This window comes from Eschrichtius robustus, chromosome 13 (genome assembly GCF_028021215.1).
Source record: "Eschrichtius robustus isolate mEscRob2 chromosome 13, mEscRob2.pri, whole genome shotgun sequence".
Lineage (NCBI taxonomy): Eukaryota > Metazoa > Chordata > Mammalia > Artiodactyla > Eschrichtiidae > Eschrichtius > Eschrichtius robustus.
Window position 1 is genome coordinate 87,103,967 of NC_090836.1, and position 138,516 is coordinate 87,242,482.

At 39.0% G+C, this 138,516-nt stretch overlaps 1 pseudogene; it reads right to left on the reverse strand.

The window, feature by feature from the left end:
- Nucleotides 1–1,476: 1,476 nt before the first annotated feature.
- Nucleotides 1,477–81,191, reverse strand: LOC137775852 (reticulon-3-like; annotated as a pseudogene).
- Nucleotides 81,192–138,516: the final 57,325 nt, after the last annotated feature.

Consider the following 138,516-nt stretch of genomic DNA (forward strand, 5'->3'; position numbering starts at 1 on the left):
TCTTTGGCTCAGCTCTACCTGCAAACTTTCTGGCCTGCTTGGGTATAGTGAAGTGGTTTGAGTTTCTGAGAACAAATAATTAGGCTCTAGATGAAGGCCAGGGTTATACAAAACCCATTCGTTTCTGCCTCTGTGGGTTCTGTGACCCCGTGAAAAGGAGAAAGTTAGATTAGGACAGTGCTCAGCTACATGGGCTTCATGAGATTATTTTCCTTATAGTGTTATCAGAACATGTGTTTAATTATTGTTTTTCTAGGCTTGATAAGCTTAGGGATTCATATCTTTAAATTACATCTCCCTTAATCAACCACATACGACATCTTGGATTCAGAGTTAGTGTTGGTGTGGACCAGAATGTTGACCTTGTCTTTTTTATTTAGTCTCATCCCTTGGGCTTCAAAGGTAAATGAAGTTTCAAACTAGGCATAAGAACATCATCAACTCAAAGAAGCTGAGAATATATTTACTTATTTTATTAGATCTACTCCACCTTTTTTCTACATCTTTTTATGGGTTTTTTTTTTTTTTCTCACTTTGTAGCTATTTTTTCTTTATCAGGGACAGAGCATCTAGAAATTCTTCTCTAAGCCCTTTTCCAAATCATGAATCACCTGACTATAATTACTTACTAACATATACCCTCTCAAATAACTTTCAGTGAACTGCGTGCATGTCCATTTACCCAGAGGCAACTATTAATATTATTTTTATAGAAATTACAGACATTTAATTTCCTAAGAAAAGCACAGCCTTGTCTGTTAAGCTTGAGGTAGGTAGGGAAGAAGGTAGGAAGCACCTTTCTCGTACTCAAGCTCAGAACTCATGTCCAGAGGAAACGAAACAGAAACCACCTTCCCAAATGGTGGACCTTTTCATTTCCTAATTGGGAGCGGGAAGGGAGTGGTGGTCAGCTCAGTGGGCCAACTTTCTTTTTCCGATCTCATTTATCAGATGGTATTTTGGGATTCAGGGATTATCAGTATCACCTATGAGTTATTAATAGAATTGGAAGTTATTTGTATCAGTGAGGTGGGAGAAGACAGATGATAATAGGTATAGTTGCTCATATTATATGAGACAGGGAGATGAGGTCAGAGGAGGGTAAGAATAGTCCAAGGAATAAATAAAAGTTAACTAGATAGTCATTATTCCACTCCCAAATAAATTTTTTTGTAATCATAATTCCTTAAATTGAAAATAAGGATAAAACTCTTGTGAGAAATTGGTTTAAAACCCAATACTTGGGTATTAGATAGACGAGCTGGAGAGGTGTGTTTTGTCTTTCATTTTTGTGTTTATCTTCACCCTTTGCCTTTTCAAGCCACAGGCAAAAGCTCCACCATCCTTGGAGATTCTGGTTACTTACTAATTTGAATCATATTCTTTTAATTTCAAAGATATCAATTCCTTTTCAATCTAACACATTCTGGAGGTTGGTATGGAAAGTAAAGAGAAAGAAGGTGAGAAAACATCAGATTAAAAGGGTTTGGAAGTGAACACTGGACATATTCCCTCATGGTACAAGTGCAGTGTTATAACTGTTCAATGGTGATTTAGTAACTGCTGAATTTTTAATTTCCATGGGCTTCTTCCTTTTTTTTTTCTTTGAAATGCCAGAGAATGTTGCTTGGGTCCTTCAACAACTGACTTGGTCTGATTCTCATGACACAACATAGTAATCAGTCTGGGGTCTGTACTTTTCATTGGAACACTGAAAACTTACAGTTCAGCAAAGATTAGAAGGGTGATTCCATTGGAACTGCACTAACGTTGGTCATTAGCCACATGAAGACAGCCAGATCTTTCACCAGAAAGAAACACATGATGGGTTTTGGGCCCCTGTTGATGGGGTCACTCTCTTAATTATGGAAAACTTCTGAAAATAGCTTGACTGCATGGCCTTTTGACTTCTGTACAGCTTGGATGACAGACTTGTAGACCCTGAAGCTGATGGTGACAAAGAGGAGAGCCAGGATGATGTAAGAAGCCACAGTGATGATGCTGAAATCTCCAGGGTAAGTAGCACTATCAGTGTGGGGCAAGAACCAAGCTCAGCTTTCTTCACCTTGTGCCAGAAAATCAGACGGTATATTGCAAAGGAGGCTACAGAGCAGGTTCCCAGGTGACTCCCTCCTGTGTCCCCTCCCCCTATCACTAGGTGTGGAAGGTTGGGCCCCGGAGGACAAAGGGATTTAGATGGAATTGACCGGCTTCCAATGGCTCTACCATGGGCTTTTCCAAGGAGGGCAGGGGAGAAAGAGGGGAAATAAAATAATCACACTGTCAGCTCTCCCAAGTCCCTTCACTCCTTCTGGTTCGTGCTTATACTCTGACTACTAGTAATGTTTTGATATATAGCCTTCCAGACTTTCTCTATTATCTTATATGCTAACTGGAACTTTTCTTATTTAATATTTCACTTAAAAATCCCTTATCCCTTTGCATTTTTCCCCACTGAAAGGCTTCCCTAATTGTTTTCTTTTGTCTCTCTGCCCCTGCCCTAATCCCATTCCCCTGAGGTAGATTCTAGTAATGTTTTGATATATAGCCTTCCAGACTTCCTCAATTATTTTATATGCTAACTGGAACCATGACTGTTTTCACTGGATGGGACCTTGGAGATCATCTTTCCATCTCTCCTTACCCCCTCCCACTAAACCTCCCCCCCCAACCACTGCAGGCTTCCAGAAGATACATAAGCTAAATGCCCGACCTGCAACACCACCTCAGCCAGCGATTGGCAGAACTTGGACTAGAACCCAGGTCTTTTCAGTCTTAGTTAAATGATCTTTCTGCTGCTTTCCACAACTTTAGTTTTTAGCCTGTTTCATGACCTAAAGAAGCAGTTTCTGTAAGATGGATTTAAGTGGTTTATGACCAGATTTAGTTTACAAGGTGACCATTCATTTCCTGATGGAAAACAAGCAAACAGACAAACCAACAAATAACCTTCTAACCAAATAGAAATGGCTATGGTTCGTCTCCTCTGTTCCTCCTTTGGTCTCAGTGACTGGCCTACAGGCTCAGTGCTCTGCTTTCCTGGAGCAGCTTTCTTGTACTAAGATCGTCCTTAGATCCATCTATCATACAGTCAGCTTTTGCTTCTTATTCTGTTTTCTTATTGGTCACTTGCTTTGGGCATAGGTACAGCTCTCCCTGCTTTCTCTTCAAGTGCTTCCAGAAAAACTGAACTTAAACCAGCCAGGCCATTCGAGTTGCTGATTTTCTGGGTATGTTCAAGGTGTTCCCCATAAAAACCAGGACTCTCCCCTGGTGTGGGACATCATGTTTCTTTTTCCGTACCTTCTGTACCTGAAATTTATAGCTTGACCAGTAAATTCTGACCCCCCTTAAACTGCTAGTCTTGACTTTTTCTTTACATTTTTAAACAGACCCCTCTCCAAGCTTTCTAAGTTCAACTCGAGCACACACATACATCTCCTTTTATAGACAGAAAATGCACACTTCCACAAAATAACACTAATAAAAACCTTGGGGTCTCACTCTACCTCCACCCTTCTTTCACCCCAATCACTCTCAGAACTTCTCAGTCACCTGGCCCACCTAGAAGTGCTAGGATCAATCTTCACACCAGGCCTAGATCTTTGGACTTTGTTCAAAGTCCATCATGACTTCTGAGTTATAGTAAACATGCTTACTTAAACTGTAGTTCGATCTCTGACAGACAGAATTCATAGTGATCTTTGGATATGGGGATTCTTTTTTTTTTTTTGAACAAACTTGAGTTTTCAAGGAAGAACATGTCAGAGAGTGAATAACAGAGAGACCCACTTTGCAAATATAATGTGCAGTTAATAGAATACAAGTGAGCTCTTCTGAGTTTGATGGTGGTGGTTGTTGCTTGGGGATCTCTTTCTTTCACCAAAGCCTCTGCCTGTTGTTGTTTCCCCTCACATGTGCTTGTGCGTGTGCCGTGGGGGACGTTAAACAAGCACCGTCTTGTTTCATGTGATTTTGCAGAATAATGCTCTCGTGTTTACCTTTCATATCCACTTTAAGGATGGAATCTGTTTTACAACTGGGACTGCTGCTATGACAAATTCTGTAGCATTGCCTTCAGTTCAGGCACATGCCTCTGAAACCTTAATCACTAACAGATGCTGCTCTGAATCAAGAATTCCCCTCTCTGGCTACTCAGCCTGAGCAATGAGCTGCCTAACTTGGATCCTACAGGCTTCTTGAGAAACTCCACAGGCTGCCTTACTAGCACACTGGTAACATGCAGAAGATTGATATTTTCCAGGCCCAAGCAGGACTTTGAAATAATACCTAGCAGTTGTCGAGAGCTATTTATTTTCCCCTCCTCCTACAAGTGTTTTCACATACATGATCTCATTTTATCCTTCAAATAGTCCTTGGAGTTAAGTAGGGAAAGCAGTATTTTCCCCTAGGAACCTGAGGTCCAGAGATGTTAAGTAACTTGATCAAGGTCACACATTAGCCTTGACTCCTAGTCTGGTGTTCCTTCCACTAAAATGACACTAGTATTTACGTTGTCCTGTGTCAAAATAATTCTAAAGTCTTTTCAGGTGCTGCATGAAACCAAACTGTCATTCTTACAGCTTGGATTTAATTAAATTTGTAACAGCTTTAGTGTTTTTGGGTTTTTTTCCCCCTAGTCCTTAAATTATAAGGCAGTGATTTTGTGTGCCTAAAAATTATTTGGGGAGATTGTTCAGTAGATCTTGGTTCAGTAGATCAAAGGTGCAGCCCCCCAAAGACAAAAAGACAAAGCAGTATTTGTCTGGAAAATATGCCTTGGAGGGAGCAAGTGAAACCTCCGGGGTCTGAGTTTTCTGGAGAGGGAGAAGAGTAAGAATAAAGGGAAATTTATGGAAAGACGTGAAGTTAGGTGCTGCTTATGTTAAGGGCCAGCAGGGGAATCCCTAGTGGTGGGATTGCTAGAAAGGACTCTGGCGAAGAGGAATGGTTGATAAGATGTTTGCTCTGTGGTGCAGGCTATGATCCTTCCTTGTGGTCCCTATGTATTCAGCAAAACTTGTGTTTTATGTGAATGGAGGCTTTTCTATGAGAATTAATGAAGAGGATGAGTTTTACTTCTGAATTGACATAATGGGGAACTGAGCAGAAGAGGTCTTAAGAAGTTTGGATTTCTGCAGACTAGAATTTGAGGCTTAAATTCATTGCACCTTGCTACCTGTGGGATGGATATGACCAGGTGATATCTGGGTGAATACATGATAGTTAGCATGAAGACATTACAGAAAATATTATTATTTTTGGAATACTCTCATGGCTTTAGAAGAACTAGGATGTGATTAGAGATGTCATAAGAAAGGTGCACATCAAGAAAGTGAATGTGAACAAGGATGTTTGCAAACAGAGTAGGTGAAAGATTAAGAACCTTGAGATGCAGTTCCAGCTTCGGCCCATGTTGCAGAATGATTTTCACTAAGTTCTAGTGCCTTTGTTCCCTGTCCTATGCAATATGTAATGGTAGTTCACATGGACTTTTAATGCTTTTAATCTAACAGCCAGGGCCAAAAAGGGGAATTTTCTATATCTGGAAATCTTTAAGATCTTGAGAAAGACTTCTTAGTCTGAAGGAGCAGAGGATGGGGAGGTGCAAGGCACAGAACCAAAACATTAATTTTCTTTTTTAAAAATAAATAATTAATTAATTATTAAAAAAATTTTTTTTGTCTGCGTAGGGTCTTTGTTGCTGAGCGCAGGCTTTCTCTAGTTTCAGAGAGCAGGGGCTACCCTTCGTTGCAGTGGCTTCTCTTGTTGGAGCACAGGCTCTAGGTGTGTGGGCTGCAGTAGTTGCAGCATGCAGGCTCAGTAGTTGTGGCTCACGGACTCCAGAGCGCAGGCTCAGTAGTTCTGGAGGATGGGCTTAGTTGCTCCACGGCATGTGGGATCTTCCCGGACCAGGGATCGAACCCATGTCCCCTGCATTGGCAGGCGGACACCCTGCGCCACCAGGGAAGTCCCAGAGCATTAATTTTCAATTCAGAAAAGAACAGACATTTTTACATGAATGTAAGGAGTAAAAATGTCCTCTTTGCAGAGAAATGTGAACCCAGATATGCTGCCTTAGAAATAAGGCCATGTCCTTAATTATGGTATGGATACTGGAGAGTCCCAATCTTCTTCACAATTTAGGGGCTGAGATGACAACAGGATTCGATAAGAACACTTATGTTGAATAATTTCAATCCTCTCGGTAACAAAGTGAATTAGTATCATCTGCTGAAAAATAAGGGTTTGGACTATAGAAGTCTGTGGGCTTCACAAGATGTACAGACTAGTTCTGGGAGAAGTAAACTAGGGAGGCAATGATAAATTAATGGCAAGGCTGCCTATGAGTGGCTAAGGTCAAAGAACCTCTAGTCTTATGCAAACTTTTCAAATAAAAGCTCACTCCACATTTTACTGTCACAAAATCCAAATCTTTTCGAGAATACTGCTCAAATGGGCTTCCCATTTTCCCCCTCCTTCCCCATCATGGGACCAGAAGGAGCAAGCAAAGAAAAGGCCATTATTCTTCTGGCTGCGTTTTCATCACTTATTCTTTCAATCAGCAAATATTTGTTGAGCAGCTACTAGTCTAGGTGTTCTGGGTCAGGTGGTAGGAATGCAACTGCAGACAAAACAGACCTCTCCTCATGAACTTATTTTGTAATCATTTTAACTCCTTGGATTAAAATACTGCCTTTGAAGTTTATGCTGCGTATAAAAATACCACCCCTTCTCTTTCTTGTTGCTATTATTTACCAAATAACCCATTTGTTGAAGGTTTTGATGCTTGTTCTTTGAGTCTGGGTTATGGGTGTGAGGAGAGCTGAGGATTCGTAGAGCTGTCTCTCCACTTTTCAGATGAAAGAGATCATGCTCTGAATCTCTTTTTTTGTAAGCCATTTGCTATCACTGAAAAGATTGACTGGTTATCACAGTCTTGCTCTGGGACACCTTAACCTATTCAGCAAAGATAACAATTGAATATGATGGCCATACCCTTGGTTTGATCCTTGCCTTGAGGCTGAGTTTTAACCAGCATTTATTGCTCAATCATGTATTTTACCATTTGGGATCAAGAAGCAGTTGCTTTCTCTAATCCTGTAAGTCCTCAAATTCCTGGACATATTCCCTTTTATTCCTGCTTGCACTGTGGTCAATTCTTTTCTGAGCTCATCTCTTTCTTGTAATACCTTGCTGTATTAATTTGCTAGGGCTGATGTAACAAAATACCACAAACTGCGTGACTTAACAGGAATTTACCAACTCACAGTACTGGAGGCTTTTCCTGCTCATTATTTTGGTAAAAATATATTGCATTTTATGAAGCAAATATTAAATGTTCCTATATAAACTTTGGCTAGAAGATATTGTATTACGGCTCATTACGTTGAGCCCTAATCCAATATGACTGGCGTTCTTATATACGACGAGGAGCTTAGGACATAGCCATGCACAGAGGGAAGACCATGTGAAAGCACAGGCAGAAAATAGCCATTTACCAGACAAAAAGAGAGGCCTCAGAAGAAACCAACTCTGCCAATACCTTCCTTGATCTTGGACTTCCAAACTCCAGAATCGTGAGAAAATAAATTTCTGTTGTTTAAGCCACACAGTCTGAGATCCTTTGTTATGGGAGCCCTACCAAACTGATATAGGACCCTGGTTGCAACTTTCTGCTTGGCTTCTTATGTTCTCAGCTCCATATTATTTACAAATGAGCAAATTCCTGGAGGTTAATTGCATCGCTGAATGTTGGGTTCATCTTAATAATTATTTCCATTCCCTCTGAAGATCTTGGATTCTCAAGTCTTAGTTGTCTTGTTGAATTCCAGGTTTTTTCCTTTAGTCCTGTGAGACCACAGAAAGTTCTGTTCAGCTTCTAGCCTCATAGCCGCCCCTGCCCATTTCTGCTCAATTCTCAGATGCTAGACTCTACACTGCTTGTGAATCAGCAAATGCATTCAGGGGAAGAGGGGAGCAGAATTTGGGGCTTATCTCAACATACTTCTTGGTTCTTGGAGAGCTTTACCTCTCAAGTCCTGGCTGCCTTGATCGTTTCTTATGCTTTCAAACAGATGTAGTTTTTACTTTATCCAACTTTTCTAGGTTTTTGTTTGTTTGTTTGCTTTTGTAGGGAGGTTTGGTTTGATATAAACATGTCTATCAAAGCCATAACTGGAATAATTTTTATATTAATTTTTAACTTAGGCATTTTATTAAATTCTCTTATTGTCTGTAATAGATTTAAAAAAAAATTTTTTATTTTATTGAAGTACAGTTGATTTACAATGTTGTGTTAGTTTCTGGTGTACAGCAAAGTGATTCAGGTATACATATATACATTCTTTTTCATATTCTTTTCCATTGTGATTTATCATAGGATATTGAATATAGTTCCCTGTGCTATACAGTAGGACCTTATTGTTTATCCATTTTATATATAATAGTTTGCATCTTGTAATAGCTTTTTGATTGGACCTTGTTTGCATCCCTTCCAAATTTATTTGTTGAAACCTAATCTCTAATGTGATGATATTTGAAGGTAGGGATTTGGGGTGTTGATTATGTCATGAGGGTGGAGCTCTCATGAATGGGATTACTGTAGTAAAGAAGACCCCAGGGAGCTCCCTCACCTATTCTGCCATAGGGAGACACAGTGAAAGGATGGCCATCTATAAACCAGGAAGCAGGCCCTTACTGGACACCAAATCTGTCAGCACCTTTATCTTGGAACTGCCAGCCTTCAGAACTGTGAGAAATAAATTTATGTTGTTTATAAGCCACCCAGTGTATGATATTCTGCTAGAGCAACCCTAACTAAGACAGTAAGTATCGTATCTTAGTCTTCCAGCATTGAATATTGTTGTGAAGTATGAAGCCACTCTAATTTTTCTCTTTGTATTAGGTATGAGAAAGAATGTGATACTGTAACAAAGTATAAGATACAATGATTGAAATAAGATTGAACTTTATATCTCTCTCATCTATCAGTCTGGCTGGTCTAAGGTATCAGAGCAACTGCTGCATAGTTATCCAGGGAGCAATTTATTCTGTCTTGTTGCTCCACTGTCCCCTGGCGCATTATTCTCACCCCCAAGATTAAAGGTGGGATGCTGGCACATCTACATTCCAGCTTGCAAAAGAGGCAAAGGGGCAAAATTCAGAGAAAGCAGCTTTTCTTTAAATTTTGGAGGATTTTGCACACTTCACTTTAGTGTGTATCCAATTGTCCAGAACATACTCATATGGCCACCCTAACTAACTGCAAAGAAAGTTAGGAGATGCAGTGTCTAGCTGGGTGGTTATACAGCCAGAAATAAGAGGAAATTTAGGGGTAACAAATAGGAATGTGTCTCAAATTGTAGGTTACTTAATCATTTTGCCTGCATGCCCAAAGTTTTTTGTTTTGTTTTTTTCATCTTTGAGGTCCAGTGCTATCACTAGGATATGTTTTAGTGTAGATCGTATTGCATGAAGGGTTTTTTTTGGAGGGGGGTGTTACAGATTGCTAGTTCAAGTTACAGATTTAAGTCTTTTAGGTTTTTCAAAATTACGTCTTTAAATTATTTTTTTCTTCTTTTCATTTTGTGTTGATTTTGTTTTTGTCTCTAATTCACATCTATGACTTTGTTTGCTTTTCTCTATCCTGTTCTTCTATCCTTTAGTGTGATTTTGATGATGGCTCTTTGTGCTGCTTAATGTATCCTGATTTCTTGATGGATTTTTTTTTTCTATTTATTTTTTAAGTCTGCCAGCTTGTGTTTCATCTCCTCCAGTTCTCTGCTTTAAGCTCTTTGATTCATTAGGTGCCGTATATTTATGACCATATATTTGGTCATCATTTTTATCTGAACAGTAGCCATATTTTTCTGGTGTGTGTTCATCACCTGCCATGTATTTTTCCCACATTTTTCTTCCTTTTCCTGAAATAACTTTGCATACATACTTGGCTGGTTCTTTTTTGCTTATTACTTTTGTGAATGAGGTGAATTCTTCCAGTTATTTTTGAGAGGTTTCTTCAGGGAAGAGACTAGAGCAGTGTTCCAGGCAAGCAGTAACTTTCTTTGGTTCACAGCAAAGCTCTTTATGGCTCAGCAGTGCGTGTATGTGTGTGTATACTGTTTTAACCTTCATTTCTCCCCAGTGCAAGGAAATCAGCAGTTTCTGGACTGCTCACAATTCAAGATCTATTTCCTTCAACCTTCCTCAAGGACATATTGCTTCTCTCAAAAATGTGTGTTTCCTTGTTCATTTCTACCTCCTCTGCCCATTCTATGGGGTTTGGAGAAGCTTCCTCTAAAGACCAGGCCTCCTGTTCCGATTGTTCCAGACAAGACTTGTGGTGTTGCCCCTTATGTTGTGCCCTGTGCCATGTTAACTGTGCTCTGCCTGATTTGTTTGAGATCCTCTCCCACAGCTGTCTCTTTAGGCATTTCCCTGCATCCCTGTTTGACTTTCCCTACATTTGGTAGCTCCTTCTCAAATATTATAGTTCAAAGTTACTGGTGTCTCCTAGCTTTACCAAAGATCACCTCTCTCTCTTTTTCATTGCTGCTTTGATTTCTAAAAAAATGTGGGTAGAGCCATTTTTTCTCTGGCATTTTATAATCAGGTACCGTGAATATCCATTTAGAGGGCTCCATTATTGTTTTGTTAGGATTAACTCCCTTAAATGGTATATTTACAAAATTTCAAGAATTCCAATCTGTTTTTCAAAAAAGTTATACAAATCTATACTACTCTTCCACTAGTACAGTCTGTTTTCCTATACCCTTACTAATACATATATAGAGATTTGCCTATTTGATATTCTAACATGGTATGCCCCTTAAGTTGCACTTTTCATTATTACATGGCAAATAATTATAGCTTCTTTTGAGAATTTTCTATTATTGCCTGTTAGTGATTTTTGCTTTCTTTTGGTGCCATTGTCAACTTCCTATGGATTAATATGAGCTTTTTCTTAAAGGTGTATTTTTCTCAGTTAGTCATTTGCATGTTTCAGTTTTATTTTCAATGTACTATTTTGCCAAATAAAAATGTATTTATAAGAATAAATATAAAGCAAGTTTAATATTTTCCTGTATACCTTGGGTATCATTTTCTTTACCACACCAAGATTATATATTCACATATATATTTCTTTAGTGGTATAGATCTTGTTTTTCTATTTAAATCTCAAATAAGTCTGGAATTTGTTTTGAATTGAGTATGAATATTAATGTAGCTTATTTTCCCCACAACTGATAGTCAAGTACTCCATCACCATTTATAGACTAATTTATTTTTCTCACTGATTTAAGATGCCACTATTAACAAATTAATCTTATGCTTATGAAGAAATGGTTCTAAACTCTAAATTTTCTTCCACTGCTTGCTTGTTTTTATGGAAGTACTACAATATTTTAATTATTATTTTATATATTAATATATTTTACTTTCTAGTAGGACAAAGTCCTATCATTACTATAATTTCTGAAATCTCCCACTTAGTTTCAACTACTATTCTTCCAGATGAACTTCAGAATCATTTGTTGCATTTCCAAAAATAAATCCTCAAACCCACTGGGATTGCACTGAGTTTATTTATTTATTTGGGAAGAATTGACATCTTGATAATATTAAGTCTTCTGAGCCAGTAACATGATATAGTTCTCCATTTAGACAAGCTTTCTTTTATGTTCTTCAATAACAATATTGTGGTTTTATTCACAGAGATTCTGCACATTTCTCTTGAGTTTAACTCTTAGGTGATATGTGTTTTGCTATTAGGAACTCAATTTATTTTCTAATTTATTGTTGCTGGAATGTAGGAAAATATTGAGCATTATTTATTTTGTAATTACTGCTCTACTAATCTTTCTTATAAATCCTAGTTGCTTTTCAGATTATTTTGTTGAGTTTTGTACGTACCCAATGATGTCATCTGTAAGTAATGTTACTTTTTCTTCCTCTTTCCAGTATTCGTACTTTTAAATTTGCTTTCTTTCCCAATTGCATTGGCAAAGTTTTCCAAAATTGGCAGGCATATTTTACTTGTTCTTGATTATAATAAGAATGCTTCTATTTTACTGTTAAAGTGACTTTTTTTTTTTTTGGTAGAGAACGAGTAATTGGGTCTATTACAAATATTTTGATTTTCCCATCTAACAATCACTGTCTTTTAATTGGTATGTAAATCATTTACCATTAATGTAACTATTGGTTGTATTTAAGTCTCCTTTATATTATTTGTTTTTTTGCTTGTCCCCTCTAGTTTTGTTCCTTTTTCCTTTTCCTGCCTTCTTTTTTTTTTTTTGGTAATCCATTTTAATTTGTTGACTTGCTATATCTCTTTGTATTTTTTTAGTGCTTGTTTTAGAGATTATGATATACATAACTAAGTTAATACCTTTTTAATTCAAGCAAAATGCAGAAGCAAAATTTGGAGCCACAGAGTGTTTTGGGCAAAAGAGTTAAATTAATCTAACTGTATTTTAACAAGATAACTTTGTTGCTCTCTTGAGAATAGACTCTAGGAGTATAAAGGCTAAAGTAGGGAGACTTGCCAATATAGGGGAAATATAAGGAAATAAGTTTAAGGAGTTTCCTCTTAGTATGATTTTGCTGAGTGTTTTTTATCAAGAAAGTGTTAATTTTGTCAAATGCTTTTTCTGCTTCTATGAGGAAATTATTGAGGAAATCATTTTATTCTGTTAATGTGGTGAATTGTATTGGTTTATTTTTCAATGCAACTAACCTTGCATTCCTGGGATAAAACCCTCTTAGTCATGAGGTATTATCCTCGTTATGACTTTCATAACGGCAGTGAAAGCACAGAGTCCTAACCATTGGACCACCAGGGAATTCCCTCTTTATTAATTTTTGATTTAGTATGACTTAATCCTTCTAAACTCATTGATACTTGTTTATGCCCAATATATGATCTATACTGATGAATGTACCATGAGTACTTAAAATATTCTGTAGTTGTTTGGGTATGGTGTTCTATAAATGTCAGATCATGCTGGCTGGTAAAGATGTTTCAGTTATCTATGGCTATGCAACATATGTCCCCCATATTTAGTGGCTTAAAACAACAACATTTACTTGGCTCAAATTCTGCTGTTTCAGCAAGGCTTAGTGGGAACAGTTTACCATGTCCCACCCAGCATCAGCTCGGACATCTCAAAGGCAGGTTCCACTCAGTATCAGCTAGTTGGGGCTGGGTTGGAAGCTGGAAGCTGGAATCATCTTAAGCTACTTAAGCAACTCTCTCTATTTTAATGTGGTCTCATTATGTGGCCTCTGCAGCATGGTGGGTCAGGGAAGCTGTTGGTTTAAAGCACTCAAGTTGCATGTTATGAGAGAGGGAGAAAACCAGGTAGAAGGTATATTGCCTTTTTTGACTTAAGCTTTGGAAGTCATACAGCTTACTTCTGCCATGTTCTATTTGTAGTGGCAGTCACAGAATGCTGTCTATCCAGTCAAGAAGAGAGGCAATAGACTCCAACGCTTGATGGGGGTGTGACGAGGTTCTGGAAGAGCATGTGAGGCTGTAAATACTGCTGAGGACATTTTTGGGAAATAAAACTTGTCACAGTATTGTTCAAATCTTTTTCTTATAATAGCAGCTTCTTTCTTTCTTTTTTTTTTTTTCTCTATTGATAACTGAGAAGAGGGCTAATATCTTAAACTATGAGTGTAGACTTACACATTCCTTCATTTTGTTCTGCTAGTTTTTGCTTCATTTCTTTGGAAACTTTGCTGTTGGTTGCATACACATTTTAAATTATGTCTCCCTGATGAATTGTTCTACATATCTTATAAACCCCACAGGAAACTATTATCTTTGCTTTAAATAGTCAAATATTTAGAGAAATTGAGAAATTAGAAAGTCATTTATATTTGCCCATATATTTTTTGGCACTCTTCATTCCTCGCAGATCTAAATTTCTGTCTGATATTTTCCTCAAGCCTGATGTGCAGGTCTACTATTTATGAATTTTCTCAGATTTTATTTGACTATGTCTTTATTTTGCCTCCGATTTCAAAGCATATTTTTTCTGGATGTAGAATTCTAGGTCAATGATGTTTTCCTTTCAGTGCTTTAAAGGTGTCATTTCATTGTCATCTGGTTGCACTATTTCTTTTTTTAACTAATTAATTTATTTTTTGGCTGCGTTGTGTCTTCGTTGCTGCACGTGGGCTTTCTCTAGTTGCGGAGAGCGGGGGCTACTCTTCGTTGTGGTGTGTGGGCTTCTCATTGTGGTGGCTTCTCTTTGTTGCGGAGCACAGGCTCTAGGCACGTGGGCTTCAGTAGTTGTGGCACATGGTCTCAGTAGTTGTGGCTTGCGGGCTCTAGAGCGCGGGCTCACTAGTTGTGGTGCACAGGCTTAGCTGCTACATGGCATGTGGGATCTTCCCGGACTAGGGCTTGAACCCGTGTCCCTTGCATTGGTAGGTGGATTCTTAACCACTGAGCCACCAGGGAAGTCCCTGGTTGCACTATTTCTAATGAGAAGTGAGCAATCATTCTTTTTCATCCGTACGTAATGTACCTTTTTTCTCTGGTCCCTTTACATATTTTCACTTACTTTTTAGTTTTCAGCAATTTGACTGTGATGTGCCTAGGTGTGGTTTTTCTTAGGCTTATCTGGCTAGAGTTAGTTGAGCTTCTTGAAGAATTTGTGGCTATTGTTTCTTTAATTTTTTTTTCTCCAATATCTTTTCCCTTTCCTTCTAGAATTCCAATTACATATTTGTTAGATAACTTGATATCGTTCCACAGGCCACTGAGGCTGTATTCATTTTTTTAGTCTTATTTTCTTTTTTGTGAGCTTTGGTTTAGATATAGTTTCTTTTGTCTAATCTCCAAAACTAATCTGTCCCCTGCAATGAATAGTCTGTGGTTAAGCCTATGCAGTGAATTTTTCATTTCAGATACATTTTTTTGAGTTCTAGAATGTCCATTCCTTTTTTCTCCCTAATTTTTATTTCTCTTTTTAGATTCTGCATCTATTCACTCAGCACTTGAACATATTTATAATACAGTATTCCCTTGGTATCCACAGGCGATTGGTTCCACTGTAGATACCAAAATCCACAGATGCTCAAGTCCTATAGTAAGCCCTCTGTATCTGCAAGTTTTGTATCCACGGATTCAACCAACTGCAGACTGTAAACATAGTACATGATGCACAGTTGGTTGAATCCGTGGATGCAGAACAGACGGGTGTGAAGGCCGACTGTATATTTATTGAAAAAGTTTGTGTATAGGTGGACTCATGCAGTTCAAAGCCCTGTTGTTCAAGGGTCAACTGTTGCTATCGTAAAGTCCTTGTCATTTAATTCCAACATTAGTGCAGTCTCTGGGTTTCTACTGACTTTTTCTTTCTGGTTTTGGGTTTTAATAAGTTTTTCCTGCTTCTTCATCAGTTTGGTAATTTTTTGTTGTATGCTAGACATGTATGCTGCAAAGTTGTTGAAAATCTGGCGAGAGTATGTTTGAGATTATGTCTTCCATTAAACAGTGTTGAGGTTTGTTTTGGCTGACAGGAAATGTACTCAATCAGCTTGATCCTACTTGATTTTAAGCTTTCTTTGTGAGAGTCTAGAATAGTCCTTAATCTAGTGATAGAATAAGTCTTCACTTAACATCTGTCCATTCTAGGGTTGCAACTAAATGCCTGGGGTATTCAGGCAAGTCTCTTCATTTGGCTTGTGAAAATAGGAACATCTCTCAGTATTGTAAGAGCTTTGGAATCTGCATTAATCTCATGGCCCTGAAGTAGCTGTTTCCTATAAGACCCTTTGGAGTCTTGCTCTGTGCATGCACAACTTAGTATTCATCCAGAGACTAAAAGGGATCTCTGTGCAGATATAAGGGGCTAGTCTATATAGCTCTCTCTTCTTTGGTACCTTTGGTCACAAATTTCACTTTGCTGTCTACGTGTCAAGATTTCTCCTCTTTATTTGTGATCCACTCTCTGTGCTGCTATTTGTATTGATAAAGTGTTCCTAGGCAGAAAGCCAGAGAGATATAATGTTCACCTCATGCATTTTTGCTCTCTCAAGAACAACACTTGTATTGTTTTGTCTAATGCCTAAAGCAGTTTCTTCACTTATTTTTGTTCAATTTTTTATTGAAGTGTAATTGACATATTAATTGCAGGTGTACAACATAATGATTCAATATTTGTATATGTTGCATAATTATTTGTGTTCAATTTTTGAATTGTTTATTGTGGGAGGATAAATATTGATATGATACTAATTACTTCATCATAATGAGAACTATATGTCTAAACATGTCAAATTTGAGATGTCTATAAGGTAACCAGATAGCAAAGTGTGGTAGGCTGTTGAATACATGAAATTGGAGTTCAAGGATGAGGTCCACGCTGGAGACATAAATTTGGTATTCATTAGCATAAATAATATATATAAAGTTTTGAAGTGGATGAGATCTCCTAACGAGTTGGTATAGAACGAGAGGAAATATGAGGACTGAGCCTTTGGGCAATTTTAAAATATCAGGGAGATGAGGAAGAATCAACAAATTCAGAAACATCAAGTGGGTAGGAGCAAAACTAGTGTCATGTGATGACCTAGAAGCCAAGTGAAGATGTTTCAAGGAAGAGGTAATGATTGACTGTGTCAACTTGTGCTGATTAGTTAAGTAAGATAAGAATGTAAACTGATCATTGGATTTATCAAACACTGGTGTCATAATGACCTTGACACCAGCAGTTCCAGTGGAGTGGTGGGGATGAAAACCTAACTGGAGTGAATTCAAATCAGAATGCGGGGAGGGGGGATTGGAGGTAGAGAGTATGGAGACCTTATAAAATTATGAATATAAAGATTATGTGGGAGGAGAGAAGATGGCGGAAGAGTAAGACGCGGAGATCACCTTCCTTCCCACAGATACAGTAGAAATACATCTACACGTGGAACTGCTCCTACAGAACACCCACTGAACGCTGGCAGAAAACGTCCGACCTCCAAAAAGGCAAGAAACTCCCCCCGTACTTGGGTAGGGCAAAAGAGAAAAAAGAAATAACAGAGACAAAAGAATAGGGACGGCACCTGCGCCAGTGGGAGGGAGCTGTGAAGGAGGAAAGATTTCCACGCACTAGGAAGCCCCTTCGCGGGCAGAGACTGCGGGTGGCAGAAGGGGGAAGCTTCGGAGCCACGGAGGAGAGCGCAGCCACAGGGGTGCGGAGGGCAAAGCGGAGAGGCTCCCGCACGGAGGAGCGGTGCCGACCAGCACTCACCAGCCCGAGAGGCTTGTCTGCTCCCCCGCCGGGGCGGGCGGGGGCTGGGAGCTGAGGCTCGGGCTTCAGTCGGATCGCAGGGAGAGGACTGGGATTGGCGGCGTGAACACAGCCTGAAGGGGTTAGCGCACCACAGCTAGCCGGGAGGGAGTCCGAGAAAAAGTCTGCAGCTGCCGAAGAGGCAAGAGACTTTTTCTTCCCTCTTTGTTTCCTGGTGCGCGAGGAGAGGGGATTCAGAGTGCCGCCTAAACGAACTTCAGAGACGGGCGCGAGCCGCAGCTAACAGCGCGGATCCCACAGAAACAGGGGCGCAGAGGAAAAAGTGGAGAGACTCCCGCACAGAGGCTCGGCGCCGAGCAGCGCTCACCAGCCCGAGAGGCTTGTCTGCTCACCCGCCGGGGCGGGCGGGGCTGGGAGCTGAGGCTCGGGCTTCGGTCGGATCGCAGGGAGAGGACTGGGGTTGGCGGCGTGAACACAGCCTGAAGGGTTTAGCGCACCACAGCTGGCTGGGAGGGAGACCGGGAAAAAGTCTGCAGCTGCCGAAGAGGCAAGAGGCTTTTTCTTGCCTCTTTGTTTCGCTGCGCGCAAGGAGAGGGGATTCAGAGCGCCGCCTAAACGAACTCCAGAGAAAGGCGTGAGCCGCGGCGATCAGCGCGGACCCCAGAGACAGGCGTGAGACGCTGGGGCTGCTGCTGCCGCCTCCAAAAAGCCTGTGTGTGAGCACAGGTCACTCTCCACACCGCCCCTCCCGGGAGCCGGTGCAGCCCGCCACTGCCAGGGTCCCGTGATCCCCGGACAAATTCCCCGGGAGAACGCACTGCGCGCCTCAGGCTGGTGCAACGTCACGCCGGCCTCTGCCGCCGCAGGCTCGCCCCGCCTCCTCCGTACCCCTCCCTCCCCGCGGCCTGAGTGAGCCAGCGCCCCCGAAGCAGCTGCTCCTTTAACCCCGTTCTGTCTGGGCGGGGAATAGACGCCCTCAGGTGACCTACACGCAGAGGCGGGTCCAAATCCAAAGCTGAACCCCAGGAGCTGTGTGAACAGGGAAGAGAAGGGGAAATCTCTCCCAGCAGCCTCAGAAGTAGCGGATTAAAACTCCACAAACAACTTGATGTGCCTGCATCTGCTGAATACCTGAATAGACAACGAATCATCCCAAATTCAGGAGGTGGACTTTGGGAGCAGGATATATTAATTTTTCCCCTGTTCCTTTTTTTTTGTGAGTGTATATGTATATGCTTCTGGGTGAGATTTTGTCTGTATAGCTTTGCTTTACAATAGCTTTATTTTGCTTCACTATATTATAGCCTCTTTCTTTCTTTCTTTCTTTCTTTCTTTCTTTCTTTCTTTCTTTCTTTCTTTCTTTCTTTCTTTCTTTCTTTCTTTCTTTCTTTCTTTCTTTCTTTCTTTCTTTCTGTCTTTCTTTCTTTCTGTCTTTCTTTCTTTCTTTTTCTCCCTTTTACTCTGAGCCGTGTGGACGAAAGGCTCTTGGTGCTCCAGCCAGGCATCAGGGCCGTGCCTCTGAGGTGGGAGAGCCAACTTCAGGACACTGGTCCACAAGAGACCTCCCAGCTCCACGTAATACCAAACGGTAAAAATCTCTCAGAGATCTCCATCTCAACGTCAAGACCCAGCATCACTCAATGACCAGCAAGCTACAGTGCTGAACACCCTATGCCAAACAACTAGCAAGACAGGAACACAGCCCCATCCATTAGCAGAGAGGCTGCCTAAAATCATAATAAGGCCACAGACACCCCCAAAATACACCACCAGACGTGGATGTGCCCACCAGAAAGACAAGATCCAGCCTCATCCACCAGAGCTCAGGCACTAGTTCCCTACACCAGGAAGCCTACACAACCCACTGAACCAACCTTAGCCACTGGGGACAGATACCAAAAACAACGGGAACTACAAACCTGCAGCCTGTGAAAAGGAGACCCCAAACACAGTAAGATAAGCAAAATGAGACGACAGAAAAACACACAGCAGATGAAGGAGCAGGGTCAAAGCACACCAGACCTAACAAATGAAGAGGAAACAGGTAGTCTACCTGAAAAAGAATTCAGAATAATGATAGTAAGGATGATCCAAAATCTTGGCAATAGAATAGACAAAATGCAAGAAACATTTAACAAGGACGTAGAAGAACTAAAGAGGAACCAAGCAATGATGAAAAACACAATAAATGAAATTAAAAATACTCTAGATGGGATCAATAGCAGAATAACTGAGGCAGAAGAAAGGATAAGTGACCTGGAAGATAAAATGGTGGAAATAACTACTACAGAGCAGGATAAAGAAAAAAGAATGAAAAGAACTGAGGACAGTCTCAGAGACCTCTGGGACAACATTAAACGCACCAACATTCGAATTATAGGGGTCCCAGAAGAAGAAGAGAAAAAGAAAGGGACTGAGAAAATATTTGAAGAGATTATAGTTGAAAACTTCCCTAATATGGGAAAGGAAATAGTTAATCAAGTCCTGGAAGCACAGAGAGTCCCATACAGGATAAACCCAAGGAGAAACACGCCAAGACACATATTAATCAAACTGTCAAAAATTAAATATAAGGAAAACATATTAAAGGCAGCAAGGGAAAAAAACCAAATAACACACAAGGGAATCCCCATAAGGTTAACATCTGATCTTTCAGCAGAAACTCTGCAAGCCAGAAGGGAGTGGCAGGATATACTTAAAGTGATGAAGGAGACAAACCTACAACCAAGGTTACTCTACCCAGCAAGGATCTCATTCAGATTTGATGGAGAAATTAAAACCTTTACAGACAAGCAAAAGCTGAGAGAGTTCAGCACCACCAAACCAGCTTTACAACAAATGCTAAAGGAACTTCTCTAGGCAAGAAACACAAGAGAAGGAAAACACCTACAATAACAAACCCAAAACATTTAAGAAAATGGGAATAGGAACATACATATCGATAATTACCTTGAATGTAAATGGATTAAATGCTCCCACCAAAAGACACAGGCTGGCTGAATGGATACAAAAACAAGACCCATATATATGCTGTCTACAAGAGACCCACTTCAGACCTAGAGACACATACAGACTGAAAGTGAGGGGATGGAAAAAGATATTCCATGCAAATGGAAATCAAAAGAAAGCTGGAGTAGCAATTCTCATATCAGACAAAATAGACTTTAAAATAAAGACTATTACAAGAGACAAAGAAGGACACTATATAATGATCAAGGGATCGATCCAAGAGGAAGCTATAACAATTGTAAATATTTATGCACCCAACATAGGAGCACCTCAATACATAAGGCAAATACTAACAGCCATAAAAGGGGAAATCGACAGCAACACAATCATAGTAGGGGACTTTAACACCCCACTTTCACCAATGGACAGATCATCCAAAATGAAAATAAATAAGGAAACACAAGCTTTAAATGATACATTAAACAAGATGGACTTAATTGATATTTATAGGACATTCTACCCAAAAACAACAGAATACACATTTTTCTCAAGTGCTCATGGAACATTCTCCAGGATAGATCATATCTTGGGTCATAAATCAAGCCTTGGTAAATTTAAGAAAATTGAAATCGTATCAAGTATCTTTTCCGACCACAACGCTATGAGACTAGATATCAATTACAGGAAAAGATCTGTAAAAAATACAAACACATGGAGGCTACACAATACACTACTTAATAACGAAGTGATTACTGAAGTAATCAAAGGGGAAATCAAAAAATACCTAGAAACAAATGACAATGGAGATACGACGACCCAAAACCTATGGGACGCAGCAAAAGCAGTGCTAAGAGGGAAGTTTATAGCAATACAAGCCTACCTCAAGAAACAGGAAACATCTCGAATAAACAACCTAACCTTGCACCTGAAGCAATTAGAGAAAGAAGAACAAAAAAACCCCAAAGCCAGCAGAAGGAAAGAAATTATAAAGATCAGGTCAGAAATAAATGAAAAAGAAATGAAGGAAACAATAGCAAAAATCAATGAAACTAAAAGCTGGTTCTTTGAGAAGATAAACAAAATTGATAAACCATTAGCCAGACTCATCAAGAGAAAAAGGGAGAAGACTCAAATCAATAGAATTAGAAATGAAAAAGGAGAAGTAACCACTGACACTGCAGAAATACAAAAGATCATGAGAGATTACTACAAGCAACTCTATGCCAATAAAATGGACAACCTGGAAGAAATGGACAGATTCTTAGAAATGCACAAACTGCCGAGACTGAACCAGGAAGAAATAGAAAATATGAACAGACCAATCACAAGCACTGAAATTGAAACTGTGATTAAAAACCTTCCAACAAACAAAAGCCCAGGACCAGATGGCTTCACAGGTGAATTCTATCAAACATTTAGAGACGAGCTAACACCTATCCTTCTCAAACTCTTCCAAAATATTGCAGAGGGAGGAACACTCCCAAACTCATTCTACGAGGCCACCATCACCCTGATACCAAAACCAGACAAAGATGTCACAAAGAAAGAAAACTACAGGCCAATATCACTGATGAACATAGATGCAAAAATCCTCAACAAAATACTAGCAAACAGAATCCAACAGCACATTAAAAGGATCATACACCATGATCAAGTGGGGTTTATCCCAGGAATGCAAGGATTCTTCAATATACGCAAATCAATCAATGTGATACACCATATTAACAAATTGAAGGAGAAAAACCATATGATCATCTCAATAGATGCAGAGAAAGCTTTCGACAAAATTCAACACCCATTTATGATAAAAGCCCTGCAGAAAGTAGGCATAGAGGGAACTTTCCTCAACATAATAAAGGCCATATATGACAAACCCACAGCCAACATTGTCCTCAATGGTGAAAAACTGAAACCATTTCCACTAAGATCAGGAACAAGACAAGGTTGCCCACTCTCACCACTATTATTCAACATAGTTTTGGAAGTGCTAGCCACAGCAATCAGAGAAGACAAAGAAATAAAAGGAATCCAAGTCGGAAAAGAAGAAGTAAAGCTGTCACTATTTGCAGATGACATGATACTATACATAGAGAATCCTAAAGATGCTACCAGAAAACTCCTAGAGCTAATCAATGAATTTGGTAAAGTAGCAGGATACAAAATAAATGCACAGAAATCTCTTGCATTTCTATACACTAATGACGAAAAATCTGAAAGTGAAATTAAGAAAACACTCCCATTTACCATTGCAACAAAAAGAATAAAATATCTAGGAATAAACCTACCTAAGGAGACAAAAGACCTGTATGCAGAAAATTATAAGACACTGATTAAAGAAATTAAAGATGATACAAATAGATGGAGAGATATACCATGTTCCTGGATTGGAAGAATCAACATTGTGAAAATGACTCTACTACCCAAAGCAATCTACAGATTCAATGCAATCCCTATCAAACTACCACTGGCATTTTTCACAGAACTAGAACAAAAAATTTCACAATTTGTATGGAAACACAAAAGACCCCGAATAGCCAAAGCAATCTTGAGAACAAAAAATGGAGCTGGGGGAATCAGGCTCCCTGACTTCAGACTATATTACAAAGCTTCAGTAATCAAGACAGTTTGGTACTGGCACAAAAACAGAAATATAGATCAATGGAACAGGATAGAAAGCCCAGAGATAAACCCACACACATATGGTCACCTTATCTTTGATAAAGGTGGCAAGAATATACAGTGGAGAAAAGACAGCCTCTTCAATAAGTGGTGCTGGGAAAATTGGACAGGTACATGTAAAAGTATGAAATTAGAACACTCCCTGACACCATGCACAAAAATAAACTCAAAATGGATTAAAGACCTAAGTGTAAGGGCAGACACTATCAAACTCTTAGAGGAAAACATAGGCAGAACACTCTATGACATACATCACAGCAAGATTCTTTTTGACCCAGCTCCCAGAGAAATGGAAATAAGAACACAAATAAACAAATGGGACCTAATGAAACTTAAAAGCTTTTGCACAGCAAAGGAAACCATAAACAAGACCAAAAGACAACCATCAGAATGGGAGAAAATATTTGCAAATGAAGCAACTGACAAAGGATTAATCTCCAAGATTTACAAGCAGCTCATGCAGCTCAATAACAAAAAAACCAACAACCCAATCCAAAAATGGGCAGAAGACCTAAATAGACATTTCTCCAAAGAAGATATACAGATGGCCTACAGACACATGAAAGAATGCTCAACATCATTAATCATTAGAGAAATGCAAATCAAAACTACAATGAGATATCATCTCACACCGGTCAGAATGGCCATCATCAAAAAATCTAGAAACAATAAATGCTGGAGAGGGTGTGGAGGAAAGGGAACACTCTTGCACTGTTGGTGGGAATGTAAATTGATACAGCCACTATGGAGAACAGTATGGAGGTTCCTTAAAAAACTACAAATAGAACTACCATACGACCCAGCAATCCCACTACTGGGCATATACCCTGAGAAAACCATAGTTCAAAAAGAGTCATGTACCAAAATGTTCATTGCAGCTCTATTTACAATAGCCAGGACATGGAAGCAACCTAAATGTCCATCGACAGATGAATGGATAAAGAAGATGTGGCACATATATACAATGGAATATTACTCAGCCATAAAAAGAAATGAAATGGAGGTATTTGTAATGAGGTGGATGGAGTTAGAGTCTGTCATACAGAGTGAAGTAAGTCAGAAAGAGAAAAACAAATACAGTATGCTAACACATATATACGGAATCTAAGGAAAAAAAAAAAAAAAAAAAAAGGCCATGAAGAACCTAGTGGCAAGACGGGAATAAAGACACAGACCTACTAGAGAATGGACTTGAGGATATGGGGAGGGGGTGGGGTGAGATGTGACAGGGTAAGAGAGTGTCATGGACATGTATACACTACCAAATGTAAAATAGATAACTAGTGGGAAGCAGCCGCATAGCACAGGGAGATCAGCTCGGTGCTTTGTGACCACCTAGAGGGGTGGGATGGGGAGGGTGGGAGGGAGGGAGATGCAAGAGGGAAGAGAAATGGGAACATATTGTATATGTATAACTGATTCACTTTGTTATAAAGCAGAAGCTAACACACCATTGTAAGGCAATTATACTTCAATAAAGATGTTAAAAAAAAAAAAAAAAAGATTATGTGGAGGGAGATGCAAGAGGGAAGAGATATGGGAACATATGTATATGTATAACTGATTCACTTTGTTATAAAGCAGAAACTAACACACCATCGTAAAGCAATTATATTCCAATAAAGATGTTAAAAAAAAAGAAGATTATGTGGAAAGGAATGTAAATATAGATAATAAGAAATATAATACAGTAATTATTTGTCTTTGAATGCTTGATAGAACTTTTCTTGGAAACCATTGGACCTGAACTGATGGAGGGATAATTCCAGGCATGTTCCAGTAAATGTTCAATAACTGGCTCTCTGAAAAGAAAAAGCCCTGATTTGTAGCCTTTGCCAATTTCTGTGATGAAAATACTCCCATCATGGGATATTTCAAGCTACTAATGTAATGTCACTGAACACAGAGTTGGGAAGACATCCATCCATCCACTCTCAAGAGGTCAGCATATCACTGAGTATCTGGTCATCTTTTCCAGTTTATTGTATTATTATTGCTTTATTGAGATTTTTATTTTACGTATTCTTGGATTAGTTTTAACAATTTATATTTTCCTGAAAAATTATCCACTTCATTTATCTTAGGTTGTTTCAAAGGAGAAAACATGACAAGTGCTGTGAACTATTTAGGAATCACAAATGTACAAAGTTTTGTTTACTCCCTTCATTTGGGTGAAAATAAAGTAATTATAACACAGTATAATATAAAAGAAATCCTTGCTGAAAGCAGAAATATGGTGGTCCACTTTCATCACTGTTCTGTCAAAAACAAACTATATGTTATACAAGAAGTCTGAATATAGAATTGTCTTCTAATGTATTGATTATGAGATATACACACAAGATGGAATAGGACCGTCTACATTTAAAAGTCTGCTTGAGCAGAAGGAAGACTAAATTGAAAACATTGCAAAAAACCTTGTGGCATCCTTCCTAGGAGATTTCTTCAAGTATATCCTACTGAATTTTTCATTTGTCCTATCATATTTTTAATTTCTAAGAATTTTTTTCTATCATCTTGTTTTTGTTTATGGTTATAACATCTTACCTTATGGAAGATATTAATTTATTTTTGAAGTTTTCTTCTATTTCCACTATTGAACCTGTTCCTCCAAATTTCTCCATCTGCCTTTTGGTTTGCTTTTGTTTTTCCCTTAACTGTTATAGTCTTTCCTCAAATGTCTGTTGAACTTGGTAGTCCCATCATATTTAAGAGCTAAGAGGCTCTGTATCTGTGTGTTTGTGTGTAGGTTTTAAATGGTGTGCTTCATGGTTGGGTGATAGAAAAGGGCTATTTCTTTGGGAGAATCAAAAATCATGTATAGATATATGATTTTTTTCCCCCAGTGGGTCAATTTCTCCAGAGCAAAATTCTTTAATTCACTACCAGACAGTTGTAAAATCTTGGCTACCAGTATTCTGGGAACCAAGTTATGAATGGGAGCTCCCACATATCACTGTTCAGTATGTTCTTTCCATTATTTTCCCTTTTTTATTTTCTTTTAGTAACACAGCTTACCTCAATTCTCAATGAGCCTGGTGTTCCTAAGTCCAGGGTCTATTTCAGTATGTAAGAGAAGAAAGCCTTCAAACTTCTGCCAAGGTTGGGGAAAAATAGTCATTCAACTGGTGGAGTGAGCTGGTGGCCCAGGAATCCTACTGCTTCTTGTTCCGACTTTTCAATCAGTTCACCCACATTTAGCTCCACCAATACATTCACTTTCTGGGATACCTGAGGAATCCAGTTACTAAGACTCTCTTGGATTCTGCAGCCCAAATTATTTTAGTTCTGGGCTTCCTTCATGGGCAGTTTGGTTTCAGTTTTCTCTGGTCTGCTAGTCAGTTCTACTTGTCCATCTGCTTTCTTGTTTCCAAGTTCATGTTGCTTTCATCTCCTTTGCTATTCTCTATATCTGTGAGTTTTTTAATCTTAAACTCCTTTAATCCCATTTTAGTGAGGTTTCAGGAGGAGTGAGTCAAGATTAACACCAAGTTCTGTCTTCTCTGTTCAACGTTATTTTGCCTAGCTTGAGTTTTATTCTTATGTAGAACTACCTTTCTCTCTCTCTGATTTCAGAGCCCTTTCAACCTTAGACATGTCTTTTTAGCACAGAAAATATTTCTCCTATTATATCACTGATTACAGTGTATGTTCTGTGTTTTCAAGCCATTTTCTTTGAGATCTATCTCTGAGATTACCTTCCCTGTGAACCAAATCTGACTGACCTTCCCCAACAGAGCCAATCTGTACATTCTCTATATTTCCATAGCACTTTAAATAATCCTGTGTTATAACACCCATCACAGTGTTTTGCCAGATAATTTTTGTTTTATATTTCTCCCCTGACTGTAAATCCCTTGAGGCACATTTTATGCAGTCAATATATGTAGTGGAATGAACAAGTGAAACAGAGTGTGGTTTAGAGAGATTACTGAGTAGATGAAGAAGCACAAAGAAGAAATGAAGAAAAAAATTTGTAAAAATGGGAAAATTTGTCACAGTAAATTGAAGACTTTTTAAGTCACAATCTAAGGTTTATTGAGAGGTAGGGCAGGAAGTGGCATGAAAAGAGTTCAGGAGCATTTATCAGAGGTGAATGAGGGAAAGGCTTTTACTGAGTAAAAGGAACATGTGCATTGCATTGTGGGGGAAAAACCAGTAAATGACCTTAGATGGGAAAACAGTCCTGTAAACAGCATACCAATGAATTCTTCTTTGATTCATTCCATTCTAAACTGAGCCTCAAAAATTCTTCCTGCTGTTTACTATCTCTTTTAGGAGCTATGATTTAACATGAGACCTGGTGGTATGGGCAGCATTGAATGAAGCTGTCTGTTACTGAGCACGACTGAGGATGGATGGACAGGGATTTCCTGTATTTCTATATTGATAAAGTAATTTGGTGTCTGCAATTCTATATAATATGTTGGGTGATGGTTAGAGAAGGGGGTTTAAATGAGATATTCTCTAGGATTCCAACCTTGGTTCATAGTGCTTGCAGTGATAACAAAGAAAAAGCTTATTAGCAATTACCTACCAGATTTAAAAGTTTAGTGCTTGTACTTGAAGTATAGGAGAGGATGATTCTATATAAAATTTCAATGGAAAAAACATGTTTGGCCTATATCATATGAATTGACTGTATTGGTTGACCCAAATTTCCTTGAGAAAAGCAGATTTGGCCTTGATCTGTTAGTCAACATCTCTTGACCTTTTTAGTACCAATGGGCCTCTTTGCCATCTGGTGGAATTTAAATGAATAAAATAAGATACACTGAATTACAAAGAGAACATTATATTTATATACAGTTATCAAAGTATTAAATTCATGGCATCAACGTATATGTACTTTATTAACACATGAAATTATAAAACAATGCATTTAAAATATAGCTAAGTTAAAGTTAATTTTTATTTATTAAAGACAGTATTAGTATAAAGGCTTTTGTTGCTTAGCTTAAATGAGAACACTAAACTCTGGTGTACTACCTGATTCATCTCTTTCAGTGATTGGCCAATAATTATAGGTAGGGAATACTGAAAAGCAACATGGATCTGGGTCTCCTATGTGAAAACATGTGGCTTTCACGGGAAAATATTTGGAAAATATGGTGGCTGAATTACTGTGAACTGCAGAGTTGCTCAATAGTTAGTTATCCATGTTTCATGCTGAGCATCTGTGAGCAGGAAGACAGTCATCCCATGAAATTCTAGTAACAAGTTAGCTACTACCATAGTTTTGAAGTAGTGATAAATGTAAATGATATTTTTAGGTATCTGTAGTAAATATAATGTGATATAAAATATTTGTGATTTTTATTGGTAACAAAGTTTCAGATGCAGCTAATGTTGCTGTGATGTGTTGCCTGTATTTATACTTGAGGGAAATGTCAAGATAGAGTCTAGTGAAAAAGAAAAGATAATTTTTTTCTCCCACCCATGATTACAAACTTCTCAAATTCTACCCTTGGACCCCAGGTTGCGCATGTTTGTCTTAGATTCTTTATTCTAGTCTCACTCATGACCCTCTACCATATTAGTCATGAATTTTTAGACAATAACATTGGAACTGATCTCAGTTCCTTCTCTGCTATACTGCTTTAGTTTAATCGGTATTGAAGAAGGTGTTTTTGGCAAAGATGTTTGATTCTAGATGGTGAAATCTGAGAGGAGTGAACTAGGCCAGAAACCATGGAGTCTGTTTGTTTTCAGATCTAAAAAGTGACTTGCTGTAAGAATAAATTTGCCCTGCTTTTCTTCAGGACTTGAGAAAGGTTGAGCCCATTTTTGTTTCTATGTTGAGCCTTTTTCTTTGTCAACCACAAGGAAAGATCTGAATCAGAGACACGTGGTATGATGTCTGGCCCCCAGAGGTATAGTTAGCCCAACAGAGTTAGCCTGCAAAGCATACTCTGAATTTATGGTTTTAATCAAAGCAACTAGTCTGGATTTGTTTAGTTTCTTTGTTCGTGTTAATGGAGATAGTGTGTAGGGAAAAAAGAAACTTTATTTCTGCTGTAGGCTTAGATCCAGCCAGAAAGCCATAGTGAACCCTAATCCTGTAATCTATGTTGAGTTTTCTAAACATATACATTTCAGATATGTATAATTGAGATATATATAGTAACAATCATTTTAATGGAAAGTAGCTTTACAACGTTTGGTCTAGTGTTTCTTCCAAATATTATGACTTTGAGGCCATCCTTATAATTTAAAATTGAACACATTGTTCAAAAGTTGAACACATTGTACCTAATTCTCTATGTGCAATGTTTTTTGAGGTTTGGAAAAATAGTGAAGACTTTCATTTTGTGTGAGATTCTCAAATGAGAACAAGGAATAGGGACTTAGTTTGCATTTGAAAGCCCTATGATTCCACATTTGTTACGTAGTAACTCCCCATGATCAGTACAAAATGGGTACTAGAAAAACCCTACTTTTAAGAGGAGTCCATTTTAAATAGTGACAAAATTTTTAAGATAAATAGTGAAAAAAGATTTAATTAAGGCGTAAGCTTGAAAAAGAAATAAAATCATTAAAACTAATTTATTTTATTTCACATTACAAAATTTAGCTTATTACTATGCATTGATTTAAAACAAGGAATGGATCAAGTACTGGTATTTTGGCATACATTTTCTGACAAATATTATGTTGGTAGGATATGACATATTTCTCTTCACGTTTTTTTTTTTTTTTCTTAGTGCGATCATATAGAGTCATTTTTTGGCAAACATTTTCAAAGGCTTTACCACTTTTCCCGACAGGCTTGTTTCATATTTTATATTCAAATTATTCTCTTTGAGGTGACTATCTTTCCTTTTTCATTTTGCCAGGCCTAAATTTCCCTTTTCAATCTGTTTGCTTTGTGTTGTCAAATGTTGAGAAGGCTGAATTGCCCTGTTGGCAGATATTAGCATAACATGTGGGAAGGAATGTTGAGTGGTAACTAATGTCATAGGTGTCTAGTTCGTTAGTGAAAAATTTCAGGTTATAACTATTGCTCCCCTATAAAACCTCCTAACTGAAGGGTGGGGAGAAACAATCTCCCAACTCCCCTTTAAAATATTAATGAAGACAGTAGAAGAAATATGAGGTTATAGTAGCACTAAACCCCAGACATATTGGCCAAAGATCTGGCCTATACCAGGAGGAATTTCTAGTAATCAAATTGTGGAAAGAGCCCTGAGGAAGAATGTGGGATTGAGCTGGTAAATGGTAGCATATTTCTACCCATTCCCACTGTGTCGTTTACCTTGGAGACAGGGAACTTCCACTGACTGGGGGTAAAAGTAAGTAAGAGAGTGTCTTTTACATTCTGCCTTCTATATCTGTTTTCTAAAACCACCCAGGGGATTAGTCTTTATCTCCAACTGACTTCCCTGTTGTCCATCAAATAGTACTTCTAAGTTCATTTGAAGATGAAAATTTGCTCTAATAGACTATAGCAGGCTCAGTGGACAACCAGTGGTATTTTCTGAGTAGCCATGTGCAGACTGTAATAATAATGACAATATATAACGCCACTGCTGTTATTACTAATAGCAGTAGTGGCTAACATTTACTGAGCCTGTAGTATGTAGCAGGCACTCACTTAGGAACCTGTCAGATCCTTGCAACAATCCTATGAGGTATGTACTATTATTATTTCCATTTTACTAATGAGGAAACTGATACATAGAGAGGTTGAATAACTTACCCATGGTCACATAGCTGAAAAGTGGAAGATCAGAATTTGAATATAGGTATCAGACTACAGGGTCCACAGTGTAAACACTATGTTTTGCTGCCTCCCTGTAGAAAGAAGGAGCAGAAACTGGAATGGTCATGAGAACAGAATACTTTAAGTATGAGGTGCTACACATTCAGATTTCATGGATTAATAAGAATGCTAAAGGCAGTGGGGTTTTGAAAGGCTATTGTCACTTTAAAAATGCATGCATAGTATGAAGCCTTAGAGCCAGACTGCTTTGGTTCAAGTCCCCATCCTAACCACTTTGTCTCCCATTGTTTTGGGGGTGGCTTAATAGTCAATATTGAACTTCTAACCTTTGTTCTTTTTCTCTTCTTAGAATCTCTATTACCAAAAGGAAAGTCAGCCCTGAGACCCTTTCCACAGGTAAGTGATGTAACATGGTAGAAAAAACTATGTGTTCTAAAAGACTAAGCCTTAGGTGAAGTTAGAAGATCCAGGGTATAGACAAAATATTTCTGAGAAACATTGAGAAAGAACATGGCTTCTTCTTGTTGTACCAGACAAGAGAAAGATTCCCCAGAGCTGAGAGGAGAGAGGTTATATGCAGGAGAGCTGATGAAAGCAGAGCATCTAGAGGGTCTTGGATAGAAGGCCCCTGCTCCCTATTCTCCAGGCTAACCGCTGGGGAGGTGTCAGACTTTAGAGATGCTTGGGGACAGGATGGCTAAGGTGACTTGGGCATTCTGCCCTTGGTGTGCAAGAAGATAGAGCCATGCCCGTCTCACAGAGAGTCATATTTCTTGGCATGGCATGGAAGCAGGAGAAAAAAGAGGACTGTTGCATTCTCAGCCTGGCATGGAAAAAGCAGAGGGAACTGCAGATCCTGAAGTGGCCATTTAGATAGGAATGAGGACAACTTCTTACTAAGCTGTATGGAGATGATTGAACATCAGTTGGGGTAGTGGATGTCTCAGTGGATATCTGTGTAGTGAGGTGATTCCATCACTAGATCTTCTCTGTTCCCTCCCCCACCAATATCTTGGTACTTTGTAAACTCCCCAGAGCTTAGACACAAATAAACAGAAATGTAGCTGCAATTCCAGATTTATAAAATTATACTGCTATCCTGTTGAATTTATGTATTCTTATTTATCCAAATGTACCCTATCTAGATGTCCCTAAAGTTTCTGGGTTTTGGCTATTCTTTAGTTAATCCTTCTAGAAAATTATATTGTACCCAAATTGTCCAATTTATCAAGCATTTACATGTACTTACATATTCTTTCCCCACCCCTCCGATTTTAATTAATTAATTTTTAAAACAGGTAATATGTGTACTTGATAAAAAATTCAAAAGTCATCAGCTAGTATACAATGAAAAATGTCTCCCTCCTCCCCTTGCCCCTCAGTCCTACCACTGCTATCAGTTTTTTGTTTCCTGTGACACCATGTGTACATATTCTCATATGTATATATAATCTAAAAACAGACCCACAATCATATTTTACACACAGCTCTGTACCTTGCCTTATCCATATAACAAGATGTCTTGGATATTATTCCATAGCTGTGTTTGACATTCCATTCTAGAGATGCTCCATGATTTGTTTACGTAAATCTCTACTGATGGGAATTTAGCTTGTTTCCAGATTTTTGTTATTATGAGTAGTGCTACAATGAATTGTTTGTACATACTTCTTTGCACATTATTTGAATATACCTGAATACTAATTCTAGAAGACAATATAGGAATGACAATTATGTGCACTTAAAATTTTGACATTCCTCAGTGGCTCTCATACGGATTATACCAAGTGAAATTCCCACCTCAATGTATGAGTGCCTGATTTCTCTTATTATCAAACATAAATTTTTTTCTCATCTGATAAATGAAAATTAGTATCTCACTGTAGTTTTTCTTTTTATTAAAAAATTAATTTGTATTTTCTTCTGTATTCCTTTTTCTGTTATCTATTTATGACCTTTGCTCACTCTTCTTACTGATTTTTTGGTATTCTTTACACATTATATGAAATTAACCCTTTGTAATTTGTATTGTGAATGTTTCCTTTCAGTTTATTGTTTGTACTTTGTGTTGTTTATTTTTTTAGACAATTTAGACGTTTTATTCATATATAGTTGAATTCATCAATCTTTTTTTTTATGGTTTTAGTCAGACCTTTCCTACTCAAGAGATTTTCTTTTTAAACCTCATGCTTTCCCTAGTATTTTTTTGTTTTTATTTTTATGTTTAAATCTTACTGTTGTAAAGAGAAAAGCAGGCTGTTAATTGCCATCCTGATATTCCATTTATAACTTTTACGTTAAATTATGTTCCTGATGAATCATGTGCAATGGAATAAGATTCTGCTTTGTACCTTCAAAGTAATGTTTGAATCAGCTGTTTTATTTAATCGCAAAAATAAATTCTGCAAGAAAGAAAGTCTTAAATATATTTTTTCATTCTTCAAAAGAAGCCATCCAGTCTGGTTGAGTTAATTGTAACAAGATTGGAGTTGGGAGAAGGTCAGAGGGAGTGCTTAACTATTGTAAACTTAGTGAGCAAATGCAAACTATGACAAACATGGTTTACAGTTTTATGTGAACAAAGACAATTCTCTAGGGCCAACATTGTAAAAAATGTAGTTTCCTATAACAAGAATTTATATTCTCAACATTTTACAAATCAACAGTCCTTGAAATTATTAAAAACAAACCTTTGAATATTATAGGAAAGCTGTCTTACTCTGTAAACTTAGGCAGAAATTCCACTTTAAGATAACATGATACAGAATAAGTATAGCTTTAATTTCAGTTTTATGGTAACTGGTATATAAATATTCTCTAAACTCCTTCATTACCTAGCTAAAACAAAGGGTAATGGCTAGCTCAATGCTTTGCATTCTTAAAAGCACTTATGTTAACAACTCCAAGTTTCTCATTAAATAACATTGAAACACATTGCTATCACTACAACTACTATTGTAATCAAGGCTGAATCAAAGACCTTGGGCACAGATTAATGTACTTTAACTGATAACAAATAATGAACTTAAGCTATATGACACTGCAAAAGATGGCACTTTGAATTTAAATTTAACAATTGTTGAAAACTCTTGCAAGAATACTTCCTGTTGTAATGCCTACTAATTTTTAATCATTCTTAAGCTTTTAAAAAATTTAATTTTTAATACACAACAAAATATGAATACATGCACTTTTGGAAACAGTAAATCCCTTTGCCTCTACTCCTTCACCTGTTTTTCTCTCCTCAAAACCCCAGCCTCAGACTGTTATGAGTTTGGTGCTTATGCTTCTAGAGACTTATTTACTTCTTCACTCAACAGTATGCTTTTCAGATCTATTGAGATTGAAACCTTTAGATCTTGTTAGTTTCTTTCAACTGTTTCATAGTGTTCCATCAAATACATGCATACACAATCATATTCCTCTATCAATAGACATGTTCTTTTCTTTCAGTTTTTCATTGTTACGAATGAAATTGCAATTAATATGCTTGTAAATGTCTCCTTATGCCTCAACGATGATTTTTTTCTTAGGAGAGAGTCCTCAAATTGGAATTTTGGGGTTATAGGGTATGAGCATTTTGACTTTTAATAGATACTGTCAAATTCCTCTGAAGTGGCTTGTACTAATTTATGTTTCCATCAGCAGTGTATGAGAATAACTGATATCCCCACAATCTTTTCAACACTTGTTTTTTTCAAACTTTACAATTATTGCTAATTTGGTGAGTGTGAATTAGTATCTTATTATTTTAATTTGCATCGTGATGATTACTACTGAGTTGATTATCTTTTTATATGTATATTGGCCATTCAGGCTTCTTTATATGTGAGTTGCCTGTTCATATCCTTTGCCCATTTTTCTCTTGGACTCCTTTTCAATCTCAATTTTTAATGTCTTATAGGATTGTTAGAATTATTTGTTTTTCCAGATATTAATCCCTTTCATATTATTTGTGTTGCAACTCTTTTATCCAGACCTATTGTTTATTATAGTTTTTAAAATGTGTATCTGTCGTCATCTCTGGAAAATTGTCATCTGTTTCTTCAAATATTGTCTTTGTTATATATCTCTTTTCTCCTTCTCCAATCAAATTAATCTTTGCCCTCTCTATTTTCTTTTGTCTCTCTACTTGTATTTCACATTTTCTGTATGTCTCTTTTTTGCTATGCTGCATTTTGGGTGAATTTTTAAGGTTTGTTTTCCCATTCAGTAATTCTCTCTTTTGCTTTATTCAGTCTGTTGCTAGATACATCTAACTTAATTTTTTAAATTAGATATTATGTTTTCACTTTTTTTCATATCTTGTAGGTCACATTTTATAGTTTCTACTTCCCTTCAGATATTTTCAATCTTGACCTTATTTCTTCAAACGTTGCAAGCCTATTTTTTTATATAATCTTTGCCTGATTATTCCAATATGTGATATTTTTGTGGATCTCTTTTTGCTGGCTGTTTGTGTTTCTGTTCTCACTCGTGGTATCATATTTCTTTGTGGGCTTGGTTATTTTTGACTATGTATTATCAATTGTCCTTGAAATATTATTTGTATGGATTCCCTAAGGCTTAGGGTGAAGCTGTCTCCTCTAGTCAGTATTTGCATTTGCTTCTGTCAGATTCCCCAGAGGCATAAACAGTCCAGGACCACTTTAAACTAAATTTTAAATTAGCTTGAGGTTTTCTGGACTACCCTATTGATATGAGTTAAGGCTAAAAATCTATGCAAGAGCTCACTGGTGGTTACCATTTTTAAGAGATAGGTTTTTCTTATTCTGTTTTTCTCTCTCTACTTTGCTCAGCATGAAATCCCACCCTCCTCAAGTTCCCTGTGTATGGGTTATGGTTAGGAAGGTGCATTTACTTACTTCAGAGTTTCAGTTTAATGTGCTTATTTTCTACTTGGTTTCTCAGGTCAGGTGGAGTGTGGCCTTTGACTTATATTCTCCACACCCCTTGATGTCATCTAAATTGCAGCTCCATCTTACCTGGATCAGCAGATGTCCTCAGAGTTCTCAAGCTTGTCCACCTCATAAGTGATTTTTTTCCCCCTGCAGTGTTGTTGCTGTTTTAATTTCTACTTCTAGTAATGTATAAGGTATTTATATGACATTACTTACTTCATTATAGCTTTTCTTTATTTTTCCACTTCTCTTTTGTCTCAGTAGTTAGTTGTTTTTAAGTCATGTTTCTTTATATACTTATAGAATCTATGATTTTTGTGGTTTTATTGGCTATTACTTCCTGGTATAAATCTTTTATGAAAATGATTTTATCTCTATTATTAATCACTGTACTTATATCGTTCCTTGTTTTCAGAATCTTTGTATTGGTCCATTGTGATTTGATTTATTTTCCAAAATTTTAATAGTCATTTAAAAAACTTAGATAACAATAAACATTTAAATGGTGAATTCCATTGAAAAGCATTAGCCAAGGAAATGAATGTAAGCATCTACTATACAATAAAAGATAGAGTAGTTGAACTGAAGCATTCAAACATGCAAACAATTTTTATTTTTAACCTAAACATCAGGAAGAAGCCACTTAAGCCTTAGCCCTTTATTTGTACACAAGCATTTTTTTTTGTTTTTCTTTTGTTTGTTTTTTAAAATTTATTTATTTAATTTATTTATTTGGCTGCGTTGGGTCTTCCTTGCTGTGCGCAGGCTCTCTCTTGTTGTGGCGAGTGGGGGCCACTCCTTGCTGCAGTGCGCGGGCTTCTCATTGTGGTGGACTCTCCCGTTGCAGAGCACGGGCTCTAGGCACGCGGGCTTCAGTAGTTGTGGCACGCGGGCTCAGTAGTTGTGGCTCGCGGGCTCTAGAGCGCAGGCTCAGTAGTTGCGGCGCACGGGCCCAGCTGCTCCGAGGCATGTGGGATCCTCCCGAGCAGCCAACCACTGCGCCACCAGGGAAGTCCCTGTACACAAGCATTTTTAATAACATATATAAACGTGAGAAGTCATTTGAATCAAAAAAGACGTCAGAAGTGAAAATTCCTAAGGCAAGCCTTAGGAATGCGGATGTTTAGATGTTTTCTGCCCCTCTAATTAATTCTTATTCATTAAAAGAAGTAGAGAAATGTGTATAAATGAGAAAGATTAAAGCAAAATAGAGACATGTGGATATACCTGTTGATACCACTTTAAGAAGAATAAATTCCTTCTGAAAGTACTTGTGAATATCCAGTCAGTAGAAAAATGCATTCAGAAAACATTTATTGAACTTACAATGTGTTAGACACTGTGTTAGAACTTGGGGTGCAAAGTTTTTATTCTTGAGAAGCTCAGAGTCTCATTGGGGGCTGATAAGCACAAACATTAAATAAATACTTTTACCATTTATCTTATATCTTGGGATGTACAGAGGAAAATGAATCATCTGTATATACATAAGGAAGTCGATCACAAAGATAACATTTGTGTGAAATATTTTGCCCTTTTTGTTTCCTGTGGAACCCAGAAGCCATCAGGATTCCTGAAATTGTAAAGCAAAACTCAGATATTCCAATAATTGCACATCAAATGCCTACTAGTAGCTAAGCATGTGCTATACGATAGCATACAAAAATCTGGAAGGTAATAAAAATGGTGCAAATGGGTTCCCCATTTCTTTTCCAAGAAAAACCTCCTAATGGGCTGCTGATGAGCTAATCAGGTCAAGTGTTCTCTGAGTTGCCCTCTTTATACAGAGTCAGCAAGCATAACATTTTGTTAACCTATTGACACAGAAGAAATTTGTTTTCCATCTGACCTTTTACAGTAACTACTCAAAATTACTTTTTCTTCAGCTAACAAAGTTAATGAATAAATTATCCAAGTTTAACACTCAGACAGTAACGTTTAAAATTTTTGTTGTTACTCCTGATCATTTTGTTTTCTCTTTCAGCCATTACTTCTTTCCTTAGGAAAAAATATAATTTTTACTGAGAATTTGCATTTTTGTTTTAGAGAGTAATACTCTTGAACTATTTGGAACCAGTTATTTTGCAGATATTACATGCATATATGTTGAAATGGTCATGTGGTATTTTGTAATGCATAGAAATTCTATTCATTAAAATTTGTAACCATTTGTGTAAGATAGAGTGAAAGTTTAACTTTGGGCTACTTATGAACAAAGGGTTTCCTAAGGAAATAGTTATTAAAACAAAAATATAGAGGGCATTTTAAACCTGGCAATAAACTCTTTTCCAAAATGGAAAAGCAAATTGTGGGTCCTTGCTACATTCTTTATTAAATCTTGATTCTAAGAATCTCTACTCACTAAAATTTTGTTAAATATATTCTTTCAAATTACTAAAAATTTCTTCAGAATACTAGCACTTTATTTCAAATGATCCTAAAGTCCAGCCTTTTATCTGTTTCAAATTGATCTTTCCCTAAATAGGCCCTAATTGGAAGTTTACTCTAGTAAATAAGTTTTTAATCATTTGCTATATTCATTACAGCTTCAAAGGCGGTCATCCAATTCAGTCCCTAAGGTAAGCCTTCTTCCACTCTTGAGTGGTTGGACCAATTTTAAGTACTTCTTAGAGAATGAGATTATATATATTTCCTCTGCAGACTATCCTAACACTTACTATTCTAAGAATATTATTTAAGTATCATTAAATCCATTCACCTCTCCAGTTTTCCGAGAGGAAATCGAGCTTGCTCACATTACATTTATCATGAATATGCTACAGGCTATTAACTTATCGTTTTCCACAAATGTAAGCAGATAGTATTATTATTTTACACTTATTAGGAAAGTTCTATAGACTTGAAAGAACCAAGAGCATTTTAGATTGTCATCAGCAAGTGGCCATTTTTCCTTTTGGAAGATGTTCCTGGTCACTGAAAAGTGTATTGTTTTAACCACAGCTCATTAAACTGGGTTCAGAGACCCACAAATTATACCACCAACAGCATTTCTTTCAGTTGAATATGTTAAGGGTGTTTTTATTCTCTATATGTTTGATTAACTACCTTGTACAGCGTTATAATGAAATAAGTTAAAAATCATTAAATGTTCTTTTAATAGAGAAGTAACACATTTGAAGCAGACAGTAATGCTTAAATAATAACAATTTTTGTTATTAAATACGCTTATAAAATACTTCTCCTAAGATTTAACTTAATTTGGGGGCATGTTGAGTGAAGTCTCCTTTATTTTAATTATTTATAGACTGAAGTACCAGACAGTCATAATATCTCTTTGTTTCTTTTAAAGCAGAAAAACATAGGCCTTGCATGGAAATTCTTAAGAAATGTCAAAGAGCTAGTCCTGTTGGAAAGGTTAGTAGTTATAGAAAAATATTTAAAAAACATAAATGCAGCAGTTTTAGACATGGTTTAGTGCCCAGAATAACTTGTTGGTTTTGTTTTTCATTTTTAACATAAATATCAACTGCCACTGTATAATTGAGTCACAAACACATTTTGAATTCGGGAATTTTTATACTGAAATATTTCTCTGTGAACAAATCCCATGTCACCAAACAAAGATTTTGTTACTGTTTGTGTGTTTTAAAAGAGAGAAAGCCTTGTATTACATAATACTCCGTGGGGTATTTTATGTATCTATGTACTTTCTTATTCCACTCCCCTTGTCATTTTTGTGTTCCTCAGAATATCTAGGACAGCATTTTTGCATGCTTGCATATACATAAGAATATAGCATAGTGGTTAAAAACTTGGATTCTGCAGCCAGACTTCCTGGATTCAAGTCTTGTTCTATAATCTTTAGCTCTATAACCTTCGCAATTCACTCAAACCTGTTGTGCTTCAGTTTTCTCATCTATAAACTGGGAGTTGCATTAAGTGTTTGTGGATTGAATGAATTAACACATGTAAATCACTTAAAATAGTAGCTGGCACATAGCAAATTCTTAGTAAATGTTAACTATTATTTTTAACAAGTATTTATCAAGCACTTATTACATTGATACTGTGCTAGAAATTCTGGGGATGCCACAACAAACAAGATAGGCATATTTACTCTTCTTATAGAATTTACAGTTTAGTGGAAGATTCAGACAAATACACAGGTTGTTATAATACAGTACAAAAACTACTATGGTGGGGTGGGGTAGGGTGCCACAGTTGCCTAATGGGGGACCCCTTACCCAGACTAAGGAGATGAGGAAAGTTTTTCTGGACTAAGTGATGTCTATGCCAAGATCTGAAGGATGGGTATGGGTTTGCCATGTGCTAGTGGACAGGGTGGACGAATAGAGTTTCAAGTAGACCTATTATGAGGAATTTCTTCAGGGGAGAGAGAACATGGCACATGTAAGGACTTAAGGAGGCTTGGTCAAATGTACTATACAGTTCAGGGCAGGGGGTAGGGGGTGGTGCACAAGGCCACTTTATTCTGAGAAGGACAAGGAGTCACTGAAGAGACAGAAGAGGAGGGTGTCATGTTCAGATTTTAGTTTCTTAAAGATCCCTCTCATTCCAGTGTAGATCGTGTATTAGAGTGAATTAAAAGTGGATACAGGGAGGCCAGTTAAAATGCCAGTAGAGCATGCAGGAGAGAGATGTTGGAGGCTTGGAACTAGAGTGGTAATAGTGAAAATAAAGAGAACTTGAGAGATCAGAGAGACATTTATGGGGAGAGAATCAGGAGGTTGTGGTAATAGTAGGGTGCTGGATGTGGAGCAAACGGGAGAAAGAAGACCTAAAGATGGACTCCCAGATTTCTTGCTTGAACGCGTGAATGGTACCATTCACTAAGACAGGAAGGAAACACTCACTGCAGTGGATGGACAATGGTTGTTGTTGCCACTCAGCATATATTCTTGGTAATTATGTCCCAATTTTCAACCGGGAGTAGGCCCCTCCTCAATTTCAATCCATGTGTTCCTAGATGGAGTTGACTCTACCTCCATTTCCAGGAGTGGAGCACATGATCCAGGCAGAGCCAATCAGTGTATCCCATTCTTCTAGACACATTTCAAGATACATTACAGCAACTCAGCTGTTAACAGTCAGCATGAATCTCAGAGCTTTTGTGGGACCTATTGAGACAGACATGGACATGGAAATTTGCAGAGCTACTGTAGTTATCTTGAACCCGCTAAGGGTATGTCTATCTGAGAATGGAGCCACACAATGTAAGGCAAAGCCCACAGACAGAAGCAAGATCCTGATGATATCCTTTAAGTACTGAATCCAGCCATTCCTGAAGCTATCCTATCCCTTGGACTTTTTCATTTACGGGCAACTAGTATGTTGTCTTTTGGCTTAAGCCAGAGGGGTTGGTTTTGTTTTTTTTTAAAATATATATTCAAAAACTGATAAAGATAAGAAACCATATATGAAATAACTAGTTGAGGGGAAAGATGATGAGTTTAGTCTTGGTTATGTTGAGTTTGAGGTGTTTGTGAGGCATCTTAGTAGAGTGGAAATGTCCAGTAGGAAATATGTTTAGGAAGTTAGTGACACCTGATAGAGTCTTTGGTAAAGATTTTTAAAAAGCCGTGTGGCAATTCATACAAAAGAAATCTCAAAAAAAAATGGTCACATTAGTTGACTTTCTAGTAGAACCAGCTAGACCCAAAGAGTTTGAAGGAGATAATTCTTCAGTTTCAGTTTCTTTAAGATTATTGGTCTATTCAGGGTTTATACTTCTGTGATATTCTGATATAATAAGAAATATATATTTAGTCTTCACCTTTGGTTCCTGGCACAGAGATCCTAAAACCTTTGTAATTTCCTAAGTGAGGGGGGTGCTAGGAGCATCTTTTGTTCTAATATTTGGTCTTTGACCCGTTTCCTGACATAGAGCTCCTAAATCCCTTGGAATTTCCTAGACAATAAGACCATCTTTTGTTCTAACAAGGCATCTCTTAGAGGCTTCTGGATGAGGGCCGTTCACCAGAAAGACCAAGCCATGATTAGAAGCTTGGAACTTTTAGTTTCACCCCTCATCCTCTGGGGAGGGGAATGAAGCTAGAGACTGAGTTAATTATTGATCATGCCTATGTGATGAAGCCTTTGCAAACATCTCTAAAGTAGGGTGTTTGGAGAGCTTCTAGTTTTGTGAACAAGAACACATAGAGATTCTGGGAGGGTGGTGTGCCCAAAGAAGGCACAGAAACTCCATACCCATTCTCATATGCCTTGCCTTATGTACCTCTTCATCTGGCTATTCATCTGTATCCTGTATCATATCCTTTATAATAAATTGGTAAATATAAGTAAGTATTTCTGTGAGTTATGTGAGCTGTCATAGTAAATTATAGAAGGAAGGTGTCATGGGAATTCCTCATTTGTAGTCAAGTCTGCCAGAAGTATGGGTAACCTGGGAACGTACTACTTGAGACTGGTATGTGAAGTGGAAAGCAGTCTCGTGAGACTGAGCCCTTAACCTACGGGATCTGATGCTAACTCAAGGTAGACAATGTCAGAATTGAGTTGAATTGCAGAATACCCAGTTAGTATTCATCAGAAAACTGAATTGAATTGTTGCGGGAGAAAAACCTAAACATTTGGTCACAGAGGTGTTGAAAATGTTGTGTGTGTGTGCTTTTCCTTTTCAACTTCTAGATCCAACATTTACAATGTCCATTTTGTCTCCAATTTACCAGTTGTGGTAAACTGAATAATTGGCTTCCCCAAAGATGTCCATATCCTACTTCCTGGAATCTGTGAATGTTAACCTCATATGGCAAAAGGCACTTTGACGATGTGATTAGTTAAGGATGTTGAGATGGGGAGATTATCCTGGATTATTCAGGTGGGTCCAAATGTAATCATACAGGTCCTCACGAGAGAAGGCCATGTGATGATGGAAACAGAGATTGAGATGATGCACTTTGAAGATGGAGAAAGGGGCCACAAACTATGGGATACAAGTAGCCTCTAAAAGCTAGAAAAGGCAAGGAAAAAGATTCTCTCTTAAGGCCTCCAGAAAGAACAAGGCCCTACCAACACCTTTACCCTGTGAAACTGATTTCAGACTTCTGGCCTCAAAAACTATGAGAGAATAAATAAATTCATGTTGTTTTAAGCCATCAGATTTGTTGTGAATTGTTACAGCAGCCATAGGAAACTAATACATCAGTATTAGTAATGTTATATATAAAGTAATATATATATATATATTAGTAATGTTATATATAAAGATTTAACAGTTTTATTAAGATATAATTCTCTATCATAAAATTCATCCATTTCAAGTATAAAATTCACAGATTTGTACAACCATCACTGCAGTCAATTTTAGAACATTTTCATTGCCACAAAAAGATGTCTGTGCGCTTTAGCTATCAACTCCCTATTCCTCCAACCCCCATAGCCCTAAGCAACTACTAATCTATTTTCTGCCTATGTAGATTTTCCTGGACATTTTGTATAAACAGAATCACACAACATGTGGTCTTTGTGATTGACAAAATGTTTTCAGGTTTCATCCATGTTATAGGGTGTATCAGTACTTCATTTCTTTTTAAAGATGAATATTATTCCATTGTATTGATATACCAATATGAATATATTATGTCTTCTTTCTAAAGAAGCTGAGAGAAGAAAGAAATGAAAGTGTGTGTGTGTGTGTGTGTGTGTGTGACAACTCTCATGAGAGAGAACAAGCTATTTATATGTAGTATATTGTATCTATATATGTATATATCTTTAGTAATATTAGCCTTCTTATTTATGATTTCTGGTTTTCATCATTTGTTCATCTGGGGTCATTTTCTTAGCCCAATACAGCTTTGCTCCCACTTATCTCCTTTGTTCTGTTATTGGCAAATATATTACATTTCCATTATGTTATAGGTTCAACAACACATTGTATACATGTTGTTTCATACAATTACTTTTTTTTAAAATTTTATTTATTTATTTATTTGTTATTTATGGTTGTGTTGGATCTTCGTTTCTGTGCGAGGGCTTTCCCTACTTGCGGCAAGTGGGGGCCACTCTTCATCGCGGTGCGTGGGCCTCTCACTATCGTGGACTCTCTTGTTGTGGAGCACAGGCTCCAGACGCGCAGGCTCAGTAATTGTGGCTCACGGGCCTAGTTGCTCCGCGGCATGTGGGATCTTCCCAGACCAGGGCTCGAACCCGTGTCCCCTGCATTGGCAGGCAGATTCTCAACCACTGCGCCACCAGGGAAGCCCCAATTACTTTTTAAAAATTTATTTTTAATTGAAGTATAGTTGAATTACAGTGTTGTGTTAATTACTGCTGTACAGCAAAGTGACTCAGTTATACATATATATACATTCTTTTTCATATTCTTTTCCATTATGGTTTATCACAGGATATTGGATATAGTTCCGTGTGCTATATAGTAGGACCTTGTTGTTTATCCATTCTATATATACCAGTTTGCATCTGCTAATCCCAAACTCCCAATCCAACCCTTTCCCACCCTCCACCCCCTTGGCAACCACCAGTCTATTCTCTATGTCCCTGAATCTGTTTCCGTTTCATAGATAGGTTCATTTGTGTCATATTTTAGATTCCACATATAAGTGATATCATATGATATTTGTCTTTCTCTTTCTGACTTACTTCACTTAGTATGATCATCTCTAGTTGTATCCATGTTGCTACAAATGGCATTAATTCATCTTTTTATGGCTGAGTAGTATTCCATTGTATATATGTACCACATCTTTATCCATTCATCTGTTGATGGACATTTAGATTGTTTCCATGTCTTTGCTGTTGTGAATAGTGCTGCTATGAACATAGAGGTGCATATATCTTTTTGAATTACAGTTTTGTCTGGATATACACCCAGGAGTGGGATTGCTGGATCATACAGTAGTTCTATTTTTAGTTTTCTGAGGAACCTCCATACTGTTTTCCACCGTGACTGCACCAACTTACATTCCCACCAACAGTGTAGGAGGGTTCACTTTTCTCCACACCCTCTCCAGCATTTGTTATCTGTAGTTGTTTAATGATGGCCATTCTGACCGGCGTGAGGTGGTACCTCACTGTAGTTTTGATTTGCATTTCATACAGTTACTTTTAGAATCAGTTAAGAGAGGAGAAGAAATATGCTGCCTTTTGTAATTACATAGTTATGTTTATTGGTACTCTGTTATTTCATATAAATTTGAATTACTCTGGGGGGCCAGTTGTTTGCAGCCTGAACTTCTTTTAGTATTTTGTGTAAGGTGGGTCTGCTAGCAACAACTTCTGTTTTAGTTTATTGGGAAATGTCTTTACTTTTCCTTGTATTTGTTGGATATATCAATAATATTCTTGGTTGATAGTTTTTTTTTCCCTCTGTGCACTCTGGATAAGTTATCCCACTGCTTTTTGGCCTCGAATGATTCTGCTGAGAAGTTAGCTGTTCATCTTATTGCAGTTTCCTAATTATTTTTCTTGCTGCAGTCAAGATCTTCTCCTAATCTTTGGCTTTCAGCATTTTTACTATCATGTGTATGTTTGTAGATCTCTTTGCATTTATCAAACTTGGAGCTCACTGACCTTCCTCAATGTGTAGATTAATATTTTCAATAAATTTAGGACCTTTTCAGCCACTGTTTTTTGAATATTTTTTCTGCTTTTCTCTCTCTCCTCTCCTGGTTTTCCTGTTACATATATGTTGGTATATTCAAGGATGCCCCATACATCTCTAAAGCTCTGTTCATTTCTTCTCCATCCTTCCTTCTTCATGTTATTTGGATTGCATAATCACTATCAATCTATCTTTAAGTTTGCTGATTCCCTCTTCTTCCAGTTCAAATTTACTATTGAGCCCCTCTGGTGACTTTTTTTTTTTAACATCTTTATTGGAGTATAATTGCTTTACAATGGTGTGTTAGTTTCTGCTTTAAAACAAAGTGAATCAGCTATACATATACATATATCCCCATATCTTCTCCCTCTTGCATCTCCCTCCCACCCTCCCTATCCCATCCCTCTAGGTGGTCACAAAGCACTATGCAGCTGCTTCCCACCAACTATCTATTTTACATTTGGTAGTATATGTAAGTCCATGCCACTCTCTCACTTCATCCCAGCTTACCCTTCCCCCTCCCCGTGTCCTCAAGTCCGTTCTCTACGTCTGCGTCTTTATTCCTGTCCTGCCCCTAGGTTCATCAAAACTTTTTTTTAAGATTCCATATATATGTGTTGGCATATGGTATTTGTTTTTCTCTTTCTGACTTACTTCACTCTGTATGACAGACTCTAGGTCCATCCACCTCACTACAAATAACTCAGTTTCGTTTCTTTTTATGGCTGAGTAATATTCCATTGTATATATGTGCCACTTATCCATTCATCTTTCGATGGACACTTAGATTGCTTCCATGTCCTGGCTATTGTAAATAGTGCTGCAATGAACATTGTGGTACATGTCTCTTTTTGAATTATGGTTTTCTCAGGGTATATGCCCAGTAGTGGGATTTCTGGGCTGTATGGTAGTTCCATTTTTAGTTTTTAAGGAACCTCCATACTGTTCTCCATAGTGGCTGTATCAATTTACATTCCCACCAACAGTGCAAGAGGGTTCCCTTTCCTCCACACCCTCTCCAGCATTTATTGTTTGTAGATTTTTTGATGATGGCCATTCTGACTGATGTGAGGTGATACCTCATTGTCATTTTGATTTGCATTTCTCTAATGATTAGTGATGTTGAGCATTCTTTCATGAGTTTCTTGGCAATCTGTATATCTTCTTTGGAGAAATGTCTGTTTAGGTCTTCTGCCCATTTGTGGATTGGGTTGTTTGTTTTTTTAATATTGAGCTGCATGAGCTGCTTGTAAATTTTGGAGATAAATCCTTCGTCAGTTGCTTCATTTGCAAATATTTTCTCCCATTCTGAGGGTTGTCTTTTTGTCTAGTTTATGGTTTCCTTTGCCGTGCAAAAGCTTTTAAGTTTCATTAGGTCCCATTTGTTTATTTTTGTTTTTATTTCCATTTCTCTAGGAGGTGGATCAAAAAGGATCTGGCTGTGATTTATGTCATAGAGTGTTCTGCCTATGTTTTCCTCTAAGAGTTTTATAGTGTCTGGCCTTACATTTAGGTCTTTAATCCATTTTGAGTTTATTTTTGTATATGGTGTTAGGGAGTGTTCTAATTTCATTCTTTTACATGTAGCTGTCCAGTTTTCCCAGCACCACTTATTGAAGAGGCTGTCTTTTCTCCATCGTATATTCTTGCCTCCTTTTTCAAAAATAAGGTGACCACATGTGCATGGGTTTATCTCTGGGGTTTCTATCCTCTTCCTCTGATCTATATTTCTGTTTTTGTGACAGTACCATACTGTCTTGATTACTGTAGCTTTGTAGTATAATCAGAAGTCAGGGAGCCTGATTCCTCCAGCTCTGTTTTTCATTCTCAACATTGCTTTGGCTATTTGGGGTCTTTTGTGTTTCCATACAAACTGTGAAATTTTTTGTTCTAGTTCTGTGAAAAATGCCCTTGGTAGTTTGATAGGGATTTCATTGAATCTGTAGATTGCTTTGGTTGGTATAGTCATTCTCACAATGCTGGTACTTCCAATCTAAGAACATGGTATATCTCTCCATCTGTTTGTATCATCTTTAATTTCTTTCATCAGTGTCTTTTAGTTTTCTGCATACAGCTCTTTTGTCTCCTTAGGTAGGTTTATTGCTAGGTATTTTATTCTTTTTGTTGCAGTGGTAAATGGGAGTGTTTCCTTAATTTCTCTTTCAGATTTTTCATCATTAATGTATAGGAATGCAAGAGATTTCTGTGCATTAATTTTGTATCCTGCTACTTTACCATATTCATTGATTAGCTCTAGTAGTTTTCTGGTAGAGTCTTTAGGATTCTCTATGTATAGTATCATGTCATCTGCAAACAGTGACAGCTTTGCTTGTTCTTTTCCGATTTGGATTCCTTTTATTTCTTTTTCTTCTCTGATTGCTGTGGCTAAAACTTCCAAAACTATGTTGAATAATAGCGGTGAGAGTGGGCAACATTGTCTTGTTCCTGGTCTTAGGGGAAATGATTTCGGTTTTTCACCATTGAGAATGATGTCGGCTGTGGGTTCGTCATATATGGCCTTTATTATGTTGAGGTAAGTTCCCTCTATGCCTACTTTCTGGAGGGTTTTTCTCATAAATGGGTGTTGAATTTTGTCAAAAGCTTTTTCTGCATCTATTGAGATGATCATATGGTTTTTCTCCTTCAATTTGTTAATATGGTGTATCACATTGATTGATTTGCATATATTGAAGAATCCTTGCATTCCTGAGATAAACCCCACTTGCTCAGGGTGTGTGATCCGTTTAATGTGCTGTTGGATTCTGTTTGCTAGTATTTTGTTGAGGATTTTTGCATCTATGTTCATCAGTAATATTGGCCCGTAGTTTTCTTTCTTCATGACATCTTTGTCTGGCTTTAGTATCAGGGTGATGGTGGCCTCATAGAATGAGTTTGGGACTGTTCCTCCCTCTGCTATATTTTGGAAGAGTTTGAGAAGGAGGTGTTAGCTCTTTAAATGTTTGATGGAATTCGCCTGTGAAGCCATCTGGTCCTGGGCTTTTGTTTATTGGAAGATTTTTAATCACAGTCTCAATTTCAGTTCCTGTGATTGGTCTGTTTATATTTTCTATTTCTTCCTGTTTCAGTCTCGGAAGGTTGTGCTTTTCTAAGAATTTGTCCATTTCTTCCAGTTTGTCCATTTTATTGGCATATAGTGGCTTGTAGTAATCTCTCATGATCCTTTGTATTTCTGCAGTGTCAGTTGTTACGTCTCCTTTTTTATTTCTAATTCTATTGATTTGATTTCATTTATTGTGTTTTTCATCGTTGCTTGGTTCCTCTTTAGTTCTTCTACGTCCTTGTTAAATGTTTCTTGCATTTTGTCTATTCTATTTCCAAGATTTTGGATCATCTTTACTATCATTATTCTGAATTCTTTTTTAGGTAGACTGCCTATTTCCTCTTCATTTGTTAGGTCTGGTGTGTTTTGACCCTGCTCCTTCACCTGCTGTGGTTTTTTTTGTCTTCTCATTTTGCTTATCTTACTGTGTTTGGGGTCTCCTTTTCACAGGCTGCAGGTTTGTAGTTCCCGTTGTTTTTGGTATCTGTCCCCAGTGGCTAAGGTTCGTTCAGTGGGTTGTGTAGGCTTCCTGGTGGAGGGGACTAGTGCCTGTGTTCTGGTGGATGAGGTTGGATCTTGTCTTTCTGGTGGGCACGTCCACGTCTGGTGGCGTGTTTTGGGGTGTCTGTGGCCTTATTATGATTTTAGGCAGCCTCTCTGCTAATGGATGGGGCTGTGTTCCTGTCTTGCTAGTTGTTTGGCATAGGGTGTCCAGCAGTGTAGCTTGCTGGTCGTTGAGTGAAGCTGGGTCTTGATGTTGAGATGGAGATCTCTGAGAGATTTTTGCCGTTTGGTGTTACGTGGAGCTGGGAGGTCTCTTGTGGACCAGTGTCCTGAAGTTGGCTCTCCCACCTCGGAGGCACAGCCCTGATGCCTGGCTGGAGCACCAAGAGCCTTTCATCCACACAGCTCAGAATAAAAGGGAGAAAAAAATAGAAAGAAAGAAAGAAAGAGGATAAAATAAAATAAAATAAAGAAAAAAAGGAAAAGGGGAAAAATTAATATATCCTGCTCCTGAAGTCCACCTCCTGAATTTGGGATGATTCGTTGTCTATTCAGGTATTCAACAGATGCAGGCACATCAAGTTGTTTGTGGAGCTTTAATCCGCTGCTTCTGAGGCTGCTGGGAGAGATTTCCCTTTCTCTTCTTTGTTCATACAGCTCCCAGGGTTCAGCTTTGGATTTGGACCCGCCTCTGCGTGTAGGTCGCCTGAGGGCGTCTTTTGGGAGGTCTGACGTCTTCTGCCAGCGTTCAGTGGGTGTTCTGTAGGAGCAGTTCCACGTGTAGATGTATTTCTACTGTATCTCTAATTCTATTGATTTGAGTCTTCTCCCTTTTTTTCTTGATGAGTCTAGCTAATGGTTTATCAATTTTGTTTATCTTCTCAAAGAACCAGCTTTTAGTTTTGTTGATCTTTGCTATTGTTTCCTTCATTTCTTTTTCATTTATTTCTGATCTGATCTTTATGATTTCTTTCCTTCTGCTAACTTTGGGGTTTTTTTGTTCTTCTTTCTCTAATTGCTTTAGGTGTAAGGTTAGGTTGTTTATTTGAGATGTTTCTTGTTTCTTGAGGTAGGATTTTATTGCTATAAACTTCCCTCATAGAACTGCTTTTGCTGCATCCCATAGCTTTTGGGTTGTCATGTTTTCATTGTCATTTGTTTCTAGGTATTTTTTGAGTTCCTCTTTGATTTCTTCAATGATCTCTTGGTTATTAAGTAGTGTATTGTTTATCCTCCATATGTTTGTGGTTTTTACAGATTTTTTCCTGTAATTGATATCAAGTCTCATAGCGTGGTGGTCGGAAAAGATGCTTGATACGATTTCAATTTTCTTAAATTTACCAAGGCTTGATTTGTGACCCAGTATATATTCTATCCTGGAGAATGTTCCATGAGCACTTGAGAAGAAAGTGTATTCTGTTGTTTTTGGATGTAATGTCCTATAAATATCAATTAAGTCCATTTTGTGTAATGTGTCATTTAAAGCTTGTGTTTCCTTATTTATTTTCATTTTGGATGATCTGTGCATTGGTGAAAGTGGGGTGTTAAAGTCCCCTACTATGATTGTGTTACTGTCGATTTCCCCTTTTATGGCTGTTAGCATTTGCCTTATGTATTGAGGTGCTCCTATGTTGTTGTAAATATTTACAATTGTTATATCTTCTTCTTGGATCGATCCCTTGATCATTATGTAGTGTCCTTCTATGTCTCTTGAAATAGTCTTTATTTTAAAGTCTATTTTGTCTGATATGAGAATTGCTACTCCAGTTTTCTTCTGATTTCCATTTGCATGGAATATTTTTTTCCATCCCCTTACTTTCCGTCTGTATGTGTCCCTAGGTCTGAAATGGGTCTCTTGTAGACAGCATATATACGGGTCTTGTGTTTGTATGCATCCAGCCAGTCTATGTCTTTTGGTGGAGCATTTAATCCATTTACATTTAAGGTAATTATCAATATGTATGTTCCTATTACCATTTTCTTAATTGTTTTGAGTTTGTTATTGTTGACCTTTTCCTTCTCTTGTGTTTCCTGCCCAGAGAAATTCCTTTAGCATTTGTTCTAAAGCTGGTTTGGTGGTGCTGAATTCTCTTAGCTTTTACTTGTCTGTAAAGGTTTTAATTTCTCCATCGAATCTGAATGAGATCCTAGCTGGGTAGAGTAATCTTGGTTGTAGGTTTTTCCCTTTCATCACTTTAAATATGTCCTGCCACTCCCTTCTGGCTTGCAGAGTTTCTGCTGAAAGATCAGCTGTTACCTTATGGGGATTCCCTTGTATGTTATTTGTTGTTTTTCCCTTGCTGCTTTTAATATTTTTTCTTTGTATTTAATTTTTGATAGTTTGATTAATATGTGTCTTGGCATGTTTCTCCTTGGATTTATCCTGTATGGGACTCTCTGCGCTTCCTGGGCTTGATTAACTATTACCTTTCCCATATTAGGGAACTTTTTAACTATAACCTTTTCTAATATTTTCTCAGACATTTTCTTTTTCTCTTCTTCTTCTGGGACCCATATAATTCGAATGTTGGTGCATTTAATGTTGTCCCAGAGGTCTCTGAGACTGTCCTCAATTATTTTCAGTCTTTTTTGTTTATTCTGCTCTGTGGTAGTTATTTCCACTGTTTTGTCTTCCAGGTCACTTATCCGTTCTTCTGCATGAGTTATTCTGCTATTCATTCCTTCTACAGAATTTTAAATTTCATTTATTGCGTTGTTCATCTTTGTTTGCTCTTTAGTTCTTCTCGGTCCTTGTTAAACGTTTCTTGTATTTTCTCCATTCTATTTCCAAGATTTTGGATCATCTTTACTATCATTACTCTGAATTCTTTTTCAGGTAGACTGCCTATTTCCTCTTCATTTGTTTGGTCTGGTGGTTTTTTAGCTTGCTCCTTCATCTGCTGTGTGTTTCTCTGTCTTCTCATTTTGCTTAACTTACTGTGTTTGGGGTCTCCTTTTCGCAGGCTGCAGGTTCATAATTCCTGTTGGTTTTGGTGTCTGCCCCCAGTGGGTAAGGTTGGTTCAGTGGGTTGTGTAGGCTTCCTGGTGGAGGGGACAGGTGCCTGTGTTCTGGTGGATGAGGCTGGATCTTGTCTTTCTCGTGGGCAGGACTGCGTCCAGTGGTGTGTTTTTGTTTGTCTGTGACCTTTTTATGATTTTAGGCAGCCTCTCTGCTAATGGGTGGGTTTGTGTTCCTGTCTTGCTAGTTGTTTGGCGTAGGGTGTCCAGCACTGGAGCTTGCTGGTCGTTGAGTGCAGCTGGGTTTTAGCATTGAGATGGAGATCTCTTTCGGAGCTTTCGCCATTTGATATTACATGGAGCTGGGAGGTCTCTGGTGGACCAATATCCTGAACTCAGCTCTTCCACCTCAGAGGCACAGACCTGACACCAGGCCAGAGCACCAAGACCCTGTCAGCCTCATTGCTCAGAAGAAAAGGAAGAAATAAAGAAAGAAAAAAATAAAGTTATTAAAATAAAAAATAATTATCAAAAATAAAAATAATAAAAAGTAATAAAAAGAAAGAAGAGAGCAACCAAACCAAAAACCAAATCCACCAATGATAACAAGTGCTAAAAACTATACTAAAAAAAAAAAAAAGTAAAACCAAAAAAAAACCCCCCAAAAAATAGGACAGACAGAACCCTAGGACAAATGGTACAACCCAAGCTATACAGACAAAACCACACAAAGAAGCATACACACTCACAAAAAGAGAAAAAGGAAAAATATATATATCGTTGCTCCCAAAGTCCACCGCCTCAATTTTGGGATGATTCGTTGTCTATTCAGTTATTCCACAGATGCAGGGTACATCAAGTTGATTGTGGAGATTTAATCCGCTGCTCCTGAGGCTGCTGGGAGAGATTTCCCTTTCTCTTCTTTGTTCGCACAGCTCCTGGGGTTCACCTTTGGGTTTGACCCTGCCTCTGTGTGTAGGTCGCCTTAGGGCATCCGTTCTTTGCTCAGACAGGACAGGGTTAAAGGAGCAGCTGATTAGGAGGCTCTGGCTCACTCAGGCGGGGGGGGAGGGAGGGGTACGGATGCGGGGTGAACCTGCAGCGGCAGAGGCTGGTGTACGTTGCAACAGCCTGAGGCGCGTCGTGTGTTCTCCAGGGGAAGTTGTCCCTGGATCATGGGACCCTGCCAGTGGCAGACTGCACAGGCTCCCTGGAGGGGAGGTGTGGAGAGTGACCTGTGCTCGCACACAGGCTTCTTGGTGGCCGCAGCAGCAGCGTTAGCGTCTCATGCCCGTCTCTGGGGTCCGCGCTGATAGCTGCGGCTCGCGCCCGTCTCTGGAGCTCGTTTAGGTGGTGCTCTGAATCCCCTCTCCTTGCGCACCCTGGAACAATGGTCTCTCGCCTCTTAGGCAGCTCCAGACTTTTTCCCGGACTCGCTCCCGGCTAGCTGTGGCACAATAGCCCCCTTCAGGCTGTGTTCACGCAGCCAACCCCAGTCCTCTCCCTGGGATCCGAACTCCTAAGCCCGAGTCTCAGCTCCTAGCCCCTGCCCGCCCCGGCGGGTGAGCATACAAGCCTCTCGGGGTGGTGAGTGCTGCTCGGCGCTGATCCTCTGTGCGGGAATCTCTCCGCTTTGCCCTCCGCACCCCTGTGGCTACGCTCTCCTTCATGGCTCCGAAGCTTCCCCCCTCCGCCCCCCCGCAGTCTCCGCCTGCGAAGTGTGTGGAAACCTTTCCTCCTTCACAGCTCCCTCCCACTGGTGCAGGTCCCGTCCCTATTCTTTTGTCTCTGTTTTTTCTTTTTTCTTTTGCCCTACCCAGGTATGTGGGGGAGTTTCTTGCCTTTTGGGAGGTCTGAGGTCTTCTGCCAGCGTTTAGTAGGTGTTCTGTAGGAGCTGTTCCACATGTAGATGTATTTCTGATGTATTTGTGGAGAGGAAGGTTATCTCCGCGTCTAACTCTTCTGCCATCTTGAAGGTTTCACCCCTCTGGTGAATTTTTCACTTCAGTTGTGCTTTTCAAGACCAGAATTTCCATTTGGTTATTTAAAATAATTTCTATCTCCTTACTGATATTTTCTTTTGGATGTGACATTGTTATCATACCTTTCTTTACTTTTTAAATCATAAAGTCTGTTAGTTATTAGAAAATGTTTATAATGGCTACTTTGAAGATTTTTTCTGTTAAATTTGACTTCTGGTTTTTCTCACAGGCAGTTTCTGTTACCTACTTTTTTTTCAGTGCATGAGTCATTCTTTCCTGTTTCTTTGCTTGTCTCATAATTTTGGTGTTAGAAACTGGACATTTTAGATAATATATTGTAACAATTCTGGTCCTCACCCTTCAGAACTTATTATTATTTGCTTGTTTACTTATTTATTGACTGACTATATTATTTTAATGAAATATGTCTCTCTTTCTGCAGTATGGAGCCTCTGATGTTGCTCCTAAAGGGATACAACTTGGGTATGCCCACAGTCACCCTGGGAAGGCAGTGGATTTGGCAGTGCTTTTTTGGTCTATATCTTTCCTTGGTCATACCCAGCTGTTAAACTCCACCAATTGCTGGCTGATTACTCTATTTCAACAGTGCCTTGGGACATAGATTGCTCTACAAAGTGATCCAATAACATTTGGGCTCCTTTGAAAGGATAGTTCCAGAGGTCAGTGTTTGAGATATGTTCTGACCCCAGGAAGGTTCCTTCCAACTGTCTGTTTTCCTATTTCTCTCTAACAAACCATCCAACTTACATTTTAGCCTATATCTCCAATGAATCTATCAATTTCCTTCCAATTGCTTTTTATCGCACCTCAATTGTCTTTGAGAGTGCCTTTAGCCTTGAACTTCTCCATGCTCTGTTGGAAATGAAGTCAATTCCTTTGGGAACAAATTCCGAGTCCTCTGTTTTATAGCTTGATTTTCTCTGGGCAGAATCTCTGAGCCACAGCTCTAGTGCTGGGGATGGGGACAGTGGCACACCTCTCTAAGTGACACTCCCACTTTAGGAGCTAAGTTCTTGGTGGAGAGGAGGCAACAGCCCCAGGTCTTCTTGGCTTTCCTCTCCTGGTGTTGGGACCTCCATGTCATGAGCCAGGGAAAGGGCAACTGGGGCCCCAATATTCTCAGTGGCACAAAGGTAGAACCTCCATTCCATGAGTGGGGGCTGGGTAGAAGAAAAGAGCCCCCATCTCAACCATATTTCAGAAAAGATGGCAGATCTTCCAGCTTCAAGGAGACACATCTAATTTCTGGCATCAGAGTCAAGGCAGAGTAGGGAAGACTGGTCTATAAAATGAGTTAGCATTCTGGATAGTTCTTAGGCTCAGGAAGTGGGATTCTCCAGAGGACAGCTACTAAACTTTCTGATAATCTGAGTAGATAGATCTTAGTGTTACATTGAAGCTTCTTTCTAAGATGATTAAGACTGTTCTACACTCTCTTCCATTAAGTACCTCTCTTTTAGTAATTACTAATAGATTATTGTTCACATCTCAAACTTGGCAGGACAAAACCAGTTATAAAAGGTTGCTGGTTCTCTTTGATTTCCATAACTTCTTACCTGCTTGCTACTAGAATTCTCATATCCTAATTTGGAAGACTTGTTGATATGCATAGCTCTTTACCTATTTTCTAGTGTATTCCACTCTTTTATTTCATATGGATTCTGATTGCCTTACAATGAATTTCCTTGTCCCACTAGCTTGTATCACTGTGGAGTTCAGAAATGTCAGCCCCTAGAGCTCTATCCGTCTATCTCTATTCCCAGTTTAATTATGCTACGGAGAATGGTAGCACTACCGGATTGGGGAGGGAGTGAAACATCCCAGGCTGTCTTAGACATCAACTCTGAATCAACGAAGGCCAGCCAAGTCAAACTTTAAAGGTAAAAACCTGGACTGGATAGATGGATTTGTTATATATTTTTGTCTATATGCCTCTGCAAATTGTGTATAGGTTTTATCTGCCATTTGGCTGGTAGACTTTTTTATAGGATTTAGATCATAGATGAACACTGCTTGTTTCCAGGACTATTGAAACTTTACCTTACTCAATGGGTTTTAATTAGTGTTTCTATGGTAGGAGAAGGAGGTGAAAAAGAAAGATTGCTAGCTTTCTACCATAACTATAAGGTTTAGATTTGGATACTCTTCTATTGCAGAGATCGTAATGTTCCTCCAAATTTCCCAATAGTCTTATAGTTGGGTTGAGTCATATAACCAATTATGGACAATGGACAATGGGTAGAAAGGACCTGTGTTTTAGATGAAGCTAAGAAGAACCCACAGCTCTCTTTTTCTTTGCTCTGTTGACCAAGAAGGCCATTAGAATCTCCATTATACTGGATCCCTGGAACAGACACCCTGTTGACCCAAGTGATTGGAGCTCCCTGACAAGTAGTGTGAGCCACAATGAACTTTTTTTTTTTTTTTTTTTTTGTACAAGCTAATGAGACTTTTGGGGTGGTTTGTTACTACAGTTGCTTGTCTAGATTAATGTATCTTCTTTCTGTATACCTAAACTCAGATTCCATCAAAAAGTTGATGGCAAAATAAAAATCTCTCCAGATGGCTTGGTAGTTTTGCAAAGTTGAGTATATTGTATATCTTTATTAGTTGAAAAAATGAATAGAGATGGCAGAGAGGTTATTCTTAATAGGACAGGATAGTGGTTTTTGCACATGTCCTGTGCTGTATATTAGCCTTGCTTTTTAATGAATACAATAGTGAGGTAAGTATCTTTATCAGTGTTTATTCTCCAGTTTAAGAGGGGCCTCTTGATTTAAAATGATAGGGCTCTTCTACTTGAAATATTTCAGTGAGTGATTCCTTTCTACTTGACATCTCCCTGTTATGTTAGGTTAGTCAATGTGTGATGAGAGATTGTATAGATAATCACAGGTATTAACCAAAGTCTTTACTCCTCCCTCCATTATTTTCATTTGCTTTTGGTGTTTATTCTGTTTATCAGCACCTCAATCTCTCAGAAGATTGGAAGGGGAAAGAAAAGAAATGGAGCTCTTTTCTTATATACTATATTCCTTTTTCATATATACTTTTCCTATATTATTTCCTATAATAACTCTGATCTTAAAAGGGTACCTCAGGATGTTGTTTCATCTATTTAAGAGTTTTGGGGGTGTGTGCACGTGCGCGCGTGCCTGTGTGTGTGTGTGTGTAAGAGATGGGGGGGGAGGGAGGGAGGGAGGGAGAGGGAAGGAGAGAGAGAGAGAGAGAGAGAGAGAGAGAGAGAGAGAGAGGGAGGAGAGAGATTGGGAATTTAAAATGGATTTTTAAAAGGTATCCACATTCTCTGATTCTAGAAATTTTGGGTTGCCTCTATATATACCAAGAGTTGTGGTCCTTTACTAACTGAAAATATCCTCCATAATAACAAAAAATTCCTTATTTTCAAGTGGTATAGTGACTCTCTGTGCTAATTTAATAATAAGATTATTTGAAGATGTTGGCAATTAGAGAAATCCCTTTGCTGAGAAAAATTAAACATGTATGCTTTACACCTGTGGCAAATAAAGTACAATTATTGTTTGCCTTTGAACTTAATCAAAATAAGCTTTAAATTTATTAGGCATATGATTATTTTTCTAAAATATGAGACAATTCTTTTCAGTATGTGGTTTAAATCATGAAAGCATGGTTGTTTCTCAGCAATTCCTTCAAAACTTGGGGCTTCTGTGTTTAGAGGAATCCTAGAGGCCAATCCAGGGGTTGAAGTATGGACAATACCTCTATCAATTCAAGTTTCTTCTTATTTAGTAAGAGATGTTTTCTGAGATGGAAGAGATTGGGTAGATTCTATGTTATAGAGATGAATATAAAATTCTATTTTTTTACCTAAAAAACTCTATGGGACCAACTATACTCCAGTAAAAATTTAAATAACAACAACAACAAAACTCTATGGGAAAAGTTTGAGGAGACTCAGTGAAAGGTATAAAATGGACTTAAATGGAAGAATCTCAATGACATAATGTTGAGTGAAGTAAGAATATATACATTATGGTTCCATTTGTAAAATATTTTTTAAAATGAAATTAAATGATATATTATTTAGGGATGCGTGGTTAGTAAAAGCATAATGAAAAAAGCATGGGAATGGTGAACACAATATACAGAGTAGAGGTTACTTTGGGGTAAAGGGAAGAGGGCTGCAATTAGGGAGATGTGTATGGAGGCTTCTAAGCCACTTTTAATGCCATAGTCCTAAAGTTGAGTGGTGGATACACAGATGTTCATTTTTATTCCAGTTTTCAAAACTGTACATATGTTTTCTACACTCTTGGAATTGTGCCACATTTTACTATCAAATAAAAATGACAGTAAGTTCAATATGAATTTATGATGTGATATGGCTTGCTCAAAAAAGTTAATTACTCTTGTACATGGTATTATAAGAAGTCTGGAATTGAGGTAATTGAGGGTATTTCTCTATCTAGCCCTGATTATACCATGCTTTAGTACTTTGTTAAATTCTATGTATCCCACTTTACGAGTGATACAGATAATTTAGAGTGTGTTCATGCGACAGTGACAAGGCTGGTGATAATTTTTGGAACTCTGCCACATGTGGGAATAATTGAATAAGGAATTGAGAAGAGCAAAATTGAAGAAGAGAAGAAAGTGATCCACTGGGACACAAGTTTTCCTATATTTGAAAGGCAGGCATGTGAATGAGCTTAGATTAATCCTACATATGCCAAAGCATAGAATCAAAATCAATAGCTTGTTGCTGCAAGGAAATAGAGTTTGTCTTAACAGAACCAAGAATTTTCTAATCATTACATTTGCTCAATGAGTTGCCTTGAGAAGTAGTGGGTTTCCCACTGGTGGTATTATAGGGTAGGTTGTATGTCTGCTGGTGAGATATTATTAGGAGGTGGCCCTAAAAGCCCTCTGGACCCTAAGTTTCTTAGAAGGTTTCCAGAAGTCTCCAGTCAACCTGAAGTTTATATTCAGTATCTCCTACTTGAGTGGCGTCATAACTTAGTGACTAAGGGCCCAGACTCTGGAATCAGATTCCCGGGGGTGAATCCTGGCTTTGCCAATTACCATCTATGTAACTTTGAGCAAGTTACTTAACCTCTCTGTGCCTCCTTTCTGCAATCTGTAAAATGGGTTTGGTATCTATCTCACAAAGTTGTTGTAAGACTTAAACGCGTGACATGTAGTAAACTCCACTAAATATTTATTTTTTAAATAAATAATTTCTTCTAAAGATCAGTTGCTCAGTTTACTTTGAATTAGTTATATTTGTGCTTTTGCTTTAAATGAAAAACTCCTTTTTCCTCTATTCTTATGGGTACATATGTTTAATTATCTCCTGATTTACAAGGGAACTGGAGATTTTTTTAATCTGTGGGCTCTAAACTCAAGCAATTCCAATGAGTATAGAATTTTTAACTAAAAAAGCTCTTAACTTGACTTGAGTGGCTTTAGAATAGCTTTATTACATAATCACAGGGCCACAGAGCCCAAAGAGAACCTCGAGAAGATAATCCAGTCTCTCTTCTTACTCTTGGAATTAGGTACCTTGTCTTTGAGGGATTGCTGTAAATCCTGTCCCATTGTTGAACCTTTATATGGCTCATCCAATCATCACTAGTACGAGGTGGATTGTCTGTTAAAAGTTAATGATGGTGAGCTGGGAGTCTGTTGTTTTCTGTTTATGCACAGCAGTGGAAGGGGAAAATCTATTTATTTAAATCAAAATGTAGCTGTTTACATTGGAAGCTTAAATTCTTGACACACCATGTCCTGCTTTTGAAAGGGCAATTTGTGGGATAAGGAATGTCACGGTGATGTTCTGGAGGCCACAACAGGCATATTTTCTGGTCATAAGTAGAAAGCAATGATTAAATTCAGTGATGTTCTGGAGGCCACAACAGGCATATTTTCTGGTCATAAGTAGAAAGCAATGATTAAATTCAGGTTTCCTTTCTAGGAGATGCAAAAAAAAGCAAGAATTATTAAATTTAGGTTTTTAATGAGAAGGAAAAAAAAAAGGAAAGAAAATGAGGACGGATGAAAGGAGGAGGTTGTTTCTTCCTAGACCTGATATACATGGGTACATTTCCTGCTAATGATTCATCTTGGTTGGGAGGGGCAGGAGACATGGAGATACAAGTCCATGAGGAACAGCGTATACTTGGGCAGAAGTGAGACTTAGACCTTGATTATTACCTAAGGTTCATATAAGCTTCGACAAATATGCTGTTGATTTGTTCCAAACATGGAGTCATACCCATTCTATATTCTCTGGAATGGTCTGAGCATTGTGCCATCTCTGTAGGAAGTAGAGGAAGGCAGCTCTGAGTGGCTCTAGATGACTCTGGAGATCAGCCTGCTTATTAGGGCTTTCTGGGTTTGATACAACTTAGTATATCAGTCAGGAGAAGATGGGTAATGCTGCTGTAACAAAGTACTCCCAAATCTTGATGGTTTATAATCTGAGAGGTTTATTTTTCCTTATACTACATGCTTCCCCTGCCTCTATCCTTTCTTCACAAATCACTAGGGGCTGGAGGAGTAGGTTTTCTATGTCTTCCTGCCTTGTTGGTACTTCCTCTATGTCACAATCTTCTCCTTGCTGTAAGGAGTAATTCTCTTGGGTTATAATATTTAATGACTGTCAGGAAACAAGAGTAATGGGAAAGAGCAAAAAAAGGGAACATTGGTTTAATATTTACAAAATATTAACCCCATTAAATTTGTAATTAAGCTGAAATTTTCTAAATCCATATATGAGAGCTATTAGAAAAATGATTAATTGAATATAGAGAGAAATAAAGGTTGACTGCTAGATTTGTGGCCTATGTAACCTAATTGGTGGATGGCAATGCCTTTCAATGAGGTGAGAATATTGGGAGATGGAGGAAGTTTCTGAGGGAGAAAGTCAAGAATTCTGTTAATATTTGCTAGCTTAAGAAGGTATAGTTATGGGTGATTGTTTCTTTTTCTGCCTTTTTTTTTTTTTTTTGGTCCTAAGTTTTTCTTAAAGAGGCTTTAAGAGTAAAAATAATTTAATAACCAAAATAAATATGTAGGTTACATTCTGATTTCTGTGTCTGGGACATCCGCTGCTTCTAAGGCTCCATCCCAGCCTGTGTTGGATCCAATCCGAGAATGAGGAATGTTGCTGGAGGAGCTTGGGATGAGCTTCCTGTGGTTTCTTAGATGCTTCTTGCTGGGTAGACAGGGCAGGGCGTATGGCTCAGGTTGCCAGGATGGTGTTAAATGCCTCCATTTGGTGCAGAGCGGCTTGATGGATGCTTTTGAACTTTGTTTTTAATGCTTCTCAGCTTGAAAATGTTTCCAATTTCCAACTTTTTCATGGGAATTTATTGAACATAAGTAAGTCAAATGTTTTTCTCATTAACTGGAGAACTTAATCATGTAGCATGACAAAGGAAAGAAAGACAGAAAGGATTCACAGTTCCCAAGAATGGGCAATTCCCTTGAAGGGATGGATCATTCAGTGAAGCTGTTTGGCCTGGGTTTTCTTTGAGTTTATTGTTTTCTTCATTTTGGCCCAATTAAGACTTTGAGTGTTTCTGACTACCTTCCCTGACCCTATCAATCTTTCTAGGCCTTGTGGTCTGAATACAGGTCTATCCAAGGAACTCATGGGGCCCTTGGCAAATGCCCTTTGACCTCCAACTCCTTTTTAGAAAGGTAAATTTTCTTGTAAGGAAATATGAAGCTTGTGTACAATGCAGGCCAACCTGATTAACTAGGATCATGGTGGTTTGTGCTTTCTGCTTGTTTCAACTGTTGCTATTGAAAAATCTTATAGAAGAGTTTAGTTATTTTCCTACTTTAGTAAATAGATTTACTTTTTCTATGGCAAATGAGAATTATGATTGTGTTACAATGTAAATATGGAAAGGGTAGGCAATAATTAAGTAGTGATAGGACATACACAAGACATGTTTTCAAGTATTTCTTCTATAAGCTATTTATTCATTCCTTTATTCCTCTATGCTTTTTTTATACTGGTATTCAACTGAGTGCTCAGAAATATTTTTAAGAATGGTGGAGAATATTAAGATCAAGTCCCTGATCTTGGACTGCTTACAAGCTAGTGGGAAAGAAAAGACATATACTTGGGAAAATAGATACCAGTACCTGGCAAAATATGACCAGTGCGACAGGAGCAAAGCAGAGAGAAATAAAGCTATAGAAGTTCAGCAAGGGTGCAGTCCCTGTGGACAGCATGATTTGAGAAGTCTTCTTGGAAGAAATGGAATGGGAGTTGAGATGTGAAGTCTGGATTAGCCGAGAGGGCAGTGGGGAGGGAGTTTTCAAGGAGTGAAGAAGCAAAGGCAGTGAGAGGAAAAAGTACTGTACATGTTCGGGTGGGGCACAGGGCAACAGCATGAGTACATCAATGTGTTTGGAGCAGAAACCTTCCCACCCCCACCACTAATTCTATTAGCTAAAGAGTTCATTGAGTTGAAGTAGAATAAAGCCTCAGTTCCTTACTTGCCCTCTGAGCCTCAGTTTCCTTGTTTGTTAAATGGAGTTAATCATATCTACCAGCCATGGATGCCATAAGGATTAAATGAAATACAATACTAAAAGCAAAGTGCTAAGTAGGGTTTCTTGCACTTTTTCATCCTCGTTCACTCAGTTCCTAGAGTTCCGCTTAATCCCAGTGCCTTTATACTATAAAGAAATCTCTCGCTCCTCCTTACAGATAATTTAAATTTTACTTTGCACTTCTCTAGACCAGTTTCTAGTCAACTTCCGGTTTAGGAGAATTTTCTTGGCATAAGCCATTTCAATGTGTAAGGAGACCAGTGTCACATTCAAGAGCTTTAAATAACTCATCACTAACTATTGCGGGGTGGCTGGACCGTAACAAGCTAAAAGGGAGTAGTTGGAGATAAGATAATTCTTTCTGCAATTATATCAACATCCTCCTTGACATAAACTTCACAGTAAACAATAGGCAAAATAAATGTCATTACTCTGAAGAATTCAATTAAAAACTGACTGTTACTGCATTTGATCCCTAGAGGAAGGTGACTCAGGTCTGGGAAGAGGGAGCACTGTACTGAATCTAATCCCCATGCCATGTTAGAGTTGTTTACACCAGCTTGAGTGGTTGTGATGGGGTCGTCCGCATCATCTGTTTCTTGTCCTCTGACTCACGGTTTCTGCTGTGGGGTTAACTCCCTGCAGTGGAAAAGGGGGGAGTTACTTGCCAGACCATATGCAATAGAAAACAGCAGATTGACTTAGGTTACGGTGGAAGCTGAAAGCACATAAACTCAAGACTCCCAGAGGATAACCTTGGAAGATTCTTTTAAATAGCATCCTCATAGAGGTGTCTAATTTTCAAGATCTATCTTGAAACCTTAAGTTTCCAAAGTTAGTTTATGGAAAAAGGTTGAGTGAGGACAAATGGTACAAGGTATGCAATTTTACTGCCTTTGCTTACATTTTTCGGTTTAGAGAAGCTGGAAAAAAGAATGCCTCCCTTTGATTTGCTGTAATTCTGCCTGGGCTAGGCCGTATGACCATGTTCATGTGTGTACAGGAGATTCTTGGACTTCAACTCTGTAAACTTGGGTTTCTGTGGTCCTATATTAGACAAGCTAATGTTAAAGAGTTTGAATGAGCCAATGAAACTGTAAAGCTGGAAATGCATGTGTTTCCCAGTTGGATTAGACAAGGCTCCTCTTGACACATAACCCTGACAACCCATGGATTTGTTGATTAATGGTGGCCTTAAATTCACAGTGTACCTGGATTATACTTAGAACTGTTAGAGAAGAATCTAGTTTTCCTCCCTAACTCATTCATCATAAACTTACTGAGCAACTACTATGTACCAGGCATGTGTTAGATGCTAGGGATAGAAAAACGAAAAGGACACAGTCTTGTGGGAATTTGTAGTCCAGTGGAGAGAACTGTGTGTAAACAGTTATGGAACCATGTGATAAGTAGGAATCTGTAGTGAGCTATGGTAGCAAAGAGGAGAAAACATTTAAATCCATTGTTGGTTGGAGGGAGAGGTCAGGCTCTGTAGAAGAGCTGACCCTATAGTAGGTCTTGTAGGATGAGAAGGAGAAGGCAGGTACTATAGGCAGTGGGAGGAAGAACAGAGTTACACAGCAGAAGCATGCTGGGCCCATACAGGCAGAGGGAAAAGCATGTCCCTGCAGGGATGGGCGGGCTGGTGGGGGATATACAAGTTAGACTATTAAATACATTAGCCCTCACTTCTTTTAATTCCTGTAGGATAAATAACCCAACCCAAAATGAAGCAGAAATATCATCACAGAGATATTCAAATTAATTGACGGATAGGTCCCAAAAGATAGAGAAGAGAAATGAGAAAGCAGAAATAGACTTTAGGTGAGAGCACGAGCAAGCAAAAGTGGATGAGTCAGGGAGTTCTGGCAGGAAACATGCCATATTTGGAAGAGTTGAACTGATTTATGAATGGACTATTTCAGGGGTAAGTTAAGGGCACCAACAAAGGATGGTGAAGCATCCTGGGACTAGCAATAGCAGGAAGACATTACCACTTTTGGGTCTGAAAGGGCAAGGGGAGGAAATGGTGTTATTGCAGCCCAGGGAGAGCTGGAGCCATGAGGGATCAGCAGCTGTTCAGGAGCAGTGGCTGTAAAGAAACACAGAACTACGGAGAAGCAGGGAGGGGGCAGGGAATGAACACCCCAAACTCAGCTTCCTTTCATCCTCTGATACAGGCCAAATCAATGGCAGCCAGAGTATAAGGGAGCCCAGATGATGAATTCTATAGAGATCAGCCCTTAGGTTGCTTCTCAGCCCCCAATACTACTCTGTGTGCTAATTTACATTAATGATATAATAAAGTTGTTCCAATGACACTCCATTGGATTCCCTTGCCCCTGCCTCAAACCAAGCTGTTAGTTCTCAGACTTGCAGAACACAATCTCTGTTTCTATTATAATAGCCCTGATTTCATTCTTCTTCAGAGTCTAACTAGTCATGCACATGTCAGTATCCACATTAGGGTGTCACATCTTATAAAAAATGCTTGTGTTGTACCATCCAGAGACTCAGCCCCACTTCAGGATCAAGGCATTCGTTTCCCTAGATACTGGGAATGTTTGCTATTGACAGTTCATAGTTGATAGTTCCCTCCTTGGAAACTGTCCTCACCCAGGATTATGCCTTCTCCTTGGGGTAGCTTCCATTTAAAGACTGGCTGATGCAGGGGTACAAAGGCCCAACACTTTCGCTTCAGTTGGAACCACTCTGTAGGTCCATCCCAGAACTCCCCAAGAGATTGGCAGAGGCCTTCTTTGAGACTATATGGCCCTCTGACCAATCTTGCTTCTTTAGCTTCTTCACAGGTCTTACTCTCAGGAGCACTTCCCAGTAAAACTTCTGCAGGTAAATCTTCCTTATTTACTTATGTTTCTCCATATCCCTAGTACAGTGTTTTGCACATCCTAAGATATTAATCAAAAATGATTGTTTAATCAACGAGATAAATGGGTTATGTGGCATTCATTCCTTCATTCATTTATGGAGGTACAATTTACATACACAAAAATTCAGCCTTGGTAATTGTATAGCTGATGTGTTTTGTCAAATATATAAAATCATGTAACCTCTACCACATCCAAAATGTAGAGTATTTCCATCACTACAAATAGATCTTTCATAGTCCTTTGCAGTTAATCGCTTCACACCAAGCCTCTGGCAACCACTGATCTATTTTCTGTCCCCATGGTTTGACTTTTCTAGAATATCATATAATGAACTCATATGGTATGCAGTCTTTTCTGTCTAGCCTTTTCACTTAGCACAGTGCTTTTTATTTTTTAAGTCAGGTTTTTTGAGGTACATACACTAAATTTCAGCTCTTATAGGTGTATAGTTCTATGAATTTTGAAAAACAATAGTTATGTTTCCACCACCACAATCAAGATATAAAATATTTCCATCACCCCAGTTATTTAATTTGTTTATTCATTAAAAAAATTTTACCCATATTTATAGATGTAAGTGGTATCTTATTGTAGATTTAATTTGTATTGTAGACTTAATTTGTATTTGTAATTTGTACAAATACAAAAATTTGTATTTTTGACTAATAATATTAAAAAATTATCAAGTGCTTATTTGCCATTGAAATTTCTTTGGTGAAGTGTTGGTCCAAATTGTTTGCCTTGCCTATTTTTAAGTTGTGTGTGGGCGTGTCTTTTTCTTATTTTTGAGAGTTGTGACTTCAACTAAACACCACTGTTTTCCAAAATTTTTTATATATTGTATTTTCATTTTTATTCAAGATATTTTCTAACCCATTATTTTACTTCCTTTTTGACTTGTAGATTATTTAGAAGTGTGTTGTTTAATTTCCAAATTTGAGGATCTTCAGATCCCTTCTTTTATTAATTTATAGTTTCATTTTCTGTGATCAGAAAACATTCTTTCTGTGATTTAATACTTTTAAATGTGTTGTTCCATGGCCCAGAATATGGTCTATCTTGGTGAATGTTCCATATGTTTTTGAAGAATATGTGTTCTGCTGTTGTTGGATGGAGTGCTCTATAATTGTCAGGTCAATTTAGTTTATAGTGTCATTTAGATCGTCTATATCATTAACTGATTTTTTTTCCTAGCCTAATCTTTTAAAAAATTAATTAATTAATTAGTTTATTTAATTCTGGCTGCGTTGGGTTTTTGTTGCTGTGCACAGGCTTTCTCTAGTCACGGCGAGTGGGGGGCTTCTCTTCGTTGCGGTGCGCAGGCTTCTCATTGCAGTGGCTTCTCATGTTGCAGAGCACAGGCTCTAGGCGTGCAGGCTTCAGTAGCTGTGGCACGTGGGCTCAATAGTTGTGGCTCATGGGCTCTAGCACGCACGCTTTGTAGTTGTGGCACACGGGCTTAGTTGCTCCGCGGCATGTGGGATCTTCCCAGACCAGGGCTCGAACCCATGTCTCCTGCATTGGCAGGCGGATTCTTAACCATTGAGCCACCAGGGAAGCCCCTCATTAACTGATTTTTCTGTCTACTTGTTCTATCGGTTACTGAGAGCGAAGTGTTGACGTCTCCAGCTATAATTGTGTATTTCTCAATTTCTCATTTCAGTTCTAAAGTTTTCAGTTCTAAAGTATTTTGAAGGTGTGTTATTAGGTGCATATACATGTAGAGTTGTTCTTTCCTTTTCATGTATTTACCCTTTCATCATTATGTAATATCCTTAGTGTGTTAGTATACCTTATTCTGATGTCTACCTTTTCTGGTATTAATCAGTTCCCTTTGATTGGCAGTATAATTTTTTTATCGTTTTACTTTTTACTTATCTGTATCTTTATATTTAAAGCAGATTTATTGTAGACAACATATAGCTGGGTTTTGCTTTCTTATCCAACCTGATAATATCAGTCTTTTAAGTGAACTGTTAATTTCAATTTTAGTTAATGTAATTCTTGATATGGTTGGGTTTAAATATACTAACTGCTACATGTTTTCTACTTGTTTCATTGGGTCTTTGTTCCCGCTAAGAGTGCCTACTTTTAATTGAATATTTTTTATTATTTCATTTATTTTCATAATCAGCTTATTTAGTGGTTGCTCTAGGATTTAAAATGAACAGCTTTAACTTATCACAGTTTACTTCCAAATATATCACTTCACAAATGGAGTAGAAACCTTACCAAATACACTTCCATTTTCTTTCTTTTGATCTTTGTGCTGTTTTTAGATTTTTTTCCTTTTGCATGTATTATCAACCCATGAACATATTATTACTATCATAGCTTTAGGGAGTCAATTATATTTTAGAGAATTTCAACATAAGAAAAATGTCTGTTATATTTAACTGCATTTTTACCATTTTCAGTGCTCTTTATTCTTTTATAAGGACTCAGTTTTCTATCTGGTATAATATTTCTTCTGCCTGAAGAACTTTTAATATTTTTTGTAATGCAAGTCTCCAAGCAGTGAATTCTCTCAGCTTTTGTTTGTCTGAGAAAGTCTTTATTTCAACTTTATTTTTAGAGACATTTTTTCAGAATATATAATTCTAAGTTGACAATTTTGTTTCTTTCATTACTTTACAGGTGTCCTATTATCCCCTGGATTATATAGTTTGACAAAAAGTCTGCTGTAATTCTTATCTTCCACTGTAAGTAATGTTTCTTTTCTTTTTCTCTGCTTCAAGATTTTTCTCTTTATCTTTGACTTTCAGCAGTTTTACTACAATTTTTTTATAGCTGTGGGGTTTTTTAAAAAATTGTATTTATCTTGCTTAGGGTTTTCTGGGATTCTTTGATTTGTTTTTGCCTTTTATTAATTTCAGAAAATTCTTGACCATTACCTCTTCAAATGTTTCTTATGTTCTCTCTTCTTATTCTAAGAATACAATTTGTTTGGTTTTCTTCCAGAATTTTTAGATAATCTATTCTTTTTCTCTCATTTTCCTCTTGCCTTTCATTTAGGATAGTTTCTATCTATCTTCAAGCTCATTAATTATTTCCTCTGCTGTGTCCAGTCTGCAGATAAACCTGTCAAAGGAAAAAAAAATATGTTTAGTATTGCCATCTGGATTAGTTTCCTATTTTTGCTGTACCAAATTACCACAAACTGTGGCTTAAAACTACAAACTTTATTATATTAAAGCTCTGGAGGTCAGAAGTCCAAAATGGGTCTCAGTTGGCTAAAATCTAGGTGCTAGTAGTCTGTTTTCTTTCTGGAGGCTGTAGAGGAGAATCCATTTCCTTTTTCCAGCTCCTAGAAACTGCCTACATTCCTTGATTCATGGCCTTTTCCTGTATCTTCAAAACTAGCAGCATAGCATCTTTAAATCTCTCTCTAACCTCTTGCCTCCCTCTTTCACTTAAAAGAACCCTTGTGATTATATTGGGCTCAACTGGATAATCCAGGATAATATAGCCCCATCTCACTATCCTTAACTTAATTATATCTGTGAAGTCCCTTTTGCCATGTAAGGTAACATAGTCACAGGTCCAGGTTATTAGGAAGTGGGCATCTTTGGGGGATCCATTATTCTGCTGACCACACGACATTATTCTCTTTTATGATTTTTATCTTTAGTGGGTTGAATAGTGCTCGCCGCCCCCGGCCCCCCAGTGATATGTCCATGTCCAAATCCCTGGAACCCGTGAGTGTTATTTGGGAAAATCTTATTTGCAGATGTCATTAAGTTAAGGTTCTTGAGATGAGATTATCCTGGAATGCCTGAGGGGGTCCTAAATCCAATTATAAGTGTCCTTATAAGAAACAGAAGAAGACACAGACACACAGACGAAAAGAGAGTGTGAAAGATGGAAGCAGAGATTGGAGTGATGTGGCCCCAAGTCAAGGAAGCCAAGGAATGCTGATGGCCACCAGAAGATAGAAGAAGCAGAGAAAATTTCTTCCCTAGAGCCTCCAGAAAGAGCTGGTACTTTGATTTCAGCCTTCAGGCCTCCAGAACTGTGAAAGAATCATTTTTTCTTGTTTTAAGCCACTCAACTTGTGGTAATTTGTCCCAGAACCCCTAGGAAAGACATACATCTCTCTGTTTAAGTCCTCCATCTCTTCATTCATGTATTACATTTTTCCCTCTAAATCCTTTAATATATTAATTACAGTTATTTTGAAGTCCTTGTCTGTTAGTTTTAACATCTAGGCCAAATCCTGAGTCTGTTTTTTCTCTTGACAATGGGTTGTTTTGTTCTTGCTTTTTATGTTTATCATAATTTTGTTTACATGCCAGATAATGTGTATAAAAGAACATTAGACATTGAGCTAAGTAATGTTTATGCCCAGAACTAAGCATACTTCTTCTTCTATTAGATCATGATTCTTCTGGAAGTTGAGGCTGTCTAATCAGTAGATGAGCTGGGTTTGGATTTGCTGTTGTTGTTGCTATGTTGTGGTTAACTTCAGCGAATTCAGGGCTTCAGATTCCTCCAGTGGTGAACTATTAAGAACCTTGTTCTTAGTGTGAGGCCTGGAATACTAGAGGGATTTTCTAGATGTTTCTTCTCCATCCTCAGCTTTTAACAATCCCTAAGTGCATTTGTCACAGAAGGGATTTATCTCCATGTTCTTGTCCTTCCCCTAGCCTTAGACTTCTATTGCTTATTACTTTGTGCAAGGCTCATGCTGGGGCTGGGGTTTTTTCCCTTCTCCTGCTCCAGCCTCAGGCTTAGGCAGACGCTGTGCTCCAGAGCCTCACATGCCAGGCTTTTTAATCACTCCTACTTCTCTCCTGTGATAAGCTAGTCATCTTGGTCTCCTCTTCAGTTCAGTTCACCCATGTGTGGGTGAACTCTGCCTTTTAATGAATTTCCTACTCCTCATTGATCAGTAGCAGGACTCTGTTTTGTATCAGTGTAGGATCTTGAGCACAAGCATGTCTACCTTTCGCCCAGAAGCAGCCAACTTTTGCCTGGGAATAGGTACATGACAGTGTTTCCTAATTCGCCCTTAGGACCTGATACTTTTTACTTCACGTAAAAGCATGGTCATATCTAGGATATGAGTAGGTTCTTTTGACTACCCCAAGAGTAGACAGATTTTTACTTCCTATCAAGAAGATTCTGGGCTGTGGGCAGTGGCCCCTGCTTGTTATCCTGAACTCATGCAGAGCCCAGTGGGAGATGAGATTATGTAGGTGTTCCTGTTCTACTTTCAGACTTTAGCAGAACCTACACACCTTTGCCACCAAGAGGAGCTTTCCAGTTTCCTACCTGCCCCTAGTCTTTCTTGTAAATATCCAGTGGAGGCCTGTGGAGAGTAACTGGTGAGTAGGTGCAGGCTCCCTTGCCTGTGGCTCCTGGGATTCTGTACTTTCACACTAGTCCACATGTGTGCTTTAAAAATGTGTTAAAATTTCAGTTGTATTCTTCTTACCCACTCCTATGGCTGCCTCCTTTTCCTCCCATCCTCCCTCCAAGGTGGAACATTGGGTGTCCTATGTTTCCTTTGAGCCACCTTTTGCCCTTTAGAATTTAGTTCACCTGATTAACTCGTAACCTCAGCTCACTGATGAACTCAAGACTGATTATTTTTTAGAGTCTGTCCTTTTCTAAGGCAGTGTAGATTATCTAAGAGAATAGGTTCTTGGAAGCAAACAGACAAATCCAGAAAACCACATTGTTTCTAGGACATTCTGTAGCACAGCTGACCCAGCTTTTGCAACAAGTCAATGGTATGGAAAAATAAATAAAAGGAGCGAGTACTCAACAGTTAGAGACCTAAGAGATGCAATAACGCAAGGTAATTTGCAGGCCTTGTTTGTCTCTTGTTTCAAACAAGCCAACAGTAATAAGTTTCTTAAACAAGTGGGAAAATTTGAATATGGACTAGGTACTAGAAGATACCATGGAATTATTGTTAATTGTGAAGAAAGGATAATAGCATTGTAATTATGGTTAAAAATCAATATTTTTTTAGAAATACATAATAAAATAGACAGATGTGAAATGACGATGTCTGGGATTTGCATTAAAATACTCCAAAGGTTGGAGGTTAGGTGGGGGAGGCAGATATGTGACGCAAGTGTGTCCAAATCTTGATAATTTTGGAATTTAAACAGATCACCTAGGGTTTGTGAGGTGAGGAGAATGAATTAGAAGGGTACAAGAGTATAAGTAGAGAAATCACTGCTGTGGTCTACATGAGAAATGATGGTAGCTTGGACTGAAGGGAGCAGTACATAGTAGGTTCTCAGCAAAGATTTTGTTAAATGAAGTCATGATAATGATATGTTTCATACACACACGCAGGTTTTTTTTTTTTAACAAATGTAAAAAAGTAGACTGTGTTCTTTCTGCAAGCAACATTAACTTCAAATCAAAATGTAATTGGAAAAGAGCTCCTAGACCCAGGAAGCCTAGAATCGCTCAGGTCATACTCTGCCCAAAGAAATCTTTCCCTATAAGCTTGTCAGAGGACCTGGAATTCAAATATTTTTTACTTGGACTTAAAAAAAAAGTATAGATTATCAACTTTTCCTGTTTGGGTGATAGTGACATTCTTTTGTAGCTTCTCTATCCTAGGTGGAAGCAGAACTACATTTATTAATTTAATAAATATTCATATCAGGACTTCCCTGGCGGTCCAGTGGTTAAGACTCCAGGCTTCCACTGCAGGGGGCGGGGGTTCGATCCCTGGTTGGGAACTAAGATCCCACATGCCACGTGGCACGGCCAAAAACAAAACAAAACAAAACAAAACAAAAAAACCCAAAAAACACAGCAACAAATGTTCATATCAACAGATGTACACCTGGAAGACGAACTGATATCTCAAACTTAACATATTCATAATGGAACTTTTGGGTTTCTACAACCTCTTCCTGTTCTACCCCATACCCACCTCAGTAAATGGTACCACCGTCCACCTAGTTGGTCAAGTCAGAAGCCCAAGAGTTATCCTTATTTTCTCTTTCACCTCACACATCCAATCCAACAATAACCACTACAATTCCAAAACAGATATAAAATCCACTCCCTTATTCCCATTATTGCTGTCACTAGTGTTATCCAGGCTATCATGGTCATTTGCCTGGACTTCTATGAAAACCAGCAAACTGGTCTCACAGCTTTTACTTTTGTCCCCCTAGACTACATTATCTACCCAGAAGCCAAAGTCAAAAACCTAAGTCAAATTACATTCTAAAAACCTAAATTAAATCAGAGCATGTCAAATCCCTGCTCATAATCATTCAGTATCTTCCCATTGCCCTTAGAATAAAATTCTAACTCCTCACCATGGCCTGGAAGGCCCTGAATGATCCAGCTTTGACTACTTCTGCAACTTCATTTTGGGCCACTTTCTTCCTCACTCAGTCTATCTGGCTACATTGACATCTTTCTGTTTCTTGAATACACCAAGTTCTCTTCCCACATGGTCTTTGTCTTTGCCTTTCCCTCTGCCTGGAAGCTCTTTCTTAGAACTTTGCAGTGCTAGCTTCTTCTCATTCTTCAGGTCTCAGCTCGAATGTTGCCTCTTTAGATATGCCTTCCGTGACCCCCACGTCCAAGACAGCTTCATCTTCACCTCCTCAAGCCCTATTATTTTCTTTCTCAGCATCCTGTTTGTTTCCTTTGTAGCACTCATTAAATAAACATTTGTTTATTTGTTTTTTGTGTCTTTCCCTTACTAGAATGTGAGTTTCTTCAGGGTTAATTTAGTACTGCATCTCCAGTGTCAAAAACGATGGCTAGAACATAATCAGTACTCAATAAAATTTGATGAACAGATAAACTTTTTTAGCACCATCTATCTATCACCCTAGATTTGTTGATGGGGATACAGTAGCAGCAAGCAAGAAAGAGTAGTGCTTAATCTTTTGTAGCTCAATACTTTATGAGGGAGACAGATATTAACCATCAGTTAACAGAATTAACCATTTAACTATAATTGTAGTTGGAGCTCTGGAGGGAACGCATACAGGGGAACTTCACTTTATTTTCCCCCAAGGAAGTGAGGTCTGAGATAAACTCTCTAAGTCTCAGTGAGAATAAACCAGTGAAAAGGGGTGGGGAAGATCAGTCTTAGAAAAAGAAGTAGTATATGTAAAGGACCTAAGGCAGGAAGAAGTATGGGTTTGAGGCATCAGAAGTAGTCCTGGAAGGTTTTTGTGCTGAACTCGAGTCTTCTTGGACCCCCTGCTCCTGGTGGTTTTGGTCTTAGGGGTGCAGAGTTGGGCTGTTGCCTCACTCAGTGGTTCTTATAAATTTCCATAGGCATACATCCTTGTACAATAGGCACAAGGAGGCCACATTTGCTATAATTGGAAAGATTAAGTTGAAATGTTTGTTCAGAATGTCAGAGAAACCCAGGAAAGGAGGTGTAATAGGTTTTCTTTCCACCCCAACTTCTCTTCATTCCGACGTATATCAGAGGCAAAGCAGCCCCTTCTTTGACTTATACTTGCAGACTAATACTTAAATGTGTGACAGTGAAATGGTGAAAAGCAGAGTTGAGTCTGGTGAGTAAGAAGAGCACTGGTATGACCTCAGGGAATCCCCACTACCCTGACTCCATGGTGGTCCACCTGCGAGATTCTGCAAAAGCCATTAGCCCTCTCTGGACTTCTGCTGTCTCGTTTGTACAATAAGACATATGAATCTATCAAAAGAGGCCAGAAATTAAACAGATTATTTACAACCACACAATGAAGTTATTAGAATAGAAAGCAGAGTTTGGAAATTTATCTCAATGGAAAGCGATTTTATTAAAATAATACATAACCTGGAATTCATGTCTAAATTATTTGGCTTGGTAATTATGCTAGAGAAGAGAGCAAAATGCTTTCTACCATAGTTTACAAAACACCATCAAAGAAAATCTGAATTTATAAAGTTGATACATTGTGGGGTACCTTGTTTTCAAAATGATTTATAGCAAGGTACTATAAATAACTACCTCGTTAAGTACATTTAAAATACCTTAGTGTAAAGATTTTATTTATACAATACTTGACAGGAACACCTGTTGAGAGGCACTCCCAACTTGTACATGTTTGAGGAATCAGAGCATTTGTGGACATATCCTTGACCTCTGTAAACTTTAAAATATAAAATGTTACTCAAAAAAAGAATTCTGGGATTTAAATCAACTTTATTTCAACTTTGCTTACTTTTTATGACATATGTGCATTATTGTTTCATCGCTTTCAAACCTGCCTCATGTTTTTCACAGTTAACTTTGATTTATTCTTGTGGGCAGACTTGTGAATCAAAGCACTACATTTACTAATGATGGTAGATTTTTCTGAAGCTCTTTTTGAAACTCTTATTGATAAAATGTCCCTTTGTTATAGAGTGCAGTGTGGTTTGCTTAGGGTAAATGTGAAGAAGGCAGGATGTCTGTCTTTGCTTGGTTTCCTAGCCACAGCATCTCATTTGGAAATAGTCTATTTTGGGTAGTTAAATCCATTCCTGGGGAACCTATCCTTTATGGTTTATGTTTTCCTCTTTTTTTTTTTTAGTACTTCATGCAAGTAATTTGACATGAGGAGATCTTGAAGGTGTTGATTTCCTGTGGCAGTGGTGACTTCCCTGTCACGGGAGGTGTTCATTTGGGCACAGGTGCACAGTCACTTGGAACTATTCTTTCATTAAAGAACAAATATTTATTAAACACCGCCTTTGCCAGGCACTGAGATACTCACTAGGAGTTCAAAAGGCATGATCTTAGCACGTGTTCATATTAGGTGTTAGACATGCAGTTTTAATACAGAAGTTGACTATTCTAACGGAGAATAGAGAGTTCAACCATCAAACTACTGTGTGGCCTAGAAGACCTTTTAAAATACTGACTGATTTCTGAGAGTCTATGAATTAACTTCTAAGAGCTCTAGAGGGATTATTGGAAAAGGAAAATGAGAATGGTCTTTGAAACCAGACAGTTCTGTGTTAGAAACCTGGCTGTACCACCTCTGAGCTTTGTGAGTCTTGGGCAAGTCCCTAAGCTTTCTGAAGCTCAGTTAGTTTTTTTTTTACCTTTAAAAGGGGAATATTTGGAAGAGGGCTAAATGGGGTAATAAACCTATTAGGTGTGATGGGGTGAAGGAGTGTTTAGTGAAAATGAAGATTGGATTAAGCACAAATACTTCAGGGTCTTTTTTTTCATAAATATATGTGTCTGTGGGATTGGGGGGATGAGGTAGGGAGGATGTTTTATAATAAAGAAGTAAAAGGGAAGAAAAATGTGAATACCTAGTTCACTGGGAAAACACTGCAGTCCTAGACTGGTGACAGACAATGAACTGTGTGGCCTGAGCTGGCTCTGAAGGCAGGGGGCCTCAGCTTAGGGCATCCCATGTGCACCCAAAGAAGATAATGACATTCAGTGTGTCCCAGTGCATGTGCCTGATGACAGTTTTGTGATCAGGCTTTGTTTGCAATCTCAGAGAACCTGGAAAATTTAATTTTAGTAGTCTTGATCTTTTGGACAGAAAAATTCTTTTAAAAATATTTAATTGCTTTATTTATTATTTCTCCTTAAGGAAAGAAGAATAGTGTATTCCTGGCCAAATCTTAACTTGTTAGCAGCTAGTTCTTTGTGAGACACTTGAGTGATAATTGCCAGTGTTTTGTAGCTTTTTGCCAGTTACAAATACTTTCACGTGGACAATCTCATTTTTATCACCCCCATTTTACAAATGAGAGAAGAGAAGCTCAGAAATGATTTGTCTGAAGTCACACAGATAATATGTGCTAAAGTTGAGACCTGAACTCTGGTCCTTCCCATCATACTGGACATAAAATTATGGGCCATGCTTCAGATTAGGAGATCAGAATTTTCAATGAAAATAAAATTAAAATTGGATTGATACCTGTCAGTCTATTTTATGTCAGTCTTAAGTATGAGTGGATAATCTTAGAAAAGCTCTTATATCATCATCTAGTTTAGCCCTGCTGATCAATTACTATTTGACTCAGTTTTTATATTCTACTCAATATGATGTCACTTAAAACTTCACAGATTATAATGAGCTGGTAAAAATTTTTTTTAATTAATTAATTTATTTTTGGCTGCGTTGGGTCTTTGTTGCTACGCGCGGACTTTCTCTAGTTTCAGCTAGCGGGGGCTACTCTTCGTTGTGGTGCGCGGGCTTCTCATTGCGGTGGCTTTTCTTGTTGCGGAGCACAAGCTCTAGGCGCGGGCTTCAGTAGTTGTGGTGCACGGGCTCAGTAGTTGTGGCTCTCGGGCTCTAGAGCGCAGGCTCAGTAGTTGTGACGCACGGGCTCAGTCGCTCCGCAGCATGTGGCATCTTCCCGGACCAGGGCTTGAACCCGTGTCCCCTGCATTGGCAGGCGATTCTTAACCACTGTGCCACTAGGGAAGTCCCGAGCTGGTAAGATGTGACAAACAACTCCTCACTCACTCAAAACACACACACACACACACACACACACACACACATACCCAGGCATTTATTTGAATTTAAGAACTGTATGGAATAATTAATTTAAGCAATTAATATTTGATTATTATGTTATAACTATGTTACTTTCAAATACTCCCATATAAATAGTATGATATAAATTAACTTCAATTCATACACAAGAGTGGTTAGTTATAGTCATGTGCTGGTAAACATTTAACAACCAGCTCTGGGGAGGGGCGGAGTCCTGATTTTTAGCATTTGTTGATTTCTGTTGTGTAAATATTCCCCCCATGGCCAGTTTCAAGCTACCAGTGTGAGGTCACAGAATGCAGAGCTGGGAAGAGATGTGCACAGTAGGCTCACAGCCAGTACAAGCCAGCTCTCACATAATACTGTGAACCCAGCAGTTCTCTGCTGAGGGATCCAGACTCAGAGCACTTCATATGTTGCATCAGAGGGTTCATTGATTAATGTAAGGGATGTTAGACATAATTTTGGCAGTAAGTGAATGGTGTGCAAGATATGCATCAGGCTAAAAGTGTCCTTGAAGGAACAAAATTGAAGGACCTAACAAACTCAGAAGCCTAACGTCTTCAGAGTATGTCCTAGGTCTAGAATTTTGTTCTTTGCATCCCTATTTAATCAAGACTCTGTCACCTGCTCCAGTTAGAAGGTTTGCTGATTTTTCTGTTGAAGTATTATTGTAAAGCTTGCTGGAGTGCCTAAAAGGTAGAGAGCAGTTGCTTCTTCAAGCCCATGGGAATAGTTTGTATGACTATTTTGGAGCTTTCTAGCTAATAAATATGTCTATGTGGCAGAATTTGGTCTGTGATTTACTTTCACTGCACTTACTGCCTAATGGTGAGGTAGAGGAAGCTGTCACAACTTCTATTTATCTCTTATTGTGTTACCAAATGTTGAGACAATCAGTATTTAGCAGAAGAATTTGAAAATTGTATAGGGCCAACTTGGCATACATCAATTTGCAATATCATGAAATGCCTACTATGTTTAGGATACTGTAGCATGATCAAGTCCCTGTCTTCAGAGAGCTTTTAGGTTGATTGTACCCAGAATTATTTAAAAATGCAGTGTTACCACTCCTATTTGTAAAGCGGGAAAACAATTTGGATGCTAAGATCACACTTGCCAGCAGAGAATGGTCTTTATAATACTGAGGTTGTGGTCAAGGTGAATACACAAATCCCTTCACTCTTCTTATCAGAGAGCAAGGGCTTAAAGAGAAACTAACAAAAGTGTCCAGGTAATTTTTAACTGTAGTGATTGTGTGGTACCTTGGTGTAATGGCTTTAAAATGCAGCCTCCAAATTTCTGACACTCCTTCCTTCTAGAGGTGGGAGGTCTGTGTCTCTTCCCCTTGAATCCTTATGGATTTTGATTACTTGGCCGATAGAACATGGCAGAAGTATTGCTGTCCCAGTTTCTTAAAATATGATTTTGGAAACTGGCACTGGATCTGGTAAGATCCAGGACCAGATTTTAAGCAATTGGTTGCTTCCACTTCCTAACTCTTAGGATGCTTGGTCCTAGGGCCCAGTCTCCATGCTATGAGGAAGCCTAAGCCACCCCATGGAGAGGCCCACATGGAGAGGAACCGATAGGCAGCATCAATCAACTTATCAGCTTTGTTGGAGGTGGATCATTCAACCCCAGTCAGGCCACATGGAGCAGAGGTGAGCTGTTCCCACCAAGACCTGCCCAAATTGCAGACTCTTATGCCAAATAAATGATTATTATTTAAGCCACTAAGTTTTGGGCTGACTTGTTATGCAGTAATAGAAACCTGGAATACCTGGTAATCCTTCCAGCTGTGAGAAGAGGCTAGTAGATTCTTCTAAGCACCTACCCATCTATTTTTCCTGTTACCTTGTCAGTCATTCCTTTGGAGGCTGTATATATATTTCTCTTGCTCCCTCATGGAAAGTTTCCTTGCTCTTTGCCTGGCTTCTCCTGACAGGAATCTACAGCGGACAAAACCCAAGCTGAAGCAGGGAATGGGTGTAGCATCTTTAACACCAGTGGAAGTTTGCACGATCTGTAGTTTTCACAGGGGTGCTTTTGGCAAGTGAGATGCAAATATGTTGATTTGCATAGTTCCTTTTGCTTTCTGGTTAGGGATCATCAAGTCACGTGACTGCTAATTCTTCTGGTGTGGACTTCTCTTCCAGCTCTGTGAACCTGTTCTAAGAGACGGAGCCCTGAGATGAGAGTTTAAAGACATGAGTTGTTGCTCTGCCACCTACTATGAGAATAGTCATTTGACATTTCTGGATCTATGGCAGGATTAAGGTGCTTAGAAGCCCTAAGCATTGAGCATATCATGACAACATGACCCCAGATATAACTGTCAGCAAACACAATGAAATTCTGATTTTCTCCAGCTTGTCTGCTTGATGCTTTTTTTTTGAATTACCAATTGTCAAATTTGCTTATTTTTGTTCTTTTGGTGTCCCTGATGAGTCTACCTATTGGGTAACCACTGTTTTGCTCTCAATTGCCTCATCCATATGATGAATAAGTAGACGGATTGATCTGTTAAATTTCTTTCAGATCTGAACTTTTGATTCTGAAAAAGACTGCTTTTATTTTCTTTCTTTTGTTTGCTATGTTCTCTTTTTTTGGCCCTTCGCTATACCTTTATTGAGGTATAATTGACAAATCATAAATTGCACAAATTTAAAGTATACAGTCTGAGAATTTTTGACACACTAATACACCCATGAAACCATTGCCATGATCAAAATAGTAAACATACCCCTCATCCCTACAGATTTCCTTGTTGTCTTTGGTAAGCCTTCCCTTCTGTCTTTACTCACCCCAGCCACCAGACAACTATTGAGCTAGCTGCTTTCTGTTACTATAGGTGAGTTTGCATTTTCCAGAATTTTATACAAATGGAATCATAGGGTATAGATTCTTCTTCTTCTGGCTTCTTTCACTCAGCGTAGTTATTTTGAGATACAGCCATGTTGTTGCATGCATCAATTGTTTATTTATTTTAGGTGCTGAGCAGTATTCCATTGTGTAGATATACCATAATCTATTTATCCATTCAACTGTTGATGGGCGTTTGGGTTGTTTCCAGTTTTTGGCTATTATAAATAAATCTGCTATGAACATTCGTGTATGAATCCTTGTATGGACACATGAGCGTTCCACTTCTTCCATATCCTCACCAACATTTTGTATGGTCATTCTTTTTAATTTTAGTTATTCTAATAAGCATATGGTGGTATCTCATTGTGGTTTAAATTTGCATTTCTCTAATAACTAATGGTGTTGAAAATCTTTTCACATGCTTATCTGCCATCAGTATATCTTATTTGGTAAAGTGTCTGTCCAAAGCTTTTGTACTTTTTTTTTGTTACTGAGTTTTGAGAGGTTTTTAAATATATATATATATATATATATATACTTAATAACAGTTCTTTGTTGGATATATAATTTGCGAATATTTTCTCTTACTCTGTGGCTTATATTTTCATTCTCTTAATGTTTACTATGCTCTTAAAGAGAAAGAGAGTTTTAACACATGTGAGTTATTTTATAAACTCTTTTAAGCTCAAAGAGGAGCATAGGTGAATCTGGGAAGAAAAAGGTATTAGCAAACAATTCTACAGTTTGGCATTGAATGCCTTTTTGTATAATTTTCTTTAGTTAGCACTTATTGAGTGACTTTTCTGTATAAAGCATTGTAGTATAAATAAGCATAGTGGTAAGTAAAGTTTAAACTTGAATTCTGGGCCCAAATCAAACTTTTAAAAACAGTCTTGGTGGGACCTTCAAGATGGCAGAGGAGTAAGGCATGGAGATCACCTTTCTCCCCACAAATACATCAAAAATACATCTTCATGTGGAACAACTCCTATAGAACACCTACTGAACGCTGGCAGAAGACCTCAGACTTCCCGAAAGGCAAGAAAATCCCCACATACCTGGGTAAGGCAAAAGAAAAAAGAAAAAACAGAGACAAAAGAATAGGGATGGGACCTGCACCTCTGAGAGGGAGCTGTGAAGGAGGAAAGGTTTCCACACACTAGGAAGCCCCTTCACTGGCGGAGACGGGGGATGGCAGGGGCAAAGCTTTGGAGCCACGGAGGAGAGCGCAGCAACAGGGGTGCAGAGGGCAAAGCGGAGAGATTCCCGCACTGAGGATCAGTGCCGACCAGCACTCACCAGCCCGAGAGGCTTGTCTGCTCACCCGCCGGGGCGGGCGTGGGCTGGGAGCTGAGGCTCGGGCTCCGGAGGTCGGATGCCAGGGAGAGGACTGGGGTCGGCTGCGTGGACACAGCCTGAAGGGGGCTAGTGCACCACAGCTAGCTGGCAGGGAGTCTGGGAAAAAGTCTGGAGCTGCCTAAGAGGCAAGAGACCATTGTTTCGGGGTGCGCAAGGACAGGGGATCCAGAGTACCACCTAAACGAGCTTCCAGAGACAGGTGTGAGCTGCGGCTATCAGCACGGACACCAGAGACGGGCATGAAACGCTAACGCTGTTGCTGCAGCCACCAAGAACACTGTGTGCAAGCACAGGTCACTATCCATACCCCGCCCCCGCCCCTTCCCCCGGCAGCCTGAGCAGCCCGCCACTGCCAGGGTCCCATGATCCAAGGACAACTTCCCAGGCAGAACACACGGTGTGCCTCAGGCTGTTGCAACGTCATGCTGGCCTCTGCCGTCGCAAGCTCGCCCCGCATTCCAATTAGAACTCCCGACCCCTCCCTCCCTCCAGCCTGAGTGAGCCAGAGCCCCCTTATCAGCCGCTGCTTTAACCCCATCCTGTCTGGGCAGGAACAGATGCCTGAGGGTGACCTACATGCAGAGGTGGGGCCAAAACCAAAGCTGAACACCAGGAGCTGTGTGAACAAAGAAAAGAAAGGGAAATTGCTCCGTGCAGCCTCAGGAGCAGTGGGTTACATCCTTACAATCAACTTGATGTACCCTGCATCTGTGGAATACCTGAACAGACAACGAATCATCCCAAAACTGAGGTGGTGGACTTTGGGAGCAACTGTAGACTTTGGGTTTGCTGTCTGTGACTGACCTGTTTCTGATTTTTGTGTTTATCTTAGTATAGTTTTCAGTGCTTGTTATCACTGGTGGATTTGTTTATTGGTTTGGTTGCTCTCTACTTTCTTTTTAATTATCATTACTTTTTAATTTTTTTGTTGTAATAATTAAAAATTTTTTTTATTTTAATAATTTAAAAAATTATTTATTTATTTATTTATTTTCTTTCTTTTTTTCCTCCCTTTTCTTCTGAGCCACATGGCTGACAGGGTCTTGGTGCTCTGGCCTAGTGTCAGACCTGAGCCTCTGAGGTGGGAGAGCTGAGTTCAGGACATTGGACCACCAGAGAGACCTCCCGGCCCCACGTAATATCAATCGGCAAGAGCTCTCCCAGAGATCTCTGTCTCAATGCTAAGACCCAGCTCCACCCAATGGCCAGCAAGCTCCAGAGCTGGGTACCACATGCCAAACAACTAGCAAGACAGGAACACAAACCCACTCATTAGCAGAGAGGCTGCCTAAAATCATATTATGTTCACAGACACCCCAAAACCCACCACCAGATGAGACCCTGCCCACCAGAAAGACAAGATCCAGCCCCACCCACCAGAATACAGGCACTAGTCCCCTCCACCAGGAAGCCTACACAAGCCACTGAACCAACCTTACCCACTGGGGGTAGACACCAAAAACAATGGGAACTATGAACCTGCAGCCTGCGAAAAGGAGACCCCAAACACAGTAATTTAAACAAAATGAGAAGACAGAGAAATATGCAGCAGATGAAGGAGAAAGGTAAAAACCCACCAGACCAAACAAATGAAGAGGAAATAGGCAGTCTACCTGGAAAAGAATTCAGAGTAATGATAGTAAAGATGATCCAAAATCTTGGAAATAGAATGAAGAAAATACAAGAAACATTTAACAAGGACCTAGAAGAACTAAAGAGCAAAAAAACAATGATGAACAACACAATAAATGAAATAAAAGATTCTCCAGAAGGAATCAATAGCAGAAAAACTGAGGCAGAGGAACGGATAAGTGACCTGGAAGATAAAATAGTGGAAATAACTACTGCAGAGCAGAATAAAGAAAAAAAGAATGAAAAGAATTGAGGACAGTCTCAGAGACCTCTGGGACAACATTAAACACACCAACATTCGAATTATAGGGGTCCCAGAAGAAAAAGAGAAAAAGAAAGGGTCTGAGAAAATATTTGAAGAGATTATACTTGAAAACTTCCCTAAAATGGGAAAGGAAATAGTCAATCAAGTCCAGGAAGCACAGAGAGTCCCATACAGGATAAATACAAGGAGAAACATGCCAAGACATATATTAGTCAAACTATGAAACATTAACTACAAAGGAAAAATGTTAAAAGCAGCAAGGGAAAAACAACAAATAACACACAAGGGAATCCCCATAAGGTTAACAGCTGATCTTTCAGCAGACACTCTGCAAGCCAGAAGGGAGTAGCAGGACATATTTAAAGTGATGAAAGGGAAAAACCTACAATCAAGATTAGTCTACCCAGCAAGGATCTCATTCAGATTCAATGGAGAAATTAAAACCTTTACAGACAAGCAAAAGTTAAGAGAATTCAGCACCACAAAACCAGCATTACAACAAATGCTAAAGGAACTTCTCTGGGCAGGAAACACAAGAGAAGGAAAAGACCTACAAAAAAAAAAACCCAAAACAATTAAGAAAATGGTAATAGGAACATACATATTGATAATTACCTTAAATGTAAATGGATTAAATGCTCCAACCAAAAGACATAGACTGGCTGAATGGATACAAAAACAGAACCATATATATGCTGTCTACAAGAGACCCACTTTAGACCTAGGGACACATACAGACTGAAAATGAGGGGATGGAAAAAGATATTGCATGCAAATGGAAATCAAAAGAAAGCTGGAGTAACAATTCTCATATCAGACAAAATAGACTTTAAAATAAAGACTATTACAAGAGACATACAAGGACACTACATAATGATCAAGGGATCAATCCAAGAAGAAGATATAACAATTGTAAATATTTAGTCACCCAACATAGGAGCACCTCAATACATAAGGCAAATGCTAACAGCTATAAAAGGGGAAATTGACAGTAACACAATTATAGTAGGGGATTTTAACACCCCACTTTCACCAATGGACAGATCCTCCGAAATGAAAATAAATAAGGAAACACAAGCTTTAAGTGACACATTAAACAAGATGGACTTAATTGATATTTATAGGACAGTCCATCCAAAAACAACAGAATACACATTCTTCTCAACTGCTCATGGAACATTCTCCAGGATAGATCATACCTTGGGTCACAAATCAAGCCTTGGTAAATTTAAGAAAAATGAAATCGTATCAAGTATCTTTTCCGACCACAACACTATGAGACTAGATATCAATTACAGGAAAAAAACTGTAAAAAATACGAACACATGGAGGCTAAACAATACGCCTCCAAGATAGATCACTGAAGAAATCAAAGAGGAAATTAAAAAATATCTTGCAACAAATGACAATAAAAACACAATGACCCAAAACTGATGGGATGCAGCAAAAGCAGTTTAAGAGGGAAGTTAATAGCAATACAATCCTACCTCAAGAAACAAGAAACATCTCAAATAAACAACCTAACCTTACACCTAAAGCAATTAGAGAAAGAAGAAGAACAACAAATAAAAAAACCCAAAGTTAGCAGAAGGAAAGAAATCATAAAGATCAGATCAGAAATAAATGAAAAAGAAATGAAGGAAACAATAGCTAAGGTGAATAAAACTAAAAGCTGGTTCTTTGAGAAGATAAACAAAATTGATAAACCATTAGCCAGACTCATCAAGAAAAAAAGAAGACTCAAATCAACAGAATTAGAAATGGTAAAGGAGAAGTAGCAACTGACACTGCAGAAATACAAAGGATCATGAGATATTACTACAAGCAACTATATGCCAATAAAATGGACAATCTGGAAGAAATTGACAAATTCTTAGAAAACCACAACCTTCCGAGACTGAACCAGGAATAAATAGAAAATATAAACAGACTAATGACAAGCACTGAAATTGAAGCTGTGATTAAAAATATTCCAATAAACAAAAGCCCAGGACCAGATGGCTTCACAGGTGAATTCTATCAAACATTTAGAGAAGAGCTAACACCTATCCTTCTCAAACTCTTCCAAAATATAGCAGAAAGAGGAACACTCCCAAACTCATTCTACAAGGACACCATCACCCTGATACCAAAACCGGACAAAGATGTTACAAAAAAAGAAAACTACAGGCCAATATCACTGATGAACATAGATGCAAAACTCCTCAACAAAATACTAGCAAACAGAATCCAACAGCACATTAAAAGGATCATACACCATGATCAAGTGGGGTTTATCCCAGGAATGCAAGGATTCTTCAATATATGCAAATCAATCAATGTAATACACCATATTAACAAATTGAAGGATAAAAACCATATGACAATCTCAATAGATGCAGAAAAAGCTTTTGACAAAATTCAACATCCATTTATGATACAAACTCTCCAGAAAATAGGCATAGAGGAAACCTACCTCAACATAATAAAGGCCACATATGACAAACCCACAGCCAACATTGTTCTCAATGGTGAGACACTGAAACCATTTCCTCTAAGATCAGGAACAAGACAAGGTTGTCCACTCTCACCACTATTATTCAGCATAGTTTTGGAAGTTTTAGCCACAGCAATCAGAGAAGAAAAAGAAATAAAAGGAATCCAAATTGGAAAAGAAGAAGTAAAGCTGTCACTGTTTGCAGATGACATGATACTATACATAGAGAATCCTAAAGATGCTACCAGAAAACTACTAGAGTTAATCAATGAATTTGGTAAAGTAGCAGGATACAAAATTAATGCACAGAAACCTCTTGCATTCCTATACACCAATGATGAAAAATCTGAAAGAGAAATTAAGGAAACACTCCCATTTACCATTGCAACAAAAAGAATAAAATACCTAGGAATAAACCTACCTACGGAGACAAAAGAGCTGTATGCAGAAAACTAAAAGACACTGATGAAAGAAATTAAAGATGATACAAACAGATGGAGAGATATACCATGTTCTTGGATTGGAAGAATCAACATTGTGAAAATGACTATACTACCCAAAGCAATCTACAGATTCAATGCAATCCCTATCAAACTGCCAATGGCATTTTTCGCAGAACTAGAACAAAAAATTGCACAGTTTGTATGGAAGTACAAAAGGCCCTGAATAGCCAAAGCAATCTTGAGAAAGATAAACGGAGCTTGAGGCATCAGGCTCCCTGACTTCAGACTATACTACAAAGCTACAGTAATCAAGACAGTCTGGTACTGGCACAAAAACAGAAATATAGATCAATGGAAGAGGATAGAAAGCCCAGAGATAAACCCATGCACATGTGGTCACCTTATCTTTGATAAAGGAGGCAAGAATATACAATGGAGAAAAGACAGCCTCTTCAATAAGTGGTGCTGGGAAAACTGGACAGCTACATGTAAAAGAATGAAATTAGAACACTCCCTAACACCATATACAAAAATAAACTCAAAATGGATTAAAGACCTAAATGTAAGGCCAGACACTATAAAACTCTTAGAGGAAAACATAGGCAGAACACTCTATGACATAAATCACAGCCAGATCCTTTTTGACCCACCTCCTAGAGAAATGGAAATAAAAACAAAAATAAACAAATGGGACCTAGTGAAACTTAAAAGCTTTTGCACCGCAAAGGAAACCATAGACAAGACAAAAAGACAACCCTCAGAATGGGAGAAAATATTTGCAAATGAAGCAACTGACAGGATTAATCTCCAAAATTTACAAGCAGCTCATGCAGCTCAATATCAAAAAAACAAACACCCCAATCCAAAAATGGGCAGAAGACCTAAATAGACATTTCTCCAAGGAAGATATACAAATTGTCAACAAACACGTGAAAAGATGCTCAACATCACTGATCATTAGAGAAATGCAGATCAAAATGACAATGAGGTATCACCTCACAGTGGTCAGAAAGGCCATCATCAAGAAATCTACAAACAATAAATGCTGGAGAGGGTGTGGAGAAAAGGGAACCCTCTTGACCTGTTGGTGGGCATGTAAATTGGTACAGCCACTATGGAGAACAGTATGGAGGTTCCTTACAAAACTAAAAATAGAACTACCATACAACCCAGTAATCCCACTACTGGGCATATACCCTGAGAAAACCATAATTCAAGAAGTGTCATGTACCACAATGTTCATTGCAGCTCTATTTACAATAGCCAGGACATGGAAGCAACCTTAGTGTGCATTGACAGGTGAATGGATAAAGAAGATGCGGCACATATATACAATGGAATATTACTCAGCCGTAAAAAGAAATGAAATTTAGTTATTTGTAGTGAGGTAGATGGACCTAGAGTCTGTCATACAGAGTGAAGTAAGTCAGAAAGAAAAAATCAAATACCGTATGCTAACATATATGTATATGGAATCTAAAGAAAAAAGGAAAAAAAATGGTTCTGATAAACCTAGCAGTAGGACAGGAATAAAGACGCAGACGTAGAAAATGGACTTGAGGACACGGGGAGGGGGAAGGGTAAGCTGCAACGAAGTGAGAGAGTGACATGGACATATATACACTACCAAATGTAAAATAGATACCTAGTGGGACGCAGCTGCATAGCATAGGGAGATCAGCTCCGTGCTTTGTGACCACCTAGAGGGGTGGGATATGGAGGGTGTGAGGGAGACGCAAGAGGGAGGAGATAGGGGGATATATGTATACATATACCTGATTCATTTTGTTATACAGCAGAAACTAGCACAACATTGTAAAGCAATTATACTCCAATAAAGATGTTTGGATATATTAAAGTCTGGATTTATAAAGTCTGGATTTATTTTGAATAGCTACAGTAAGCATAAAAGCATGAATTTTGCCGAGGACCTTGAGTCATCAAAAGTTTATCATAATTTATTTCAGAAATTGTTGGAATAAAATATAAGTTCTCAAAGGGAATAAAGTTTTTAAGGAACATATAATTAAATCCTGGATAATATAAAAGAATTTATATTATGACATAACCTGAGGCTATAAAATGTGTAAGACTTTTGAAGAATGGAGTCAGAGCTCTGAATGAAGTTATGATAGACAGTTTATCCTGAAAATGCTTCACTCTAAATATTCTAAGTACAGAATAGGAAGATACAGTTAATTTTAGGTGAGAAAGGAAGTTATTGAATGGATTTCTAGTGGATATTGAATGGGTGGTGACAGTAATTGAAAAGGGATATTCTCAAGCAATATTAAACTTCATAATATTAAACTTTTTATGTAACATTTGAAAAATTTGATCTAAAAATTTAAGAACAGGTAGGATTTCCTTCATCATTTGTTATTTCCTCTGTTGGGAGCTCATTAGTGCTTAAAAGCATAGACTTTAGAAACAGCCCGATCTGGGTGGGAGATTATCAACCCGTTATCACTGGGTTGGCTTCCATAACCCCAAGGGTTCTTATCTGCAAAATGGAGCTAGAAATTCCCACCTCATGGGGTAGTGGTGAAGATGGCATGAAATGCAGATAAAAGGCTTAGTCCAGTGCCTGGGCCAAGGTTTCAAATAATAAATATTAAATAATACAATTATCATTATTGTTTCTTCTAGGTATAAATCTAAAAATGGGACTCCGCTGGTGGTCCAGTGTTTAAGATTTTGCCTTCCAGTGCAGGGGGTGCGGGTTCAATCCCTGGTCGGGGAGCTAAGATCCCACATACCTTGTGGCCAAAAAACCAAAACATAAAACAGAAGCAATATTGTAACAAATTCAATAAAGACTTTAAAAAAAAGGGTCCACATCAAAAAAAAAAATCTTAAGAAAGAAAAAAAACAAATCTGAAAGTGAAGAAGCATTGGAAAATTTCAGCGAAGAATACCAGGTGTTAGTATCCTATAATTTGGAATTGAGGATTGAAACCAGGCTTTATTTTCATCTGTTTTTGTGATTTTAATAATAAAACTTGAGGAAGCCCTGAGATACAACTGACCACTTTTGGAGGGCGTCTCTCGGTGCTTTGTGTGCTACATCTGGGTTGCAGCCATTATTCAACCTCCTTGACAGAGGAGGAGGTCACTGAGGTTAAGTGTTCTTCACAATGACACCCAGGTCGATGGCAGAGTTAAAGTATGCCCCAGGTCACATAACTCATTCTCTGTTCAAGAATCTTCCCTAATCCCTGGTGCCATTTGGGAATGGTTTCAAAGGCATTCCAACTGCAGAATCCTGCCAGTGCACTGGTTATCAATTATTTCGTTGATCCTTTAGCAAATCCTCAAACTGATTTTTCTGCCCTCCTGGGACACAAGTCACAAGGCTGACCTTAACCGCTTTGGCATCCCCCCTCCACTCCCAAGGCACACAAAAGAGCAATGTGGGGCTGGTGATTTATTGTTTTCCCACGCAGGTCATGCTTGAGCCCAGACAGATAGAGAAGATCTGCCTTTAATGAGAGAAATGTACCATTACTTGGTCATAAATTCAACTTAATGGTAATTTTGGTAGGGCAGCTTGCCCAGGGTTTGTAGAAACACAAATCAAAATTCCCAAATTCCAGGCATATCCTCCTAGAAACTCTTTTGGCAACTCCATTCCCTTTGCTTTTTAAGGAAATCAATTTCCCTAGTTATGGCCCCTAGTTGCTTAGGGTAGATTTGCACAAGGTCTAGAATCACTGTGGCAGCAGAGAATAGAGTGAGTGGCATGCTGCTCAAATTATTTTTGCCAAGCATTAGGCCTTGACTTCAGTCATCAAGGAGGCACAAATGAACTGACACACAGATTCGGTATACAGCCCAGAAAAGTAGTTTGCAGTAAGAACATTCAGACAGCTCCGTCTAAGGAAAGGTTTTATTATTTTTTTCAAATCCTCATGTCCTTGGCCAATTCTGAACTGACTAATAATGGCCATTACCACTCTCAGATCTCAGAATAAGTTTTTAATCCCTGCAGAGTTGACTTTGAGTTGCTGGGTTAGAAAGATTAATTTAAGAAAGATATGCAGAGTATATTCAGGCACAATGCTACCAGATACCCTGTCAAACTCTTAGAAATAGACTTGAATGTACCCTCTTGTCTTGTATCGTATCCTGTGCTCACTTCCATCGTAGCAACTAGCATCTCCTTTTGGGCTTAATTATTCATATGTGATGCCTTCTACTAAACTGTGTGCTCCCAGGTGTAGGGTGATATCACACCTGAGTGTGTTTCTCTAGTTTCTTGTCCCATGCCTGACATGTGACAGATGCACAGTTAACATTTGTTGAATGAACAGAAGTGTTAATGAATGGAGTTCATGCTGTTCTGATAAGGTCTGATTTTTTTTTTTTTTTTGGCCGCACCGTGCGACTTGTGGGATCTTAGTTCCCTGACCAGGGACTGAACCCTTGCCCTCAGGAGTGAAAGTGAGCAGTCCTAACCACTGGACCGCCAGGGAATTCCCAAGGTCTGACTTTTAAGTCAGGGAACCTGGTAATGGCCATTTCTTTCTATTTGGTATGGTATACATGGCTAGGTGAGACAGTGCTCTGGAAGACAGCAGAGAGAAAACAGAAGTGAAGGTAACTGCCTTTCATGGTGGAGCAACTGGAGTCTGTTAAAAATATCACTTCATTCATTTGAACAAATATATATAGATTGCCAATACAGCCAAAGCATTAGTGCCAGGTACTGAAGAATATTCAAGACGACTAGAAATCAAAGAGCTTGCAATTTAATTCTAAGATCCAATGTATAATCTTATCATAAATTATTTTTTCCTAATAACATAGATCTACCCGGAGAAAAGAAATGAAATTCTAGTTCTCCTTCTCTGATTTGGTTTTATAGGTGGGCCTACCCACACTGCTCTCTTCAGGTGTAGAGGGGAGTTTAACTGCCACTTTCTTTGTGTTGTTATTCACACATCTGGCATGTGGGAAAGTCAGGTTTAGAGCAGGAAGGGAGGCCTAGAACACCCAGGGGTTGGTATGTTTGGATCCTTATAATCCTGTAGCAAAAGTGGAGGGCTATCACACCTCACCTTCAACTTACACAATATTATATGTCAATTTTATCTCAAGAAAACCTGAAAAAACAAGAAGGTAACAATAATAACCAAAAGGCAGTGGCTTTCAAGCTTGAACAGGTATGAGAATCACCAAGAGGCCTTATTAAGACACATATTTCTGGCCCCCACCTCCAGAGCTCCTGTGTCAGTAGGTCGGGGTTAGGATTCCGGAAGTTGCATTTCTAACAGCTTCCCAAACAATGCAGATACTGCTGTTCCAGGACCAGCTGATCTAAGGTAAACCCTAACAGTTATCTGCTACCAAATCTTACTCTCCCATTCTCTTTTATAACCCCACAGAGTGATTCTATTTGTATGGGTTTTTTCAGGGCAGCCTTGGACTGGGGTAAAAAATCAGTTTGAATTATTTTGTAGCCATTTGTTAGTGACTGGGCAGATTTTTCATGTTGGATATCTTCCTTTTACCATTTAGCCCATTATTTATGGGCTGCATCTCCTACCATTAACTGGGAATAAGAATAATGATAATATGAATGAATGAAAGCAACATGTAAATGTTTTGTTAACACAGGGATGCATACACGTAAAGTATTTTACTCATGCCATTGGCCTTGCATGAATAACTACGTGAAATGATGAATTTAACATTAGCCCTTGGGTTCTTGCTTCTTTCCCTCACCTGCTCTGACTAGGAAAATAATTGTAGCTTCAGTCTGAATGGGGATATATCAGCCAGGTCTTTCTGACTTCTAGATAGCTCATGTAGTCCGGCCAAACTATCTGGCTTTCTGATTACACAGTTTTTATAAAGAGAAAAAAATATTTACCTAAGAATCATTTTAAATTATTTTCTCCTCTCATAGTGAAAGGTTTATCTAAAAGCCCGAACTTCATTCAGGATTCTTCCCCACTCTTTGTCATTCCCCATCCTTTCCTGACCCCACCTACCCCTCAGACAGCCAGGGATTTTAAAATATGTTGGAAGATTTTGATGGTGTCTGCACAGTAGGATTACACTCTTCTATGTAATGTTCGGACACCAAACAGAAAGATAGCACAGTCTGTCTAGCTCTTTGTAATTAGTTTCACGATACTGTTTTAATTGTGGCACAGCTTAATCACTGGCTGTGCACAGATTATGCCACGTAGTTAAAATAATTATGGGTATTTGATAAGATGATGCTTTGAATTCATATAATGCTTCTTTTCCAACAGGCTCCACAATTTAAAAGGAGAGAGAGCAAAAAGGACAAAGAAGGGCAGCCATTCGATGCCACCTTTGGTCATTTTCTGCACCTTGTCAAGGCTGGCCAGGGTAATATATATATACACACACACACATATTTATTTCAGGTCATCTTCCACCTGCACAAGGAAGCATTTTATCCAGTACTCAAAGATTCTGAAGATAGTGTGAAATGATACATACCTTGTTTGCCAGCAAATACTTAATACGGACTATACAACTAGTAACCTAGGCAAGCCTGTGTGGATGCATTAATTCTAAATCTAATTGTTTGTTTACATAACTGATGGCTACTGGCTCCACTAGCAGTTCTTTACCTTCAGAAGAGTGCAATCTGGTCATAAACCTTTCTTAGAACTACTATACAATTTGTATGGTTTATTGAACATTCATTCATTCATTCAAAGTAGTATGCCTACTATGTGCCAAGTGCTGTTCTAAACTCTTACAGTAAGTAAGTTAAGCAAAATTCCTACCCTCATGGCCCTGACATTCTAGATATAGGGGAACTGACAATAAACAAACAATAAAATAATGATTTCAGGTATGATTAGTCCTGTGAATAAAATAACACAGGGTTGGGGAACAGAGTGGGAAAATTTTAGATAGATTAGGAAATATCTTTTTTAGAAGATGACATTGAACAGGATCCTGATGGTGAGAAGGAATCAGGTGAAGATACGGGGAGGGGAATTCTAGGTGTAAGGAAGAGAAAGTGCCTAAGGGGCTGAGTCTATGATGAGGTTAGTGGTTCTGGGAAAAACAGGTGGGGCAGAGGGGCTGGAGGAGAGTGAGTAACGGGTAGAGTTGTTGGAGCTGAGACAAGGCAGAGGTCAGGTCAGAGGACTGTGCCCCATGGCATAAAGATTAAATTTTAAGGTGATGGTAGGTCGTAGAGGGTTCACATTGCCTGATGCACATTTTAGAAAGATCATGCTAGTTGAGGAGATTAGACTTTATGGGCAAAAATTGAGATGGGAAATACTAAGGGATGCAAGACTTTTTCAGACATGTTGAGTTTGAGTTAGGTATTACACGTACAAGTGTGGCGTCCGATAGCTGAAAATGTAAATCTAGAGCTCAGGGGATAGGTCAGAGTTGGAAATGTCTATGTGGGAGTCCTTACTGTATACATATAGTATTTATTGCCTAAGCTGGATCTTGGGCACGTGGGGAGATGAGGTGATATAAAGGAAGTATACATCGTTGCCCTACCCTAAAAGAGATTTTTAAAATGTTATCTTTCTTATGATGTGCATAATGAATAATAGAAGGTAACACAGAGTGTGACTTTAACACATTTTTTTTGCTCATTTGTTTGTTTAATAGCAAACAGACCAAAAATTAGATATTCAAATAAATCTTATCTTTCAAAGGAGCCACGTGGGAGGGCTAGCCAGTTGGGCCAACAATGCTGCCATTGCTTAGAACTTTCTTGGAGTGATTGGGGCTCCCTTTTATTTTATTTTATTTTTTTAATTAAAAAATATTTTTTAATTGGAGTCTAGTTGATTTACAATGTTGTGTTAGTTTCAGGTGTACAGCAAAGTGAATCATTTATACATATATCCACTCTTTTGGGGGCTCCCTTTTAGATTTGCTTTCGCCACACAAGAAAGTCAGCCTAAATTTTTTGTAAAATTATATCTCATTTTTGATTAAAAAAATGGAACTAGCTTGAAAATTCATCTGCTATTGTACTTATAACAAAAAAAAAAAAAGCAAGAAACCCTAAATATTTCACCAGAGGGAGATGACTTGACACCACTGATGATTTTAAAATGACTTTGTCATTTGCTTTGGCAATTCTCGGAATGGTGTCTGGATATGTTTAGAGCAATATGGAGATGACTGGAATAAGTACACAACCTCCCACGTGATAACTTTGAAGGAAATACTATTTATTTAGATTTGAAGTTTTAGTTTTATTCATTCATGAAAAAAAAATTTATTATCTGTCATGTTCCAGGTGGTTTTCTAGGCAGTGAAAAGGCAGTTACAAACAATAAAAAGAATAAAACAATGCTAGCTTTCAGGACTTCATCTTTGACCTGAAGAATATCTTAGCCATCAAAAATCCCATTTTTGCAAATGGTTCAATTAATCAATTTACTGAAACAAAAACACTCAAATGAAGGAATAAAATTTAACTTTGCCTTTGCCTTCCTCATCTGTTTCTTCTTCCTGTCATATTTCCAGAAACCTAACTCTCAATCTCTGATTTTTAAGTCTAAAGTGATCTGTTCCTGTATGCTATAAAATTCCCCTCAGACATGGAGCACGCTTTTATTTTTCTTTCTCCCCCATTTTGTTACTAGAAGGTGTTGACAAATCTCTGGGATAAGATTCTAATATGTTAATTCGTAAGAAGGTGTAAATGATTTGATGCTGATTTACTACAGCCTGAATTTTTATTTTAACAACAGAACAAAACAGATCAAAGAAATACATCTGTCATAATGGAAATTAAAGCATTTGCAAGTAATAAAGTGATATATTTCTTGGCTGAGAGCCTTCTCCCTGTTTCTGAAGTCACAGCCATACAGCTTACTTATATTGCCAATCATAATCTCTAGGAACAAGAAACTTTCAATTTCCTTCGGTGCTACTATTTCTTTTTCTTTTTAAGGGATATTCTGCAGCTCTCCTGTTCCATGTAACATACTAGCAAGAGATCATAATAGTTTTGCTAGAGCAAAGGGCCAAATTTTCCCCTGGCCTTTGTTTAACTGGAAGGTGACTACCACTGAACTGGGGCTCTCCACCACCATAGCTCCTTCAGCCTTGTGCAACATATTATTACAATCAGCTTCACTTGTTCCCAGTTCTTTCAGCATCTGTAGTGGCAGCTGGCACATCTCCCACTTCATCAGGAAGTGCATTCAAGGGTATCCGGCTAGAAAGTTCCCCCAGCAAGCATTTCTTCATATTGCAAAATGAAGAAGCAAGGTTTCAGTTGGAGGTATTCATATCTGGGGTCAAGTAAGGTAGAGTAAAGTGGGGAGATCTTCCATCATCAAAATATCTTTATCATGGGTGAGACCAGTAAAAAAAATCCATTCTTTTTTTCGAGTAGACTGGCATTTCTTTGACCCTGGTTTTAATCAGAAAAGGGATGAGCAGAATTATGCGATTGGTACTGCCCTTGTTTGTTTTCTAAATTGTCAGAGAGAATTGCTCTCATACCATAGGTTTCCCTCAAGATCTACAATTCTGATTTCCATGGTTCAGTTTTATGTGGAGTTTTCTGTGTTTTGCCTTTGGATACCCATATTTCTCTTTCCAGCAATTAATAGGAAAATTTCATTGTGCCAATTGTGGTTTTTTCCTGTGAAAACAACCTCTATTGTCTTCCACCTCCTTTTACCTCCAGTATTCTGCACTAATATGTAATTGCATGTCAAAGAGGGTGGTGACGATGACCAGCATATGTCACAAATGTTTGAAAACTGTTCTGGTTAACATAGAAAGAGCTATGGTTTAGGAGATTTAGCTCATGTGAAAATAACTGTGGTCCAGAGATCTAACTCCTCTTCAACATTTTCTCCCTTTGAGAAGAAGCACTTTGGGACAATATCTCTCAAGGTCATTCATTTTTATCTTTTAATCTATTAGTATGCCTGGTGTCTGGTAATCAGCATTAGAGCCAGAAATATTGCTAGACTTTAGCAGTCTTTGGGAGGTATTGAAATAGATGTGTCTCTTGAAGAAAAATTAATTGAAGTCTGGTATGTGTAAGGAAGCTAACAATTACTGAGTGCTTACTGTGTGCCAGGCAATATGCTAAGAATTTTTGCACGTATTATCTCATGTCATAAAGTCTCAATTTTTCTGTTTATTACAGTCATCCTTTGGTATCTGTGGGGGATTGGTTCCAAGACCCCCACCTTCCCCAGCAATACCAAAATCTGCAGATGCTCAAGTCCCTTGTATAAAATGGCATAATATTTGCTTATAACCACACAATCCTCCAGTATACTTTAAATCATCTCTAGACTACTTATAATACCCAATAAAATGTAAATACTGTGTAAACAGTTGTAAATTCAATTTAAATTGCCATGTAAATAGTTGCCTATGTGTGGCAAATTCAAGTTTTGCTTTTTGGAACTTTCTGGAATTTTGGAGGGGGAACGTTTTTGATCTGCAGTTGGTTTAATCCACAGATGTTGAACCTACAGATATGGAGGACGATTGTAATTGGAATATAGATTTTATTTAGTTTTATGCAAATCTTACTTTTATTACTTTGGTCTAAAATATTACCTATGTAGTTTTGTGCTTGAGGGAAAGTGCATTTAGTGTTCTAGAAGAGCAACAGTGGTAGCAAATAATTTGGAATTAAACTTGTTCATGACGTACACAAATAAATTTAAAGTACACCCACAAATTTAAATTACAAAATTAGGGCTGGTCAATACAACCAGAGTGAAGAAAGCTCACAGGGCAGTTTCATGGATTTGGTACTATTATAGTCATTGGGATTATTCCTCAATATTTCCAGGCAGTGCTCTTCTGCCATATAACGCATTAGCAAGCAATCCTTGTAGTTAGACTGTATTTTCCCACATCTTTAAAATTATGTGTGGCCATGTAACTTGCTTCGGCTAATGAAATGTGAGCAGAATTGATGAGCATCACCTTCAGGTAAAAGCCTGTAAGGACAGTGCACAAGTTCCCATCTTCCGATCCTCTAGCCATAGTGACCATCACTATTTCAGATGGGGAGGCTCTGCCAGCCTGAGTCCTGAGTGAGGATCATGTGAAGCCAAATTCAGTACTGACTTAATATAGCATGAGTGAGAAATAGATTTCTGTTGTTATAAGGCATTGAGATGTGGGGATTGTTTGTGACTGTAGCACAACCTAGATTATTCTAACTAATGTAGAATGGTTCTAACATTCATCCAGAAAGTAGAAACCCAAAAAGTCCTTCCTAAATGTACCTTCTTTCATTATCTGCGTAGTTTAACCAGAGGTTTGAACTGACCAGACCCTTGTAATAATGAGATAATGTAGAGGTTAAGAGGTCTGTGCAGTCAGGCTGTTTCTGTTGAAATACTGACCTTGCTGCTTTCTACCTGTAAAGATTTGAATGAGTTACTTAATCTCTCTGAGTATCAATTTCCTCATTTGGAAAATAAGGATAATAGTAATACGTACCTTACAGGACTATTGTGAGATGAAATAAAATAATGTATAAAAAACACTTAGCAGGGAGGATAATACTTTGTCAGGTCTTGAGGAGAGGAGAATATGGACAGTTCCTAATCAACAGGCGTAAAGTTTCAGTCAGGCAAGATGAATACGCTCCAGGATCTGCTGTACAACATCGCACCTAATAATACATTGTACACATAAGCATCGATTAAGAGGATAGATCTCAGGTTAAATATTCTTTCTACATAATAATTAAACAATAAATGTTAGGTATCATTCTATTATTATCCAGTACACTTGACAATGACTATGGAGCTTATCTTTTTCAGTCTAATTGTTTGGATAACTGATTGTGAAAGTCCCTTCCAGCTCCAAAACTCTATGCTTCCATGAAATACCTTGCCTTCTGGTCCCTACCTTTCCTTAGAGTAGCTTTAGTTGTGGTTTGAATTTTGTGGTGCATATGAGAACTGATGCTAGCTTAGCTGGCTTAGTGAGAAATGTATCTACAAATAATCAATTTATTCTGCCTCGACTTTCTCCTCCTTGTCCTACTCCATCATTCTTGAAGTTGTCCCAGAATTCTGTTTGACTTTGTAGTTTCTTGCTTCTTTCTCATTCTGAAATATATTTTTCTTTTTGGCTTTTGACACTGGACAACATAAATTTTCCTTTTAATAGACTTGCCCATGTATATAGTAAATAAGACCAGGACTATGTCAGGGAAATTTCCCCAAGAGATCAGGCAGGTTTTTGATGGTAAGTGTATTAAGTGTATTAGATATGCTAGAGACGCTGAAGAAGGGAGAGGAGAAAAACTTGTTAGACACATATAGACCTTCACATCATACCAAAATATTTTATATGCACATATTTGCAAGAGTAGTTCTGATTTACTCTGTTTATTTACCAGTGTTCTCTCTAGGAAAGAATGCATTGTCTCCTGAAAAACTAGTCGTCTTTGGCTAAAACTCTTTTGTCAAATATAAAAGTGCAGTCTTAAGTATTTTATTAGTGTGGTTGGGATCAATGACTATTGCTTTGAAATGCAGATGTGGATTGTGAAACCGGTGAACAGGACTGTACAAGGAAAACGGCATTGTCGAGGATGGAGGAAAAGGCCAAGACCTGTGCCGAATGTGAGCAGGTAATGCCAAGGTTATTTGTAAAAAAGATGATGGTGGGGAGGATGGCTGAATTCCTGGGACAATAGCCTGAGAGATCAGGGACTGGAAAGAGTAGAGGCAGGAAAAGTGAGCCGGGGTGGGGGAGGGGAGAAAAACTGAGGCAGGAAGAGGGACGAGATCCGAGAGGATACAGAATAAAGTCAGGGCAGCAGACAAAGCCCTCAGGACCAAAAGCCAGAGAGAATCCCAGTTTGTTTAGCCCAGAGACAGGAAAAAGGACATCCTCTCAAAGGACCTAGGTTACGGGCTGGACGGAGAAGATAGATAACAGGAAAGAACCCGGCTTCTCTAGGGACCCAAAGAACAAGGCCTGTCCCTCCTTCCCCCCTCCCTTCGTCCCTGCCCTAACGCTCCTCATAAGATAATAGCTTAACTTGAGGCTAGAAGGTGGAAGTGGGACAAACTGTCTGAAAGGAGATAGAACTGAGTCCCCAAGGCAGGAGACTGCCAGGGAAGGCCTGGCAGGAAGGCCAGCATACTAATGGGGCCTGCAGGGACAGGCCATTGTCTCATACTTTAAAAGCATTCCTTTATCAAGTAAGTGAGCATGTGGAGTGGGAAGCATTGAACTTGAGCTGGGCTTACCGGCAGCATGGCATTCGACTTCAACTCTAAAAGCTGAGATCCTGAAATTCCCTCCCAGGTGGTAAAGTGCCTTGTCTGGATTTGGTGCCCAATGGATACCATGTGAGGGAGACAACTCGGAAGCTGAGTCAGATGTGAGTGCGGCTGGAGAGAAGGGGCAGCAGAGGTACTGGTATCCTGTGCTGAAAAGCAAGTGCAAATGCGGCAGTCCCCTCTTTGCTTTCCTGCATCTCTCAGATCAGGTGAGTAATAGGGAACCCCGGTAAATCCATTACACTAAGTAGGTTGCTTTCACATGATGACGTTTTGTAATTCACTGTAACATTTAAATTGTTTAGTCTACATTAGGGGGTCACTGATAATCCAAAGCAGATACAGGAAGCGTTTTGAAAACAACCAGTGCTAGACAAGGCTCCAGAATCCTCTGTCAATCTAGTGTTATGAGTCCTTACCTATTTTTCCCTTGCAATCTTTATGAATCCCAAGTGAATCACATCTGATTTAGTCTTTGGGAATTTGATTCCCCCAGTTTGGGTAGCTAGACCCCAAGAACCCCTTGACTTGCCTCGTTCCTTCTGAGGGGGGCTTCTCAAATATTTTCTGGGAGTATGGCCTTGGGTGCTGTTACCTCAAACTCTGGTTCTCCACTCATTAGTTACATGTCCTTAGGAATTTGCCTTGCTTACCTGAGCTTCAGTTTCCTCACCTATAAATGGGAGAACCACCACTACCACATAGGGCTGTTGTGTGAACTGATGATATGGTACATTTGAAAGGTGCCAAGGCTGGATGCGGGGTACAGAAGTCCTCCAATAGATGTTTTCCTTTTTCTCTCAAAATGCCAGGCACCTAGCTCATCTTCTTTGTCCCAGTAATCTTGGGGGATCTTGCCCCAGAAAAAAAAGCAAGCCACATTTGTGTGAGAGTCTTAAAGACTGCTTCAAAAAGACAAGTTTTCTCTTAAGTAGCCAAATGGGCTTGAGCAACAGACAATCCCCTGTTACTTTCATCCCCCAGCTGCAGACCTCTTCTTGGAACTCTGGCTGCCTGAGGATTGAGCCACTAACCCTTCCATAAGTCCATCAGAGGACTGGGTATGAGAATTCGTGAAAATGAGCACCAGTACGCATACATTTTATGTGAGTTCTACTATACTGAAGGTCAATTTGAAGGAAACAGGTCTCAGCAAGCCTAGTGATGATATCAAATAGGGGCATTTGCCTAGTATGGCTTCTCAGGAACCCACAAATCCTAACAAAAGATACATTTAGGTACCTCTCTGACCCTCAACCACATCAGCCCAGAACTCAGCGTGGTCACCTCATGGTTGTACCAGCATTGCATTTCTATTTTAGCCACAGGTTGTAAAATAATCACTAGGAGTCAAACAAGTGCATCTATAATGATGACTCACCTTCCAGCCATAAGACCTAGGAGAGATTGAGCACCTCCTGTCTGGCTGTGACCTTCGCAGGCCTACAGAATTGGTACTGTCAGAGGGTGGAGCTCCACAGTTTGCCTTGTGTGGACTACCTTTTGGTGGGCTGCTTGAAGAGCTCATGTCATCTGCATTGCAGGGAACTACATTTCCCAGGTTCCCTTACCAACTGGCTTTCAAGTAGGTTTGGCCAATGGGTGGTACTGGTGGAAGACTGGAGGGCAGGATGAGCCAGAGTATTTCTCCTCCTTTTTGCTTCCAATGAGGCTTCCAGCGCTGTCTGCTTTAGTTTGCTTGCTTGTTTATGCAGTTTCAGGTCCTGTTGGTCAAGCGCATCCTCTGGGTTCCCAGCTCCTGTGGAGCAGCCCCTGCCACAGTTCTAACTCTCAACCAATGGCTTCAGGTTCTGGCTCTGGTAATATGACATCCTCCCTGGGTCCCTACAGCCCTAGGGGTGGTGGTGGCTTTCTGCTCTTGCTAATATCTGAGTTGCCTCACCATCCTTCGTTTGGCTTTTTAGCTCTTTCATTACCTATGTAAACAATTCCCTATATTAAGTTGGTTCTGTTTAAAATGCCTTGGGTGGGCTCTGTTTTCCTGATGAGCTTCTCACGGCTACACCTCCTTCAGTCAGTGATATTTTACCTTCATGTTGGACCTAAGTCTCTCATGTGAGGTTTGTCATCTCCCAGGCCATCCACTGGGAAACTGAGCAATAGTTCCTTCAGCCCTCAGGTTTCCCTGAACATATCCTGGGGTCACTTACCTCTGTGGGCTTTTGAACCTACGAGGGAGAAGGGTGCTTGTCATTTCTTAGTGACCTACTTTATATAAACGCCAGTCAAGCTTCCTCAGGTTGTCTTTGGCTTCCCACCCATTGGTTAAACTAATTTCTTTTAGAGTCCAAAACTACTCTTAGTTCATTATCTGTTCTCCTCTTTTCTTTGGCTTATGTTATAAACTCTATGTTATCCCCTTAGACTTTACTGTTGGGAGACAAGCCTCTAAATAAAACAAATAAACACAAACACAAAAACAAGCTAGAGAGCATTGAGGACTCCACAGATCCATTAAAGTGATTGGCAGCTACATCCAGCTTCTAGAGACAGTAGTGGTACGGGGCTGTCAGCAATGTCCAGTGATAGGGGTGTGGGTCACCTACTGTTATTGGTTGTGGCAGTGGTGTCTTCACCAACCAGGTTCTGTAGCGTGATTTTGAGCATGATCCCTGAATGTGTAGCCTCTGAGCTTGGTTTGCTGACTTTCCTAGAGATTTTGTGAGCTACCCAATATCATTTTTTCCCATAAATCATTAAAAATTAGTTTCTGATGCTTATAACTAAATAATAGGTATAGAAATTGGAACCATGCACAGTGTTTTCTGATCCACAAAATCATACCTTCAGGTGTGCCCAGGTGCACTCTAATCTGATATGCTCTCAAAATGGGTCCACAATATCTTAGTTCCATGTAAATATTCACAAAAAGGGCCTGTAATACTTAGGTGATCAATGGGATCAGCCATTTGAATGCCAGTAGCTCTTTATCCTCAGCTGTGCCAGTGGTGCTCAGTGGGCTCACTAGTTAAGTGACCATGGTGGCAGGAACTGGCATACTAGCTCAATTATGTGGACTTCTCTTCACCAAGGCTTTCCCAGCACCACCAACTTGCCAGCTCTAGTGACCAACCCTGACCTTCCCAACTGATAGCACTCCAAGGAGACCTGTCATTCCCACGATGGCAGGTTCGTAGCATTTAATTCCTTCCTTTGTGGAGGGAGAAGCAGTATGTCCTTACTAAAATAGACATGATTTAGATTTACTTCTCTTCCCTCAGTGCTTCTGCCAAAGCCATCATCTGTAGGTATTCTGAATGTCTTTTTTCACTATCACAGTATCCCACTCAATGTTGCTTCTCAACAAGAAGCTCACACTTTAGGAGAAGAAGACACTGTGCTGATGCCCATGGAAATTCATGGTCTTATCGTAAACTGTGTCCTAGAAGCAGCTGGCTTTAAAAAACAGTGAAATGACTGAAGTAAGAATCAGTTATGGTGCCAACTGAAACTCAGCATCTTGAAAGGTTGGAGTGCCATCTTAGAGGTGAGACTTGTGTCTACCTGTGTTTGATATATGGTGCAGGCCCTTGCGGAAAACGTGGATCCAGGGACCAAGGTGAGAAATGGGAATGCCACTTCTCACAATTACATTTCATATTATACCTATGACTTTGGGTGATGCTTGTATAGGAGCTTTAGTATTGTACTTGGAGAAGAAATGCTTCCACCAGAGGAAACAACAGAGACTGCTACCCTGCCACTCCAGGCTCCTTTTAACACCAGGTAGGGAAAATATAGGCTATAGTTGATCCTGGTTATCAAAGGTTCTGATACATAGTGTAGTCAGAGAAGAATATGAATAAAATCCAGAGGACCCTCCTAGGTCTTCCCTGCCCAGTCATAAATTAAGGGAAGGCTATAGCAATTCTTTATGACCGAGAACCCCTGAAAGCTCAGATCCCTCTGGAATAAAGTTTTGGGTCACTCCACAGTAGGAACACTGACCATCTGAAGAGAAAGTAAAGGGAACATAGGATGAGTAGTGGAGAGTGGAAATAATAAATATTCACTGTGGCCTTCTTACCAGGGAAGTCATGGTTTGAGAGTAGACATGAAAAGAGCAGGAAATATCTGCACTTGCAAGAACATAAAGGAAACCCTCCAAAGGTTATCTTTTGCAACCAGAATGAAATCCAAAGTTTGTTCTGATTTACAAAAGTCTATGTGAGTTGGCTGCTACCTACCTCTCCCACTTCATTTCATTCCACTCATCCCATTGCCCATCATGTTAAAGCCTATAGGTGAAGCTCATTCTAGCCTCCAGGATTTGTATTAGCTGTTTCCCCAACCTGGAATGCTTTTCCCCTAGATATCCACATGGCTTAATCCCTCACTTCATTTGGACCTCTGCTCAAACACCCTTACCAGTGAAACTTTCCCTGTCTACCTTATATAAACAGTACTACCCTACTCCCCATTCTCTCTTTCCCTCACCTTAAACATGCTTTAGCTCCCATTATAGAACTAGTAACTATATTGCATAGTAGATATTAGACATATATGTGTTTATCATCTGTCCCTCTCCGATGGAATATAATCTCCATGAGGACAGAGACTTTTTTTATTTATTATTGTACCCATAGAACCTAGAGTAGTGGAAATCCTCAAATATTTGTTGAATAAGTGTTTTAATTATTCATGTAATGACAAAGATAAGATTTATTAACAGGAAATGGAAAGCCTTAGAAATCAGATGAGATATTTGAACCTCTCAAAGTTCAGACAGCATAATAAGGCATAAAATAGAAGGTGTTTTAGAGAGTTTTTGAAATTGCTCAGGGACTTTTGCTATCTTCCAAATTCTTTAGCTGTTCAGAATTGTGCCAATCACTTATTCCTGAGAATGCTTTTATGTTGATCCCTATTCTTCAGTAACTACCCCCAAATCTCCCTCCGAGTACCCTCGTTTCCTTTTCTAGCAAACTACTGACTTCTATTTTTAAAAAACCTTTTCTTCTCCAAGTGGTATATCTTGATTATTCAGCAGCTGCTTCATAAAGATGGTGGGAAAGGGCCTTATATCTTTGTTATGGCCCGGCATCCTGACTCATGTGCCATTTGCTTCTGTGTATAAGTTTTGGAAGATATTCTGAAGCTCTTGCTAGATACTTTCATTATCAGAAAGTACACACTGCTGCTCAGATGGCTGGCTGTGGTGAAATAGATGTAGTACTGAGTTAGCTCTTTACTGTCCATCAAGGCAGTGAAAGTGGGTTTCTTTTTCCACTTGTTCTGTCCAAAGCATCTGCTACTTCAAGATTTGTCCAGAAACTCCTGCTGCTCTTCCAGGTCTCACTGGTTTTCCCTTTGAGCTCATTTCACATGCAGAGTTTCTACCTGACATTTAAGCCCTGAATAATATACTGTTAAACATTCTATTCCAGTGGAGTTTCCAGCTCTTTTCTGCCTCCACATAGTTACTAGCCCACACATTCCAGTCATCAACATACCTCTCCTGTCAGTGATCATCAGTATTGGAGAGTTTCACATGCCCCATTACATTCTGTGTAAAAACCTCTGCCTATTTCAGTATTTTGACTTACCTTACTCAAGCAGCTTGTAACTTCTGTGATCCTTGATTGTATCTCATGTTTCTATAGTATTCCCCAAAATAGTAGCTTAACATCTGGGATAGTGTTGGGCACATAGTAAGTATAGTTTTCAACAAAAAGAAATTGATTGATAGATTTTTTTTTTTAGAGTTTGTTGATAGATTTACTCCTCTTCTAGTAATGTTCTAAGTATACCCAGGAAGGCCAGATACAACACAAAAGCCATAGGTTTAAAGCATTAGTTTGCTGGTGAAACAATGGGGATCAGAGGGTTCAAGAATCTGCAAAGGGTGGCACTGTTGAAGAGAGTGCTGATTGTAGGTAGTTAATTTTTCCCTCAAAGACATTTTCATATTCCTGGCTGTGATTGATACATTTTTTTAACATCTTTATTGGAGTATAATTGCTTTACAATGGTGTGTTAGTTTCTGCTTTATAACAAAGTGAATCAGTTATACATATACATATGTTCCCATATCTCTTCCCTCTTGCATCTCCCTCCCTTGATTGATGTCTAACTAAGGGTTTCACTGAAATTTAGGTGAGTCATTATATGTATATATTTGAATATCTTTACCTCTATTCCAAACCTTTAGTAAAGCTATACTAGTTCTAATCTGTTCTTTGATTGATCCCATGACTATGCAATGTGGATGAGGGCCTTACAGCTTCACAGAAAATCCACTTTTGATTCTGCAACATCAACTCCATTTCAAACATGGCCAAGAGCAGGCACCCTCTCCCCTTCAGGCCTCTTCTAGCCCAACCTCTGGGGAAGGGGAAGTGCCACCAGAGACTGAATTCAATAATGTGGGCAATCAATCCATCAATCATACCTATGTAATGAAGTTCCAATAAAAACTCTGGACACGGAGGCTGAGTTTCCCAAGTTGGCAATACTCTGTTTGTATTGTCACACATTGATGCTGGGAGGGTAATGTGTCCTGAGGACAACAGAAGCTTTGCATTTGGAAGCCTCCTAAACTCTGCCCTTCGTGAATTTTTCTTTTGTTGGTTCTAATCCCTTCCCTATAATAAATCATGACTGTATATATAATAGCTTTCAGTGAGTTCTGTGAATCTTACTAGTGAATGATCAAACCTGGGGTGGTTTTGGGAATCCCCCAAACTAGCAGCTAGTGTCAGAAGTAAGGGCAGTCTGGGAGACTGTGCCCTGAGACTGCAGTTTGGCTAACTCTGGTAATGACAACCCTCATCCCTCCTCTTTCTCCGAGCTTGAAACATGACTGGAATAATAATGTTACATTATTGTAGTTTGGGAGAGACAGGGCTGTACTTTGCTTGTGTTCTGATTTATTTTTCTGTCTACTCTGCTGGCTTCATTTCTACAGCCTTTTTCAGATTCTGGTTCCTCTCTTCATAACGTCCCTCACCTTGTACTCAGACTTGCCCAACTCCAGGGCTTCAGGGAGGTAGGATAGATAAGAAGAGCTGCCTCTCAGCTGGTGCAGCCCACATTAAGGTTCTCTAAGGGTCCCTGGCCTCCTGGGACCCAGCGATGACCCTTGGCCCCTGTTTTTTAAACTTCAAACTTCCCTTGCTCCCCATAATATATGGACTTAATGCCGCCATGGCAAGTCATTATGTGCCTGGGGATGCTGCCTTTCCTTTGCATTAAAAACTTTTTCTACCCCTTCTCAGCACTTCCTGAAGTTTCTTAGCCAGGTGTTTCATAAACCTGAGTGATCATAAGGATCTCTTGGGGCTCTTGTTTAATGTTCAGGTTCTCCACATGTCTCATGGAGATTTTTTTGTAGGTCTAGACTTTGGCTCAGATGTTTGTGTTCTTTTAATATAAATGCTAGGTACCCCAATCATTCTTAGGACCACCAACCATATCCATGAGCTTGGACTTCTGCTTCATATCTACTTCTAACTTTCAATTACCATCCTAAGTATTTTTCTTGTCTCTACTGATGTTAGGAAGCAAACCTGAACCTGCCTGTATGCCCTCTGTTCTGGAGGAGTCATGGCCTAGCCCTGGTCCTAGGGCTGGCATTTCTCCACCCTGGCCTTGTTATGGCTGGCTCTCCTCTCTGGCACTAGCATCTTTCCTGTGCCCTATCCCAGCATCTATAGTCTTGCCAAACATAGATGGATGGATATCTAATATGATGACCAACTCCACAAACAACTTCATTAATTCAATAAACATTTACTGACTTGAGTTATGTCCCAGGCACTGTGCTAGGTCCTGGCGAGATGAAAAAAGGAAAATACTCATAGTTTAAATGGTGTGACAGACACATAAGGAAACAGCCATAACATTGTGTGATAAATGCTTTAGCAGAAGCATGTACAAAGTGCTATGGAAACTTATACAAGGGAGTAATTAATTCCTCCTAGGAAGGGTCAGGATAAGTCACAGAGAAGAGTTTACGTTTGGAAGGTGACTGAAAGTTCTCTCAGAGGTCAGGGGGAGGGGAGGCCATTCCAGGCAGAGAGCAAAGCCTATTCAAAGCCAAGGAGAGTGAGAGTGCTCACTGTACTCAGACAACTTGGACGGGTAGTCTGATGGACCACGAGCAATGTTTTTTCCGAGTGTGGTTCTCAGGTATCTGCACTGTAATTCCCCTAGGAGCCTATTGAAAATGCACATTTCAAGGCCCCCCACCTTGTACTTAACTGATTTAGAATCTCAAGGGTGGGGGCCTAAGCAATCTTTATTCTTGACACCCCCCCGCCCCGCGATGATTCTTAAACCAATTAAAGCAGTGATTCTCTACATCAGTACACTATAATCACCAGGGGCGCTTTAAAAAAATACTGATGCCTCAGTCTCACCCTCAGAGATTCTCATTTAATGGGTCTGGGGTGTGGCCTGGGCATCTGAATTTTTAAAGTTCCCTGGTGATTCTAATGTGGAGAACTACTTCACCCGTCTTGAGAACCACAGAACCAGAGCATCAGAAGGTGAAGCAGACACATGGAGAATGGCTACAAATTATGATGAAGATGTAAGAAATTCATGAAGGGCTTTCCATGCCAGTTTGGGGAGTTTCGTTTTGATTTTGTAGGAGGTGGAGAGAGATTGGGAGAGGTGGCTTCTACAAGCTCACACTTCCGTTTAGCTCTTATGAGATAGTGTTTTTAGGAAACAAGACCCAATCTGGTTTGTACATCCTTCGTGTTCGGGAAGGGATGCTCTCCTGGGAACTTGTCCCCATAAAATGTCTCAGCTGTGCCCTCAGGAGAACTGTTCTTTCCTGATACTTGGGCACTGAGTATTCCTGTTACTTTTTTTTTTTTTTAATTAGTTAATTCATTTTGGCTGCTTTGGGTCTTCGTTGCTGCACGCGGGCTTTTCTCTAGTTGCGGTGAGTGGGAGATACTCTTCGTTGCGGTGCACAGACTTCTCATTGCGGTGGCCTCTCCTGCTGTGGAGCATGGGCTCTAGGCACCTGGGCTTCAGTAGCTGTGGCACGTGGGCTTCAGTAGTTGTGGCTCACGGGCTCTAGAGTGCAGGCTCAGCAGTTGTGGCACACGGGCTTAGTTGCTCCGCGGCACGTGGGATCTTCCCGGACCAGGGCTCGAACCCATGTCCCCTGCATTGGCAGGAGGTTTCTTAACCACTGCACCACCAGGGAAGCCCTTTTTTTTTTTTTTCTTGTTTAAAGGTTGCTCTTCTTCATTCAGAGACATTAACAACTCCTTCCAGCACAGGGGAACGGGTGGGCGGGGAAGGTGGGAAGGGTCTGGGCAGGGCTGCGAGTCTTCAGAACCCCTGTTACTTCCTTCAGAGATGCATCGGGCCCCTATCCTGTGCCCATGGTTGAAAAATCCCCATCTGTACCCCAGGTGAATTCTGAGCCATGCCAAGTTCAAGGAGGCAAGACTGCAAGAGTGCAAGGAGATTGGTAGTAGAGGTTACACATTCACATAGTTTCTGTTAGGCTCAGAGGTTAGAGGTATAAACCTCAACCAAGTCCCTAAGTTTCATGAATGGAAAGAAAAGTGTTGTATGGGTTATGGTGACTTTGGAGTGCAGAGAAGTTTTGGAATGGATCACAATGGGATAGAAGAGGGAGAGGTGGGAGGGGAGGGAGAAAGTCTAGGAAAACAGCCAGTCATCACCCCAGGCTGAGGTTTGGGGACTTAGTGGGCCAATTTGATCAAGATAGAATCAGAAATTTTGTGAGTACCGGTGTGAAGAAGAAGAAAAGGAGGTCAGAAGTCCAGTGCAAGAGCCACCTGAAGGCCCTTTGTAGCAAATGGTCATGCAGACCCTCAATGAAAGTCTCTCCCTCTTATAGTCCTCTCAATTTCCTCTCCTTTCCCTCTTGTATTTTCTTCACCCTTTTCCCTCTTGTTTAACCCTCTGCCTCTTCACTACCAACAGTCCTCCTAGGGACAAACCAGCAAAACCCACAAAACTCCAAAGTATTTTTCATGAGTCCATGAGTCACAGCTCTTTTTCTCAGAGCTGAGAAAAATGTGCACAGTTCTTTGGTCCAATCCCTTCAATTTGTAAATGAAGAAACAGAGGCTCAGAGAGGTGGAGTGACTGCCCAGAGAGGCAAAGATCACATAGCTAGTCAGTGGTACAATTACGACAGACCCATGTCCCTGGCTTACTCTCTGAGCCTGTGTCTACTTTACTAAGCTGTTGTCACAATGGTGAATTCTTGTGTTTTGCATGCTTTGAGTGGTGAATTTCACATTCATCATATTCGGTTCCTACAGCCACTTTGTAAGAAGGCTAGAGCAATTACTTCCTCATGTTTGCTAAATCAACTGAAGGAGAATAGAACTTTGCTTAAAGATACAAGTCTCACCAGAAGGGAAGTAGAAGTTTATAAAATAGGGAAGTTCAGGTTCACAGGATGTTAAGCCATATGACCAGAATTTTCATATAATAGACTCCAGAATTATAGCTTACCATTATGATGATTTAGAGTCCCAGAACCACTACTCTGGGACAAGGAGAGACTTTGATAGTTCTGTGGTTGAGTGCAGGAAAGGACCTTATATGGTTACATTACTTTGGCGCTTTGACCTTTGTCTTGCTTCCTTTTTAAGTCTTCTGACTTTTTCTGCTGGTGCTCTCACACTAGGTTGTGGGAAATGAGCTCACTGCTTCCCTCACAAAGCAACACAATGCCACCTTTAGCTGTGGCTTTATGAAACCTGGGAGCCCAATGTGGTGTCTGACTCAGTGCCTGGCACATAGCAGGCACTCAAGGGATATTTGTTGACCTGAGTTGAGATGAAGTCAGCAGAGCTGTGCTGAATTACTATCAGGGCAACCTTAGGCAAGTCATTTCCATTTTCTAAGCTCATTCTTTTCTCCTACAAAATTACAGACAAGAACCAGACAGCTCTGATGTTCCTTTCCACTCAGAGATATATTTTGGCATCTCTTTTCCCAAAAATCCCAGAAATCTGGACCTAGGAGTGACTCTGAAGGTCAGTTAGACCAACCCACAGCTTGTTCAAGGCAGAGCCAGACTATTCAAAGAAGTAGAGATTTGGCAGCTTTGTGGTTTGTGTAATAGTGAAAGTCAGCCAAGAAGAATAATTCAGATTAAAAATCATTTGAGGGCCAGAATTATTCTCTTTTGCTCAATATCCATCAAGTTAATGAGAAATAGTTAAGTCTCTGCTTTGGTTTTCTTCTTCGTTTTCTACTAATGTATAACTTACACACAGCAAAATGCACATATCTTTTTTTTTTAACATCTTTATTGGAGTACAATTGCTTTACAATGTTGCATTAATTTCTGCTGTACAACAAAATGAATCAGCTATGCATATACATATGTCCCCATATCCCCTCCCTCTTGCACCTCCCTCCCACCCTCCCTATCCCACCACTCTAGGTGGTCACAAAGCACTGAGCTGATCTTCCTGAAAATGCACATATCTTAAATGTACAGTTTAATGAATCTTTTCATTTGTATCCATCCATGCAATTACCTCCCACATCAAGACATAGAACATTTCAACACCCAGAGAAGGTCCCTCATGGCCTTTTCCAGTCACTATCCTCTCCCAAGGATTAGAGATTTAATTTCTACCACCATAGGTTGGTTTTGCCTGATTTTGAACTAGATGTGAATGGAATCACACAGTATATAGCTTATTATGTCTGACTTTTTCACTTAACATTATATCTGAGATGTACCCATGTTGTTTCATATGTCAGTAGATGGTTTTTATTTTTAATTGCTATATGTGAATTATATGAGTATATCACACTGTATGACTACAACAACTTAAGAATTCACCAGGATCAAGATGGAGGAGTAGAAGGACATGTGCTCACTCCCTCTTGTGAGAGCACCGGAGTCAGAACTAACTGCTGAACGGTCATCGACAGGAAGACACTGGAACTCACCAGAAAAGATACCCCACATCCAAAGACAAAGGAGAAGCCACAATGAAATGGTAGGAGTGGCGCAATCACAATAAAATCAAATCCCATAACTGCTGGGTGGGTGACTCACAAACTGGAGAACACTTATACCACAGAAGTCCGCCCACTGGAGTGAATGTTCTGAGCCCTATGTCAGGCTTCCCAACCTGGGGGTCCGGCAACGGGAGGAGGAATTCCTAGAGAATCAGAATTTGAAGGCTAGCAGGATTTGATTGCAGGACTTCGACAGGACTGGGGGAAACAGAGACTCCACTCTTGGAGGGCACACACAAAGTAGTGTGCGCATCGGGACCCAGGGGAAGGAGCAGTGACCCCAGAGGAGACTGAATCAGACCTACCTGCTAGTGTTGGAGGGTCTCCTGCAGAGGTGGGGGGTGGCTGTGGCTCACCGTGAGGACAAGAACACAGGCAGCAGAAGTTCTGGGAAGTATTCCTTGGTGTGAGCCCTCCCAGAGTCCACCATTAGCCCCACCAAAGAGCCAGGTAGGCTCCAGTGTTGGGTTGCCTCAGGCCAAACAACCAACAGGGAGGGAACCCAGCCCCACCCATTAGCAGACAAGCAGATTAAAGTTTTACTGAGCTCTGCCCCTCAGAGCAACACCCAGCTCTACCCACCACCAGTCCCTCCCATCAGGAAACTTGCACAAGCCTCTTAGATAGCCTCATCCACCAGAGGGCAGATAGCAGAAGCAAGAAGAACTACAATTCTGCAGCCTGTGGAAGGAAAACCACATTCACAGAAAGATAGACAAAATGAAAAGGCAGAGGACTTTGTACCAGATGAAGGAACAAGATAAAGCCCCAGAAAAACAACTAAATGAAGTGGAGATAGGCAAACTTCCAGAAAAAGAGTTCAGAATAATGATAGTGAAGATGATCCAGGACCTCGGAAAAAGAATGGAGGCAAAGATTGAGAGGATGCGAGAAATGTTTAACAAAGGCCTAGAAGAATTAAAGAACAAACAAACACCTAGAAGAATTAAAGAACAAACAAACAGAGATGAACAACATAATAACTGAAATGAAAAATACACTAGAAGGAATCAATAACAGAATAACTGAGGCAGAAGAACAGATAAGTGACATGGAAGACAGAATGGTGGAATTCACTGCCACAGAACAGAATAAAGAAAAAAGAATGAAAAGAAATGAAGACAGCATAAGACACCTCCGGGACAACATTAAATGCAGCAACATTCACATTATATGGGTGCCAGAAGGAGAAGAGAGAGAGAAAAGACCCGAAAAAATATTTGAAGAGATTATAGTCGAAAAATTCCCTAACATGGGAAAGGAAATAGCCACCCAAGTCCAGGAAGCAAAGAGAGTCCCAGGCAGGATAAACCCAAGGAGAAACATGCCATGACACATAGTAATCAAATTGACAAAAATTAAAGACAGAGAAAAATTATTGAAGGCAGCAAGGGAAAAACAACAAATAATATACAAGGGAATTCCCATAAGGTTAACAGCTGATTTCTCAGCAGAAACTCTACAAGCCAGAAGGGAGTGGCATGATATATCTAAAGTGATGAAAGGAAGAACCTACAACCAAGATTACTCTACCCAGCAAGGATCTCATTCAGATTTGATGGAGAAATCAAAAGCTTTACAGACAAGCAAAAGCTAAGAGAATTCAGCATCACCAAACCAGCTCTACAACAAGTGCTAAAGGAACTTCTCTAAGTGGGAAACACAAGAGAAGAAAAGGACCTACAAAAACAAACCCAAAACAATTAAGAAAATGGTAATAGGAACATACATATCAATAATTACCTTAAACGTGAATGGATTAAATGCTCCAACCAAAAGACACAGGCTTGCTGAATGGATACGAAAACAAGACCCATCTATATGCTGTCTACAAGAGACCCACTTCAGACCTAGGGACACATACAGACTGAAAGTGAGGGGATGGAAAAAGATATTCCATGCAAATGGAAATCAAAAGGAAGCTGGAGTAGCAATACTCATATCAGATAAAACAGACTTTAAAATAAAGAATATTACAAGAGACCAGGAAGGACACTACCTTGGATGATCAAGGGATCAATCCAAGAAGAAGACATAACAATTATAGATATATACGCACCCAACACATAGGAGCACCTCAATACATAAGGCAACGGCTAACAGCTATAAAAGAGGAAATCGACAGTAACACAGTAATAGTGGGGGACTTTAAAACCTCACTTACACCAATGGAAAGATCATCCAGACAGAAAATTAATACGGAAACACAAGCTTTAAATGACACAATAGACCAGATACATTTAATTGATATTTATAGGACATTCCATCCAAAAACAGCAGATTACACTTTCTTCTCATGTGCGCATGGAACATTCTCCAGGATAGATCACATCTTGGGTCACAAATCAAGCCTCAGTAAATTTAAGAAAACTGAAATCATATCAAGCATCTTTTCTGACCACAACACTATGAGATTAGAAATGAATTACAGGGAAAAAAACATAAAAAACACAAACACATGGAGGCTAAACAATATGTTACTAAATAACCAAGAGATCACTGAAGAAATCAAAGAGGAAATCAAAAACTATCTAGAGACATATTACAATGAAAACACGATGATCCAAAACCTATGGGATGCAGCAAAAGCAGTTCTAAGAGGGAAGTTTATAGCAATAGAAGCCTACCTCAAGAAACAAGAAAAATCTCAAGTAAACAATCTAACCTTACACCTAAAGTAGCTAGAGAAAGAAGAACAAACAAAACCCAAAGTTAGTAGAAGGAAAGAAGTCATAAAAATCAGATCAGAAATAAATGAAATAGAAACAAGAAAAACAATAGCAAAGATCAATAAAACTAAAAGCTGGTTCTTTGAGAAGATAAACAAAATTGATAAACCTTTAGCCAGACTCATCAAGAAAAAGAGGGAGAGGATTCAAATCAATACAATTAGAAATGAAAAAGGAGAAGTTAAAACAGACACCACAGAAATACAAAGCATCCTAAGAGACTACTACAAGCAACTCTATGCCAATAAAATGGACAACCTGGAAGAAATGGACAAATTCTTAGAAAGGTATAACCCTCCAAGACTGAACCAGGAAGAAATAGAAAATATGAACAGACTAATCAGAAGTAATGAAATGGAAACTGTGATTAAAAATCTTCCAACAAACAAAAGTCCAGGACCAGATGGCTTCACAGGTGAATTCTATGAAACATTTAGAGAAGAGCTAACACCCATCCTTCTCAAACTCTTCCAAAAAATTGCAGAGGAAGGAACACTCCCAAGCTCATTCTATGAGGCCACCATCACCCTGATACCAAAACCAGACAAAAATATTACAAAAAAAGAAAACTACCAATATCACTGATGAATATAGATGCAAAAATCCTCAACAAAATACTAGCAAACAGCATCCAACAACACATTAAAGGATCATACACCATGATCAAGTGGAATTTATTCCAGGGATGCAAGGATTCTTCAATATACGCAAGTCAATCAATGTGATACACCATATTAAACTGAAGGAAAAAACCCATATGATCATCTCAATAGATGCAGAAAAATCTTTTGACAAAATTCAACACCATTTATGATAAAAGCTCTCCAGAAAGTGGGCATAGAGGGAACCTACCTCAACATAATAAAGGCCATATATGACAAACCCCCAGCAAACATCATTCTCAATGGTGAAAAACTGAAAGCATCTCCTCTAAGATCAGGAACAAGACAAGGATGTCCACTCTCACCACTATAATTCAACATAGTTTTGGAAGTCCTAGCCACAGCAATCAGAGAAGAAAAAGAAATAAGAGTAATACAAATTGGAAAAGAGGAAATAAAACTGTCACTGTTTGCAAATGACATGATACTATACATAGAGAATCCTAAAGATGCCACCAGAAAACTACTAGAGCTAATCAATGAATTTGGTAAAGTTGCAGGTTACAAAATTAGTGCACAGAAATCTCTTGCATTCCTATACACTAATGATGAAAAAGCTGAAAGAGAAATTAAGGAAACACACCCATTTACCACTGCAACAAAAAGAATAAAAAACCTAGGAATAAACTTACCTAGGAGACAAAAGACCTGTATGCAGAAAAGTATAAGACACTGATGAAAGAAATTAAATATGACACAAACAGATGGAGAGATATACCGTGTTCTTGGATTGGAAGAATCAATATTGTATAAATGACTGTACTACCCAAAGAAATCTACAGATTCAATGCAATCCCTATCAAATTACCAATGGCATTTTTTACAGAACTAGAACAAAAAATCTTAAAATTTGTATGGAGACACAAAAGACCCCGAATAGCCAAAGCAGTCTTGAGGGAAAAAAACGGAGCTGGAGGAATCAAACTCCCTGACTTGAGACTATACTACAGAGCTACAGTAATCAAGACGGTATGGTACTGGCACAAAAACAGAAATATAGATCAATGGAACAGGATAGAAAGCCCAGAGATAAAGCCACGCACCTGTGGTCAACTAATCTGTGACAAAGGAGGCAAGGATATACAATGGAGAAAAGACAGTCCCTTCAATAAGTGGTGCTGGGAAAACTGGACAGCTACATGTAAAAGAATGAAATTAGAACACTCCTTAACACCATACACAAAAATAAACTCAAAATGGATTAGAGACCTAAATGTAAGACCGGACACTATAAAACTCTTAGAGGAAAACATAGGAAGAACACTCTTTGACATAAATCACAGCAAGATCTTTTTTCATCCACCTCCTAGAGTAATGGAAATAAAAACAAAAATAAACAAATGGGACCTAATGAAACTTCAAAGCTTTTGCACAGCAAAGGAAACCATAAACAAGACGAAAAGACAACCCTCAGAATGGGAGAAAATATTTGCAAACGAATCAACGGACAAAGGATTAATCTCCAAAATATATAAACAGCTCATTCAGCTCAATTTTAAAGAAACAAACACCCCAATCCATAAATGGGCAGAAGACCTAAATAGACATTTCTCCAAAGAAGACATACAGATGGCCACGAAGCACATGAAAAGATGCTCAACATCACTAATTATTAGAGAAATGCAAATCAAAACTACAATGAGGTATCACCTCACACTGGTTAGAATGGGCATCATCAGAAAATCTACAAACAACAAATGCTGGAGAGGGTGTGGAGAAAAGGGAACCCTCTTGCACTGTTGGTGGGAATGTAAATTGATACAGCCACTATGGAGAACAGTATGGAAGTTCCCTAAAAAACTAAAAATAGAATTACCATATGACCCAGCAATCCCACTAATGGTCATATACCCAGAGAAAACCATAATTCAAAAAGACACATGCACCCCAATGTTCATTGCAGCACTATTTACAATAGCCAGGTCATGGAAGCAACCTAAATGCCCATCGACAGACAAATGGATAGAGAAGTTGTGGTACATATATACAATGGAATATTACTCAGCCATAAAAAGGAACGAAATTGGGTTATTTGTAGAGACGTGGATGGATCTAGAGACTGTCATACAGAGTGAAGTAAGTCAGAAAGAGAAAAACAAATATCGTATATTAGCACATATATGTGGAACCTAGAAAAATGGTACAGATGAACCGGTTTGCAGGGCAGAAATTGAGACACAGATGTAGAGAACAAATGTTTGGACACCAAGGGGGGAAAGTGACAGGGGTGGGGGTGGTGGGATGAACTGGGAGATTGGGATTGACATGTATACACTAATATGTATAAAATGGATAACTAATATGAACCTGCTGTATAAGAAAATAAATTTAAAAAAAAAGAATTCACCAATGCAGAATATTAGCTACAGCCCAGGAGAAAAGGTGAGAAGACTTGGGTTCTAATCTTATTTTTTACCACTAAGTAGCTATGTGTAAACTTCACTCTGGGACAGTTTTCCTTATCTGTGGATGAAGAAGTTGGACTAAAGCAATTTTTCTAACTCTAAAGTTCAACAAATAGTGTGCTAATCACAGGCTCAATAAGCAATTGGAAGAGAGTAACTATCTTATATGTGACAAAGAACTCATATCAGGAATGTATAAGGGACTCCTATAAATCATTAAGCAAAAAAGATATACACTCAATTAAGAACAGGAAATATGCTTTCTTTGTGTGTGTGTGTGTGTGTTACCGTTGTTACAATGGAGAAGAAATTTGTTGAGTGGGAAATCTTGGGGTGCTATGACTACATAAAGCATATATCTAGACACTCAAACATTTGGTCATCTACATGTTGCAGAGGGTGATTTTTCAAAAAAAGTATCTTTTTGTATTGTTTTCTATAAGGGAGTCACCATGTTTAATTTTACGAATGCATGAAATGCACATAAAGGCTTCATGAACTGTAAAGCTTTCTGCAAATGAAAGGCATTATTATTATTCCAGATACAATATGAATGCAGCTGACATCAACCACCATTCTTCCCAGTTGCAGGCGTAACGACCAACACGGGTATTTTCCTTTGTTCCTTTGCCATGGCCATGGGAGAATGTCTGAACCCAACACACAAATAACAGCTGTGATTTTAATTGAGACTTTTGAGTGGATAAGCAAGGTGTACACTGAATGTATAGCAACAGATAGATTTTCACTTGGGCAGCCACATTATTATTTCCTCAGACTTTGAAAAGGGAAAGTTTTAACAGACCTCTTGGAAGTGACCCTTGCTTTTCCCCACTACCTGTTCACAGTTACTGTCACAGAATGCGTCATCTCTCTCCCACGCACACAGTGGGAAAACAACTTTGCCATCCAGAGCAAAGACAGTGTTTTGCTGTGTCAGGGATACAAGGGTCTGCACATGGTTCATTGTCCTTTTCCCAATTAGGCTCCCTCCCTAAGCCCTGGAGTTTCCTGCCCAGAAAGCCTGCCGGGGATCCTTATCATTTCAGCAGAAATAAGTCAGCGTGAGAGGCCACGGCAAACCAGAATTTTGCCAGAATGCTTGTGGTCTTTGCCTTGCCCTTTTTTAAGATTTTGCAACTCTGGTCTTGCCTTAGCAGGGTGAGAAACTGTCCCAACAACATAATCAACCTAGATTGGTCAACCAAAGGGAATTTGCTTGTTCATTCACATTTGCTGCCTGTATCTTCTTGGACCAGGATATCCCCATGGCTCTGCCACTTGACTTGGGTAACCAACTACTGGTATTCCCTTTCCAGTATTATGCATAGATGTATTTCAGACTTTGTATTTTCCCATTAACATTTCCTCTATGATAGACTTAGCAGCTCTGTAGTAACACACACACACACACACGCACACACACGCACACCCCTAATCTAAACTAAAAATAGAACTACCATACGACCCAGCAATCCCACTACTGGGCATATACCCTGAGAAAACCATAATTCAAAAAGAGTCATGTACCACAATGTTCATTGCAGCTCTATTAACAATAGCCAGGACATGGAAGCAATCTAAGTGTCCATCGACAGATGAATGGATAAAGAAGATGTGCACATACATACAATGGAATATAACTCAGCCATAAAAAGAAATGAAACTGAGGTATTTGTAGTGAGGTGGTTGGACTCAGAGTCTGTCATACAGAGTGAAGTAAGTCAGAAAGAGAAAAACAAATATCGTATGCTAACACATATATATGGAATCTAAAAAAAAAAAAAGGTTCTGAAGAACCTAGGGGCAGGACAGGAATAAAGATGCAGACGTAGAGAAAGGACTTGAGGACACGGGGAGGGGGAAGGGTAAGCTGGGACGAAGTGAGAGAGTGGCATGTACATATATACGCTACCAAGTGTAAAATTGATAGCTAGTGGGAAGCAGCCACGTAACACAGGGAGATCAGCTTGGTGTTTTGTGACCACCTAGAGGGGTGGGATAGGGAGGGTGGGAGGGAGACGCAAGAGGGAGGAGATATGGGGATATATGTCTATGTTTGGCTGATTTACTTTTTTATAAGGCAGAAACTAACACACCACTGTAGAGCAATTATACTCCAATAAAGATGTTAAAAAAATAAAATAAAATAAAATACTATAGTTGTAGAATGAAAAGGGTTTCAGAGTCCTGAAAACCTGGGTTTGAATCCTGGATTTATCACTGTACCTGGATGATAAGCCTCAGCTGCCTTATCTGTGAAATGGGGATAAAAATACCTTCCTTGCTCCCAGGATTCTTGTGAAGTCAAAAGAGGCAATGCATGGACACCTTCGCAGAGAGGTCTTGTCCACAATAATTGCCTCATAAACAGTGGGTGAAATGATTGTTACGTAGATGGTGCAACTGAGACAGTCACCCAGTGCAGAGAAGTGGCCAGCCCAAGTCTTGCAGTAAATTAATGACAGACTCAGGACAAAAGCTAAGGCCCAGAGCTCTTTTCCACTCTGGAGCAAAGGGAGCCATGTCCAAGAATTGCTTCTGCAGGTTTGGGGAGGAGACAAAACAAAACAAAAGAACAAAATGAAATGAAATACAACACTTCAATGAGGTGAACTATTAAGCTCTGGTGATTTCTTTTTTTTTTTTAATAAATTTATTTATTTTTATTTATTTATTTTTGGCTCCATTGGGTCTTCGTTCTGCGCACAGGCTCTCTCTAGTTGCAGCAAGTGGGAGCCACTCTTCGTTGCGGTGCGCGGGCTTCTCATTGCAGTGGCTTCTCTTGTTGCAGAGCACAGGCTCTAGGCGCATGGGCTCAGTAGTTGTGGCTCGTGGGCTCTAGAGTGCAGGCTCAGTAGTTGTGGCACACAGGCTTAGTTGCTCCGTGGCATGTGGGATCTTCCTGGACCAGGGCTCGAACCCATGTCCCGTGCATGGGCAGGCAGATTCTTAACCGCTGCACCACCAGGGAAGTCCCAAGCTTTGGTGATTTCTTAAACTTAGTGGCCTATAGTTGACTGGCTTGAAAGAGAGGTTTTGGGTTTTGTTTTTGAAATACTAATCTCTCTTTATGTTTCAGCATTTCTTCCCTGTTCAGCCAGAGGCATCTGTATTGATTCGAGGAGAGTTAGGATTGTTAGATCAGGAAAGCAAAAAGGAAGGAACCAATAGAATAGGTTCTTGCAGCCCACAATAGAAGCATGGATTCCAGTGCCAGCACTTTTGATTTGGAAGAGCCGGGTTTTGAGAGAGGAGAGAGTCCTTGAGAATCCAAAAGGAAGGTTCTTAAGGAAGCAGGCTACAGAATCTATGACATAAAATTAGGTGACAGAGAGAATAGGGAGGGCTTCCCTGATGGCGCAGTGGTTAAGAATCTGCCTGCCAATGCAGGGGACACAGGTTCGAGCCCTGGTCTGGGGAGATCCCGTATGCCGCGGAGCAACTAAGCCTGTGAGCCACAACTACTGAACCTGTGCTCTAGAGCCCGTGAGCCACAACTACTGAAGCCCGCACGCCTAGAGCCCGTGCTCTGCAACAAGAGAAACCACCACAATGAGAAGCCCATGCACCACAACAAAGAGTAGCCCCCGCTCGTGGCAACTAGAGAAAGCCCGCACGGAGCAACGAAGACCCAGTGCAGCCAAAAATAAATAAATAAATAAAATAAATTAAAAAAAAAAAGAGAATAGGGAAAGAACCAGGTTACTGAGCCCCCTTTCTGGGCTAGCAGGTGGTGGTCATCTCATTAGAAGAGGGAGAGGTGAAGTGGTAGGCTGAAGGTTGGGATGAGCAGGCCAGGCCTGAGGGGACCAGGTGAAAGGGAGCTGATGAGCGCAGAGGGATGGGGTGCCCTGCAGACTATGCACTGCTATTTAGGGGAGGGCCGTGTTGGCTGTTTCTTTCAGCCTTTTCTTTTGAGGACCTTCTGTAAACAGCTGCCTGCATGTTATCCATGGATTGTCATCAGAAGTGATACCCCACAATGTCCCAAGATTTTGCTAAACTCCATATGAGCTACCTATTTGGATATTTCTCTTTTTAATGGCCAAGGACACTAATAAATGCCATGAAACACAGGCACAGTCCCCAGAAGATGGATGGAAAAGTAGAGGGGAAGCCCCTAGCACTCATACCGAACCATTTTTGTTACTTAGGTTTAATTTCAATTTTGAGGAATTAATAGAGCATAGTTATTAGGATTGTGGTCTCTTGAGTCGGGCTGCCTGCTTTATATCCTGGTTCTATCCCTCGATTAGCTGGGAAACTGAAGAAGTTTATGAAACTCTTGGCTTCCTCATCTGCCAGAGGGCATAATCACAGTATCTGCCACATAGGTTTTCAGTGAGTAAATGAATTAACACACATGGAAGACTTGGTTAGAACAATGCCCGTTACATAGTAGAGTTCAATAATTGTCACTTATGGTTGTTCTTACTGTCCGTGTTTAGCTTAGCGTGTGTGTGTGTTATAGAGCTGAGAAGCTCTGACAGTTTTTTACGATAACTAAGAGAGAAGTTACATCTTCACTCTCTCAGCTTTCTGGGGTTGTTCACTTGATTTTTCTATTCATTCACTTGAATATGCTTTCCAAGAAATATTTATTGAGCCCCTGCTATCTGCCCATCAGGCACTATGCAAGGTACTGAGGATAAGATGACATATCAAACAGACATATCCCCGTCCTCCTGTAGTTTGCCACCCCAGCTGTTCTCTTTCAATAACCCCTTTCCCTTCATCTGATCTGGGGGCCAGGGCCAATCTCCTGAGTGCATTTCCTAGCGCTGGCAATCTGGGGTCCTGCAACAGGCCATAAAATGCATGGTATATGGGTTTAATAATGTCAGGGGAAATTTTCAGTTAATCCCTTAGACTGTGGGTACACTCAGGATTCAAAGACCAGACCAAAACGGCACGAAGAGAAACAGAGAACTGGTAATTATCTGGTGAATTTGGGTCATGTGGAAAGCCAAACCAAATTACTTTAGCCAAGGAAAAAATGATTTTTTTCTCTTTGCATGGATTAGTAGTTTTGGTAAGATTTTGCTGGGGTCTCCCTTCCCCTTTTTGCTTTACTCCATCAGGTAGTTCCTAGAAACCAACACATTGTGGGAAAACTACAAAGACAAGGATTTTGAGGGAAATGACCACCATCCATTCATGGGAAATTATTTGGGGAGCCCTGGTTTTTATTTCTAGTACACATGTGGAATATAGAAGCAGGGTCCTTGGTCGTACTAAGTTCTAAGTTGGCAGTACTATCATAAATCCAATCAACTCTTAGGTGCTCTAATTTTGAACTAAATCTGACAGCTTCTCTTAATTTTTGAAACAAATGTTTTGAGTTAGATGCTCTCTTATGTCTATATTAGTTCCAAATTATATTATATTATGAATTTGTATTTCTAAGGCAAAAACAAATAAAGAGTACATGCTTTAATTTTTACATTTTAAGTCATTTCTTATCCTTTTAATAGAAGGTATCAATGTAATCCCCATCCAGGAAATGGTCATGGAAATTGCCTACTTCAATGTGTAATCTATAAAATCTCGTTAAGTAGTGTAAAGAGAATTTGTCACTTTGTCACCTAACTGACCTTTTACAACGCTGAGACCCACAGTGAAGTGATACCCTCCCAACTGGGATGAAATACCCACATATTTTACTGCATTCTTACCAAGAAAAGCCTTCAGCCAAAATTTTAGCTAGTCCAAGTCAATTTTTAAGCAAAGTGCATAACCAGAAATTGGCACAAACATTTGTGTATCATCCTTTCCATATTCAAAAGCTGTCTGAGACTCATTTGATTAAGCATAAAAATAACTCTGTGAATGTCATTAGAAAGGCTGATGAACATTCCATGTCTGGTCCCTTGAATTTGTATTCTGGAGACATATTATTAAGTCACCGCTAAATAGTTTCTCTTGTAAGAACCTGAGCATGCTCTCTAGAGTCTGAAGGAATCATTTTCATATTGAGTTTAGAAGGTTTAATTTTTCTATTTCCATTCAACAGAAAGGAAACAGCTGGTAAATTAAGGAAGGCCGGTACAGTTTATTTGGCTGTGTAGCCTCTACTGGCTTCTTCGGTTAATAGAGTATCTTTATTCCAACCAGGGTCCCCTCCCTGCCAAATCTCCTCATTAAACTGAGTTGTGATTAGAAAAGAATAAATGACACTTTATTTCATATGTGGCTCCTTCCAAGCTTCGATACTCCTCTTTAAGTTTTCCTCTTACACAACTTTTCCTTGGCCTGGCATTTCTTCTCCCTGGCAGCTCTTCAAAACAGAATGTGCAAAGTTCTCGTCCAGTCTTGTAGACTACTACGAAATGCAGCATCGCCTCACCCCCACCTTGGGTTCAATTGTTATCCAGTCATTTATTCCTTCCACAAACATTAATTCTTACACACAATATGGCCTTGTGTACTTTACACTCAAGCAGTCATCTCTGAGGATAATTTATTGGTTCAGAAATGGAAATTCCATTTCACTTCCTCAGATTTATTTCTGAGTGGTTACGTGGTGGCGGGTGCTTCTTTCCAGAGTCAGGAAACACCAAAATACACCTTGCATATGGGAGCGTGTGTTCCAAATGTGGGCTGAGGTGGACTGAAAAGGTACCTCATAAGGAACTTGTTAAAAATGGAGATTTTAGGGTCCTAATTTCCAGAAGTTCTGAACCAGTTTAGGTAGAGCTCTGAGAATTCTCATGTGTAGCTGGCTTTGGCCACACTACTGTGCAGACTAGAGCGATAGCAGTGGTTATGGAACAAGAGGACACATTGAAGAAGGACGGACCTGGAAGGCAGAATGGGAGGGCTTGACAGCTACAGGTGGCAAAAGGAATGAAGGAGAGAGCAGAGTCAAAGATAACACCTTTATATATATTGTTCTCATTTCATTTATAAAAACAAAAAGAATACTGCTCACTTAAGTGATGGGGAAGCTTCCAGAACATTTTTTTTTTAATTAAAAATTTTTTTAAATTTTTGGCTGCATTGGGTCTTCGTTGTCGAGCGCGGGCTTTCTCTAGTTGCAGTGAGCGGGGGCTGCTCTTTGTTGCGGTGCGCGGGCTTCTCATTGCAGTGGCTTCTCTTGTTGCGGAGCATGGGCTCTAGGTCTGTGGGCTTCAGTAGTTGTGGCTCGTGGGCTCTAGAGCGCAGCCTCAGTAGTTGTGGTGCATGGGCTTAGTTGCTCCGCGGCATGTGGGATCTTTCTGCACCAGGGCTTGAACCCGTGTCCCCTGCATTGGCAGGCGGATTCTTAACCACTGCACCACCAGGGAAGTCCCCAGAACTGTTTTAATGAAGCAACACTAGACAATATTCCCCAAATAGTTCTTTGATCTTAAAAAAATACCAGATAGAATGCACACTTTTTGACTGACTGTAAGAAGTTTACTGGTGGTTGAAAGAAAGTAAAATTTAAGGCTGTATTTAACAAAGACCTTGACCTTTTTCTCTAGTATATGCAACCTATAGCCACAGAGACAAGTGGTCATACTGGCATCACTATGTATTTGTAATCCTCAACCTCAAATAGACATTCTCTGCTAATACATTTCTCTACTGTATGTCCTTCTACCCACTGGAACAAATAGATATCACCCAATTGCCAACCACAACGAATATATTTTATACCTTTTATGACCCTCTCAAACTTCCACCTACCCTGTCCCTCTCTCCGCATCCCACGCTGCCCTCAATTTTAATGATGACCTTGAATCCTACTTCATGGAGAATGTAAACATCCTCAAATAGGCAAACCCTCCTTTTTTTTTGCTACCAAGTTTACAAACCTACCTGCAGCTGCACTTCTATTTTTCTTTTTCCCTCCATTGTTACCATTGGGCAAGTACCCTTTCTCTAGTCAAAAACCATTTTTTTTTTCCTGTTGGGGTCTGGATCTTCTCATCTTCTCAGGGACTTTGTTCTTCAAGTTTCCCCTTTTCTCTCCTTTTCATTTTCTTTTTTATAAATTTATTTATTTTTGGCTGCATTGGGTCTTTGTTGCTGCGGGCGGGCTTTCTCTAGTTGCGGCGAGCAGGGGCTACTCTTTGTTGCGGTGCGCAGGCTTCTCATCGCAGTGGCTTCTCTTGTTGTGGAGCACGAGCTCAGGCATGCGGGCTTCAGTAGTTGTGGCACGTGGGCTCAGTAGCCATGGATCGTGGGCTCTAGAGCACAGGCTCAGTAGTTGTGGCACACGGGCTTAGTTGCTCCGTGGCATGTGGGATCTTCCCGGACCAGGGCTCGAACCCATGTTCCCTGTGTTGGCAGGCGGATTCTTAACCACTGCGCCACCGGGGAAGTCCCCTTCTCTTTTTCATTTTTAATCTTTACCTTTTTACTGGGTCATTTCTATTAGCCTACATACCTTCTCCAGTATCTTTCATTAAAAATAACTCTTGGGCCCACATTCCCTTGTGTCTTTGACCTTTTCTTGGTCAAAAGTTTTCTATACCTTTTTCTTCATTTCCTCACCTCTCATTCATTCTTTACTTCAGCCTCAGTGTGGTGTTTGCTCTCTCTAATCCGCCAAAACTACTCAAGAAAAACCACGAATATATGCTATGCCGCAAAAGTAATTTTACTAAACATTTTATCACCTTTCAGTATAGTAAAACATCTCCTTGTAACACTTTGTAATTCTGACTCAGTGGCACCACAGTGTTCTTGCCTTTGTGAATGCAACATCTCAGAATCCCCTTCTTTTACCCAAACTCTGAGTAATGGAGTTCTTTCAGGTTTAGACCTGGGCCCTCCACTCTTTTCTTTCCACACTCTCCCCTTACTTGATATCATCCATTTCCTCGCTCTAAATTATCTTCCTTTTTCCCTCTCTCCCTTCTTCCCTCACTTCTTCCTATCTATCATGTATCTATCTATCTATCTATCTATCTATCTATCTATCTATCTATCTATCTATCTATCATCTATCTACCGATTTATCAATCATCTATCTATAGCTATTGTTATGGTCTAAATGTTTGTGTCTGCCCAAAATTCATATGATGAAATCTTAATGCCCAATGTGATGGTATTGGGAGGTGGGGACTTTAGTAGGTGCTTAGGTCATGAAGCCCACATGGATGAGATTAGTGCTCTTATTAAAGGGACTCCACAGAACTCCCTACTCCCTTCTGCCACGTGAGGACACAATGAGAAATGTGCAACCTGGAAGAGATCCCTCACCTGACCTTGCTGGCACTCTGATCTCAGACTTCCAGCCTCCATAACCATGAGAAACAAATTTCTGTTGTTTGGAAGCCACTCAGTCTATCGTATTTTCTTATAGCAGCTCAAATGAACTCGGATATCTGTCTGTCTATCTATATGTCTATCTATCTATCTATCTATATCGATCATCTAATAATCATTTCCATATCTATGTATATCGATCATCTAATAATCATTTACATAGAAAATGTATTGTTTTGCTATTGCATACATGACATGTTATTACACATATCATTCTAAATCTTGCTTTTTTTATTTAACATTATAAATCTGATTGTATAGTTCATAGAGATCCACCCCATTATTTTTAACTGTTTCATAGTGTTCATTACCATGAATACATTCACTGTTATGTAACTGTGCCCCCTACTGTGGACACTGATGTTATTTACAGGTTTCTGCGCTAACAGACAATACTACAATGAATATCCTTGTTCTTTCCTTCATGTACATATGTGTGAGGACTTCTCTAGGGCAGAAGCAAAATTGATTGATCACAGGATATGGGCATTTAAAATTTTAATTATTATTTCCCACTTGCCCTCCAATGAACCAGGGTATACATCCATAAGCAGGATATGAGAATACCTGTTTTCCCACACTCTAGTCAATACTTGGTATTACCAAATTTAAAATTTTGCCAATATTATGAGTAAAAATTCTTTCACTGCTTAATTTTTTATTTTTCGGATTATAAATGGAATTGAGCACTTTTTTTCAAATGACTATCAGCCATTCATATGTTAATTTCCATGAGTTCTCTGTTCATATCTTTGCCCATTTTTCTATTGGGTTATTTGTATTTTTATATTGAATTGTAAGAATTATATATAAAGCTATTTAACCTTTCTAAGCTCAGTTTACTCAGTAGATAATTATGATTACCTAATAGAATTGTTTTGAAGATTAACTGGGATAAGATATTGAAAACCCTTCATGCAGTGCCTGGCACATAGAAATCCCTCAGGAAATGGTTACTGCTGCTATTGATTATATTTTTATTACCCTGACTTAAAATACTTGGCCCATAAGTCAATCATACTAAATTTTCCTTAGGCTCCAACTCAAGTGTTCATTCATTTATTCATGCATTACATGAATCTTTATTGAGAGCCTTTATGTATCATAGACCATGGTAGGTGCTGGGGATGCATCAGTGAGGCTGATAGACAGTAAGCAAACCAACACAAAAGTACATGTGTAATATTGATTCAGTGGGAAGAGCTTTGAAGCAGGGTAAGGGGATCAAAAGGCCAGGACAGGGTATGCTATTTTAGGTAGGTTGGCTGGGGATGGCCTTTCTTTCTTTTTAGCAGAAACCTGTATGAAGCAAGGGAAATCCATGAGAAGAGCTGGGGGAAGAGCCTTCCAGGCAGAAAACAACAAGTGCAGAGGTAATGATGTGGGAATATACTTTTGCCTTTGAGGAACAGTGAGAGTCCAGAGAGACTGGAGCAGAGTGAGTGGACGTAACAGGAGTAGGTCTACGAGTAGCTACAGACAGGTTCATATCTGACATGGAAGGCCATGGGCAGGACTTTGGATATTATTCTGAGTGTGATGAAAAACCACAGAAGGGAGGATTGTGAGCAGGGAGTGCCTTGATCTGATTTTCAGTCAAATGAACGACTCTGGTCTCTATGTTAAGAATAGACTGAAGAAGATGAAAGGGCAGTATATTAGGGCTGCAGTAGCAAATTGCCACAAATTAGGTGGCTTAAAACAACAGAAATTTTATTCTTTCACAGTTCTGGAGGCCAGAAGTCCCAAATCAATGTACTGACAGGGCCATGCTCCCTCTGATGGTTCTAGGGAAGAATCTTTCCTTGTTTCTTCTAGCTTTGGTGGCTCCTGGCATTTCTTAGTTTGTGGCACCATAACTCCAGTCTCTGCCTCTGTCTTCACATGGCCTTTTCTAATCTGTGTCTCTGTGTCCAAATTGCTCTCTCCTTTCTCTTAGAAAGATGTCAATCATTGGATTTAGGGCGCACCCTAGATCCAGGATGATTTCATTGTGGATCCTTAACTAATTGCATCTGCAAAGACTATTTCCAAATAGAGTACCAACATTCATAGCTACTGGAGGTGGGTGGGTTAGGAATCAAACATATCTTTTTAAGGGACACAATTCAATCCACTACAGCAGTAAGGAACCAAATTGGAATTTTTAAGTGAGCAATGACAGGGCTTATGATGAGGATACATGTATGCAGATAGTGGGAAGGCAAACTTGGGATATATTTTTAATAGAGAGTTAATGGGGTTTGCTGATAGATTTGATTGGAATGTGGACAAAGACATCAAGAATGACTCAGGTTTTTTACTTGAGCCCCTGGGTGGATAGTGATATCATTTACTGATCTGGATAGAATAGCAAGTCTTGGGGGACAGGATTATGAGGACTTTTCCCATTCACTCTGATAATATAGCATAGAAGTTAAGAGTAAGGCCTCTGGGGTCAGATAGACCTGGGCTGACAACTGGTGTTGTGCCTTTGGGACATGTTACTTAATATCCCTGGACCTTGGGATTCCTATCTGCAAAATGGGTATATTAATAATATCTTCCTCATAAGGTTGTTGGGATGATTAAATGTGATTATATATGTGAGATACTTAAGAGTCAGTGGCAGACAGGCAGCACTCCCTCTATAAATCTTATCTATTCATTTCATTATTGTGAAAAGATTCCACAAGGATGCCCAATGTTCCTTCAATTGTACCATTCTTTGATTCTGGTATTGTTGTGTTGGATTAGGAAGACTGATGTAGCAGTAGCATACAGATTAGACTGGAATGGGGAGATATGAAAGCAGAGATCTTACGAAATTGTTCTTTGAGAGATGTCAAGGACAGTGGTATGAGAACAGAAGGGAGGGAGGAAATACAGATCATGCTACAGAGGAAACTCTACAAGACTTGGCAAATGATGAACAATGAAAAAAAGATAAAGATGTCTGTTCCAACTCTGGAAAGTTGGAACAGAATCATCGACAAAGGTAGGAAAGCCAAAATATAGAGTAGCCTTGGGAGGAGAAAAGACACTTTCAGTTTGAATTGAAGTAATAGCAATCCTAGAAGTTGGGCATCAAGTAGAATCATGCCTGGTATACAGTAAGTGCTCAAAACTTCTGGGTCAGCACTGTCTGATAGAAGTATAATGACAGCCACAAATGTAAGCCATGTGTAATTTAAAATTTTTCTAACAGTCACATTTAAAAAAGTAAAGAGAAACAGATGAAACTAATTTTAATTATATATTTTACTTAATGCTAAAATATTATCATGCCAACATGTGGTCAATATAAAAATACCAATTATGTTATATTCTTTTTCTTCATGCTAAGTCTTTGAAATCCAGTACATATTTTACACCTACAGCATATCCCAATTTTGACCAGCTGTCCAGTGGCTGCTGTATTGGACAGTACAATTCTAGGTGGAGGTGATTGTCAGGTGGTGGATTATAATGACTGAATTTCAGAAGAGAGAGATCAGTTTGGCATCATCTTCATGGAGGAGAAAACCAGGTGACAGGATGGAATTTGTAAGAGAGGGAATGCTAGAGGAAGAGCGAACCCAAGGCAGAATGGGGTAATAATTCATTTTTTAAGGGTTTGACTTCCCCATTGGACTGCCTGGCCCCAGAAAAGAGATGAATTAATAATAGTGATTCAATTCATGTTTTCTTATGTTGCCCTTTTGTTTTCTCTACTATTTGCAAGTACCTTGTTTATGTATTTGTCTACTGTCCATCTCCCTGTTACAACAATGTAAGTCTGTTTCATTCATTATTATATTCCCAGAATAGTATCGCTCACACATTAGGGCTCAAAAATACCCGTGGGATAAAAGCCAAGTCTCTGCCTTCAGAGAATTTACAATATGATTGATAAAGTGTTACATAGAGCAAAAAATAAAGTAGTGATAGATTATTAGAGAATCAGATTCCTAGTATTGCTAACGTGGGGTCTAGGAGTTCAAAAGAGAAAGATTCAAAGGGTTTGAAGTAGCCTAGAAAAACAGAATTGAAATATGGGCTGTATCTTAAATGGTGGCTAGTCTTTGGACATCTAGAAAAAAAGGGCTTAGGCAAAGGTGGGGATGAATATGAACAGTTTAGTTGTAATAGATTCTGGGAAAATGTAAGATATCAAGTTGGAACAGTAGCCACTGAAGTTTCTGAGGAGATGTGCAAAGCAGAATTTTAAGAATGGTATACAAAATGGATCGGAGAGGCGAAAGCTGGTAGGCAGTTATCATAATATCCAGAAGGTGGTGAGGTTTGGACTTTTGGGGATAGGCAGGAGGAGAGACATGAGAGATGTCTGAGTAAAGTCCTCAGTGAATTTTGTTTTTGGACTAAATATGCATTGGATTGTCAGACGTGTTGCTAAGGACAACCCCAAGGTTCTGAACTTGGTTGACTGAGTGATGGTGCCATAAACTGAAAGTTCCAAATGGTGAATTCCTTTCAGGGGTGGGGGCTGAGAGACGAAAATGGTTGAAGTCAAAATGATGGAAGATATCCAAGTGGAAATTTCCAGTAAGCCTTCAGATGACTAAGGGATTCAGAGAATGTAGGCTCTTTCCAAATCTTCTGTTCTTTTTGCCTATATAGAAAGTGTTTACTTTATGTGTTTCCCTGTGGCTCTGTTGATTGCATTCTTATGTGTGGTTTGAAGCTCCTCTGGCTTCAAACCTGTATTTGTTTTGGGCATGGTTGGAGTAGAGTGCTAATGAGCCCAGGGTCATGGGTTTGATCCTCAGAAGGGCCAGTTAGTTTCATGGAGAGGAAAATTGTGTTCCGTGGTTCACAGACTTCACCCTTAATCCTGTCTGCTTGTCTCTGAACTATGTAGTGTTGGTCCCAAGGGGGCCTGGCGAGAAAGTGCGAGTGGTTGTGTGCAATCCATTAAAACTACTGGAAGAATGGCTTCAAGTGGGTTTATCTGGGTTGTTTCTTCAAGAAGTTTGTCTTCCTTCCTCCCTCAGTTCATGGGACAGAGATCACATTTTCAGAGGTAATATCCTGACCAAATGCACGTGGGACTGTCCTGTTGCTGGCCACCCACATCTGTTTCCCACATTCATTTACTTCTTAGGTAAAAAGCAGTGAGCTGATCCAGGAGTATGTGGTTCTTCGGTGCAAGAGTCTACGTACAAGTTTTGGAGTATTATCTGTTTGACTTTTAGAATTGGCTTATTAATATTGTACACATAAACCCTGGAGAGCATGAACATGCCCCAAAGACTCTAAGCAAACCTTTCACTGACTGATTTTCCTTATCTCATCTGGCTGCTTTTAGCTTGAGGCATACTCTTTCTGGGAAATACAAGTCTACGTTCAGAATTCTTGTGATGGTCATGCAAGGATACAGCATAGAATGTGCTGTGTTTACAAGTGTGATGGTCTCCGTAGAACAACACTTGGACAAACCCACAGAAGCCACCTTCCACACAAGCATAGAATTGCCAGCATTTGCTGGGATAGCGTCTGAAGAGTGTTTGTGTGGATACTGCGTTTTCAAAAATCAGTCCTAGAGGTTCTCAAATTGCTCTTCCAGTGACTGATACACCCCTGGGTCCTGCAGGAGCAACCCCAAAGAGAATTTGGAATAATGTGATGCACACTTTGAAAGATTAAAAATAAATCCTCACAGCTTAAGAAGGACTTGAAAATAGGTTCACTTTTCTTTCAGGGACATGTTTGCCTCATCAGGGATATTTCTATTATTTGACATTATGGAACATTTAAAAGGCTGAGGAGTGAGAGACCAGACCATCAAATATCATTTAATAGCAATTGCTAAGAATAACAGTGATGACTTAGAAGCATATGGTGTGGAACAAATATGACTAAAAGTAAAAGGCGGAATAACTGAAGTTATGTGCTGAGGAAGCCGGTAAAACTGCTTGAAAAATTATTGGTGTTCAGGTTGTGCATAATGACAAACAACTGACTTATTTGCATTGTTTCCTTGAATTAATTAGAATAACTATTTTGGTACTATTTAGGGAGGGCCTGAAAATATCATATAAACTGTTAGAAATCATTATATGGAAAATTTGTAGCTCTGCTGGCTGGGCTGGGATGAGGTGAAGAAAGAGGAAGGATTATAGTGACATAGCAAGAAAATGCTGGACTTGAACTTTTACATTTGCTTTTGTGGTATAAGGATTTTTTAGGCTCAAACAGTACTTTTTCCCTGATTTTGCTAAGTCAGAGTCAAATTAAGGGAAGAGGTGGTCACTTGCTCATAAAAGTTGGGGCCATGAATCAGAGTGTACGTAGAAAAGAGAAAAGAGCGTACGTAGAAAAGCGTGTGACAAAGCCAATGGAGAGAATTTTGCCTTGGATGTCTTAGATCCTTAATGAGTACTCTCATTCCTAATAGTAACAATAGAAGTAGTGACAACAAAAGTATCATAAACAAGAGCTGAGAAGCAGACCAGTGCTGGACTGTGCCTGTGTTTTCATCTAGCCATAGAGAAACTAAAAAGATGAAAGGGATAAATTAAGACAATGTGATGAGTTTTTCATAAAGCTTAATTTATTAAATTTAAGAAACTGCCCTTTATTCTGAGATTATATCCATGCCATGTTATTAAAATGAATTCCCTTTGAATGACATGATGTTATGATAGGTTTTTTTAAATGTCCTTATTTTAGCCCAGTAAAGATTTTGCCACCCTATCTCAATTTCTTGAAAATTCTACTTTTATTTTTAGAAGTTTTACAATTTTGAGAAATCTAGAAATTTAGGAACTATTGCATGATAATGTTTAATCCTCAAATACCAATAGGAGGTAGATATTATTGTTGTTGTGGTGGTTGTTATTGTCATTAATATCATTTCACAAAAGAGGAAGCTGAGCCTCACAGAAGTTGTTTTAATTTGTCTAAAGAACACAGCCAGAAGTGTCAGAGCCACAACACACACCAACATCTGCTTGATTTCAGCACTCACGCTTCTTACCACTATGTTATTCCTGTGGGTATTAGTTAAGGTCCAGAGAGGGCAGCAGAAACTATTCTAGGTATTTTAAACAGAGGGGATTTAGTACAGGTGATGGAAGAGATGAGTAGCCAAATAAGAGATGGGGGTCAACCCAGAGATTAACAACATCAGGCAGTCACTACCATCCCTAGAACTTGAGAGACACAGAGAGGAAGTAGTGTTCCCATCTGAGAAGAACCATCTGGATGGATCTAGGTCCACTGGGGGGACAGGGTGCCACTCCAAGTGGGGGGGGGCAGGAACAGCAATTACTGCTGAAGATGCTACTTGAAGCAGAGAGAAAAGGCAGGAATACCCTGGCTTCTACTTTCTTCCTGCCCTCCATTTTTGTTAGTGTCTCCTACAGCCAAGCCTACCTGGAAATCAGAAAAAAAAAAAGGCGGGGGGGTGGCTGGAAAATGTAGAATGTTGGGAAATGGATATGAGAGCAAACAGATAAACATCCAGTACATTCTAGCATAAATATGTGTTAACTTATTTCACTGTATCTTTTACTACTGCAGTGAGGGCTAGAGATACCAGAAGAGACTTTTCAATATTAACTAAGAGAATTTACTTGGCTATAGGAGGGGAATGGAAATGTTTCCATTCCCAAAGCCCTTTGAAGAAGAGAGAGACAGAAAAAATAGGGAGAGAATATTGGTCTTGGAGTAACCCTATCTTTGAATATTTTAGGTTCTAGAATGGTGGTTGAATTAGAAGATCTGGGCCAAATAAGGTGGAGAGTACAATACTAGGTGTCATTTCTGCCTCTATTACTGCTGTCTCCTTCTCTAGAGGAGCACTTTCTCCATCTCTGTCTGTCTATCTGTCCGTCTCTCTATCACATCTTTTAGACATTTGGGGTTGGGAAAGAGAGTTCCCTGTTTGTGGGGTGGAATTATGGATTCAACCACAGCACTTATATAGAGAAGTTGCCATGAATAGAGACTATGAACCCCCCAAATTTCCGTTTGGAGAGACTCTCCCACTGTTCCCTCTGGAGGAGGTTGGAGGCTAAGGTGGAGCCATTGATTTCAATAAACAAAGTAGAGTTAGGAAGTTATGGGACAGTTACTTAAACTTTAACTTTCCTGGTAGTAACCATTAAAATGAGAAACCTCCCTTCTAGGCCACATTTCCAACCTTGCTTGAAATCCAAGGTCAAATTTTACTTTTGATGTACCGATGGTATTGTCTCAAATCCAATTTACATCTGTTTCTGTTTTTAGTGATTGCTTTATTCTTTTCAAAATCATCTCATCCCATCACAGGGTGAAGGAAAGAACATTTAGAAACCAGATGTTGTATTAACCATAACCATTATCCTTTATTGGATCCCAAAGAGGTTTAATCTCTATCCATAAACAGGTGAGGAAAATACAAGCTTTCAGCTCAGCTTTACACTTTAAATGCCTCACTGGGAAGAGGGCAAAGGCTCTGCCATCCATCTGGCATTATTACTCAGGCAGGATCATAATTGTTGTGTTCAGCCCTATCAGACCCAAAGCTCCCCTTTTTATAGCAAACATTTTATGATATACCCTTTAATATCCCAAAGTGAAATTCATAGATAATATACAATTTCAACAAAAATCAAAATGATGCCTGAACTGTAATATAAAGTATAATGAAAACAGTTCGTAGTAAAATAACATGCATTATAAGATAGAAATGCTAAGGCCCAACTCTATTGGAAAACATAGGGAAGTGGTCAGATATTTTACCCCTATGTGGAGAATTATGAATGTGACAGCTACTGATACAGGTGGCGAGTAGAGAGATTCAAATAGTACAATTAGCATTGCCATAAGTGATGTTTTTTCTAGAACAGTGGACGATGCTTGGTAAAGTTCCAAATGAAATAAAGTACCACCTTTATACTGTGGTATATATACTGACTACAGTGGTGGCATTCCTGGAAAATTCAGCTTATATAAAAATCATGCAAAAATGCTTTGAGTTTATAAACAAATTGGAGTTAGATTCTAGGCATAGGTAATTATAAATAGGTTTATCATCTACATGAAGTGTCTGGAGCTCTAACCTCTGCCCAATAAATACCTTATAACGCCCCGCCTCAGTCATTGTGATTGATAACCCCAAATGTCCCTGCATGTTTCCAAAATGCCATCTAGGGTTAGAACTGTACCCATTGGGAATCCCTAGAGTGGGATAACTAAGGCCTTTTTGAGGGACAGGGATATAGGAACATGGACGCTGTTCACATTTTTGTCCACATTTTTGTCTGTGGAAGTCTTGCTTCAACCACATTCCTTGAGACCACAGTGACTTTGACAAACTGTCAAGAGAACAATAGGTGTAGTGTTGCCAGAGCTCTTGGCAAGATTCTTTATGATCAACTTCTAGTTTTACTTATGCAGAAATGGTTTATTTCTGGACTGTATAAGGGCTCAAGACATAGCCTTTCTCACTGAGATTGATTTACCATTGGGTATTGCATATGTGATAGGAAGGACTATCACGAAACGACATTGCAATGTGAACAGTAGAGGAATGGCAGTAGGTAAGGTTAAAAGCCCAGTTAGATATATTGATTATTGAGCAGAAATTCTAATTTATCTTAATAATACCATACTCAAAAACATTTTATCACTCAAAATTAGCTATGTTTCTGCCTCTAGCATGTACAACCAAATTTGAACAAGAAGGTGACAGTCAGTACCTGGAATTGTCCTTGTGTCTGGATTGAGGCATGAATGGTGAAGTAGTGAAAACACAGGTTTGATGTCTTCAAACCCAGATTCAAGCCTACGCTGCCTGGCTGTGACCTTCAGTATGTTAAATAATATCTTTGAGCCTCCATTTCTTCATCTGTAAAATAGGGTTCATAGCAGTGCCTGACACATAGGGTTTTCATAAGGACTAATGAGAACATAGGTGAACCATTTGGTATAGTGACTGACCCATGGCAAGTTCTCAGCAAATATTAACCATTGTTGGGGTGGTGGTAATTATCACTCACACAGATCTTACAGGAAGGAAAAATACCATTTTCAAAAAGAGGCTGTAATTTGACCTAGATGATCTTAAAGGAAGACAGAATTCCTTAGGGACAGAATTGCTCTTCTGTTTAGGAAAAAACAACTTTCGGGCATATACAATGATAAAAGGTGAGCGGGCCTGCCCCCATCCCCACTATGGGCAAAGCTGTGATGGAGGAAGTAGCAGAATTTTCTTGCGAGTTCTTTCTAAGGGAGAGGATGAAGGGTTGGATAGGAAGTAATTCCTGGGAGAGTTTGCAGAAGAGAGGAAGGGAATCTTACTAAGATGAAAGTGATGATTGAGATCTTTCTGCCCTCTCACTTCAACATCCACAAAACCTTTAGTGAAAAGGCTGTCCCCAGGCTAGCCATGCGCATGCGCATGCGCAGGCGCGTGCACGCCCTGCAGTTAGAAGCTTTTGGCCACGGGAGGTCCGATGCAGAGCGCAAACAGAACGAGGAGGTTAGTCCTCTTGTTGGTCCTAGGGAGAACCATGGAGACTTTGAGTGGGTGAAGTTGGGCGTGATGGTGAGCCCCACGTGGGAAAATGATACAGGAAACTTTAGTAATGTTATTAGTTCCTTAAAGTCAAGTACAAAGCTCATGAGCCTTTTTTACATTTAGGTAGCTTTCCAAATAACTCACAGACGGCTTAAGAAAAGGGAAACAGAATGAGATGCTTTCAAACAACAAGAGGGAAATCACTAATCTTTCCACTTTGTGCTTCCACAAATGCTACTGTGAGTTTGATATTCGCAGTATTCAGTAAAGAATTAGAAAGATTTATTGAAACAGAAATTCAGTGTTGAGAGATCACATTCTTATAACATCTCTCGATATTGGGAGTGTATTAAATGCTACTTGTAAATTATGTACCCTGCGTGATAGAAAACCTTTTCCCAAACGCTTTGTCATGGATTATAACTCACTGTTGGATTATGGTAAGTGGGGATGGGTTACTTAAACCTGCTTTATTGTTAATGCACCTACTGTACAATTCATACATCTCTTACATAGTTTGTCCAAGTTCTTTGAAACATTTATTTTTAAATATAATCTGTAAATTCTGTAAGATATCTCCATTCTGGTGTATGATTAGTTTTATTTTCTGGGTAAGTTTTCATGGTTATTTGTTGCAATGACCTTAATTAATAAAAATGCTACATGACAATAGAATTCTTAAGGAATGACACATTACACCAACATTGTCCAAAAGAACTAATTAATCAAACATGATTAATTTTAATGTAATTACTAAAGAAAGATATATCATTTTATTATGACGCTCTAGCCATACATTTTCAAAATATGCTTATTAAACAGTAAATGTCAGATAATGATTCAGTTAGTTACATTTTTAGAAGTCGTTAGGATTGATATTCCTCTGCCATAAATGAATTGAATAATAATTTCAAATACAATCAGAGTTAATTTAATAAAAAATATGCTTTTGAACTAAGACAGATTAAATCAATGACCAATGATTATTTTCTGGTTTCAAAGTAGCAGGGAAGATTAATTCAGTGTCTGTAAGTTTATTTATCACACTTGGCCTAAATGTGATAAAAACAAATGAAGCAAAACACATGATGTAATCCCAGTTTTCACACTTCATTAGCTCTCTCAGCAAAAAAGAGATCTGACATAGTATTTGGGGCCTTTGTATAAACTGAATACAAGCTACATGATGTTTGAAAGTTTTTGATATTTGAATAGACATTTTAATAATACACAGACACAGATAAGAGATGTGAGTAGGTGGCTTGAGGTTTCAGAGTCCCTCCTGCAGTGTGTTTAGCAGCAGGTACAAGATAAATACCCAAACAAAATCAGATTAAGGGATTAACAGTAGTGACTTTGCTATGGGTAGGTGAGTGGGGCCAATGGGTGGTTTGGAAGGGATTTTCGAGTTCTTTTTTCATTTTTCCTACTTTTACTTCAGTGCATTTTGGGCAAAAGAAAATGAGTAATGTTTAATTTTTAGATACAGTAGGGCTGGACAATTAAAAAAAGGAATATTCTAAGGATTGTGAAGGTCATTTTGAAGGTGACAGGTGATTCAGCAGGGGTTAAATAGGAGAAAATATCTCTATCTTAACTTACATTTCAATTGGGCAGTAACATTTGAACTTTTGTGTTCTCTTTTTAAGTTGTTTTTTCTTGAAAGACCTTATCAATGACAGCTGAAGAATGGGGAGAAACGGTGACTGTGTTTAAGATCAATGTGGCATCATAAATTAAGAAGGAACATGTGAAATGTATGCTTTAAAAGAGGCCCCTTTAATTCTAGGGTTTCAGCTTGGTCAGCCCTCTACAAAATTTTGCGGCAGATACTAAATGAATAAGGACTAAGAGGAAAAAAGTCAGTTTCAAAAACTCCCTGGGCCTCTGTCTCATCTGTGAGAGGTTTCCTACAAAAAGTATTGTTCCAGATAGGATTTGGTTATTTAAATTTGTATCTTTATCCTGTACCATACGCACTTAAAGCTCAGACAGTCTTCTCATCTCCTTTTTTTTTTTTAAATAGAAATCACACAAAAAAGATATCTATATATCAGTTTCTAATACCTAACAGGAAAGTCTTTTAGAATATTAACATAGCAATAAGCAAATATGTACTATAGGATTAAACACTAGCATTGAAAACAAACAAACAAAC